Source organism: Peromyscus californicus, unplaced genomic scaffold (genome assembly GCF_007827085.1).
Source record: "Peromyscus californicus insignis strain IS unplaced genomic scaffold, ASM782708v3 Scaffold_4__1_contigs__length_199733344, whole genome shotgun sequence".
Classification (NCBI taxonomy): domain Eukaryota; kingdom Metazoa; phylum Chordata; class Mammalia; order Rodentia; family Cricetidae; genus Peromyscus; species Peromyscus californicus.
The window spans coordinates 197428676-197546463 of record NW_026294562.1 but is presented as its reverse complement, the minus strand read 5'-3'; the positions used below and the strand labels follow the sequence as shown (position 1 = coordinate 197546463).

Below are 117788 nucleotides of genomic sequence, written 5' to 3'. Positions count from 1 at the left end.
TTTCGAGTTTTTCTCACAATGTGAAATGCAGCAATGGACATGGAGCTTTAAGATAATGGGTGGAACCAGACACAAAATCTGTGACCTAGTAGAATCTGTCCTGCTTCCAAGATATGCTAGGGCAATGGTGGAACAGAAATTGTGGGAGCAGCCAACAAATGTCTGATTTTACTTAAGGCTCAATCCACAAGATGGAACCCATAGCCCACACTGCTTGGGTAACCAAGGACCAGTGACTAGACAGCCCAGAGACCTAGGATAAATCAACAACTACTAGAGTAAAGAGGAAAAAAAGGGAGGAAAGTATCAATAAAATGACTCCTAATGATATTCTGCCATATTCATAGATCAGTGTCTTATTCAGTCCCCATCAGAGAAGATTCCCCCGGCAGAAGATAAAGCAGATACAGAGACCCACAGCCAGACAGTATGTGGAGAGAGTCTACATGTGATGTCTCCATCAAATCCATCCCCTCAGAGCTCAGGGCACAATGCAGAAGAGGAGACAAAAAGAGTGTAAGATCCTGAGGAGATAGAGGACAACAGAAGAACAAGGCCCCCTGAACCAACTAGCCAAGTGTAAGAGAATTTACAGAGACTGAAGCAGCAGGCACAGGGCCTACATGGGTCTCCACCAGGTCCTCTGCATATGTATTATAGCTTTAAGCTTAGTATTATCATGAGACTCCTGAGTGTGAAAACAAATGGGTCTCTGATGCTTGTATCTGTCTTAGGACTCTTGTTGGGTTACCTTATCCAATTTCAATATGATGTTTATTGCTTTATTTTATTTTATTTTATTTTGTCATGCTTGGTTGTTTTGTTATCTCTTAGACGCCTGCTTCTTTCTTTCTTCCTTTCTTTCTTTCTTCCTTTCTTCCTTTCTTCCTTTCTTCCTTTCTTTCTTTCTTTCTTTCTTTCTTTCTTTCTTTCTTTCTTTCTTTCTTTCTTTCTTTCTTTCTTCTCTCTCTCTCTCTCTCTCTCTCTCTCTCTCTCTCTCTCTCTCTTTCTTTCTTTCTTTCTTTCTTGCTTTTTTTTGAGACAGGGTTTCTCTGAGTCACAGTCCTGTATCTCCTAGAACTGGATTTGAGGACCAGGCCAGCCTTGAACTCAGAGATCTGTCTATTTCTGCCACCTGGGTGCTGAGACTAAAGCTGTGTGTCACCACACCCCACTCCAAGTCTGCTCTTTTCTAATGAAAGAAAGAAAGAGAGTGGATATGGAGGGGAGAATAAATGTGGAGGAATTGGAAGGAGTACTGGGAGGGGAAAGTATAATCAGGATATATTGTATGAGAAAAAATCTATTTCAATGAAAGGAAAAAAATGAAAAACAAGATATGAGTGGAAATGTTATATGCTACAGAATTTCTGAATGCATCTTGGAACCAAAGTGAAGGGTACATGACACCTCTAAAATGGAAAGTGGAAAGAAAACAACAAATATCAAGAAAAAGTTTTTTTCTACTACCAAACGTTCCCTACTCTCCTGTTGTCCCCAAGACAGCTTAACAGAGAGTTTACAACCTATAAAGTAGGTACATACAAGGGATGAGTTACACACTTTAGAAGCAAAATGTTCTCACCCACAAAGACCAGGTTGTTGTAATTCTCCAACATCACATCAATGTACAAAGACCTCTGAGCAGAGTCCAGGCATTCCCACTCCTCCTGGGAGAAGTCCACAGTCACATCCCTGAATGTTAACATATCCTGAAATGAAAATTTACAGTTTGACCATGTGGTACCAGACAGAGTGCTTTCCTGGATATAAGGAGGATTAAAGGAAATCAGAGATTTAGATGAGCAAAGACAATCACTCAAAAAGACGATTTCTAATATAGTCACATTCTACAGTGCGTTTTCTAACTCTGTGAAAACAATACTACAATATTCTTACAAGCAATATACATGAAACAACACACATTTAAGGTCTGGACAAGGTCATCCATCTGTTATGGAAGCTGTGTTTATATCACACAGGATCACAGCATACATGTATCAGAAGGAAAATTCATGATGAGGAAATGTGACTTTAAATGCTGTACCTGTAGATCATGCTAAATATGGACACTAAATTAATCCTGTCTGTACTTGGGCCTTACATGACTGTATTCTAACAGGCTTAACTGGGATGTTTAAACTCTAGGTCCAATGTCACACCATTACAGAGAGAAGGGGTAGATATGGAAGGCAGAATTCATGACTGACCTTATAGGCCAAGAGTTGTTTTTTTTTTTTTGGTTTTTCGAGACAGGGTTTCTCTGTGTAGCTTTGCGCCTTTTCCTGGAACTCACTTGGTAGCCCAGGCTGGCCTTGAACTCACAGAGATCTGCCTGGCTCTGCCTCCCGAGTGCTGGGAAAGAGTTGTTTTTTGTTTTTGTTTTCTCCACAGTAAGAAAAAGTGTAGCAACACTTCAAACTGGCTATTATAACATTAATATATAAAATCATGTAGTTTATGAATTAATTTTATAAGAATATTTGAACTACTACCAAGCAGATGTAAAATCTGCATCAGTCATGTTTGATATAATCTAAAATTGTCCTACAATGTACATAAGGCAACTTAGACAATAACAATTTCAGAAGTTTAGAAGAAAATTTCACCACCGAAAAGCTATAAAAATTGAGGGAAGTCCAAAAACACATTAAATAATATTTAAGCTACAACTAAGTATATACACATAAGTGAAGTAACTGTGGTGTATTCGGGAATGACACAGATTTCCTGTGAGCAAATGACTATATTAAATTGTGTGAAGATTATACTCACTTTCAGTGCTTTGCAAATATAATATAGTACAGAAGAATAGTTTAGGATAAAATCTGAGCTATTGTGTCTGAATTTGTAGTCCTCAATGTGTTCCTTTTTAGTACTTATGCTGTATTGTCTAATAGATTTTAGGTTAGTAGTATTTATGATAATTCCTTTATCTCTGGTGCAAGTGGTAACATATTTTGTCTGACCCATGAGTCAGGGACAGAAATGTAAACCTGCGGGTCAGAGCCTATTCCCCAAATTTCTACTTTAAAACACTGCAGCTTCAGGGTAGGGGAATAGAGCCATAACTCTCTCAGGAACTGACTAGAGGAAGGCAATCATGAGGAATGTTCTTTCTGTATTAAATGTGATGACTTATGCACATCAATCAATCAATACCCCAAGACACTTTTACTGATGCATTCCACATAATGCTACATAATGAGTCACAGAGATAAAGGGCTGCACAATGGGATCCTGTTTGGAGCAAAAAGAAAAAGAGAAATAAAAAATTCTGATCTCTCTACTTCGGGAAGTTACCACTGAGCTTCCTAACCAAGTGAGGATATGAGCAGCTGTTCTTCTGAGAAAAACAGATATCACGTGTCAACAAACACACGGACACATCATCACTACTGTGATGTTAAACAGCAAAGAGAAATACAAGTAGACTACTATAATCTGAATCTACATTCAAGGGCATCAGTTTCATGGTAGGATCAATCCACATGTCCTGCCGTGTTCTGCCCTCCCCAGGGTGCTTAAATCATTAGTATTAGGCACAAAATATTATTTAGTACTAAGAACCAAGATATACATCTCTTTAGTTTTATACATTTCTAAGATGTTATGGAAACTAGCCCATGTGTTCAATGTGCATTTTTATTACCATTATTCAAAGAAATGGGACAGATCCCAGAAGCAGGGCCTATATGGCAGATGAGCCATCACAGAATCATATATATTGATACAGTACATTCACTGTAGCAATGGGGCACCAACACATGTTTGTAGTTCATGTGTCACAATGGAAATATTTTCAAAGTTATAGATCGTAAGTCCATGTGGAGTATTTGCCCTCAAAAATAGAAAAAAAACAGTGGTACGGTAGAATTATGAAAGTAGTAGAAGATAAATGGAATTATGGATTGTATTGTATAGCTGCAATCATAAAGACAGCCTAATATGGTCATAAAATAGACAGAAGAATAACAGAATAGGATAGAAGTCCCAGAGAAAAAACCAGAAAGCTATGCCTACTTAACATTTAATAAAGGCAGCAAAAAGAGATTATAAAAATATGGCCTTTTAAACAAATGGTGTTGGCAAAACTGGGTCCAGTAAGAGAATGAAATTAGATTCTTACCTTTCATCTTGTATAAAAGTCCACTAAAAAAATGGATCACAAACCTTAATTAAACTAGAAACACAGAAACCTAGAAAACATAGGCAATACTCATGAGGATCCTGGAATGGACAAGGACCTCTGGACAAGGACAAAGAACACCAATAGCACAGGAAATAAGCCCAAGTATTAACAGATGGTGCTACATGAAAGTAATGTTTCTGTTTATCAAAGGAAACAGTCAGCAGAGCACACAGACACCCCACAGAATGGGAGAGTCTGTATCAGCGGCACTTTGGATAGGGGCTCATACCTAGAATTTACCAAGAATTATAGAAATTAAATACCAAAGAAATAGAAATACCAATCAACAAATGGGAAAATGAACTGAATAGGAACTTTTCAAAGACAGAAACACAAATGGCTGATATATACTGCAAAAAGTGTACAAAAATCACTAAGATGACATCATGAAAATGCAAACTAAAACGACTTTGAAATACTGCCTTAAGTGAGGCAGGATAGCTGTCATCAACCAAACTGACAACAAATGTTCGTTAGGACGTCACGACAAAGAATCCCTCCCTAACTCTTGGTGTGTGGGTGTGTGTGAGGTTGTGATACAAAATAATGCAGCCATTGTAGAAATCAGCTTGGAGATTATTCAAAAAATTAAAGATGGAATTAATGTATAACAGCAATTTCAGTTCTGGGCATATACCCAGAACTCCACACTTCACTATAAATCTATTTACTGTTGCTTTATTCACCTTAGGAAAGTACAAGAATCACTCTAATTGTCTATCAACAGATGAATGAATAATGAAAATGGTATACATATAAAATGGAATATTATTCAGCTGAAGGGAAAAATGTAATGAAAACTGCAGGAAAATGGTTGGACTTAGATTGTGTCCAATCTAAGTGTCACAAAGGAAAGAAATTATGTTTTCCCTCATATGCAGAATCTAGCCAATACCTAGTAGATATTTATGGAAATAACATACACATGGGCAAAGTAGAACATGGAGAAAAGATAATAAGAAAGGTTACATAACAGGGGTTGAGGTAGGACTGAATGCAGGTAATGAACATCGGTTATGAAAAAGGATATAAAGTTAATTGCTTTTAGTTCTGTCACTGGTTTTTATCTTTTTTTTTGTGGTGGATAAGTTCACAAAAATATATTTGAGAGTGAAAATATAAATTCCCATGTGTGGCTGCAGAGCTTTTGTTCCCAATGACTATTCTAACTGTAAAACAGTATATTGAGTTGTATAGTCTTTGGGTCCAGTTAATTTTAGTGTGTGATTTTTGTTGTTGTTTGTTTGTTTGCAACACTTCTGATAACATTTTTAAAAAAGGATCACAAGCAGAAAATTAGGGCATGCAATATATCAAACTATAACAATTCTAGCAAAAAGAGTGGACATGACCACTGACCTGGGACAGATTAACTGGAGAATCAGCCATTTCTTAATGATTTTCTTCTTTGCGTTTCTCTTTCACAAACAATGAATAAATGGCTTGCCAGCCTTTCATATTAAGGGGTCAAAAAGAAAAAGCAAAAATTAATACTGAAATTAGTTAAAGAACAATGTCAAACTACATGAAAAGACCCAAGTGAAAGAATATGACCAGGAGTCCAGACAATGATTCCAAATCCAAGAGAGCATGGAAAGACATTTAAAGCTTAAAGAAAATCACTGTCAACCATACTGTTACAACCAGAAAAATACTTTATTAAAATTGGTGGAGACACAGTGCATTCAAGATAGTCCGGAATTAACACAATTGATTTCACTAAAGCAGCACTGCAGATAATAAATCAGAGGCAAAACATACACAGCCGAGTCAGAGAATCATCCATGAGAACATGGGAAATAATAAATATCATGTGAAGAAGAGAGAAATACAGGAGAACTGGGAAGCAATCACTGATGGGAAAGAAGCAAATCACTATCTCTCACAGAGAAGGAAGACTACTACCAATAATCCAACCAGCAGCAACATAAAAAACAAAAGCATAGGGAATAAACACCCTATGAACAAAGTATCTGGCCACTCTAGAAATCAAAATGGAGAATCCTCAATTAAATAAACAAATTCTGAAGTTAAATAAATCTAGCACACGATCCAGCTGCTCCATTCTTTGGTATAGTCTCAAAGGACTCGACATCCTACTCCACAGATACTTGCTCATCCAAGTTCATTGCTGCTCTACTCATAATAGCTACAAAAGGGAAACCACCTTAATGTTCTTCAACTGACAAATGGATAGTAAAAATGAGGTACAAATGCTACGGAATACTATTCACCTATAAAAAAATTGAAATCTTGAGCTTTGCAGTATAATGGATAGATCATATTTAGAGAGTTACCTCAAGCCCAGAATGAATGCATGTTCTCTCTCATAGGAAGTTCCTAGCTCCAAATCTTCAGATGTGAGTCCACAACCTGAAGTAATTGCAGTAACAAGAAAAGTAAAAGGAGACCACAGTGGGGTGTAAGGGAGTAACAGAGATGGAATAACAGGGAACCAGTGATTTGAAGGGGGAAAAAGAAAAACAGGAAGGGATTTCATTATAAAGAAGGGACAGACATAAACACAGAAGGAGGGTAAAAATAACAGTAAGGATGTCTGAAACAGTCAAAGAATTATACTATTATCATCTTCCTAAAAATGCCTATAATACATATTAGTCTGTATAAGTATATATGTTTAGTGTGTAAATGAAAAGTTCTCATCTGGGTGATAATCCTCCTCACAAGAGCATAGATATTCTAACAAAACCACTAACACCAGATGTAAGAAGCCTGCTGTGGGATAATGCTCTTGTACACTGTAAAGATTTGTTACTCCTATTGGTTGAATAAAACGCTGATTGGCCAGCAGCCAGACAGGAAGTGTAGGCAGGGTGACTAGACTAGGAGAGGCTGGGGAGAGGAAAGGCAGAGATGGAGTCGCCAATCAGATGCAGAGGAAGTGATATGAGAATGCTGGATTAAGAAAAAGTACCAGGCAACGTGGCTAAACACAGACAAGAATTATGGGTTAATTTAAGCATAAGAGCTAATTAGTTATAAGTCTGAGCAATAGGCCAAACAGTTTATAATTAATATAAGCCTCTGTGTGTTTGGGACTGAATGGCTGCAGGACTGGGTGGGACAGAAACTTCTGCCTACAGAAGCCTGCTTTGAAATTGTTGGTAATAGCCATTCAAGACATTCCCAAAACATTATATAGGCTATTGCTGTTGCCCATGTTTGCTTCCCAGGGATAGAAGGTGAGTCCCTCTTATTGAAGAAGCCACACACTTCAGACACAAATCCTACAGGACTAGAGTTGGATATGACCTTAAAGCCTTCTCCCTGGAAACTAGCTTTCACAGTACTAAAAGGCAACATGCAAGCTTCCAAAGGAGCCAACAAACAGACCTACCTAGCTCTGACACCTGTCCATAACCACAATTCTAGCATGCCGCTCATACGTGCAAGCAAAGCACTCATATACATAAAACATAAATACCTAAATGTAAAATGTTATGAAATTCAAGCTATCCCAGTGTGATCCCAGATGACACTGCAGATCCACACAACCAACAGCATCATGGGAGTGGAGGAAGACAGACAAACAGCCCCAAGCAATAGAACAGCAGATCCAGAACCTGCCCAATAGCAATGTGAATGTTATCAAAACACCATGAACTTGTGTTGCAGACTAGACAGCCCTTCAAACAGTTGTATGAGGAAAAGTATCTAGACCACATATAAGAACATGAACCTAGGTTTAATTATCTTTTATCATACAATGAATCACAGACCTTCATGCATGATCTGAAACAGTGAATCCTGCAGAGAAACACTTGATACAAGAGCAGGAACTGACAAATAGTACTGTGTAAAATAAAAAACATCCAGGGAAAGGGTAATAATTAAAAGTATGAAGAGACACCCTACACAGCAGATACATTTATTAGCTAGCTATTTATACTACAATAGATAAAAACCCACAATCTATCAAAAGTTACAAAGGAAGTAAATGATAATCAATAAATAAGCAAATGAATTAATAGGCCATGGTCAACAGCAATCGAAATGGCCAGTATGTACATATTAAAAAGCTCTACAGTGTAGGTCATAAGATAATGTAAATTTAATATACACAGATTCCAATTCTTTCTAGTCAGTGTCTACACTCAAGTTCCTAAACAATAACAAATGCATTTCTTTCAGTAATTTCTTGAAATGTAAAAGGATAATATTCCCTAAGCAAATGATACAAACAGACTACAGTATTCAAAAAAGGACAGGTGAGAAAACAAACATATTTTCAAGCAAAAAATTTCATTTCATATCTAAAGATACAAAATACTGAGAAAGAAGGAAAGTTTTTTTTAAAAATGCCACAACTATGGACAGCTGTTAAAGATAACTGATTATAGTCTTTATAATAGTGACCAGAAAAATCAAGACAAAAGTATCAAAATACAAAATAAGCAGTATTAGCAAATAACAAAATGGTTCATTAGACAGAAAGTCCTTGATCAACATTAGTGCATGTAGCTAGAGTTTTCCTGCCTGGCCCACAGTCAGGACAAATCTCTCTCACCTGCCAGTCCCACAGCCTCTCAGACCTGACCAAGTAAACACAGAAACTTATATTGGTTACAAACTGTATGGCCGTGGCAGGCTTCTTGCTAACTGTTCTTAAAGCTTAAATTAATCCATTTCTATAAATCTATACCTTGCCACGTGGTTCGTGGCTTACCGGCATCTTCACATGCTGTTTGTCATCGTGGCGGCTGGCAGTGTCTCTCTGACTCAGCCTTCCACTTCCCAGCTTTATTCTCCTCCTTGTCCCGCCTATACTTCCTGCCTAGCCAATGGCCAATCAATGTTTTATTTATTGGCCAATCAGTGTTTTATTTATTGACCAATCAGCAACACATTTGCCATACAGAACATCCCACAGCAAGTGCATGTCAAATAAACCAGAATGCAGACATCCACAGCAGACAGAAAACAGGAAAATACATAAAACATGTGGAAACTGTCACATTGCCTCATGTTCTTTTCAAACACAAGACAACCTAGAAGGTGGTCTGTCTTCTCTAAGACTCCAAGCAACTCCCACTACAATCCTGTTGCATGTTTTACAGAAAGTAATCCTGAAAGTACCAAAAAACAGCAAAGAGCCAGAAAATACTAAGAGGATCAAACCTAGAGGTGCCCTCACAGTGTGTTACAATTACAGCAATGGAAACCACTTGGAATTGTCATGACCACAGACAACAGGAGATATCCATGGGAAGACAGTGTAGACAGAGTTTAGCAGGCTGTAAATATACTTCCTTATTCTTATCAAAACTCTGTTGGCATTACTTTCAGGAACAGAGACACTAATAGGGACAGAATGTGCTAGAATACCAAAGCTCCAAAATTCTGAAAACAATAAATAAACTTAATTTTCATCATTTTATAAAATCACTCAATAATGGTATGAAGACATGATTAGTGATGTAAATGAATAAGGACAGCAACACTCACATGCTTAGTTAAATAAAATTTTATTTGCCTTCATTATCAATTCTTCTATGGAAAGTCTTCTCACACCTACAATAGGATAACCATGAGACCTTTCTCAGTGGAAGTCTCCAGAATTATTTCCAGTGAAACAGAATGTGGCAAAACTGAATTCATGTCCCACTTCCACATTCACTTGAACCCCTTGCCATCCCTTCACCAATCCCTCCACCATACCTGGATCCTTAGCCACTGTCTCCTCCCTCTCCACCTTCCAGGGCTCTTTGCTCTGCTCCACAGGTGAGCAAGTCTGGGTGATCAGTGAGCCCTGAAAGTGAGAATGAGATTCTTTAGAAACACCTGGATTTCTAACACAGTGCTGTGCTCAGTAGATGAAGAGAGGAATCTACAAATGATTCCCCAATTGTCATGCAGGGTCAGAATACTGAAAATATTTAGAAAGCATTTTCAGTTAGCGTAACTTGAATGCTACTTCTAATCATAGCTCAGTCAAAACTCAGGGGCTGAAACGGAACTGAATAATTGGAATGACAATTTTATACACAAATGAGCTAATGAATTTATCATGGATCAAATATGATAGAAATCTTACATTTCCCAAAAGGACATACACTTGCAGAGTAATCTGCCAAGAAACCCAGAGGAGGAGCAAGGGAAACTGCAGGCAAACTATTCTCACCCACAGACACCAGACTGCTCTAATTCTATAACATCCACTCTCTGTACAAAGCCCACTGAGCAGGGCCCAGGCGTTGCCCCTCCTCCTGGGAGAAGTCCATAGTCACACCACTGGCTGTCAACAGACCACGAAGTGAAACACAGCAGTGAGAAAGATTGAGTTGGTGCCCGTCTTTAATCTTAGCAGTGGGGAGACAGATGTGGGGTGGAACTCTGTGAGTTCGGGTCCACCCTGGTCTATATCATGAGTTCTGGGCCAGACAGAGCAACACAGTGAGTTCAGGCCTCAAACAAAGCAAATGTAAGACTAAAAAAGTAACAGTTTGGTCATGCATCCATGAACAGAGTCCTTTTCTTGAACCAAGGAGAAAAAAGACTATTGCAGACATTTTTCTGATGTAGATGAGTGATCATATTTATTCAAAAGACGCTTTCTTTATTATCTATCCTATATTAAAATACCTTTTCATTTCTTCCTTCCTTCCCTCTCTTACCTTCTTTCTTTTTCTCCCCCTGAGATAGGGTTCCTCTGTGTAGCCCTTACTGTCCTTAAACTCACTCTGTAGACCAGGCTGGCAAGGAACTCCAAGATCTACCTGTCTTTGCCTCCAGAGTGCTAGGAGTAAGGTGTGTGCCACCACCCCCAACAGGTTTATAATACCCCTTCTAACTTTGGAAATACTGTGACCTGATACCTTCAAACAGCACAGTGTGCTTTCCCAGGCTCTAAGCTGCAACATTAAGAACTCAGCACAAGAAGCCACATTTCTTTTTTCTTTTCTTGTCTTTCTTATTTATTTATTTACTTTTGTTGCTGTTGTTTTGAGACAGGGTCTCACCATGTAGCTATGGGTGTCCTGGAACTCATAATGTACACCAGGCTGGCCCAGAAATCACTGAGATCCACCTTCCTCTGCCTCCTGAGTGCAAGGATTCAAGATGTGCGCCATCGGGTCTGATAAAGAGTTTTCAGAATGCTGTATTAACATCACAGAGTGCTTATGTCTCATTTGGAAAATTAATTGTGGATAAAAAGTTTACTTTTAGCCGGGCGGTGGTGATGCACGCCTTTAATCCCAGCACTCGGGAGGCAGAGCCAGGCGGATCTCTGTGAGTTCGAGGCCAGCCTGGTCTCCAAAGCGAGTTCCAGGAAAGGTGCAAAGCTACACAGAGAAACCCTGTCTCGAAAAACAAAAAACAAAAAACAAAAAAAAAACAAAAAAAAAGTTTACTTTTAAATGTTAAATATTTACAACCGTATCTGTGGGACTCTCAAAATTATATCTTCAAATTCAATACAATCTGCAGGCATTCCTGTAAGTTAACAGGCCAGGAGAAAATCACTCTGCAACAAGTGTCTGGGAAGTGGAAGGCGGAGACAGAGGGAGCTGCTGTCAGTCACCACCATGAAAAACATGATGTAAGATACCGATAAGTCACGACCCACGTGGCAAGGTATAGATTTATAGAAATGGGTTAATTTAAGACATAAAAAATAAATAACAAAAGCCTGCCACGGCCATACAATTTATAAGTAATATAAGTCTCAGTATGTTTGATTGGGTCCGAGGGGCTACGGGACTGGCGGGTGAGAGAAATTTGTCCTGACCATGGGCCAGGCAGGACCAGGATAACTTCAGCTCCACAAGTGTTACAGTAGAGATGGGAAAGGGGTTACCTGTTGGAAGATGGAAGCCTTACAGCTCTGAAGGGAAAGGTATCCTGGCAGTCGGGAGCCAAGGAATACCACAAAGTCAAACTGAAAAACAAAACTCACAGAAGAGATTTATTGGGAGGGAAAAACACAGCCTCTGCGCTGAGGAGAATCACCAAAGAACTGAGCAGGAGGTTGACTTGATATACTTCTTGGGGGGAGGGGGGGCGAGGAAGGGGCAGGGACGAAGAGCTTTCCAGGGTGGCCGGCTTTTGTGGCTAGATATTAGGACCCCCCCCCTTAAGGCGGGGCCTGGCCACTCTCCAATCTCAAGGGCTAGAAATGTCAGTCAATACCCTTAAAGAATTCTAGGGGATGGGAGGTGGAGCAGGGCCTAGCCACACCTTTGTCTCAAGGGACTTGCAGTCTGGAAATCAAGCCCTATGATTAAGTGTTAATAGACACAACATTTCAGCATAAAGCAATACTTTAGGCCCCACTGTACTTTTCCACTATCTCACTGCACATGATCCAAAGACAGTATAAAAGCCCGACCCTCCACCAAGCTCTTCCCTTTCAGAGTAGCCACCATTCTGTGCTTTTCCCCACTAAATCTCATGCATGAGGTTTGTTGCACGGTGTGTCTTTGTTGTATTCCTTCACATCTGACTGCAAAGATGCCCTTGCTCTCAAAAAAAAAACCAAAACAAAACAAAAAAAAACACAACTCTTAAACTTCCTCTCATGACTTATATTTAAAAGCTCTCGCGGGATGCTACGTCGCCAGGTATAACACAGAAGTTAGCAGGGATGATGTAAATTTCAAGAGTTTTGTCCTTATCATCATAACAAAGAAAAATCTCTTGCAAATATCAACAAATAGATTCAAATGTTCTACTAGAGCATTCTTGTAAGACTATTTTGGCAACTGGAAAAATCGATGAAAAAGAATTTGGATTAGCCCAGTTCATATGATCTAAAATTTACCGACAAGGAAAAGACATCAGGATGAACAGCAGAGAAACTGCTCGCACCCCGGTCCCTCCCCTCCCGTGTCCCAGCCCCGCAGCTCCTCTGACCTGGGAGGTTCCAGGGCCGCCGGGCTGCGGTTCCCGCCACTGCGCTGCTGACCGGTGACTTTCCCAGGCCGCCCCGCGCGGCGACTGGGGCTCCGGGGAGGTTTCGTGTCCCCGCGACACCCCGCCGTGTCCTCCACACCCGGGTCTGCACCACCAGATTCCCCACCGTGCAGGACCCAGACCAACGACAGGGAACAGAAACTTGGCCCAACTAACCGGGCCTCAGTAACAAGACTTCCCAGCTTCCGTCACGTCACTCTGTTAACCCCTCCCACTCACGTACTTCCTCTAAATCTTACCAATGACCAACAATCTCCTCCACTCGCAGTTTCCCGGTGAGTGTGCCCACACCCATCCCCCAACCCCCGCCAGCTCCCTGGGGAACCCGTCCCTCCTATTGCGTCTCAGGCTGCCTTCCACACAGCTCCAGCTGTCAGGCTGCCCTGGACCCGCTCTGCACAGCCTCCCCACATGCTCGCTGCCAGCCTAGACCAGAACTGGATCTAGGAGGACGCTGCACCCTGGTATCTGTGCCCCACAGTGAGTTCTGAAACCTTCAGATTAAAAACAGGCAGCCAAACCTCGGCTTGACTACCAGCCTCCCTGGCTACATATTTACACAAACGATTAACACGCTAAATTCAGATGCTACCGTCCCAGCGCTAACACAGACATGACAAGGCAAGGCCAAACACTTCCATTTCGACTTGGGGAGAGACATTTCAGGAACTTGGATGTTTAAAACAAATAGATGTCTCCAAAATCTCAGTGGTCAGGCTAACAGCCCAGGGCTGAATTCATCCTGCGAGGTACTGCTTTCATCACCGATGGTGGTTTTGTCATTTTTCTAACTCAGAAACAACTTTGTCTCTGTGACTCATGCTAAAGGTGTTTTGAGATAAAACGTAGAAAAAATTCTTTGAAAAAAAATGCACTGGTGGATACAGAGACTCTTGTCCCAGATGCAGAAAATAAGTAAGGTATAAATATGTCCCAACCCTAAAAACGTTAGTTATACCATCCCATCTATGGTTCTGGTAACACTGAGGAAGTGGAAGAGGAAAGGAAATAAGAAGGGTAAGAGGAGGAAGGGCTAAGACATGCTGTTCTCCAGACTCCATACAGATACTATAATCAGTAACCAACAGCAACTATACTAACCTGAGGTGGCCAAACACAAGGCAACAATCGATGTAGGAAAGGGACAGGCTCCGCTCATGAGCTCTTAAATGTTTGCTATAGGTAGACTTCTTTGTTGTTTTGTTTTGAGACAGGGTTTCTCTGTGTAGTCCTGGCTGTCCTGGAACAGGCTCTGTAGACCAGACTGGCCTTGAACTCAGAGGTCTGCCTGCCTCTGCCTCATGAGTTCTGGGATTAAAGGCATGAATCCCCACTGCCCAGCTATGGATACATTTAAAGAGAAGAATCACTGCCTTTAGCTGTAGTCCTCTGCTGAGCCCACCAGGCTCCAACACATAGCTCCAAACCCACAGTCTCACATGTGGCCCTGGTTAATCTCAGTGGCTCCCAAAGGAAAATGAATGGACACAAACACAACAGAGATTTGTTGGAACTGTGGACTAGGATAATAGATAGGTAGAAAGTAAGAAATGACAGTATTTGAAGCACACATGTGTGAATATACTCGTGTGTGTGTGTGTGTGTGTGTGTGTGTGTGTGTAGAGACAGAGAGAGAGAGAGAGAGAGAGAGAGAGAGAGAGAGAGAGAGAGCTAATAACATCACACTTTTTTGTTGTTGTTGTTGTTGTTTGTTTTTTGAGACAGGGTTTCTCTGTGTAGCTTTGGAGCCTGTCCTGGATCTCACTTTGTAGACCAGGCTAGACTTGAACTCACAAAGATTCGCCTGGCTCTGCCTCCCGAGTGCTGGGATTAAAGGTGTACTCCACCACCGCCCGGCCACAACACACTTCTTAAATGGCCATATCAATATGTAATTTCTTTTTGGTTGTATCATTATCTGTTTTAGTATCAGGTAATACTGAGTCAGAAAATCATCGTTTTTGTTCTCTCTCTCTCTTTTTTTTTTGTCAAGAAGTATTTTAAGTGACTTTGCTGTTAGTTCTTTGAAGTTATGATAGGATACTGTCAGTCTGGTCATGGGGTTGTTTGGGGGGGCATTTTATTACTGCTTCAGTCTCATTGCTAATTGTAGTTCTGTTTACATTATTTCTTGTTTTAGATTGGTATGTTACATGCAGTTGGAAACTTGTTTATTCCTATAGAGTTTATAATTTAGTGGAATGGAAATCTTTAATGTTAATAGACAAAAGATCCACTAGTTAACTTGAATATCAAATATTTTGTCAAGTTACCTTGGGAAATTGTCAAGACATGTGATGTAGCCGGGCCATGGTGGCACCCGCCTTTAATCCCAGCACTCAGGAGGCAGAGCCAGGCAGATCTCTGTGAGTTCAAGGCCAGCCTGGTCTACAGAGCGAGATCCAGGACAGGCACCAAAACTACATGGAGAAACCTTGTCTTGAAAAAGAAAAAAGAAATGATGTATAGTTGGGCAAGGGCATGCAAGCCTATAAATTCAGCAGTCAGGAGGCAGGGGCAAGGAGAAGTCTGAGTTCACTGAAAGCTCAGTTGACCTGTGAGTTTTAGTGGGGTGACTTACAAGAGTGGTGGTGAGGGGTTACTTATAGAATCACCAAGGACTCAATGACAGCTGCAGGACCCTGTGAGGGTGATGGCTAATGAAGCTGGAAACCACGGGATCACTGCACAGCTTGCAGGCAGCTCAACGGAGGTTGGAAGTGTATCTTTCAAGCTACTCACCACCTCCTCCAGGCAGCTTGTCTTGTCTTGTCTGGACCGGGCAGCTTGCCTGGTGTTTGCTTCATGGCTGAAAGGACAACTCAAATAAGATGTCCATGAAAAAGCTACATGGGAACCTATCAATTTGCAACACAAAAAGTGTAAGAGAGTATAGGAGGACACAGGTGCTATAAAAGAATGGAGCACTGGATAATATGTGCTAAATGCTTAACTGGGGAGGTGGTAGGAAGAAAGGTGAAAGAATAGGTGGGTCAACCAAAAGTAAGGATGTATGAAGCAGCTTTATGAAATCCTACTGTCCTACAAGTTAATAGTAAATATGATTTTAAAACTTTGAACAGAGGTTTCCCACATGGGCAAATAATGCTGCTCCCAGTTACAGGGGTATTAAATGGAACTCTCTGTACCAAGTACTGGTTATCTGCCTAGGTAAGGGAGGCTCCAGGGTAATCCCAAATAAAACATGTCACTGCCAGTGCTCTTACTTGGCCACCATAAGTACATGGTGTTGTTGAAGGCACCATATACTTTGGTTACAAGATGGAGACCAATCTTGAACTTACCAGGGAACTCTCCCTGCTGGCTGGGTTTCATAGCACTGCAAGGTCCTGTGCAGGCTCCTGGCAGAGAAAAGATGTCAGTGATCTAACCCATCCCCAGACCCTGCATCTGACAATACCAACATATTAGGAAAAATGTGTGCACTGGTGCAACACTGGCACTGCTGCTTATGGGCATAACCAACCAATCCCTTGATTGAATTTGAGGCTTGCTCCGTAGAGGGGTCATGCCTTGAACTATAAAAACATGGCAAAAAAGTATAGCTTGAGGAGTATAGGCCAAGGGCAGAACGACTGATGTTTTGTTAATGATCATGGTTGTCAATCTGCCATCTAAATATTCATGTTTATACTGACTAATTTATACTACTCTCAACCTTGGTGAAAGAAGCCTCCTTTGCATTTGGTAAAAAGACTCATAACAGTTCAGAAAGTAGTAAGAACAGGCAACTGTTCTAACTGTTCCTGGCCAAGGGTGGGGGGTATCCCATGAGTCTCCTTTCAGTCCACGAGCATCTACTAGCTGTTAAAGGCAGCTATATTGTTTGATCAGAGTGAATACTTAGCCATTTTTCTTTAGTACTTCAAAATGAATTTCTGTATGCCCTTGGGGGTGGGTGTCTGTAGTTTTATTTATTGAGACAGGGTTTCTCTTTGTAGACCAGGCTGGCCTCAACGTCACAGAGATCAGTCTGCCTTTGCTTCCAGAGTCCTGGGATTAAAGACATGCACCACAACCTTAGCCTTTGGGGTTTTGTAAGCTATATATAAGCATGCCCATGTTATCACATTCACAGCCTGTTTCTTTACAGTTTCTCACTTTCTTGCTATTAGTAAGTATATCAGGGTCCCAACCTTAGTAGGCCCCTAGACCTTAACACAACTGACTCCATGTTGGAAGAGCCATTCAGGATGTAAAACTCAGCACATAGACACCATCACCTGCCAAAAACTAAAACAAAGACCTAATCCATCAAAGTCCTTATAGTTCTGCAAAAGTCGCAAAATTATACTAATCTTGCCTTTTAGCATCTATAGCTCTGCTTCTGGCTAACTGTTATTGTTAAATCAAGTGTGTCAAACCAGAACATGGTTTTTGTGCTTAAAAGGCTAGGTGCTACACTGGGATCTCCAACACCCAGTATAGTGACTGGTAGACTTTCTATTGGCTTAAACCCATCTCTGAGCAGTCTCCTCTCAAAAACACCTACAACAGTAAGGTTTGACTCCAGTAGGAAGATTTTGAAAGTCAACAACAGTTGAGATTTTATGAGAGCATTTTCTTGTGTTTTCTTTCATGGTGAATTTGCTTTTATGTGGGCAATCTCAGCGCTAGAGAAAGGATTTATCAAATTGAATTTCACACATAGGGATTGCACATGGTATAACTTTATATGGTTTCTCAGAGCTATGAATTTTTCAATGTACAACAAATTTAAAGGGCTTCATCACATTTTTTATGTTACTACATTTTGTCCTCACTACGTTTTTTGTTGTTGTTTAGACAGTATTTATGTAGTCCTGGCTGTTTGGAAACTCACCAGGATGGCCTGACTCACAGAGATCTTCCTGAGTTTGCCTACTGAGTGCTGGGATTAAAGGTTCTCACTACCACACCCACCATTATTATGAGTTTTTAGATGTTGAACAAGATAAATGTTTTTATTACAGCTTTTCTGAGGGCTGGAGATATGGCTTAGTTAGGTGCATTGGCTACTCTTCTAGAAGACTGGATTCAATTCCAAACACACATACCAGCTCATAATTTTTTGTTAATCCAGCTTTAGGGGATTTGATGACCTCTTCTGGCCTCTCCAGGTACCAGAAATACATGTAGTGCACAGAAATACTTATATATAATGTAACCATACACAAAAACAAAACAAAACAAACAAAAAACTTTTTCCTGCAGAATTTTATTTTCTTATAAACCCTGTGAAATCTTTTAAGATTTATACCTTCATTAAAGACATTCACAAGTTTTGCATCTTTGTGTTTCTATTATTGTGATTTCTGAGTAGACAATTCCAGATAAAGCTATGTCACATTATTTGCAATGGTATTTTTTTTCTCCAGTTTTAATTTTCTGATGTTTTCTAAGTTTCAAAATCTGAATAAAGGACAGGTCACATTATTTGCACTTGTAAGTTCTCTATCCAGTATGAATTTTCTGATGTATTCTAAGATGTGAGTTACGGGGAAAGGATTTGTCACATTCTATACATCTGTAAGGTCTCTCTCCAGTATGAATTTTCTGATGTTGTCTAAGAGTAGAGCACTCAGTAAAAGATTTGTCACATTCTCTACATGTGTAAGGTCTCTCTCCGGTATGAATTCTCTGATGTGTTCTAAGATGCGAGTCCTGGGTAAAGGATTTGTCACATTGCATACATTTGTAAGGTTTCTCTCCAGTATGCATTTTCTGATGGCGTTTAAGTGCTGACAACTGAAGAAATGACTTTTCACATTCTCTGCATCTGTAAGGTCTCTCTCCAGTATGAATTCTCTGATGTATTCTAAGATATGAGTCCTGGGTAAAGGACTTGTCACACTCCATACATTTGTAAAGTTTCTCTCCAGTATGAATTTTCTGATGTGTTCTAAGATTTGAGGTTACAGAAAAGGATTTGTCACATATCTCACATTTGTAAGGTTTCTCCCCAGTATGGATTTTATGATGCCTTCGAAGAGTTGAGTTCAATGTAAAGGATTTATCACATATCTCACATTTGTAAGGCTTCTCACCAGTATGGATTCTGTAATGCCTTTTAAGATGTGATAAGTCAAGAAAGGATTTACCACATTCTTTGCATTCATACAATTCCTCTAGAGAATGAGTTTTCTGATGTCTTCTAAATGATGAATAGTGAATAAAAGAACTGTCACAATCATTGCATTTGTAAGGCTTCTCTCCAGTATGGAGTCTGTAATGTCTTCTTAAGTGTGAAAGCCAATGAAAGACTTTGCCACATTCTTGACACCTATAATGTTTCTCAGCAGTATGGATTTTCTGATGTCTCCTGAAGTTAGAATAGTGAGAAAAGGATTTGTCACATTCCTTACATTTGTAAGGCTTCTCTCCTGTATGCATGTTCTGATGGCTTTTAAGTGCTGAGGACTGATGAAAGGACTTTCCACATTCTCTGCATTTGTAAGGTTTCTCCCCAGTATGAAGTCTTTGATGTGTTTTCAGACTTGAGGACTGTGTAAAGGATTTGTCACAAACGGTGCACTTGTAGGGTTTCTTTCCAGTATGAATTCTCTGGTGCTTTGTAAGAGTTGACTTCACAGTAAAGCATTTGTCACATTCTTTACACTTGTAAGGCTTCTCTCCAGTATGAATTCTTTGATGTACAGTGAGGCTTAAGGCAGTACTGAAGTATTTCCCACATTTCCCACATTGGTGTGGTTTCTCTCCAATGTAGAATTTTTGTTGCAAACAACTGTATGTAGAGTCAAAATAGTCATTATATTCTCCTTGCCTGTGCTCTTTCTTTGCAGTGTAGAGTCTCTGATCTTGAGTAAGGTTAGAACACAAATTTAAAGATTTCTCATGGTCTTTAGATTTGTAAGACTCTTCTCCATTGTGCATGCTTTCATGTCTATCTGGGTTTGTTAAGTCAATGGAGGCATCCCTGTGATCATTGCATCTGTAGTTATTAGAATTTTCTGTAGTTTCACTTGTTTTATAAAGTGCACATGTGGAGCAATCATGAAGCACTTTGCCAAGCTCATGACACTGACAAGACTCCTTTTCAGTCTTCACATGTTGATGGACAGTATCACATATGCAGTAGTTCTCTGAAAATGAGTACAGTTCAGGTTAATAGGGCTTGTTCCAAGATTAAACATTTACTAAATGACTGTCTCCCTAAATTCTCTCTTAAGGTAAGTCAACCAGCAACTATTTAGAATAGAAGTCCCAGGAGTTCACTTTTTTTTTTTTTTTTTCACTGTAATTTACGGACTCTCCGAAAAAACAAAAACACCACCACCAACAACAACAACAAAAAACCAGTGATAGCCTTCAAGGAAGTTGAAGCCTATAATAGAGGAATCAGTAATTAGCTTGGGGATAGAGGTTACTGACTGTTTAAATGTAGAGTATATGTCTCTGCTTTCAAATATTTTTTTCTCAAATATTGAGAAGAGTTTAATCCAATCCCAGGTTCACAGTGTTTACTTACTAATGTACAGCAATGAAGATTATAGTTCAGAATACTCAATTCCTTTTAAGATTAAAGGCTTATTAAAAGGCATCAAAGGGTTTATATTTTTTTTTCCTAAATAACACATTAGATTTTTCAAAAGTAAAAGATACAAAGCAAGTATTTTGCCAGATATCAGAGGCTCAAAATCAAAAGTTCTCAACCTGTGGGTCATGACTATCTGAAAATACATTATTTCCAATATTCTTAGGAACTGAGGCATTGCTTAGTAACAAAGTTACAGTCACGAATTAGCAACAAAAATAATATTATGGTTGGGAGTCACCAAAACATGAGGAACTCTATTAAAGGGTTGTAACATCACCAAGGTAGAGAACCGCTGCTCTAGACCATTTGAAGCAGGGCTATCATGGGAAGCTAATGCTTATTTCTATCTACCATCATCATACATGCAAGGAGGCAATTACAGAATAATACTACTTCATTTACTCCTGTTAGACTTAGAGTTTTGTAAAATAATTCCAATCTGATATCAGCATAGTCAAATACAATTGCATTTTGTACTAGTATTAAGTCACCATAATCCAGGTGCAATAAGACACAAGTTCCAACAATTACAACAGGAAGGAGGCATCCCTGAGCCAGGATACTATACTAAGTTATCAATTATCAGAAATCCTTTCAAGTGGAATTGAATATAGCAAAAGTGTAGATGTAACCAACCATCTTATTAAATAAGAAACACAGAGCCGATTCAGAGAAGAAAGCCAAGAGGTCAGAACTAAGAGCCTTACCCTTCCTGCTTCAGCCAAGAGAGCTCTCTGAAAGGGACCTACTTCCTGTGTGTTTGTCTTATATAGTCTTTCTGTTTTGCCTTCTTACTGGTTTTAAACACAAATACATGACTGCCTCCTCATTGCCTTCTGTAGAGACTTCCAGGTCTTCTATGGTTGGGATTGAGATTAAAGGCGCGTGTTTCCAATGCTGGCTGTATCCTTGAACACACAGAGATCTACCTAGCTCTGTCTATCAAGTGCTGGGATTAAAGGTGTGCGCCACCACTGCCACGCTCTTGCTATGGCTCTAATAGCTCTGACCCCTGGGCAACTTTATTTATTAACATACAATTAAAATCACATTTCAGTACAAATAAAATACCACCATACAAAAGCATTCTCAGCTTTTTCTTACTGTTTCACTTGAAGATATCACTGTTGTTCCATGGGTACTCTCTCCTCTCCATGTTCTAGAACAATCTCATTTGCCCCAAATAGCTGACCAGGTCTACTTTGCATACAATTATCCATGTATTCTATAAAGCTGCCCATGATGCATGCTAGAATTTTTAGAAATAATACAAACATCTAACACAGTACTGTGCTCAGTACATGAAGAGATCACAAAGTAGAGGAATCTAGGAATAATTTCCTATTGCTATTTCCTGTCAGAATCTTCAACATATTTAGGGAGAATTTTCAGTTTGCATATCTTGAATTTTTCTTACTACTAAAACAACGTCAAGTACAATGACAGACATGGAGCTTTAAGATATGAGTGGAAATATTATATGCTACTGAGTTTCTGAATACATCATGGACCCTAAATGAAGGGTACATGACACCTGAATAGATAGAAAAAAAACAAATACCAAGAAAAAGTTCTTTGGTACTACCAAGCATTCCCTAGTCTGCTGTTTCCAAGACAGCCTAATACAGAGTTCATAACCTATAAAACCAGTACATGGAAAGTCTGAGTTAGGAATTCTACAAGCAAAGTGTACTCACCCACATAGACCAGGTTGCTGTAATTTTCCAACATCACATCAATGTACAAAGTCCTCTGAGCAGAATCCAGGCATTCCCACTCCTCCTGGGAGAAGTCCACGGCTACATCCCAGAAGGTCAACAGACCCTGAAACACAAAGTACAATTTGTGTTTTTACCAGACAGAGTGCTTTCCTGGATATAAGGAGACTTAAGGAAACCAGGGAGTTAGATGAGCAAAGACAATTACTCAAAAAGATGATTTCTAATATAGTCACATTCTATAATGGGTTTTCTAACTGTGAAAACAAGATGACACACTAGTCTCACAAGCAATATACACAAAACAACACATTTAAGATCTGGACATGGATGTCTTTCTCTCTCTCTCTCTTTTTTTTTTTTTTTTTGAGACAGGGTTTTCCTGTGTAGCTTTGCGCCTTTCTTGGATATCTTTCTTGTACAGATGCTGTGTTATGTTGTACAAGATCAAAGTGGACATACCTCATAAGGAAAATTTTTGTGAGGAGGTCTAAATGCTGTGCCTGAAGTTCATGCTAAAATATTGACAGTGAATCATCCTGTCTGTTCTTGGGCCTTACATGATTATATTTTAATATGCTCAATTCATATGTTTAGACTCTACGTCCAGTACCACACCATCAAAGGGCAAAAGGGTAGATGGGGAAGACAGAATTTATGATTAACTAGATAGTCAAAGAGTTTGGGGTTTTTTTTCCCCCCACAGTAAAAAGGAACAAAGCAACACTGCATACTGTGAATTTTAATCTTAACATAAGGTCAAGTAGTATATGCAATTAATTTTATTGGAATATTGGGTCACTACTAATCAGACAGAAAAAAATCAGCATTAGCCATATTTGATATAATCCAAAATATTTTAAAAATATTCAGAAGCTGACTTAGAGAAATAACAATTTCAGAAGTTTTGAAGATTTCACTTGCAAAGAGTTATAAAAAATTGATGGAAGCCGGGCGGTGGTGGCGCACGCCTTTAATCCCAGCACTCGGGAGGCAGAGCCAGGTGGATCTCTGTGAGTTCGAGGCCAGCCTGGGCTACCAAGTGAGTCCCAGGAAAGGCGCAAAGCTACACAGAGAAACCCTGTCTCGAAAAACCAAAAAAAAAAAAAAAAAAAAAAAAAAAAAAAAAAAAAAAATGATGGAAGTCCAAAAACACATCAAATAATGTTTAAGTTACAGGTCAGCATGTATATATTACTAACTATGGATGTATTCAGAAGTGACATGTATTTCCTGTCAGTAAATGAATATATTAAATTCTCTGAGAATTATAGTCACTTAGCAGTGCTTTGCAAATACAATATAGTTGAAAGAATGGCTTAATTGAAAATTTGCACTACCGTGTCTGAATTTTGTAGTTTTCAATGTGTTCTTTTTCATACCTATAGTGTATTGTCTAACAGTATTTTAGGTTAATAGTGTTTATGACTCTTTTATTTCTCTGAAAAAACAAATATGAGGTGACATACTCTGTCTGAACCATGAGTGAGGGATCGAAATACAAACCTGTGGGTCAGAGCCCATCTCCCAAATCTCCACTTTAAAACACAGCAGCTTCAGGGTAGGAGAGTAGAGCCACAGCTCTCAAAGGAACTGACTAGAGGAAGGCAATCATAAGAAATGTTCTTTCTGCATCAAATGTGATGGTTTATGCATATCAGTCAATGTCCTCAAGACATTACTTCTCATGTATTCCACATAATGCTACATAACAGGTCCCAGCCAGAAAGAAAGGGCTGCAAAGTTGGATCCTCTTTGGGGCAATAAACAAGCAAACAATAAAAGGAAAAAAAAAAAAAGGAAATTAAAAAAAAAAACACCGATTTGTCTACTTTGGGAAGTTACCAGGGAGCATCCTAACCAAGTGAGTGATGTGAACAGCAATTCTCCTGAGAGAAACAGATATCAGGTGTCAACAAACACATGGACACATCATCACTGTTGTGTTACTAAATACCAAAGAGAAATAAAGTAGACTACGATATAAATCTACATACAAGAACATCAATTTCATAGCAAGATCAAGCCACATACACCTGTCATGTTGTGTACTCTACAATGTGCTTAAATCTATAGTATTAGAAACCAAGTATTATTTAGTATTAAGACCTAAGATATGTCTCTTTTAATTCCACACATTTCTAAATGGTTGTTCCAACTCGTTTCAATATGCATTTTTGTATCCATGATTCAAGGAAATGGTACAGATCCCACAAATAGAGTCAACATGGCACATAAGCCCTGACTCAACAATATATAAGTCCATATCAATTGGGCATCAACGTTTTTTTGGTCATGTATCACAGTGGAAATATTTTTAAAATTACAGGTCATTAGTGTATGTGGGATAGTTGTTTATGTATGTGCTCCAACCCCCAAAATCTGTGGAGAGCAAAATAGAGATAAGTGCTACAAGAGATGTGGAATTATGGAATTCCATTGTATAGCTGTAATCTATTATATAGCTATAGTCATAATGACACTCTAGTATGGTAATAAACACAGACAGGAGCATAACAGAATATGATAGAGAACCCAGAAAGAAAACCATTAATCTATCCAACTTAATATTTGACAAAGGAAGAAAAGATACATTAGAATAATATGGCCTTTTCAACAAATGGTGCTGGCAAAACTAGATCCAGCAAGAAAATGAATTAGATTCTTAATCTTTCACATTGTATAAAAAATCCATTCAAAAGGGATCAAAAACCTAATTTAAAACGAGATGCAGGGGCTGGAGAGATGGCTCAGAGGTTAAGAGCCCTGGCTGCTCTTCCAGGGGTTCTGACTTCAATTGCCAGCAACCACATGGTGGCTCACAACCATCTGGTGCCCTCTTCTGGCCTGCAGGGACACATGCAGGTAGAATACTATATATATATAACAAACAAATAAATCTTTAAAAAAACAAAAAACAAAACCAGACACACAGAAATCTAGAACACAGTGAATACAAATCAGTATACTGGGAGGGACAAGACTTTTTCTGAATAGGAAGAACACCCAACAGTGCAGGAATTAATCCAAGTATCAACAGATGGAACTACATGAAAATAAAGAGTTTCTGTTTAGCAAAAGAAAACAATCAGCAGAGCACACAGACATCTCTCAGAATGGGAGAGACTCTCTACCAGCAACACTTTGGATAGGGGCTCATATATAAAATTTACCAAGAATTAGAGAAATTAAATAACATGGAAATGAAACTGTCAATCAACAAATGAGGAAATGAACTGAATAGACACTTTTCAAAGACAGAAACACAAATGACCCCAGGAACCCTAAACTGCCAGAGAAATGAGAACAAAAAACTACTTGAAATACTGCTTCACCCCAAGCAGAATGGCTGTCATCAACTAATCTAACAACAAATGTTAGAGAGGATGAGGAAAGTGTCAATGAACTGAATACCAAGCCCAAACCCAATGAGAGAATGAACACCAGATGGTAAAGCCTCAGGAAAGTGACACTTCTACTCCGGAGAGAAATGCACTTCATCTGCAGAGAACATCCGTCTTTTATATAAATTTTGTTGCTGGGCAAGCAAGAGCAAGGAGGCAGATAACAAGGGCCAAAGAAAAGCAGTTAGTTTGAGCCATACCACAAAACTATTTAAAAAATTTGAAATAACAGACATGGTTCCAGCTGTGACCCAGTTTTGAGCAACTTCGTATGTGTGAGCCAGTCTGAAGGACTTTAGATACTATATCTTTCCTATGAGAGCACCGTCTTTAAATACATTGAACCTAGGTAAAAGAACAATTTAACCCTTGGTTGATTTCCTTACTTTTAGAGAAGACATTTTTCTCCTACGTCACATCAATCTCCACTCTCCTCGAAGTATTCAAACCCTTGAATCTTCACTTAAAGTTTCATATTGAGCTTTAAGAACAGTTAATTTTTAACAGTATTTATTTTTCTGTTTCTTGAGGCTGGCAAGATGTTTGAGAATACATGGGCCAAAGTTTAGAGCAAGTAGTAACAGTAAAAGGGGGCCTGCAACCGCTGTAACCAGTTTTTGTTAGCCATGGGGACCAGGAGAAATGGGATTCAAACCAGCTATAGGAAGCCTGTCTTGCTTCTTCTGTCTTTTTTCTTTGTTTGAACAGAGAGGCTATCTCTGATTTTACACCCGAATGATTAGCATATAAACAACATTGTTTCCCTGAAGCCAATACATAAGCCCCGCTGCTGGAGGCATAATAAAATCCAGGCCTGTCCTGTTTTGGAGAAGCACCTGTGCTAAGGGAATCAAGGTAGTCAGTCAGATGAGAGACAGACTTTTCCAGTCTGGACATGTCTTGGTCTATCAGTCTCCCTAGCTCCTTATAATTTTGGTTTTCCTTTCTAAGAGCCGCAGTTCCCAGGACTGTCAATTTAGCTATCCCAACCCCACTAAGGCTGAGATAAGAATAGCTGGTAGGGCTCTTGGGTATTTTCCCTCTGGAGAAGATATGTTCTAGACCTCTCTCTCCTGAGAAGTAGTAGACCTGGGGCAGAAGTCCACAAGGATGTACAGGTCTAGGGGAGAAACCAGTATGACTAGGCTGATACATAGTTTCAACCCTGTTGTACATGCAAACCAGAACCCATGGGAAGGGGACCATGAAGTTTAAACATATGTCCTGTATCTGAACTAGAAAATGGGATGCTCGAATTATAAAATCTCCCATATGCTGAACTGTTGGGGCTATAATATTCTGAGTGAAAACAGGTACTTTTTCCTTTGAGTTTCTCCTTGCATTAAAGAGGGAGACCCTTTGGCCCATGGGTACTGTTGGGGTTTCAGCTCATCAACAGTGATTTTTTCTGATATCAGAAGGCTGGTTTCCCTGAGAAGAAAGTGTGGCTATGAGTATGGAGGCCAAGGCTTAATGCAAAGCTAGCAGTCAGCAGTAGCATTAGGGTTAGTTCCACTTAGGAACTTGAAGGTTCTGTCAAGAATCTCAAGATGTAGCTTTCTTTAGGTGACATCTTAACAGGTAGGTTGGCATAGTGGGAGGTGGCCAGTCCTCTGCTGGGTGAGGGTACCCAAGATGGATTATTGGGCTGATAACCTTACTGGTGACCATTGGCAATTTTGGTTGTTTTGGGCTGAGAGCACTGAAGAGTAAACTCAGTGTCAGGGTCCGGTCCTAAAACATATAGCCAGAGGCCCCATGTTTACTCTGACTCCTATTTTTTGGTCAACAATACCAGTCAAGACATTTTTTTCCTGAAGATGATGGTATGCCTAATTATAAGTAATAGTCATCTTTGGGTTTAGCCCAGGAAGCCAGTGTCTCATATCACCATCCTCACACAATCTCATATCCCTCCACCTCATAAGGGGGTGTTCTATCTGAGGAGCAAGGGTAAACTAGTTATACCTCTTTAATTTTTCATAATTAGCCAAATGTTGCAACCCTCTGGTGTGTGCATAATCTTCTACTAGGTCACAGAGATTTATAGTCAGAGACAGAGTCAGGTAAGGGGAAGTGGCACTGGCTAAAATCTTGCCATCAGATATTTGGGTGAGTCTCCAGTCATAATACATTGGCATATGAGCACCTAAGTGGGGGAAAAAACATCAGCAGGAGAAAGACAAGAACTATGGGTCTTTTCCCTGCCTAGTTAATTATACCTTGGTAGGTCCCAGGGGCCTTACCACCCATTCCTTGGGTACATGTTCAGGTTTTGTCAGCTGTAGATGGTTCGGCTGAATCCAGTAAGGCCTGTCAGCTACTTTAACAGCAGTCGGTGTGGCCAAGATCACCTGGAACAGTCCAGTACACTTTCCTCCTAGCTGCTGGGCCATATATTTCTTGACCCAAACCCAGTCAATAGGTTGTATCTCTGGCTCATCTGGTGGGTGTCTCTCCTGGCAGGGTAGGTGGTCCTCTTTGACAGTCTCACCGATGTTGGGCAAGACTGCCTGGAGTGCCTGCAAGGATTTAAGAAGTTCTTGGTTAGTGATTCTCTTTCCAGGTGTTCTGATTCTAGTTTTGGAAAAATGTGGGGAAGCCTTCCAAACAAAATCTCAAAGGGAGTACATAAGGGGTGGAGTGAGCACTTAAGAGGGAAAATGGGAGAAGACTTACCCAGGTATCACCTGTCTCCACAATCAATTTGGTAAGAATGTCTTTTAAGGTTTCATTCACCCTCTCTATCTATCCTGAACTTTGAGGGTGATATATACAATGAAGTTTCCAATAGACTTAAGTTAGACCTCAGTAATATTGGCATCAGGCAATCCATCCTGTCCCAGAAACATATTTGTGAGCCTCAGTCTGGATCCAACCTGCCTCCTCTGAAATAAAAAGACCTGTAAGAGCTGTTGGCAATCTTCTCAGGTGGGTTTGTGGGTAGTAAAGATTGTACTTATAAAGAGAGGGTCCTCAGAGAAAGAAGGGTTCTGTTGTTTTCAATTATAAAGGTAGGTGGTAGAAAAAGGGAACATAAACCTTTGAGGTTTATGGGGTGCTTCCTCTTTAGTAGCCCAGGGCTATGTAGCTGGCACTGTCTTTTCCAAGGGAAGGAGTAAGGAAACCCTGAGGGCAGTAAGAGCAAACCAGACTGGGAGGAAAGTTGAGATGGAGGAGCCCTAGGCAATGAAAGTGCAAGGTCCTCTTGAGGTTTGAGAAGAATAAAGGGGAGAAATAAAAACATTTTCATCTTCCTCAATCCTCTTGAGGATGGGTGGTCAGGGCCCTGATTTATGGTGAGAATAGAATATGAGGTTTGGCACTTTTTCAGCCATGAAAGGAGAGTTTCTAAGAGATCAACCCAGTTACAAAATAAGGTATCTGATCAGGAGGACTCTTTAAGTAATAGGCACTGAGTTTATAACCCAGAGTCAAATCAATGGATCCTTGTGGAGGCCAATTTATACCAAAACTAGGCCATTCCACTTCAGAGTGTTCACAAGTGTGGCCCTTTTGGATGAAAAACCAAAATTCTTGGTTCTGGCCCTAAAGGTAGAAAAGTATACTAACACATATTCTAATAGAGTCAGACAAGAGCTCTGCTTCTGTCCCATATTTGACATAGAGGAACATAACACCAAAACCAAAGTGATACTGCAAAGGACAGTTAAAAAGACAGATGAGCTCACAAAAGACAACAACAGACCAAACATTACTTGGACGTCTCTGAGGAAACCCTGACCAGGCCAGTGTATAGCCATGCCCAGCCTGCTGCTCAGTTCCTGATGATGTACCCCAAAATCTGAAACTAATGCCTTTTAGGGGTTTGGAGGACCAGGGCAGAGGAATCTCTCTACAGAGCTCTCCCTGACCAACTGGCCTCCAGAAAATCAAAAGGCCCTAGGGCATGTACATTTTTCTCAAGGTGTAGGGATCTCGGTGGGACCTCCAAAACTGATGGACTGAATCTCGAACCCAAACCCTATAAGAGAATGAACACCAGATGGTAAAGCCTCAAGAGTTTTATTATCTGATGATATGGTGGCACTTACTACTTGGGAAAAGAAATACATGCTATTTGCAGAAAACATTAGTCCTTTTATATAAATATTGTTGCTGGGCAAGAAAGAGCAGGCAAGCAAATTACAAGGGGCCAAAAGAAAAGCAGTTAGCTTGAGCTATACCACATTTTTTTTAATTTGAAATAACAGACATGGCTGAAGCTGTGACCCAGTCTAAGCAACTTCCTATTGTTATCCCCCTTCCTGTGTGAGCCAGTCTGAAGGACTTTAGATGCTATCTCTTTTCCTATTATAGTACTTTCTTTACAACACACTGAACCTAGGTAAAGAACAAGGTAACCTTTGGGTTGATTTCCTTTCTTTTAGAGAAGACAGTTTTCTCCTAAGTCACATCAAAAGGAAACCTTATTCATTGTTGGTTTGTGGGGGTGGTGGTGGTGCAAATTAACACACTCAAATGGGAATCAGTCTGATGATTATTAAAAAAATTAAAGATAGAACTAAAGTAAGACCAACCTCTTTGACTCCTGGGCATATACCCAGAAAACACCTCACACCACTATAGAGATATTTTACACCCCATGGTTAATGCTGCTGTATTCACATTAGCAAAGAATTAGAATCAACCTAATTGCCTATCCATAATGAACAGACAAATAAAATGGTATTTTTCAAACGGAATACTAGTCAGCTGAAGAGAAAAGTGTAATAAAAATTTGCAGGAAAATAGATGGACTTATAATATGTATAATTTTGAGTGAAGTCATACAGTATCAGAGAAAAGATACCACATTTTTCCTCATATGGAGAATATAGCATTAATATATGTTTATGGAAACAACGTACATGTAGGCACAGCAGAATATGGAGAAAAGAGAATAAGAAGGTTTAAATATCAGGGTCTGAGGTAGGGTGGAATGTAGGTAATGAACACCATTTATGCAAAAGGATATAAAGCTAACTGCTTTTTCTAGTTTTAATTATATCACATGTTTTTTTGGTTCTCAAGGGTAAATAAGTACATCAAAATATACCAGATATTGAAACTATAAAATCAAATGTGAGGCTCCAGAGCTTGTTCCCAATGACTACTCTAATTGCACAAAAGTACGTTGAGTTGTACAGTCTTTGGGTCTGGTTAATTTCAGAGTGTGATTTTTGCTTGTTTGTTAGCAACATTTTTCATAATAAAGTTAAAAAAATAATTAGAAGCAGAAATTTAAAGGCTTCCAATGTTTCAAACTGTAACATTTCTACAAAAAAGGGGGGACATGACCACTGACCTGGGACAGATTAACTGTAGAATCAGCCATTTCTTTCTGTTTCTGTTCTTTGAGTTTCTCTTTCAGGAACAAATGAATAGATGGCTTGCTGACCTTTCATATTAAGGGGTCAAAAAGAAAGTGCAAAAATTAATACTGAAAGTTGTTAGAGAACAATATTAAACCACATGAAAAGACCAAAGCAATAGAATATGACCAGGTATCCAGACAATGATCCCAAATCCAGGAGAGCAAGGAACATTTAAGCTTGAAGAGAAAAAATCACAGTAAAACAATATTGTTGCACAAAGAAAAAAATTCTACCTTAAAATTAATGGAGACAAGAGTGCACTTGAAGAAAGTCATGAAATTAACACAGTTCATTTCACCAAAGTAGCACTGCAGATAATAAATTAGAGGCAAAACATACACAGGAGAATCAGAGGAATTATCCATGAGAATATTGGAAATAATAAATATCATGTGAAGAGTAGATAAATACAGGAGAAGTCGGAAGTAATCATCCATGGGCAAGACAGCAAATCACTAATTCTTAAACAAAAGAAAGAAAATTACTACCAATATAATCCAATCGGTAACAACATAAAAAAACAAAACCATAGGTAATAAAAACCTTAAGAAGAAGAACAACAACAACAAAAAATCTAGCGACTCTGGAAACCAATATGGAGAATCCTGAAAAAGTTCAAGAAATCTAGCACATAGACCAGCTGATACCATTTCTTGGCATATGCTCAAAGGACTTGACATCTTACTCCACAGAAAATTGTTTACCCATTTTCATTGTGCTCTAGTCACGATATCTATAAAAGGGAGACAACCTAAATGTCCTTCAACTGACAAATGGATAACGGAGATGTGGTACATATGACCTATTTATTATTGTTCAGGGATAAAGAAAATTGAAATCATGAGCTTTACAGGTAAATGGATAGACCTAGAAGAGGTTATATTGAATGGAGTAACCCCAACTAAGACAGACAGACACAGCATGTTCTCTCTCATATGAAGTTCCTAGCTCCAAATTTTCAGATGTGAGTATACAACCTGGAATGACTGCAGTGATCAGAAAAGTAAAAACAGACCACTTTACAAGTGATCTAAAGGGGGAAATGGAAAACCAGGAAAAGAGATTTAATTATGGAGAAAAGACAGACAAAACACAGAAGGAGGATGTCTAAATAGTCATAAGAAATCATACTATTATCCATCCAACAAATATGCCTATAGTGTGTGTGTGACACACACACACACACACACACATATATATATATATATATATATATATATATATATATAAATATATATGCCCATACAAATACATTTAGAGTGTAATTAAAACATCCCCATTTGGGCTGATGATGATCCTCACAAGAGCAATAGATTTTCTAACAAAACCACCCACACAAGGCATGAGAAGCCTGTTTTTTTTTTAATTTATTATAATTTATTTTGCAATACAATTCAGTTCTACATATCAGCCACGGATTCCCTTGTTCTCCCCCCTCCCGTCCCCCTCACCTTCCCCCCAACACCCCCCCCCATTCCCATCTCCTCCAGGGCAAAGCCTTCCCCACAGACTGAGGTCAACCTGGTAGACTCAGTCCAGGTAGGTCTAGTTCCCGCCTCCCAGGCCTAGCCAAACAATCCTGCATAGGCCCCAGGTTTCAAACAGCCAACTCATGCAATGAGCACAAGATCTGGTCCCACTGCCTGGATGCCTCCCAAACAGATCAAGCCAATCAACTGTCTCACCCATTCAGAGGGCCTGATCCAGTGGGGACCCCTCAGCCATTGGTTCATAGTTCATGTATTTCCATGTCCCTGTGCTTTATCCAACCTTGGTCTCAACAATTCTCGCTCATATAAACCCTCCTCATTCTCGCTAATTGGACTCCCAGAGATCCACCCGGGGCCTAGTCATGGATCTCTGCATCCAGATCCCTCAGTAGTTGGATGAGGTGAGAAGCCTGTTTTGAAGTTGTTTGTCACAGCTGTCCAAGAGCCACGCAAAACACAGGCTACTGCTATTGTCCATGCTTGCTTCCCAGAGGTAGAAGGTGAATTCCTATTGTTGAAGAAGCCTACACTTTACTCGTAGAACCCAGAGGATGCAAGATGGATATGACCTTAAAGCCTCCTCCTTGGGGACCAGTTTTCATGGTACCAGAAGGCAACATTCAAGCTTCCAAGGAGGGAGCCAACCAACAGTCCTACCCAGCTATGACACCTTATGAACCACAACAATGATCTGCACAGCATGATAGCCCTAAGGGTGCAAGAGTGGCACACAGACCTTGGTGGTAACCACAGCTTCTAATTGGATTAAGACACTGTCAACAAGAGGGAAATTATGCCTGGTATTGGAAACTTAGCCTGTTTCCCAAGGGTTAATGAAGTCGAGGATCCTGGAGAGGAACCTACAATCATTACTTTACTAAATCAGCATAATCCCTAACTGCAATCTAAATATTTATCCTTATTCCCACAGAAAAATGTAGTTCTCACCCCTCATCAATAAAAATAATTTATGCAATACATGGACATTGTTACAGAAAACAACAATCAGTCAGAATGTAGAGTTGTAGCCGGGCGTGGTGGCGCACGCCTTTAATCCCAGCACTCGGGAGGCAGAGCCAGGCGGATCTCTGTGAGTTCGAGGCCAGCCTGGGCTACCAAGTGAGTCCCAGGAAAGGCGCAAAGCTGCACAGAGAAACCCTGTCTCGAAAAACCAAAAAAAAAAAAAAAAAAAGAATGTAGAGTTGTGATGCTCAGTCCCCACTGACACATAAGCAACACAACTCCTTTACCTCAGGCTCAGGGATTACTGGGAAAGGGGCAGAAATACTGCAAAAGCCAGAGGAACCAGACATTTACTGTGAGATTGCGTTCCCTAGAAATGTCAGAGAAGCTACATGCATGAAATCATACAAACATGCTGATTAAACATGAACGGAACAAGAACACCACCAAGACACTTGCTAATATGGAAGGAGGAAAGCTTACTAGGCCTCAACCCTAGTCAAACACTAAGGAATTCTGAGAGCTGGAAAAACTCCCCAGAGAAAAAGGCACCATATGGTTATCCAATACCAAATGTCCATCCCTGAAAACATAAAGACTGATTAGTTTGTATTTTTATGTTTAGCATACACACAAACATACAAAAACAATGGAATAGTTATTAATAAATAATAAATGTAGATGAAATTCTAAACGGTCTTATTAAATAAGAAACACAGAGCCAAATACAGAGTTAAAAGCCCAAGAGATCAGAGCACTAGCGAAGCCTTTAGCTTACCAGTCGCTGCCGTCCTTCCCTAGAGGGACCTTCTCCTGTGTGACCCGTCTTTTTATTGCCTTTCTGTTCTGCCTTCTCATTGGCTCTAAACCCAACCACATGATTTCCTCACCACTGCCTGTCTATACAGACCTCCAGGTCTCTATGATTCATACTAGGATTAAAGGTTAGGGTCACCGCTTGGCTGTGTACTTGACTATGCAGAGACTGTGCCTGCCATGTGATCAGATTAAGGGCGTGTGCCACCACTGCTGGACTTCTGCTAAATGGCTTGCTTTTAGCTCTGATCCCCAGACAACTTTATTTATTAACATACAAATAAAATCACATTTCAGCACAAATAAAATATCACCATATTTCCCCCTTCTAATAAAAAGAAAAAAGGAAAAAAGTTATAACTAATATAAGAAAAACTATATACAATAAGTACAATAGCTATATATAATATATATAAGCAATAAATACCTAAACAATGTCTAGTCCATTTGCATTTGACAAACTCAGAGAAAATATTCCATTATCTATCCTATTTTGGTAAGTCTAAAATGTACCTGATTCACTTTCTATCCTAACTTATATTACTAACAGAGAACTCTTATAATGTCTTTCAAATTTATATACTTACACCTCTTTAGTGAGTTTCTTTTCTGAAATTCTTAACAAGGAAAACTGTAACTATCTAATCTTTAACTATAACTATATCTAATCTTCAACTCCCTCAGAGACCCAAGAAGGAAATAATATTACTAAAAAAACAGGAAGTGCATGAAAGGGGCTTCCAAAAAATTTTGAGTTGACAGAAACAGACAGCTGCCTGGACAGTCACCCGAGATTTCTCCGCAACGTTGGGGCATCATCTTCAGGCTATAGGCTTAGCATATCTGACAGATTTATTTGTGAAGTAGGATGTACACAAGGCCTACAGTTCGACCTCACATTTGGTGAGAGTAGTCCATGTACCAGAAACACCTGAATTCCACTAGTGTCCTGTCATGATTCAGGGTTTTAAATTCTGGAAATTGTTGATGTTTTTTGAATTAAGCTGTCCATTCTTCTTGGCTTGTGGGTGGCTTCATCTCAGCATCCTGTTCTTGTCTGCATCCCATTCTTCTTGGCTTGTGGGTGGCTTCATCTCTTTTATTAAATGCTAGTCTACCATTGAGAGGTTAGACTCCGTGAGCTTAGTTAACTCTTTCAAGAATAACTGTTTCAGCTGCTGTTCCACTGTACATCAGAAGCCACTGGTCCACTGTCAGTTCAGCTGTCTTCGAAGAAAGGGGCACTGTACCTTTTCTGGATTGCAGAGGCCACTTCAGGGATGGTGCCATATAGTCCTGGCCTTAGAAGATACCTGTTGTTAAAGCCACAACCACACTTGTCTTGGCAAGAATCGATAGTCCTTTGTTTCGTGTCCTGTCCGTCCATTTTGTCCTGTTTGTCAGCAGTCGATTCGAGGATACTTTGTTGTCCAGTGGCTAACTTTTGCCACATTGAAAGTCAATTCATATGCAGTGACAGAAAATCAAGGCAAAAGCTTAAGACAAGGAATGGATACCTGTCACCAACCCTGACTGCCTGGTTAAGGACATGAAGATCAAGTCCCTGGAGGAGATCTACCTGTTCTCCCTGCCCATTAAAGAATCTGAGATTATTGACTTTTTCCGGGGGACATCCCTAAATGATAAGGTTCTAAAGGTCATGCCAGTGCAGAAGCACATTCAGGCTAGGTAGAGGACCAGGTTCAAGGCTTTTGTCATTATTGGGGACTACATTGGTCATGTGGATCCTGGTGTTAAATGCTCCATGGAGGTAGCCACTGCCATCTGAGGGGACATCATCTTGGCCAAGTTTTCCATTGTCCCTGTATGGCTAGGCTACTGGGGGAACAAGATTGGCAAGCTCCATACTGTTCCATAAAAAAGTGACAGGCAGCTGTGGCTCTGTGTTGGTGCTTCTCATCCCTGCCCCCAGAGGCACAAGAACTGTCTCTGCTCCTGGGCCCAAGAAGCTTCTGATGATGGCTAGTATTGATGAATGCTGCACATGAGCCAGGGTTTTCACTGCTACCCTGGGCAACGTTGCCGAGGTCACCTTTGACACCATCTCCAAGACCTATATATCTACCTGACCCTTACCATTAGAAAGAGACTGTTTCCATCAAATCTCCTTATCAAGAATTCACTGACCATCTTATGAAAACCCAGACCAGTCTCTGTTCAGAAGAACCAGGCTCCAGTTGTGACCACCATATAAGGATTTTAATATAAGAAAAATAAAGTGAATTAAGTCTGTTAATACACACACACACACACACACACACACACACACACACACACACACACACACACAAAGCACTAAGCACTATTAGCAAATGATAAATTAGTCCATTAGATAGAAAGTTGTGATCAACATGGGTGCATGTTACAAAACCCAGAATGCAGACATCTACAGCAGACAGAAAACAGAAATATACGTAAAACATGTGAAAACTGTCACATTGCTTCATTTTCTTTGCAAACATAAGAAGACAATCAAGAAGGAGTCTGTCTTCTTTAAGACTCCAAGCAATTCCTATCACTATTCTAATGCATGTTTTACAGAAAAGAATCCTAAAAATACCAAAGACCAGCAAAGAGCTGGAAAATACTAAGAGGATTAGCCTAGAGGTGATCTCACAGTATATTACAATTACAGCAATGGAAACCACTTGGAATTGTCATGACCACAGACAATGGCAGATATCCATGGGAAGACAGTATAGACGGAGTTTAAGAGGCTGTAATATATAGTTCCTGATTCTTATCAAAACTCTGTTGGCATTACTTTCAGGAATGGAGACATTAACACTAAAAGGTAGAAAATGTGCTAGTATACCAAAGCTCCATAATTCTGGTAACAATATATAAACGTAGAGGTATTAATTTTCATCATTTTATAATACATTAAAATCATAGACATGAAAACCAATTAATATGGAATAAAGACATGATCAGTGATGTGAATGAATAAGGACAGCATCACTCACATGCATAGTCGAATAAAATTTTATTTGACTCCATTATCAATTATTCTGTAGAAAATCTTCTCATGCCTACATGAGGATAATCTTGAGGAATTTTTTCTCAGTAGGAGTCTCCAGAATTATTTCTAGTGAAACAGACTGTGGCAAAACTGATTTCATGTCCCACTTGTATATTCACTTGATCCCTTGCCACCCTTCACTAATCTCTACACCATATCTGGATCCTTAGCCACTGTCTCCTCCTTCTCCATCTCCCAGGCCTCTTTGGTCTGCTCCACTGGTAACCAGGGCGGGCTGATCAGTGAGCCCTGCATATAAGAAAGAGATACTTCAGAAAACACCTAGATTTTTAAAACAGTACTGTGTACAGTAAAGAGAAAACAAAACACAGGATTATACAAGTGTTTCCCCAATTGTCATGCAGGGTCAGAATACTGAAAATATTTAAAAAGCATTTTCAATTAGTGTAACTTGAATCCCATTTCCAATCACAGATCAGTCAAATCTCAGGGGCAGAAATGGAACTGAATTATTGGAATGTATATATTATACACAAATGAGGTTCTGAATTTATCATGGACCCAATATGATGAAGCCCTACACCTCACAAATGGACACACAGAAAGAAGAGAGAACATTTCATGTAGATTTTCTGTTCCTCTGAGAATTTCACTTTACTCTGTGAGATATGAGAATCATTCACACAAAGCTCATACATTTGCACAATAATCTGCCAAGAAACTCTGAGGAGGAGCAAGGGAGACTGCAGGCAAACTGTTCTCACCCACAGACACCAGACTGCTCTAATTCTGTAACATCCAGTCTCTGTACAAAGCCCTCAGGGCAGGATTCAGGCATTGCCCCTCCTCCTGGGAGAAGTCCACAGTCACACCACTGGCTGTCAATAGACCACAATCGAAAAAGACAATGGTTTGAACAGTTGTGTTGATGCAAACCTCCAGAGACAGAGGTGGGTGGAGCTCTGTTAGTTTCAGTCCAACTGGTCTACATTGTGAGTTCTCGACCAGACAGAGGCACACTGTGAGATCACATCTCAGATGAAGGAAGCACAAGAACCAGAAAATAACAATTGGGTCATATGTTCATGCACAGAGTACTTTTCTTGAACCAAGAAGACAAAAGACTATTGCAAACATTTTTCTGATATAGATGAGTGGTTGTAATTATTCAAAAGATACATTCTAACAATATCCTATACTAAAACGCCTTTTTTTTTTTTCTTTTTTGGTTTTTTCAAGACAGCGGTTCTTTGTGTGGCCCTTGCTGTCCTGAAACTTGCTCAGTAGGCCAGGCTGGCATTGAACTCAGTGATCCACCTGGCTGTGCCTCCCTAGTGCTGGGATGAAGGGCATGTGACACCACCACCTGGCTTATAATGTCTTTTCTAACTGTGAAAATAGTGTGACCTGATACCCTTAAACAGCATAACGTAATTTCCAAACTCCAGGTGCAACATTCAGAACTTGGGCACAAGAAGATACATTTTGGTTTCTGTTTGTTTGTTTATGAGACAGGGTCTCATAATATAGCTATGGATGTCCTGGAACTAACTATGTAAACCAGGCTGGTCTCAAAGTTACATCTGCCTGCCTCTGCCTGAGTTCTGGTATTCAAAGCCTGTGCCACCAAGCCTGAAAAGGACACTTTTCAGAATGCTGTATCTACATTAGAGAGTGCATATGTCTAAGATGAAAAATTAGTGATGGATAAAATGTTTACTTTTAAATGTTAATGTTTACAACCATACCTGCGGAGCTCGCAAAATAATATTTTTCTCAGAATCAATCAAATCTGCACGCATTCCTTTCATGATTAATATCTAAAAGCTCTCCAGGGATGCCAATTCCCCAGGTCCAGATGCCATTCTTTTGAATGGGTGAGTGGTTTAACACGGAAGTTAGAGTGTTGAATGTGAATTTCAAGAGCTCTTTTCTATCCATCATAGCAAAGAGAAACACGTTTGCAAATAACAAATAAATTCAAATATTCTACTAGAGAATTCTTATAAGAATATTTTGCTCCAAAAATAGAGAGGGGAAAAAAAGACTATTTTGGCAACCAGAAAAATCAATGAAAAAGAATTTGGATTAGTCCAGTTCATATGATCTAAAATTTACCGACAAGGGAAAGACATTTACAGCAGAATTTCGAAGCCGGCTTCCTTATGAACAGCAGAGAAACTGCTCGCACCCCCGGTCCCTTCCCTCCCGTGTCCCAGACCCGCAGCTCCTCTGACCTGGGAGGTTCCAGGGCCGCCGGGCTGCGGTTCCCGCCACTGCGCTGCTGACTGGTGACTTTCCCAGGCCGCCCCGCGCGGCGACTGCGGATCCGGGGAGGTTTTGTGTCCCCGCGACACCCCGCCGTGTCCTCCGCTCCCAGGTCTGCACCACCAGATTCCTCACCGTGCAGGACCTGGTGCAATGACAGAGAACAGGAACTTGTTTTGGTTCCTCAGCCCAACTAACCCGGCCTTAGTAACGCGACCTACGGGTTTCCGTTACGTCACTCTGTTAACCCCTCCCACTCACGTACTTCCTCTACACCTTTCCAATGGCCAACAATCTCCTCCAAATGATGTTTCCGGTTGTGTGTCCCCGCCTCTGTGAGCCCGGTCTCTCCCACTCTGTCTCAGGCTGCCTTCCACACAGCTCCAGCTGTCAGGCTGCCCTGGACCCGCTCTGCACAGCCTCCCCACATGCTCGCTGCCAGCCTAGACCAGAACTGGATCTAGTTGGATGATGCACCCGTGTATCTGACCATCTTATCCTGAGTTTTGACCACTTCGGTTTGAAATTGTTCAGTCTAACGCCTCATTTTGGGATTCCAGTGTCCTGTCCTATAAACTCAGAAAGAGACAACAATCCCCTTAAATCCTGATGCTAGCTCACATACCCCAAACACTAACATGAAATATTGCTGCCCCAAATCACCATTTCCCTGCCTGTGTCCCCTAGGGAGAACAAAATAGATTAAATATAAGAAACAGAACACACACACACACACACACACACACACACACACACACACACCTAGGTTTTTTTTTTTTTTTTTTTTTTTTTGGTTTTTCGAAACAGGGTTTCTCTGTGTAGCTTTGCGCCTTTCCTGGAACTCACTTGGTAGCCCAGGCTGGCCTCGAACTCACAGAGATCCGCCTGGCTCTGCCTCCCGAGTGCTGGGATTAAAGGCGTGCGCCACCACCGCCTGGCCACACCTAGGTTTTATATCCTGTTAGGCACACCCTCCTCTACAGACAAATCCCTCACACATAACTAGGTGTCAAGACCAGCCGGGCATTCCCTACCTGCATTACATAAAGAGTGTCGTACACACTTTAGTTCTCTGATTCTGCTAGGTATGCTTTTCCTATAGTGAAAGCCCAGCATATACATACAAGTCTACATATCGGGTCCTGGGACATAACCCTTCCCCTACAACCAAAGCCCACATATAATACCCAATTATGTGATACATCCTGCTACATATACCCTCCCCTACAACCATATCCCCATATTCACACAAGGCAAGTGTCTGGTTCTTCTATTTATCTCTTCTCTTCAAACCAAATCTCCAAATGCACATATACGGTTAGTTGTCAGGTCCTGCATGGTATCCCCTTCCCTACAGCCAAAGACCTACTATCACATGATAGGCTAGGTGTTGAGTCCTACTGTGCATCCCCTTGCCTACAAATACAGCCTATCACACAGCTATGTTTCAGGTCTTACTTGGTACAAACTTCCCTACAACACAATCTACACATACATGCTCTCACACACATACATACACACAAGCATGCATGCATGGAAAGTGTCAGAACCTGCAAGATACCTCTCCCCATGCCAGTACAGTTACACACACACACACACACATACACACACACACGCACACACACACACACACACACACACACAGGGACAGGTGTCCAGTTATATTACATATCCCCTCCCTTATAGCTGAAGCCCCACACTCAGGTCTATGTTTCAGATCCTGCTAGGCATCCTCTTCCTTAAACAGACCATACACACAGGACTAGGTATCAGGTCCTGATAGGTACCTCCTCCAATTCAAAGGCTCAATACACAAACATAGATCAGTACTGCTAGGTACCCCCACCCCAGTGACAAAATACTCAGTACACACACACACACACACACACACACACACACACACACACACACGTGTGGGTGCACAAGTCTAAGCCCTACAACTAAACCATCACGAATACATGCATGGCTATGTGTCTGGCTCTTCATGTTAATTCCTCCCTGCAGGCAAAACTCCCTGAAATGGGGTTATTTGTGTGGTCTGCTAGTTGCAAACTCACCCCAACTCCTAATCCCCCAACACACAGCTAGATGTCAATTCCTACATGGTATCCTCCTCTATAACCAAAGTCCCACACAGGAATCTAGATGCAGTTCCTTCTAGATGTCCTCTCCTGTCACCAAAGCCTCTCATACTCATACACAGCTGTGTCTGGATCTACCATGTATTTCCTCCCACTCATCCAAATCCCCACAAACACATAAAGAGTTAGGTTTCAGCTCTTGCTAAATACTCTCTCACCTACTACGAGAGTCCCACTTACACATACAGATCAAGATATCCAGTCATGCTAGGTACCTCCTCCTTGCTTATCTGTTCCTCCATGTTTTATACTCACATTCAAAGAACGTGAGTTAAAAACAGAAGATGTGAAGAACTTGCAGCATTTGCATTTTTGGATCTGGGCTCATTCATTCAATATAATCTTTTCCTAATCCATCCATTTACCTTTGGATGGATCACTAACAAAGAGGGTTAATATACTGAGCATCTGAAACTAGGTTTGTGATTTTGCAGTTGGTGACCAGTTACAGGGCCCGTTTTATTGATTAATGATGTGGAGATCGCAGCCCATTGTGTTTGACTCCACCCCCTCAAGTTGTTCCTGAGTCCTGTAAGTAAACTGAGCAAGCCGAAAATAGCAAGCTAGTAGCCAGATTTGCTCCATGTTTTCTGCCTCAGTTCCTGCCCCAACTTACCTAAATGACAGACTTTGATTGGGACATGTAAGCCAAATAATCTTTCTTCCCATATTGATTTTTGACATGATGTCTATCAGCAATAGAATATATACTAGGGCAATATCCCAAAACTGGCCTCAATCTTACAATCTTACTGCGTCCACCTCCTGAGTGTGGGGATAGAGGTATGTACTACAACACTAAATAGATAAATAGAAGTTTAAAGATGAGATAGATGTCATGGAGAAAAATTAGTCAATGTCTAGGCAAATAGAATTCCAGGTTCAGGATATTATTAATGAAGTTGTTCAGAGAAAGTATCTTAAAGAAAATGGGCTTGAGACATTTTAGAGAATCAGAGTAGAAAACAAGAAATATGGCACTTGAAGAATACAGACCCAGGAGAGGAATTTGACTTTATTTTTACTGTATTGAGAAGCCAAGTTTTCTATTTGCCAACAAGACAAAGATCCACACTACATGTAGCTAGATGTCAGGTACTGTTACATAACCCCTCGTCCACAAGTATACACACACACACACACACACACACACACACACACACACACACACACTAGTGCAGCTAGGTGGCAGGTCCTGTTAGATTTCCAATTTCCTTAGAGTCAAAGCCTTCCAAACACCAAACAGTGTCAGCTTCTGTTAGGTCCTCCCTTCCCTACAGCCAATATTTCTCTTACACAGATAGGTATCATGTCCTCCTAGAGATCCACTGACATACAGTAAAGTCCCACACCCAGGGCTGAGTGTCATTTCCTGCTAGGAACTCCCTCACCTGTAGGCAAACACCCCCAACACAGCTTCTTTATTCATACAAGTGTCAGGTTCTGGTATTTATCTCTACCATTTCAACTAAAGTTCCATATACACAAACATGGTTAGGTTTTAGGAACTGCTTTGCACCACATCCCATACAGCAAAACACCAGATCCACACATATAAACATACAAACACACAAATGCATGCACACACATGCACATATGCAACGATTATGCAAGTAGGCCCCTAAGAACCCTCACCAGGCTGTGAGGTCCCACTAGTTTTCCCCTAGCTTTTGGATAGATAGAGCTTTGGATTTAGGGGAAGGGTACCTCGTAGGACCTGGTACCTACCTCTGGGTGTGTGGCATTGCTTTAGAAGAGAGGATTCCGATATTACCCACAATTCCCTTTTCTTTCTCTCTCCTCCAGCCGAGCAAGATGCCCAAGGGAAAGAAGGCCAAGGGGAAGAAGGTGGCCCCGGCCCCCGCCGTCGTGAAGAAACAGGAGGCCAAAAAGGTGGTGAATCCTTTGTTTGAGAAAAGGCCTAAGAACTTCGGCATTGGGCAGGACATCCAGCCCAAAAGAGACCTCACACGCTTCGTCAAATGGCCCCGCTTCATTCGGCTGCAGCGGCAAAGAGCCATCCTCTACAAGCGGCTCAAAGTCCCTCCTGCCATTAACCAGTTCACACAGGCCCTGGACCGGCAAACAGCTACCCAGCTGCTCAAGCTTGCTCACAAGTACAGGCCAGAGACAAAGCAGGAGAAGAAGCAAAGGCTGCTGGCCTGTGCTGAGAAGAAAGCCGCTGGCAAAGGGGACGTCCCAACTAAGAGACCACCTGTCCTCCGAGCGGGGGTCAATACAGTCACCACCTTGGTGGAGAACAAGAAGGCTCAGCTGGTGGTGATTGCCCACGATGTAGACCCCATTGAGCTGGTGGTCTTCCTGCCTGCCCTGTGTCGAAAGATGGGGGTCCCCTACTGCATCATCAAGGGAAAGGCCAGGCTGGGGCGGCTGGTCCACAGGAAGACATGCACCACTGTTGCCTTCACACAGGTTAACTCGGAAGACAAGGGTGCTCTGGCTAAGCTGGTGGAAGCTATTAGGACCAATTACAACGACAAATATGATGAGATCCACCGCCACTGGGGAGGCAACGTCCTGGGTCCTAAATCTGTGGCTCGGATTGCCAAGCTGGAAAAGGCAAAGGCCAAAGAACTCGTCACTAAATTGGGTTAAATGTACACTGCTAAGTTTTCTGTACATAAATATAATTACAAACTTAAAAAAAAAAAAGAAGAGAGGATTCCTAGCAGGACCTGACAAGTAGTCATGTTTGTGTATATGGCCTTGGCTGTAAGGGTGGGACTACATTGCTACCCCTGACACCTAGCCCTGTGTGGAGAGCTAAGGGTGTAAAAGAGTAAGAAGTCCATCAGGACCTGACACCTAATTTTGTGTGTATGAAGGGCAGTGCTTTAGATATGTTGATGTGATACCTAGCAGATCTTGAAACCTATCCTACAGCCAAAGCCCCTCGATATCAGGTCCTGCTGGACAGACCCTCCCTTATAGGAAAAGCCAAACCTACACAAATTTCAGAACTTGCTAGATATACCTCCCTATAGTCAAATGACCCAGGACATGACTAGAGTATCATGTCTTCCTCAGCATCACCTCCCCTAGAGCAAAGCTTCAAATACACATTCATGGCTAGTTATCACTTCATGTTAGGTACCTCATTCCCTACAGCCAATGCTGCACATATACACAAGGATGGTGTTAGGTCATGCTGACTATTTCCTGCCTTACATTCAAAGCTCTCTCTCTCTCTCTCTCTCTCTCTCTCTCTCTCTCTCTCTCTCTCTCTCTCACACACACACACACACACACACACACACACACACACACACACTCTATTTTCAGGTCCTGTTAGGTAACACCTCCCCTCAAGCCAATCCTTTATACACATATACAACTATGTGTCTATTACTTCTAGACATTTCCTGCCCCACAGCAAAATACCCACATACACACACAGGGCTAGGTACAAGCTCCCTAGGAGGGTCTCAGGAACTAGGAGAACCTGATATCTAGCTGTGTAAGAGGGATATACATAGGGCCAAAGAACATAAAAAAACATGTGTCAAGTACTGTTGGTATCCCCTCCCCTCTCTGTTCCTCCATATTTTATACTCACTTCAGAAGTTTGGGAGACAGAAACGGCTGATGGAGAGTACTCCTGGCATTTGGCTTTCTGGATTTGGGTTCTCTCACTCAATATAATATTTTCCACATCCATCCATTTACACAGAGAGATGCCTCAAAAATAAAGAGGGTTATTGTGCTGAGTGTCTGAAACTAGGACGGTGATTTTGCAGTTGAATGCAGGTTACAGCACCCATTTCTTTATTCATGCCTAATGTGGGAGATGCAGGCCCACTGTGGGGGGTTCCACCCCTGGAAGTTGTTCCTGAACTGTGTAAGAAAGCACATTGAGGCTGTCATGAAGAGCAAGCCAGTAAACAGCTGTCCTGTGCATCTGCTAGAGTTCCTATAATACCATCCCTAATGATGAAGTTTGAACAGGACATAGGAACCAAATAAACTCTTTCTACCACATTGGGTTTTATCAGGATATGTCTATCATCAATATAAAGTATACTAGAACAGTATCCTAGGACTGGCCTCAATTTGGAATCCTCCAACCTCCACCTACTGAGTACTGGCTCTAAGTATGTAATATATACCTATATAAACAAATACAAGTTTTAAGGTTTGATTGATGTCATGGGGAAGACAAATCAAGGCCCAGGAAAATGCAAGGTTAATTATAATGAAGTTAATCAAAGAAAATACCTTAAGCAGATAGATTTGAGGAATCTTGCTGAATGAGGGTAGACACACAAAAAAAGTGCCCAATGATGTATACAGAGCTAGGGGAGGAATCTGAGGTTTTTTTTTAATATGTTGAGCACCCATAAGAGGATAAAAACAGAAGAATGAAATCTTCTGACTTGAGATAGTTAATCATGGTACATATAAGATGCAATAGTGATTGTAGAAACCTCAGTTTAAGAGGCTGTAAGAACTCGGGTAACATCATGGATGATTTATCACCTAGTCCTATTTGAAAACCTTGATGAATATATATATATATATCCACTATGTTGTGTGCAACATGGTTCACAATGTCAGAATATATGTTAACACATAGTAACTAGCACCACAACCATTGTAATACATATAACCTGGCTCATGAGATCAGAGGATGTGGGACATTCTGAACCCTGCCCCAGCACACATTCCATCACAATTCCTGAAGCCTAGTTTGTGAGGTCAGAAGGGATACTACTCTAGCTCATCCAGCATCATTCAGCTATCCCACCTACAAACCAGCACCATGTGTTTCACACCTGAGCTCAAGGAGAATACAGACAAATTAAGCACAACCAAACTAGGAACACCAAGCACCAATTCAAACACTCCCTGAACACAAAGGTATCAGAACCACTTAACCAAAAAACTAAATCCAGATGAGCAAGCCCCATGACAAAAAAGGAAGTAACATGAAAAACCAAAGTCAACATAACAACACCCAAGATGACCAACCCCATAGTAGTGGTCAAATTTAAGGCTAGGTAACAAGGAAGGCCCAAGGGTGGACACATGGATCTCCCTGGGAAGGGGAAAAAAGAGAGATCTCCTGGATGGACTGGAGGCAGGTTGGGATGGGAACTTGAGGGATCTGGTTGGGAGGTGGATGGAGAAAGAGTGTACTGAAAGAGATGATTAGAAAGAGGGGGACCATTTGAGTATCAGGTAGAAACCTTATGCAAGGGAAACTCCCAAAAATCTACAAGAATGAACCCAGTGAAGTGTTCTAGCTATAGTGGATACAAAATCTGAATTGGTCATCTCCTGTTATCAGATTGGCGGCTATCCCAATTGTCATCAGAGAGCCTTCATCCAGTAACTGATGGAACCAGATGCAGAGACCCAAAGCCAAGCATTGTTCTGAGCTCAGGAAATCCTGCTGAAGAGAGGGAGGAAGGATCATAGGAGCCATAGGGGTCAAGGACATCACAAGAAAACCCACAGAAACAACTAACCTGGCTCATAGGAACTCACAGAGAGCCTGCATGGGAGTGACCCTGACCCTTTACATATGTGACAGTTGTGTAGCTTGGTCTACTTGTGGGACTCCTAACAATGGGAACAGGGGCTGTCCTTAACGCTTTGGCTGGCTCTAGGGAACCTATTCCTCACACTGGATTGACTTGCCCAGCCTTAATACAAGGGGAACTGTTTAAGCTTACCTCATTTTGATAAACCATGCTTTGTTGATAACCATGGGAGGCCTACCTGTTTCTGAACAGACCCAGAGGAGGAGGGACTGATGAGGTGGTCAGAGGGGAGAAGAGAGGAAATGGGAGGAGGGGAGGGAGGGAAATGGAGATATGAATGTAAAACAAATAAATTAATTAAAATAAAAAAGAATGATTGTCAATATGTTCAGATAAATGCATCAATGAATTTATTGTGGTACAAATCATTCTGAGGTACAAACAATTTTCTGAATCAATTCAGAAAACAAATGCAAAGTGAAATGAAAGCAGGAAGAAATTTAAGATATGAAAATAGAGCTTAATAGAAAGACATAAGTACTAGAGAATAAAGCTATCATAGAAATGAAAAATAAATAAGTCTAACTAAAAGCAAAGTGGAAAGTCTTGAAAGATAGAATGGTATGCATGGAAAACACAGCTAGAAGACAAGAAGCTTTCCTGACACAATTTGGAAAATGTGTTCAGTAAAAAGCATAGAAGAAAATTTTCACACCCAGGGGGTGTCCAGCATTTCCTGATATATAGCTATATATGTGGAACAGAGGTAATGATGATCATGTTAAAAAGAAAACTGTGTGTGTGCGTGTGTGTGTGTGTGTGTGTGTGTGTGTGTGTGTGTGTGTGTGTGTGTCTGTATCTGTGTCTGTGAGTGGTTGTAGTGATGGATTAGAGAGTGTGCAGCAGTACATTCATCTGCTGTGAATGTGAAGTGAAGACCTGCTGTATTTTTGAAGTTTATCTTAGATGACAGAAGTGAATGTGGGGTGATTGATTGGGTGTTCAGTGGGGCCTGATTCAAGCAGTACATCTTGGGCTTGAGAAGCAAGGAAATGGACTGTAGCAAAGCCAGATATAGAAATTTCTGTAGGGGATATGGGCCAGCAAGGCCTGAGACTTAAAAGTTCATGTGTCCCTCCCCATCCCTTGAAAATACCCACATACAATGCTAGGTTTGTTACAGCCATATGTAAACCTGTACCTACAATATCACATACACTAAGTCATAAGTCTCTGCTGCATACCACTCTGCTTCCCAACACACAGTGCTCAGTATAATGCCAATTGAACAATTCCTAACTCATGAAGGTAGGTAACACTGAGATAAGATGAGGTCTGTAGGTGAACAAGAAAACATGGCTACTACTCTGGGAATATATTGGTACCATTGATACTTTTTGTGGGACATGGGATTCACTGTGGAAGCTGAGTATGAGCACTTTTGAAAATCTGGTAGGATATCCTAGGTGTCAGGGACTATGTCAAGGAATGACTGATGTGCCTTTGGTAGAAAAAGACTGCCCAAGAGTAAAGCCCCAATGAGAAAGGCATGCTATTCTGTACTCCTTTCCTGTTCTCACTTAGCAGCTTACTCCCCCGCTTGCCCATTCCTGGGGCCCCAGGGAAGGTAAACCACTTCTGACAGCAGCGGGCTATGGAAACCACCCAGTGAGACTTAAGGAGGACAGCTCCACAGAGATGCAAACCCCAGTAAAGCAATGTGGAATGCCACTGCCATTGACCAATGTGTCTTGGCCACAGCATACCTACCTTCCCACCTTGGTTTTCCTGCATACTGTGTAGACAATGTAATATGTTAGTGATCAGGATCTCATATGGAAAATAACCCCCAAATGATGTTGATCCTCTATGGATTGTAAAAATGGAGGAAAAGGTAAGACCAAGGCCAAAGGACAAGTGGCATGGCACAAATGACTATGGAATTTCCTGATCGCTGGTTCTTTACCCACCAAAAAGAACCAGATGGAATCCATACTATGAGAGATCTACTGGAGTGAAAGCTCAGCAGAGTGAGGAGATTGGATGAAGGTAAATGGTTTCTAACAGCAGCCCATGCTAAGGGCAGCTAAGTGGGTAAGAGGCCTTGTGATTTCATTTTCTGCACTAACACGCCTCTGTACTTAGTTCGAAGAGGAAAAACCTAGAAGTCTCACAGGATGCCTATGCAAGTTGTTCAAGGTCCTGAATCTAAGGGGCTTTGCCCTTTTCGTCTTGCTACAATGTTCCTCAGTGAATTTTCCTGGTAACAATATAAGACATTGTTGACATGTTGGTTCTTTCAGATTGTTGCCTAGTTTTATTATTTGGACTTTTAAGTTTTCCACTGATTCTTGTATCTCTCCTTGTTGTATGAGTTTGTTTCTGTAGTGGGGAGGAAGGTAAAGATGGGAGGTTATTAGAGGGACTGTGATGCTAGGAGAGATTTCCCTTTCAGGCAAAAAGAACTCTAGTAATAATGGCCACTCAGTGGGAGTCTGAAGCAGTTTGATTCCCATCAGATAAATTATGTCTCCATGGACTTCAAGGTTTCTTTCTTTCTTTCTTTCTTTCTTTCTTTCTTTTTTTTTTTTTTTTTTTGTTTTTTGAGACAGGGTTTCTGTTTGGTGCCTGTCCTGCATCTCACTTTGCTGACCAGGCTGGCCTCGAACTCACAGAGATCTGTCTGGCTCTGCCTCCTGAGTGCTGGGATTAAAGGCATGCAACACCACTCCCTAGCAACTTCAAGGTTTCTGAGGAAGAGGAGGTCCTGCATCACCAGGAAACAGGCTTTATTCATATGAGACTTGTGTTACATGACAGAGGAAGGGATCTGGAATTGAGGCTACTTGCAGGGGTCATTGTTTCTCTGGTGGGGGTGTGTGGGAGAGATGCAATCAATGTGTGGCTGTAAGAGCAAAGAATCTGCCTTGACTTTTGGACTACATAGGTGGGGTGGGGCTGGGTAGGAACCCTATTTGCTAAGCTCATTTGTATTGGTTACTATTCTGTTGTGATAAAAGTTCACAAACATGGAATTTTAAGAAAGAGCATATCTGGCTAATTTTTGGAGGGATAAGAGCCCATGGTGGTGGGACAGAGGAATGGCAGCAAGTTGGAATCTTGAAGGCAAAAGCAGAAGTTTCAGAGTGTCACATCCTCAAATTCAAACAGGAAGCAGAGGGAGCAGATGAAGACTAGGCTTGTTCATCTCAAGGACAGTCCCAGTGATGGACTTCTGTCACTAAGGCGCCACCATATAAAGTTCCCCAAAATATACCATCAACTCTCCTTGAATGTCCATGTGTACAAATGCCCAATTTTGTATGAGACGTTTCTAATTCAAATACCACGGTGGTTTTGTTAAATATATGTATGTTAGATGTGTTGAGAACTTGGATTCTAGTTTGGAAATTTGTGGAACACATGGACATGGAACTAGCTAGAGGAACTGTGTTACTGGAGGATAGAGAACTTCTAATGCAGGGTCACCAGATACCTAACAACTCTGTAGGGAACAAGTTGCTCCCAACATAATGGCTTCTGTGTCTCTTGAAAGCCTGTGCACAAACCCCTTCCTCCCTAAAGTTGATTCTGGTCTGAGATTTGGTTACAGACATGAGAATACTCTGGGAACTTGTGGTACAGAACCTGATAAAAATCACTGTCAGTTCTGACAAGCCATGATTGGTTGGTTGCTTGTGGTGACATCACATGGAGGCATTATGAAGAATGTTAGTAACTAGTCCATGTTAGGCACTGCCTGCACTGGGTCCTGTCCTTGTATCTTGGAGCAGCTATTGGTTACCTTCAGAGCAGTTGGACTTAAAATTGGCTCTAACAAACTAGGAATCCCCAATCTTCTGGACCTCACTAGAGTGGGTTTGTTTCTGGTTTGTTGGTTTAGCTTCCAGGGGTTAAGGTTTGCTGTTTCATGTTTACATTTATATTATTGATTTACATCCTTTCCTAGGTTTGATTTGTGAATGTCTTATCTATTTCTTCATTATTACCAATTTCCTATTTGAAAACTCATGTAATCTTTTTTTAAAAGTTGGTTTCAATTATCTTCTGTTAGAACATGTGTTTCTGTATACAATTTCATTATATCATTCCAATACATGTCTATACAGCAAATAGTCATACTCTTCTGCTCTATTTCACTTCCTCCACTCCAGCTCTGTGACTAATACTCTTTCTTTTATAAATGTTCAGCCCTCTTCTTGCTCATATCCACAGGGGGAAAATGTCATATTTCTGTTTGTGGAATTGGTTTGGTTTATATGATACTAACTCTAGTTGTAGCTACTTTGCATATAGCAGAACAGTTCAGTGGTCACTGTGTTTGAGTATGGACTCTTTCCCAAGTCTGAACATATGGTATACTATTGTTCAGTTTATGTAAATTATCCTCAATTTTTCTTGTATTTCTATGGCCTCAAAGGCATCATTAGATTGCTTGGGATATCTTAGATTTCAAGACAGAGAATTCATAGCTATAAACTTCCATCCTAAAACTACATTAAAATTTTTCTAGCCTTGTGTGTCCCTGAAATTTCTCACAAAATACAGTGGTTGAAATTGAGCTGAACATCATGGCCAGCTCCTGGGAAGAGGACATTCTTGAAAAGGATTTCAGGATCTTATCATCTCTAAGTTGTGGTGCATTCGGGGAAGTGATGCTTACCTGCCACATGTACAGGTGGCAATCAAGGTCCTTGAGAAAAATCACAATGCTCTGGCTCACATCAGCTCTGAAGTAAACATCCTTCAATATATGGAACATGTAACATAGTGCATTTTTTTTACATTGTTGACACACTAACAACAACTTATGTGGTCGTGGAATGTGTTGCTAGAAAAGATCTGGAGATGTCCCTCAGGGAGACAGGCTATCTAATGGAGGAGGCTAGATCAATATTCCAACAGGTCATGTCAGCAGTGTACTCTTTCTACCAAAGACATGTTGCACATCATGATATTAAATTAGAGAATATCATTTTTGATGGAGCTGGCAAGGTCAAGCTTTGTGATTTTGGTATGGCAACTCAGCTTGCAAAGGGAAAGATGTTGGAGGATATCTGTAGCTCTTGGCTTTATTAGGCCCCAAAAATCTTGGCAAGGAAACCCTATGATGAACTGGCAGGTGATATATGGAGCTTGGGCATTGTCCTATATGTCCTGGTTACTGGGCACTTTCCATATGTAGAAATCTCCCTTAATAGTATGCACAGAATCATCACCACCACAATGTGCCCAACTCCCTACCATTTGTCAAAACCCTGTCACAATATCATTGCATGATTACTCACGGTCCCCATCTGGTACAGGTTAATAATGTCAGCTTGTGGAACCACCTTGGCTAGGCCACATTCAAGAACATGTACTGCCTGCCACTAAGGAAACTCTTCCCAAGGTCGTAGAGACTATGTGTACCACCGGTTATACCTGTGAATAGATTGTGTCATCCCTAACACACAGGCAACCAAATAATGTAACAGTAACAATCAATATTCTAAAGTACCAATTGAGCTGTGGAGACAGCCATCAGCAAGATGAGAAGCCCTGGTTAAATACAATCCCTGCAGGCATTTTTAGACTCCTTCTCCCCTTGAGTAGGACCCTTAAAGAGTGGCCCTACATTGCAGAAAATGAACATATAATAATCACATCCCAGAATTCCTCATGAAAGATAGAACATACCATACCACCAGTGGACAGTCCATGTGTGACAATGGATGTCTGACCACTCTTGTGACCAGTTAACCTTCCCAAGTTACAGTCCCTTGGCCACTCACTCAATTAGATGAGACATACAGTGTTCATGACTATCAGGCCCTCACTCTCCAAGATTCAGTATATCAAGATGTACCTTAGTAACACATTAGTGTAGAGGACCATGATGGTTAGGGTGTGTTCTCTCTCTGAATTCTTTAGGAAAGATTTTAAGGCAATAAATGATTTAAGAAATATTTCAAGACAATAAATGAAAGCTTCTCACCTGGTTCTTGAATCTGTGGGATAGTAAGTTGAAATGAACCAGCCCAAGTAGCATAGAAACAGAGCAATTAAGTCATATAATAGCCCATCCCTTCTCAAGACTAAAACTTCATAACTATAGGCAATAAGACAGAATTCAGTCTCTGGACAAATATCCATTGGAGCCCCTAAAAACATGATAGGTATGCCTTCCAAATATGACACACCACTTAGCTTAATAACTCTAAGACAATGAGTCCCATTAACTATGGGTCAATTGTTCAGGGCAGGACATGGTCACTTCCCTGGTGACTGTAAATGGTCACTTCCCTTCAATCTGTAAATCCTTTATTTTTCTTAGTCAAATCAAAACAAAAATTTTTCTGCCAAGTTTTCTCATCCCCCAGATTACTAGTCATAACTGGATAGAAATCCACATAGTCTGTATAACAGGAAAGGAATTTATTAGAAGATAAAACTCACTACAACACAGGAGATTTATCTTAGGATCCTGAAAAAAAACTGAGCTATGGTCCATTCTGATCTTCTGCCTGGTCCAAGATCTCCCTGGTCCATCAGCATCTAACCCATGAGGGAGCAAAGAGAGTACCATGTATATGCATCCCAGATCTTAAGGGTCCCAAGAGGCCACACCCCAGGGGCATGTACTCCAAGGTCATGGGCAGGTATAGCAGTTACTTGCTGCCTCTCTAGGGTCAGTGCTTCAAGTTCATAATCAGAATGATTGTACAGAGCTGCAACAGGGGATTGATCACTTAGGATAAATGAGCCATCGGCTCTGTGGAGGAATAGGCCCATGGAAAATGTGATGAGGTGAGAATATAACCAAAAAAATCTGCTCCCACCCCCAACTCCTGTCTTATGGCAAAGGAGGGACTCCTGAGCAAAAATACTTGTCAAACAAGCATGAGGACCTGAGTACAGATCCCCAGAAACCACATTTTTAAATCCTGGCATGGCAGTTTGGTGTGTCTATAATCCCAACTCCATGGAGATGGACACAGATCCATCATACTCCCTGTGCAGATAGTCTAACCTAATGGACAAGCTCCAGGTCCCAGGAGAGAATGTGTCAAAATATAGTGACAGAGGAAGAGATGTGACACTGACTTCTGTCTATTCACATGTAGGAATTAATTGCAAGTAATTTTGAATATAAATGAAGTCATATACCAGGCAAGAAATAGACACAGACACCACCCCCACATACAACATTTCCCCATACACACACACACACACACACACACACACACACACACACACACACGGCCACACATATGCATATGTCTAATACTATCAATAAGCAAAACAAGAAAACTTTCTGGGACATTTTACACAAATGAGCTGATAACAAAGAGCTAACAGGAGATCAGGAATAAGGCCATGATGGGGACAGTTGCACTACCAGTGGTATAAATGGTACCCATATGGAAATGTACATCAAACTACAAAACCAAAGCACATTCACAAAAAAAAATAGCCAAAATGTGAAAACATGTTATTGAGAACTGCCAAGGAGATTCACACTTCCCATTCAGTGCATCAGGACAAATAACTCCATTAACAATGACAAATGCACACAGGTACGTATACACACACACACACACACACACACACACACACACACACACACACACACACACACACCACACCACACACACATCCAATCAAGAAATCTCATAAAAACCATGAAGAAATAGAGATGAAAACTTTCAGGGACATATCACAGGAGACAGCAAATGTAATAGCAAGAAGTTAGCATCAAGAGGAATTCTAGATTAACACTGGTTATGGTGGTGTTCATGTAGAAATACTTATCAAAGTATACCCATCCACAACCCAATGTGAACTCACAAAAATATACAAAAGGATAATAAATGTGTTAAGCCAAATTCAGGTGAAGATCACACCTCTCATCCAGTATGTGAGGGTTGCTAATTCTACTATCAAAGCCAAAGACACACACAGGCACCACACATACAATGGCACACCCACAATAATACATGCACTGAATGTCTCTTGAGAATTGTACCCATGAGCTTCTATGAAGTAGAACATGAAAAACAAAGTATTCATTGCTGCCTCAGAGACAAATCAAATTCTCTGCTAAGCAGTGATTCTCATAACACCCCAACTAGGAAACCACTCAAAGGCCCACCAGGTGAGCCACTGATGGTCTAGTTTCTATCAATCAACATGGTGCTTTAAGCCAATGCACACCGCAAAGTGGAGGAATCTACACAATGACACAATCTATAGAGATAGGCCAGGGTGTACAATTGTGACTCCCTGAGTTCAGATCATCGGTACCCACTTAGAAAGCTAGACATGGTGGCAGGTATCTGTTGCCCTAGGACTGAAGGATACAGAGACATGAGGGTGACAGTGACCCTCAGTCAGCCAGCATATCCAGGTTCAGTGAAAAACTCTTTCTCAAAAGTTAGGTGAAAAGTGATAGAGGAGGACACTGGACTTTATCAACCTCTGTCTTCCTGATACACTCAAGGATGAGCACACCTGCAGAGAAAGGCCCACTCAAAACACATATGCCAAGTGAGAGTAAATGATAATAAAATATATTATATGAAAAAACTCTATTTTCAAGAAAAGAATCTGTATCAATTCTCATAAAGATAGATCAAAGTTTATACATAATCGTAATGTCTTACATTATACCATACTAGTGTACTTGAGACATATATTTGTCTCTGTTTAGTTTCAAAGGAATATAGTTTTGTTAAAACATTTATTAAATGAATACTTTGTTTACTAAAGGGCTAATCAAATGGATCACAAAAAAATGCCAAAACAATCTGCTTCAGTTCTCATAAACCCTAATGAGAGATGCTTTTAATAACTGAATAATTTCAAAGTGTCTGTTAAGTTTTATGTTTATAATAAACAAAGTTTTAAATATCATTATTTAGTTTTTGAGATTATGAAAATAATTATGTCATTTCCCCTTCTGACCATTTGTTCCTTCCAAATCTTCCCAGAAACTCATTCCTCTTCCCTTTTAAACTCACAGCCATTTTTTTATTCATGGCTGTTATATAAATATACATGTATGTATTATATATGTGTGTATTTTTATATTTATATATGTATATATTCCTAAATAAAAAAATAATTCCTGAAGAAAAATATAATATGTTCAACAACAATGGAAACAGGCGTAAAGAGTAGATCCATCTGCCAAAAATTCAAACTTGTGCTCAGTGCATGAGCTGGCTGTTTGAAACCTGGGGCTTATGCAGGGACGCTTGGCTCGGCCTGGGAGGAGGGGACTGGACCTGCCTGGACTGAGTCTACCAGGTTGATCTCAATCCTCGGGGGAGTCTTTGCCCTGGAGGAGATGGGAATGGGGGGTGGGCTGGGGGGAAGGGAAGGAGGGCTGGAGCGGGAAGAAGAAGGGAATCCATGGCTGATATGTAGAATTAAATTATATTGTAAAATAAAATAAAATAAAATAAAAAAAACTAAAACATGATGTGGCTTTAACCTTTGGGGGTTAGTAACAAAAAACAGACACAGAATTTGGAGCTCTAAGTATGTTACCAACATTTATGCACACGTCACACATCAATAAAAGGCTGACTGTCTATGACAAAAGTGGTTAGGCCTTACCTGGGATGACCTTCTCATAAGATTGGCTGAAGTGCCAGCTATTCTGGGGGAGGCTGCTCCACAAAAACAGTAAAGAGAAACCTAGAATTTACAGTGACACAAATTCCCTGGGTACAGTCCATTCCCAAGTAAAATATTGGAATGTTTGAGATATCCAGTGTGATTCCAGACCAGCCCAATGCAACAGAGCAGCAGATCCAGAACCTATCAAATAGCAATGACCATGTGAATGTCACCAGAATACCACAAACATGTTTCAGACTAGACAGCCTCTTCAAACAGTGTCATTGGGAAAAGTATCTATCTGCATATAAAACCATGATCCTGCATCCAAGTCTCTAGTACCATATAATGAATCACAGACCTTATGAAAAACAGGTGGGTGAAACTGTGATTTCCAGTCTTGCTTGGTCTACATGGTGAGTTCTGGGCCAGATAGAAGCAACACAGTGAGTTCAGGTGTCAAACAAAGGAAACACAAGCACCAAAGAAGTAATAGTTTGGTCATGTGTCCAGTGCTTTTTTTGAACCAAGAAGACAAAAGATTATTGCAGATACTTTTCTGATGTAGATAAGTGACCATAATCACTCAAAAAATGCTTTCTAATATCATCCTATACTATAATGCCTTTTCTTCTTTTCATGACAGGGTTTCTCTGTGTAGTCTAATCCCACTAAATGAAAGTAAAGACCATTACCTATAGTAGGACAAGCCCATAGGGTTGGGGAAATTGGCTCAAACCAGTTGCCAAGGTGTGTGCATATCGTACTTCCTTATGAGCCAACCTGGAGTCTACCTGAGGGCCTAGCAAACAGGCACTGTCAGAGGTCCTGATCATGCAGAGTCTGCCTGAGGGCCTAGCAATAGGTGCTGACAGAAGTCCTGATTGTACCTAGTTAATGAGGGGTGACCACGCAATGAGGAATGACCACTCGATGTCACCAGATTGGGACACAGCCTGGGTGTTGGGAGGAGGGTATATAAAGCTTTCCTTATTACTGAATAAATGAGTCTGCTATTTGCCTTCACCTGACTCCTGGTGTCTGTGTTGTTGACGCTGGGTCTTCTCACCCCCTCCTCTGAGATACCTCTTAGGATTCAGCCATAATTACCCAAATCCTTTGATTAAACTAAGCAAGATTTATTTTCTATCAGACAGGACTATCACCCTAAAGTGGGGATTGAAAGTATAGCACCGAATACAGGAGAAAATTGGGCTTATATATCCCTCAAAACTGCAGGACGGGTTTTTTTTTCAAGGGTTGGTGGGTCTCCAGAGAAACTTTTGTGGAGGAACTTGGCTGAACATTTTATACTTATTTGGCAGAACATCTTATCAGGGTATGTTCAAGCTGTGAGTCAAACTCCATAGAGTGGGGCACATGTCAAATTCTAGAAACAGGTTAAAGCACGGTCAGCTTGAATTTGGCTGCAAACAGAAACGAACTTGTTCTGACCTTGTAACAAAATGGCTTCCATCCTTAAGATGGAGTCAGGCTGGTCCATCATTAGCTCTGGCTGTCCTGAAATTCACTCTGTAGACCAGGCTGGCATCAAAGTCAGAGGTCCACCTGCCTCTGCCTCTGGAGTGGTGGGATTAAAGTAGTGTGCCACCAACACCTGGCTTATAATACCTTTTCTAACTATGAAAATACTGTGACCTGACACCCTCAAACAGCATACTATGCTTTCCAGACTCCAAGGTGCAAAACTAAGAACTCAGCATGCCCTACCATCATCTAATGTCCAACAGCTTCCCAACTTCTATTTCCAAGTCAGTGTCCCCAACCCACTGGGCCCAGTCCCATCTACCCTGTCTCAGGTTGTCTTCCAACTGTCAGGCTGTCTGGACCCATGCTTTCTGGCAAGCCTTGACCAGAACTGGATCTAGGAGGATGCTGTATCCCCATATCTGACCTCTACAGTGAGTTCTGAACCCTTTAGATGCAAGATAGGTTGGTGATTAATACCTCCACTGAACTACCAAACTCTTAGGATATATACTAACACCAAATGATTAAAGACTAAATTCAGAAGCCAGAGTCCCATCGACAACACAAACATGACAAGTCAAAACCAAATACTGCCATTGTGACTTGGGGTGAGACATTTCAGGAACTTGGATTTTGAAAATAGGTGTCTCAAGAAGTTCATTGCTAACAACCCAGAGCTGAGTTCATCCCACGCTGTACTGCTTTCACTACCAGATGGTGGTCTTGTCATTTTCCTAACTCAGAAACAAGTTAGTCTTCTGTGATTCAGGCTAAAGGTGCTTTGAGACAAAACATAAGCCCCCATCCCCTCACACACTACCCCCACCCACCCCCAGGTAGATGCAGAGACTCTTGCTGTCCCAGATGCAGAAAATAAGTGAGGTCTGTGGTCCCAGCACTGAAAATGTCAGTTACATCATTCTATCTATGGCTCTGGGAACATTGAGGAAGAAGAGGAAAGGAAATAAGGGGAAGAAGAGGAAGGGCTAAGACATGGCATTCTCTAGACTCCATATAGCTGTTGTAATCAGTAACCAACAGCAACTGTGCTTACCTGTATTGACCTCACACTAGACCACAATCCGTTACCATTTTTCACTAAGGAAACTTCTCTTTGTAAGAGACTACTACAAAAACCCCACAACTAATGAAAATGCAGAGTTGGGGAGGCCAGGCCCAGTGGATACATCTACAGAACATTCCTGCACCTAAGGCACAAGGAACATTTTGAAGACGAGGTGGAAAGATTCTAAGAACTATAGGTTCAGAAGTTTGCTGTGAGATTATGTCTCCTAATAATGCAAGAAGCTACATCCATAGAAATGTCACCTACAGGACTACCCAAATGGAAGCTGAGCAAGGACACAAACACTGGACATACCAAATTGCATGGGCAAAAGCCTACAAGGCCTCAACTCTGCATAGAGAACTACACGTAACTGAGGAATGCTGGGAGCAGGAGAAATCATTTCCTAAGTAGAGAGCATGCTAATTAGCTCTCCAATTGTCAGCCTTGAAAACATGCATCCAAGTAACCTTATATGACTTGGTAGAACACATGTGATATAAAAGAATGCACTTTGGATAATGTATACTAAATGTTTAACTGGGCATGGAACAGGAAGAAAGGAGGAAGAGTGTGTGGGTCAACCAAAAGGAAGGATGTATGAAGCCTTATGAAATCCCACTGTCTTACAAGTTAATAGGAAATTCAATTTTTAAAACTTTGAACAGAGGTACCCTACACAGGTAAATAATGCTGCTCCCAGAAACCAGGGCTATTAAATGGAACTTTCTGTATCAGTTACTGGCTATCTGCCCAGAGGCACCTCAAACAAAGCATGTCATTGCCAGTGCTCTTCCTTGACCATTTTGTTGCTGAAGACACCAAACAATTTGGTTGCATGATAGATTGCAATCTTGAATTTATTAGGGAACTCTCTCCGATGGCAAGCTTTTGTAACACTGCAAGGTCCCGGTGAGGGTTGCTGGCAGAGAAAAGATGTCAATGGTCTAACCTCTCTGGATCCTGCATCTGACAATACCAACCTTCAAGCAGGATGTGTGCACTGGTGCAACACTGGCACTACTGCTTATGGGCATAACCAACCAATCCCTTGATTGAATTTGAGGCTTGCTCTGTAGAGGGGAGCTCATCAAGACCATGATGGGGAAACTTACAGATATAACTGAACCAAGCTAGTGGGAATGCATGAACTTTAGACCAACAACTGTGGAGCCTCCATGGAACTGGATTAGATCCTCAGTAGAAGTGAGACAGTTATATAGCTTGGTCTATTTAAGGGGCCCCTGGAAGTGGGAATAGGATCTATCCCTGGTGAATGAACTGTCTTTTTGGAGCCCATTACCTGTGGTGGGGCACCTTGCACAGCCTTGATGCAGCGGGAGGGGCTTGGACCTGTCTCAACTGAATGTACCAGGCTTTGTTGACTCCTCATGGAAGGCCATGTTTTCAGAGAAGAGGATGGGGGGTGGGCTGGGGGGAGCGGGAGGAGTGATGAGAAGGGGATCTGTAGTTGGTATGTACAATGAATAAAAAAATTCTTAATGAGTAAATACAAAAAGAAAGAAAACATGGCTTGGAGAGTATATTGATGCTTTGTTAATGATCATATTGTTAATCTACCAATCAAATATTCGTCTATAATTATCAATTTGTACTACTCTTTACCTTAGCGAAAGAAGCCTCCTTTGCAGTAGGTAGTGGGTAATGCAGAGACTCAAAACTGTTCAAAAAGTACTAAGAGCAGGCAACTGTGTAAGACTGGGACAATTACTGTATCATCATGGCTGAGGTGGGGTCCCATGAGTCTCCTTTCACTCCAATAGCGTCCAATAGCTATAAAAGGCAGCTATTTTGTTTCAGAGTAGAGTGAATACTTCCCCATTTTTCTTTAGTTCTTCAATTTCTGTATGTCCTTGTGGATTTCTTTGTTGTTGTTTATTGAGACGGGGTTTCTCTACATAGACCAGGCTGGCCTCAAATTCAGAGTTCAGTCTACCTTTGCCTCCAGAGTTCTGGGATTAGTGACATGCACCACAACCTTAGCCTTTGGGACTTTGTGAGCTGTATATAAGCATGCCCATGTTATTACATTCACAGCCTATCTCTTTACAGTTTCTCACCTTCTTGCTATTAGTACCAGGGCCCTGTACTTAGTAGGCCCCCAGACCTTAACACAACTGACTCCATGGTGGAAGAGCCATTCAGGTTGTAAAACTCAGCACATAGACACCACCACCTGCTGGAAACTAAAACAAAGACCTAATCCATTAAAGTCCTTATAGTTCTTCAAAAGTCTCAAAATTATACCAACCTTCCCTTTTAGCTTCTATAGTTCTGCTTCTGGCTAACTGTTCTTGTTAAATGAAGTATGTCAATCAAGAACACAGTTTTTGTGCTTAAAAGTTCACCCTGAGAAAGGCTAGGTACTACACTAGGATGTCAAATGCCCAGTGTAGTCATTGGCCACTAATAAAGACTTCCTATTGGTTTAAACCAATGATCCAGCAGCCTTCTCTGGAAAATATCCCACAACAGTAAGGTTTGACTCTAGTAGGAAGATTCTGAAGGTCAACAAAAGATGAGATTTTATGAGAGCATTTTCTTTCATGGTAAATTTCTTTTTATGTGGGCAATTTCAGCACTGGGGAAAGGATTTATCAAATTGAATGCATTTCAGGGATGGAATTTCCAATGAACAGCCACATGGGGATTTTATATGGTATACCTTTATATGGTTCTCAGAACTATTAATTTTGTGATGTACAACAAAATTAAAGGGCTTCATCACATTTTTTGTTACTACATTTTGTCCTCATTATGATCTTTTTGTTGTTTAGACAGTGTTTATGTAGTGCTGTGGAATAATGCTTTTGTACACTATTTTAATAAAATGCTGATTGTCCAGTAGCCAGGCAGAAAGTATAGGCAGGGCGAGCAGACTAAAAGAATGCTGGGAAGAGGAAGGGCGGAGTCAGGAGTCGCCAGCCAGATGCAGAGGAAGCAAGATGACAAGGTAGAACTGAGAAAAGATACCAAGCCATGTGGCTAAACATAGATAAGAATTACGGGTTAATTTAAGTGTAAGAGCTAGTCAGTAATAAGCCGGAGCTAATGGCTGAGCAGTTATAATTAATATAAACTTCTGAGTGGTTATTTTATAAGTGGCTTCAGGACTGCAGGGTTGGGCAGGACTGGACAAAAGTTCTAACTACAATGTAATCCTGGCTGTCCGGGAGCTCACTATGTAGACCAGGATGGCCTCTGACTCACAGAGATCTTCCTGGCTTTGCCTTCTGAGTGCTGGGATTAAAGGTTTGAACCACTACACACACATTATTATAAATTATTAGATGTTGAACATGAGAATTTTTTTTTTTATTACAGCTTTTCCAAGGAGCTGGATATATGGCTTAGTGGCTAAGAGCATTGACTACTCTTCCAGAGGACCTGGGTTCAATTCCAAACACACATACATGCTGTGGGATTGTCTTTTATATGCTGTGAATATGTGTTACTACCACTGGTTAAGAAGCTGCTTTGGCCTATGGCAAGACAGGTTATAGCCAGGCTGGAAATCCAAGCAAGGATACAGGGAGAAGGAAGGCAGAGTCAGGAGGGATGCTGTGAGCCGCTGGGGGAGCAAGATGTAATAGAACACAGGTAAAGTCACAAGACATGTAGCGATACATAGATGAATAGAAATGGGTTAATTTAAGATGTAATAGCTAGCTAGCAATAATCCTGAGCCATAGACCAAACAGTTTGTAATTAATATTAAGCCTCTGAGTGATTATTTTATAAGCTGCTGTAGGGCAGGATGGGACACAGAAAAGCTTCCAGTTACACATACCAGCTCACAATTTTTTGTCAATCTACCTTTAGGGGAATCAGATGCCTATTTCTGGCTTCTCCAAGCACCAGGCATTAAGGTAGTACACAGAAATACTTACATAAAGTGCAAGCATACACACACACACACAAAAGCAAAACAACAAACTTCTCCCACTTCTGCAGAATTTTATTTTCATATAAACCCTGTGAAATTTTTTAAGATTTAAGGCATTCACAAGTTCCTTATATTTGTTTCTATTGTTGTGATTTCTAAGCAAGAATTCGAGATAAATCTACATCATATTATTTACAATGATATTTTTTTCACCAGCATGAATTTTTTGATGTCTTCTAAGATTCAAAATCTGGATAAAGGACATGTCACATTCTTTGTATTTGCAAGGTCTTTCTCCAGTATGAAGTTTCTGATGTGTTCTAAGATGTGAGTTACGGGTGAAGGACTTGTTACATTCCATACATTTGTAAGGTTTCTCTCCAGTATGAATTTTCTGATGTTGTTTAAGAGTTGAACACTCAGTAAAAGATTTGTCACATTCCATACATCTGTAAGGTCTCTCTCCAGTATGAATTCTCTGATGTATTCTAAGATATGAGTCCCGGGTAAAAGATTTGTCACATTGCCTACATTTGTAAAGTTTCTCTCTAGTATGAATTTTCTGATGATTTCTAAGATTTGAGGACATAGTAAAGGATTTATCACATACCTCACATTTGTAAGGCTTCTCATCAGTATGGATTTTGTAATGCCTTTTAAGATGTGATAATTCAAGAAAGGATTTACCACATTCTTTGCATTTGTACAATTCTTCTAGAGAATGAGTTTTCTGATGTCTTGTAAATGATGAATAGTGAGCAAAAGAACTGTCACAATCATTGCATTTGTAAGGCTTCTCTCCAGTATGGAGTCTTTGATGTATTTTAAGGCTTGAGTACTGAGTAAAGGATTTGTCACAAATGTTGCAAATGTACGGTTTCTCTCCAGTATGAACTCTCTGATGCTTTGTAAGAGTTGACTTCACAGTAAAGCATTTGTCACATTCCTTACATTTGTAAGGCTTCTCTCCTGTATGCATGTTCTGATGGCTTTTAAGTGCTGAGGACTGATGAAAGGACTTTCCACATTCTCTGCATTTGTAAGGTTTCTCCCCAGTATGAAGTCTTTGATGTGTTTTCAGACTTGAGGACTGTGTAAAGGATTTGTCACAAACGGTGCACTTGTAGGGTTTCTTTCCAGTATGAAGTCTCTGGTGCTTTGTAAGAGTTGACTTCACAGTAAAGCATTTGTCACATTCTTTACACTTGTAAGGCTTCTCTCCAGTATGAATTCTCTGATGTTCAGTGAGGCTTGAGGCAGTACTGAAGTATTTCCCACAGTTTCCACATTGGTGTGGTTTCTCTCCAATGTAGAATTTTTGTTGCAAATGACTGAATGTAGAGTCAAAATCGTCATCATATTCTCCCTGCCTGTGCTCTTTCTTTGCAGTGTAGAGTCTCTGATCTTGAGTAAGGTTGGAACACAAATTTAAAGGTTTCTCACAGTGTTTAGATTTGGAAAGTTCTTCTCCATTGTGCATGCTTTCATGTCTGTCTGGGTTTGATGAGTCAATAGAGGCATCTCGGTGATTATTGCATCTGTAGTTATTAGAGTTTCCTATAGTTTCACTTGTTCTATAAAGTGCATATCTGTAGTGGTCATGAAGCATTTTGCCAAGCTCATTACACTGACAAGACTTCTTTTCATTATTCACATGGTGATGCACAGTATCACATATGCAATAGTTCTCTGAAAATGAGTACAGTTCAGATTAATAGGGCTTGTTCCAAGATTAACATTTGACAAATGACTGTTCTCCCTAAGTTCTCTGTTAAGATAAGTCAATCAGCAACTATTTAGAATAGAGCTCCCAGTAGTCAATTTATTTTTTTCACTAAAATTTATGGATTCTTACAAAAACAGAGTGATAGCCTTCAAGGAAGTTGAAGCAGATAATTGAGGAATCAGTTATTAGCTTGGGGATAGAGGTTACTGACTGATTATATTTAGAATATATGTCTCTTATTTTTAAACATTTTTTTTTCAAATATTGATGAAGAAGAGTTCAATCCAATCCCAGGTTCACAGTGTTTACTTACTAATGTACAGCAATGAAGATTATAGTTCAGAATACTCAATTCCCTTACAGATTAAAGGCTTTTTGAAATGCATCAAAGGGTTTATTTTTTTTCCAAAAAGTACATTTGATTCTTCAAAAGTAAGGGATGCAAAGCAAGTATTCTGCCAGACACCAGAGGCTCTAAATAAGCAGTTTTCAACCTGTGGGTTATGACTATCTAAAAATACATTATTTCTGATGGCCTTAGGAACTGAGGCATTGCTTAGTAGCAAAGTTACAATCAAGAATTTGCAACAATAATTTTATGACTGGAGTCACCAAAACATGAGGGACTCTATTAAAGGGTTGTAATTATTACCAAGGTTGGGAACCACTGCTGCTCTAGACCATTTGGGGCAGGGCTATCATGGGAAACTAGTGTTTATTTCTACCCACCATTGACATACATGCAAGGAAGGCAATTACAGAATAATCCTACTTCATGGACTCACATTAGTCTTGAGTTTTGTAAAATTATTCCAATCTGTTATCAGCATAGTCAAATACAACTGCATTTTATACTAGTTTAAGTCACCATAATCCAGGTGCAATAAGTCACATCTTCAAACAATGATAGCAGGAAGGGGGCATCCCTGGACCAGGACACTACACTAAGTTCAATTATCAGGAATCCATTCAAGTGGAACTGAATATCGCAAAAGCATTCTCATCTCTTTCTTTCTCTTTCACTTGAAGCCATCACTGTTGTTCTGCTCATTCACTAACTCACCCTGGTTGTGGTTACTCTCTCTTCGCCACATTCCAGGGCAATCTCATTTGTTCCAGATAGCTGACTTTGAATACAATAATCCATGTGTTCTGTGAGCGAGCCTATGATACATGCTAGAATTTTTAGAAAGAATACAGATGTCTAATAGCACAATACTGAACTGAGCTCAGTACATGAAGAGAACACAAAGTAGAGGAATATAGGAATGACTTCCCAATTGCTACTTCCTGTCAGAATCTTCAGCATAATTAGGGAGAATTTTCAGTTTGCACATCTTGAGTTTTTCTCACAACTGAAACAATGTCAAGAGCAATGACAGACATGGAGCTTTAAGATATGAGTTTCTGAATGTATCATAGACCCTAAATGAAGGGTACAGGACACCTATAAATTGGAGAATAGATAGAAAAAACATACCAAGCTACTACTGAGCATTCCCTAGTCTGCTATTGTTTACAAGACAGCCTAACGGAGAGTTCATAACCTATAAAATCAGTACATAGATAGCCTGAGTTAGGAATTCTAAAAGCAAAATGTTCTCACCCAGATAGACCAGGTTGTTGTAATTCTCCAACATCACATCAATGTACAAAGCCTTCTGAGCAGAGTCCAGGCATTCCCACTCCTCCTGGGAGAAGTCCACAGCTACATCCCAGAATGTCAACAGACCCTGAAACAAAAAGTATGGTTTGTTTTTCTACTGGACAGAGTGCTTTCCTAGATATAAGGAGACTTAAGGAAATTAGGGATGTAGATGAGTGAAGAAAATTACTCAAAAACAATTTCTAATATAGTCACATTCCATAATGGGTTTTCAAACTGTGAAAAGAGGATGACATAACTTTCTGACAAGCAATATACACAAAACAACACACACTTGAGGTCTAGACACAGTTATCTTTCTTGTATAGATGCTGTGTTATGTTGCACAGGATCAAAGCAGACATGTCTCATAAGGAAAATTTTTGTGAGGTCTAAATACTGTGCCTGAAGTTCATGCTAAAATACTGACAGTGAATCATCCTGTCTGTTCTTGGGCCTTACATGATTATATTTTAACATGCTCAATTCATATATTTAGACTCTAGGTCCAAAGCCACACCATTAAAGAGCAAAGGGGTAGATGGGGAAGGCAGAATTTATGATTAATTAGAGAGTCAAAGAGTTTGGGGTTTTTTTTCCGCAGTAAAAAGGACCATAACAATATTTTATACTGTGAATTTTAATCTTAACATATAAAATCAAGTAGTGTAGGGAAATAATTTTATGAGAATATAGGGCCACTACCAAGCAGACAGAAAAATCAGCATCAGGCACATTTGATATAAACCAAAATTTTCTAAAAATATGAAGACCTGACTTAGATAAATAACAATTTCAGAAGTTTTGAAGATTTCACTTGCAAAGAGTTATAAAAAACTGGTAGAAGTACAAAAACACATCAAATAATGTTTAAGTTACAGCTCAGCAAGTACACATAAGTGTAGTACACTGGATGCATTCAGATGTGATATAATTTCCTGTCAGTAAATGAATATATTAAATTCTGTGAGAACTACAGTCATTTTTCAGTGCTTTGCAAATACAATATAACTCAGAGAATGGCTGAAGAGAAAATTTGCGCAACTCTGTCTGAATTTTGTAGTTTTCAATGTGTTCTTTTTAGTACCTATGCTGTATTGTCTAATAGCATTTTAGATTAGTAGTGTTTGATTGTCTTAGTTATAGTTCCTGTTGCTGCGATGAAACACCATGACCAAAAAGCAAGCTGGGGAGGAAATGGTTTATTTGGTTTACACTTCAGCATTGCTGTTCATCACTGAAGGAAGTCAGGACAGGAACTTAAACAGGGAAGGATCCTGGAGGCAGGAGCTGATGCAGAGGCTATTGAGGGGAACTGCTTACTGGCTTGCTTCCCCTGGCTTGCTCAGTCCACCTTCTTATAGAACTCAGGATCAACAGCCAAGGGATGGCATCACCCACCATGGGCTGCCCCGCCCCCCCCAATTGATCACTAAATGAGAAAATGCCTTGCAACTGTATCTCAAAGATGCATTTCCTCAGCTAAGGCTCCTTCGTGATGACTCTAGCTTGTGTCAAGTTGACACCCAAAACCAGCCAGTACAACTGACCCCTTATCAGCTAAACACACAAACACATCACTGGTAAGTCACAACCCTTCCTTTCTTATTTATCCCCATGGTCTTGAATAACTTTAAATGTCCCAGTCTTTACAAATTCAAACACATTAAAATTTCAGTTCCTTTAAAAGAGTTAATCTCTTTAAAAACCCAAAGTCTTTAAAAATCCAAGTCTCTCAGCTGTGAGCTCCAGTACAATGCTTTATTTCAAGAGGGAAAAAGTAGGGCACAGTCACAAACAAAGCAGAACAAAATTCCAGCTGTCCACTATCTGGGATCCAGCCACAATCTTCGGGAGTCCTCCAAAGGACTTGTCACTTCTCTGGCACTGCCCTCTGAAGCACACACAGCTGATTTTCTAGGTACTGGCTCGCTCCACTCCATTGCTCTACTGTTCTGAGTGGTCTTCTAATGACACTGGCATCTCCAAAATGCTGTAGTCCCTTGCTGAAACTGTACTGCACTTTCACCAAAAGCCTCTCATAGGCTCTCTTCATGGTGACAAGTTTCAACTTCTTTGTATGACCCCCTTATTCCTGGGCCTTCAACTGCCACTGAGAGTGCACCTTCACCAGTGGCCTTTCCTGGCCTCTCATAGGGGCAAGCTTCAGCTGCTCTCCATGACCCCTTCATGCCTTCAAAACCAGTACCACCTGGGTGATGCTTACACATTACCAAGTCTGGCTGCAAGCACAAGGTACAACCTTGGCTGCCTCTGAAACATAGTTTCTCTATGCGCTCAGGAAACACTTCCCAGCAGATATCACCTCAGTGATACTGGGTTCTTAATCACCACTAATTTCTTAGCTCCAGCCAACCAGCACCAAGTATCCCAGCAAAGCAAATTTTGCTTTTGTAGTTATGGTATCTTGTTAATCACAAATCACCACTAATTGCTTAGCTCCAGCCAACCAGCACCAAGTATCCTAGCAAAGCAAAATTTTGCTTTAGTAGTTATGGTATCTTGTTAATCACAGCTGATTCTTCAGCCCCAGTTAACCAGAACCACAAGATTTTAATGCAAAATAACAAAAGACCCTGATAGAGTCTTTAAACTTCTCTCTGAAACTTCACAAGCCAGGCAGGCCTCCATCTTCTGCATTGCTCTTAACATTCTCATCTTCCAAGCTCCTAAAGAACATCCCACAGAGCTCTTAACACTCAATGTTTCTTCTGGACAAAAGTTCCAAAGTTGTTCTACAATTCTTCCCAAAACATGGTCAGGTCTGTCACAGCAATACTCCACTATGCTGGTATCAATTTCTCTTAGTTAGGGTTCCTGTTCCTGCGACGAAATACCATGACCAAAAAGCAAGCTGGTGAAAAAAGGGTTTATTTGGCTTACACTTCAGCATTGCTGTTCATCACTGAAGGAAGTCAGGACAGGAACTCAAATAGGTCAGGATCCTGGAGGCAGGAGCTGATGCAGAGGCCAGGGAGGGGAGCTGCTTATTGGTTTACTTTCCCTGGCATGCTCAGCCCACCTTCTTATAGAACTCAGGATCAACAGCCAAGGGATGGCACTACCCACTATGGGCTGGGCCCTCCCCCACTGATCACTAAATGAGAAAATGCCTTACAGCGGGATCTCAAGGAAGCACTTCCTCAGTTGAGGCTCCTTCCTCTCTGATGACTCTAGCTTGTGTCAAGTTGATACACAAAACCAGTCAGTACAATGATTCTTCTTTTATTTTTCTGAAAATACAAAGATGTGGTGACATATTCTGTCTGAGCCATGAGGCAGGGATAAAAATGCAAACCTGCAGGTCAGAGCCTATTCCCCAAATCTCCACTTTAAAACACTGCAGCTTCAGGGTATAGGAGTCGAGCCATGACTCTCACAGGAACTGACTAGAGCAAGGCAATCATGAGGAATGTTCTTTCTGCATCAAATATGATGGCTTATGCACATCAATCTGTCAATGCCCCCAAGACACTCATGATGCATTCAACATAATGCTACATAACGAATCCCATCCAGAAAAGATTGCGCAATGGGACCCTGTTGGGGCTAGGGGGAGACAAAAAAAAATACTGATCTCTCCTGTTCAGCCAGTTACCACTGAGTATCCTAACCCTGTGAGTGATGTGAACAGCAATTCTCCTCAGACAAACAGATACAAGGTTACAAACAGATATCAACAGACACATGGACACATCATTAGTGTCATGATATTAAACACCAAAGCGAAATACAAGTAGACTAGAATGTGAATATACACACAAGAACAATTTCATGGCAAGATCAAGCCACATGCAACTGTCATGTTTAGCACTTTATAGTGTGTTTAAATCTTTAGTATTAAGACACTAGATATGTCTCTTTTAATTCCACATATTTCTAAGATGTTGTTCCAACTCGTTCATGTGTTTCCATATGCATTTTTGTACCCATGATTCACGGAAATGGAACAGATCCCACAAATTGATGCTACACGGCACACGATACCTGGCTCAACAATATGTAAGTCCATCCTCCATATCAATTGGCCAGCAACATAATTTTTTTGGTCATGTGTCACAGTGGAAATACTTTCAAAATTATAGGACATTAGTGTATGTGGGATATTTGACCCCCCCCCCCCCAAAAAAAATCTGGGGAGAGCAGAATAAGTGCTACAGGAGATGTGGAATTATAGGATTATATTGTATAGCTGTAGTCATAAAGACAGTCTAGTATGGGAATAAACACAGACAGGAGGATAACAGAATGGGATCGAGAACCCAGAAGAAAACCACTAATCCATCCAACTTAGTATTTGGTAAAGGAAGAAAAAGATACATTAGAAAAATATGGTCTTTTCAACAAATGGTACTGGCAAAACTGGATCCATCAGGATAATGAAATTAGATTCTTACTCTTTCACATTGTACAAAAATCCATTAAAAATAGATCAAAAGCCTTATTTAAAACCAGACACACAGAAACCTAGAAAACGGGGAATACAAATCAGAATATTGAGATGGGCAAAAACCCACAGATTAGAAAGAACACCAACAGCACAGGAACTAACACAAGTATCAACAGATGGGACTACATGAAAATAAAGTTTCTGTTTACCAACAGAAACAGTCAGCAGAGCACACAGACATCCCTCAGAATGGGAGAGAATCTGTACCAGCGACACTTTGGATAGGGGCTCATATACAGAATTTACCAAGAATTAGAGAAATGAAATAACATGAAAATGAAACTGCCAATCAACAAATGGGGAAACGAACTGAATAGACACTTTTCAAAGACAGAAACACAAATGACCCCAGGAACCCTAAACTGCCAACAGAGAAATGAGAACAAAAACTACTTTGAAGTACTGCTTCACTCCAGGCAGAACAACTGTCATCAACTAACCTAACTAACCTAACAAAAAGTGTTAGAGGGGATGAGGAGAGAAAGTGTCAATGAACTGAATACCAAGCCCAAACCCAATGAGAGAATGAACACCAGATGGTAAAGCCTCAGGAAAGTGACACTTCCACTCTGGAGAGAAATGCACTCCATCTGCAGAGAACATCCGTCTTTTATATAAATTTTGTTGCTGGGCAAGCAAGAGCAAGGAGGCAGATAACAAGGGCCAAAGAAAAGCAGTTAGTTTGAGCTATACCACAAAACTGTTTAAAAATTTGAAATAACAGACATGGTTCCAGCTGTGACTCAGTTTGAGCAACTTCATATGTTATCCCCTTCCTGAGTGAGTCTGAAGGACTTTAGATACTATATCTTTCCTGTGAGAGCACCCTTTTTAAATACATTGAACCTAGGTAAAGAACAATGTAACCCTTGGGTTGATTTCCTTTCTTTTGGGGAAGACAGTTTCTCCTAGGTCACATCAAAAGGAAGCCTTATTCATTGTTGGTGTGGATGGGAGGGTGGTGCAAATTAACACAATTTCAAATGAAATCAGTTTGAAGATCATTAACAAATTAAAGACAGAACTAACATAAGTCCCAGCTCTCTCACTCCTGGGCATATACTCAGAGAACTCCACACCTCACTATAGAGATAGTTATATCCCACAGTTAATGCTGCTGTATTCACAATAACAAAGAATTGCAATCAACCTAATTGTTTATCCACAGATGAATGGATAATGAAAATGGTATACATATAAAATGGAATACTATTCAGTGGAAGAGAAAAGTGTAATAAAAATTTGCAGGAAAATGGATGGATTCATAATGTGTAATATTAAGTGAAGTTGTACAATATCAGAAAGAAAAATCATGTTTTTCTTCATATGCAGAGTCTAGCTATTATTATGTGTACATGGGACACAACATACATGTGGGCACAGTAGAACATGGAGAAAAGAGAACAAGAAAAGTTAAATATCAGTGTTGATATAGGACTGAATGCTTGTAATCAAAACCAGCTATGAAAAAGGATATAAAGCTAAGTGCTTCTCTAGCTCTAATTATGTCACAGGTTTTGGTTTTTGATGGTAGATAAATAAATAAAAATATATTAGATACTGAAACTATAAAATCAAATGTGAGGCTCCAGAGCTTCTGTTCCCAATGACTACTCTAACTTTGTAAGTATATTGAGTTGTACAGTCTGGGTCTGATTAATTTCAGCATGTGATCTTGTTTGTTTGCAATATTTTTCATAATAAAATAAAAAAAAATCAGAAGCAGAAATTCAAAGGCTTCCAATGTTTCAAACTATAACATTTCTACCAAAAAAGGGGATGGGGTGGGGTGGGGACATGACCACTGACCTGGGACAGATTAACTGCAGAATCAGCCATTTCTTTCTGTTTCTGTTCTTTGAGTTTCTCTTTCAGGAACAATGAATAGATGGCTTGCTGACCTTTCATATTAAGGGGTCAAAAGCAAAAGCAAAAATTAGCAATGAAAGCTGTAAGAGAACAATGTCAAACCACATGAAAAGACACAAGCAAGAGAACATGACCAGGTATCCAGAAAATGATCCCCAATCCAGGAAAGCATGGAAAGACATTTAAGGCCTGAAGAGAAAGCTATCGTCAACAGTACTGTTGCATAAAGAAAAATTCTATCGTAAAACTGATGGAGACATAAGTGCATTTTAAGTCAGTCAGGAATTAAAACAGTTCATTTCACTAAAGCAGCACTGCAGATAATAAATTAGAGGCAAAACATACACAGGAGAGTCAGAGGAACTATCCATGAGAATACTGGAAATATAAATATCATGTGAATAAAGAAATACAGGAGAAATGGGAAGTAATTATCCATGGGCGAGACAGCAAATCACTAATTCTCAGACAAAAGAAAGAAAATTACTCCCAATATAATCCAACCGGCAACAACATAAAAAACAAAACCATATGGAATAAAAACTCTACAAACAAACAAAAAATTTAGCCACTCTGGAAACCAATATGGAGAATCCTGAAAAAGTTCAAGAAATCTAGCACATGGGTCAGCTGTACCACTCCTTGGCATAAACTCAAAGGACTTGACATCCTTCTCCGTAGATACTTGCTCACCCATTTTCATTCTGCTCTATTCACAATAGCTATAAGAGAGAGACAACCTAAATGTCCTTCAACTGACAAATGGGTAATGGAAATGTGGTACATATGACCTATAGAATACTGTTCAGGGATAAAGAAAATTTGAAATCACGAGCTTTGCAGATAAGTGGATGGACCTAGTAAAGATCATATTGAATGGAGCAATCCAGACTAATATAGACATTGCATGATCTCTCTCATAGGAAGTTTCTAGATCCAAATCTTCAGATGTGAGCATACAACCTGGAGAAACTGCAGTAACAAGAAAAGAAAAAACAGACCACTGTAGGTTGTGGGGGAGTAGCAGAGACAGAAATAACAGAAAACAAATGATCTGAAGGGGGAAATGGAAAACCAGGGGGAGGGATTTAATTATTGAGATGGGACAGGTATAAACACAGAAGAAGGTAAAATAACAGTAAGATTTTGAAAATGTCAAAAGGCATAATAGTATTGTCCATCTACCAAAAAATGCGTATAATACATATAAGTCTGTGCATGCATATTCATTCATAGTGTAAATAAGAATTTCCCTTCTGGGCTGATGGGAATGTGATGCTCCCACAAGACATTTTCTAACAAACCCACTCATACAAGGCATGAGAAGCCTGTTTTGAAGTTGTTTGTCACAGCTGTCCAAGAGACTCCCCAAACATAATAGGCTATTGCTGTTGTCTATGGTGGCTTCCCAGAGGTAGAAGGTGAGTCTCTATCGTTGAAGAAGCCTTGCACTTCAGACACAGAACCCAGAGGATTCAAGATGGATATGACCTTAAAGCCTCCTCCCTGGGGACTAACTTTCATTGTACCAAAAGTCAACATGCAACCTTCCAAAGGAGGGAGCCAACCCAACAGTCTTACTCAGCTATGACACCCATGAACCACAATGATCTGCACTGCATGATAACTCTAAGGAAGCAAGAGTGGCTCATATCCCTTGGTAGTAACCAACAGCTTCTAATTGGACTTAAAATCTTCTCAACAAGAGGGAAATCATGCCTGGTACCTAGCAGGTTTCTCCACAGCTAGTGAAGTCAAGGGTCTTGGAGGAGAACTTACAACTACTACTTTACTACATCAGCACAATCTCTAATGTCTTTCTAAATATTTTCCTATATATAAATGTATTCCTCACTGCTGTGGGATGTTCTGTTGCTCTGATTGGTCAATAAATAAAACACTGATTGGCCAGTGGCTAGGCAGGAAGTATAGGCGGGACTAACAAGGAAGAGAATAAAGCTGGGAAGTGGAAGGCTGAGTCAGAGACACTGCCAGCCGCGGCCAAGACAAACAGCATGTGCAGATGCCGGTAAGCCACGAGCCACGTGACAAGGTATAGATTTATAGAAATGGATTAATTTTTTTTTTTTTTTTTTTTTTTTTTGGTTTTTCGAGACAGGGTTTCTCTGTGTAGCTTTGCGCCTTTCCTGGGACTCACTTGGTAGCCCAGGCTGGCCTCGAACTCACAGAGATCCGCCTGCCTCTGCCTCCCGAGTGCTGGGATTAATTTAAGCTGTAAGAACAGTTAGCAAGAAGCCTGCCACGGCCATACAGTTTGTAAGCAATATAAGTCTCTGTGTTTACTCGGTCGGGTCTGAGCAGCTGTGGGACTGGCGGGTGAGAGAGATTTGTCCTGATTGTGGGCCAGGCAGGAAAACTCTAGCTACACCTCACCCCTCATCAAAGAAAGTTCCTTATGCAACACATCAAAAAGCATAATCAGTCAAAATGCAGAGTTGTGAGGCTCAGTCTCCACTGACACATGACCAATACAACTCCTTCACCTAAGGCTCAGGGTACAGTGAGAAAGAGGGGGCGGGGAACATTTTAAGAGCCAGAAGAACAGGATGTTTGCTGTGACATTGTGTCTCCTAGAAATATCAGAGAAGCTACATGCATAAAATCACACAAACATGGCTGACTAAACATGAGGTGAACAAGGACAACATCAAGAGACATGCTAACATGGAAGGGAGAAAGCACATTAAGTCTCAAATCTAGTCAAACACTAAGGAATTCTGAGAGCTGGAGAAATAGTCTTTCCCAGAGAATTGCGCACCATATGGCTATCCAATAATCAAATGTTCAACCCTGAAAACATAAAGACTGAGTAGGTTGTATTTTTATGTTTAGCATACACAGAAACATACAACAACAATGGAAGAAAAAAGTTATTAAGAAATAATAAATACATATGGAAAGTCAAGATTTTGGATCATTTAGATTAAAAACATTATAATATTTTCTATTACTGCTACTCACATAATTAAACTTAACAGGGGGCTAGAGAGATGGCTCAATGGTTATGAGAGCCTGTTATTCTTACAGAGACCCAGGTTCCATTCCCAGACTCTGCACAGTGGCTCCTATCTGTCCATAACTACAATTCCAGGATGCATATGATATACAGTCATACGTGCAAGCAAAACACCTGTATACATAAAATATATTAATCTAAATAAAAATGAATAGTAAAAAATAATTAGTAAAGAGGGAGACAAAAAACAAACAAATAAAAAAGAAAACAAAATAAAATTCCTTGAATAAATTTACTAAACAGAAGAAAGGTCCCTATTTGAAAATCTTGATTTGCTGAAGAACTGAAGAAGATGCTAACATGGGAAGATGATTTACACAGATGGAAATAATATTGAAATTTTCAGTATTTCTGAAAGTGATTTCTATGATCAGTTCAAACTTCATGACATTTAAACTTCTCACAACATACTTCAGAGAAATAGTAAAGAGAAACCTAGAATTTGTACTGATGGACAAATTCCCTGGGTACAGAGCAGCCCCAGGATAGTGTTACAATGCTGGAGCTTTCCCAGTGTGATTCCAGATGACACTGCAGAGCCACACAACCAGCAGCATCGTGGGAGCAGAGAAGCCAAACGGTCCAATGAAACAGAGCAGCAGATCCAGAACTTGCCCAATAGCAATGACCCTGCCACTAAAATAACACAAACATGTGCTTCAAATTAGACAGCCTCTTCAAACAGTGACATTGGGAAAAGTATTTATCCACATATAAAAACATGAACCTGGGTTCAAGTCTCTCCTACCATATAATGAATCATAGACCTCCGTGTATGATATGAAACAGTGAATCCTACAGAGCAACACAAAGGGGCAACACTTGATACAACAGCAGGAACCCACAAATAGTACTGTGTAAAATTAAAAACATCCAGGCAAAGGGTAATATTTAAAAGTATGAAGAGACAGCTTACACAGCAGATACATTTGTTAGCTAGCTATTTATAGAACAATGGATGAAAACCCACAACCTGTCCAAAATTACAAAGGAAGCAAATGATAATATCATTGGTAAAAAAACAAATGGATCAAACACACCATGCTCAACAGCAGTTGAAATACCCAATTTATTGGACATATTAAAAAGTTCTATATTGTAGGTCATAAGATAATGTAAATTTAATATACAGAGATTCCAAATCTCTAGTCAATGTCCACACTCTGAAGTAACTAAATAACAAATGCATTTCTTTCAGTAATTTCTTGAAATGTAAATGTATAAAAATATTTAAGCAAATGATATAAAAAGACTACACCATTCAAAAGGGAAAAGATCAGCTGAAATTTAAAACATATATTTTCTACCAAAGATTTATTTCATATACAAGCAACTGAGGTACAAGGAAATTTTTTTAATGTGATAAATATGGACAGTAGTAAAGAAGACTGATGATCATAAGTAAAACAGTGACAGAAAATCAAGGCAAAAGCTGAAGACAAGGAGTGGATACCTGTCACCAACCCTGGCTGCCTGGTTAAGGACATGAAGATCAAGTCCCTGGAGGAGATCTACCTGTTCTCCCTGCCCATTAAAGAATCTGAGATTATTGACTTTTTCCTGGGGACATCCCTAAATGATGAGGTTCTAAAGGTCATGCCAGTGCAGAAGCACATTCAGGCTAGGTAGAGGACCAGGTTCAAGGCTTTTGTCGTTATTGGGGACTACATTGGTCATGTGGATCCTGGTGTTAAATGCTCCATGGAGGTAGCCACTGCCATCTGAGGGGACATCATCTTGGCCAAGCTTTCCATTGTCCCTATATGGCAAGGCTACTGGGGGAACAAGATTGGCAAGCTCCATACTGTTCCATAAAAAAGTGACAGGCAGCTGTGGCTCTGTGTTGGTGCTTCTCATCCCTGCCCCCAGAGGCACAAGAACTGTCTCTGCTCCTGGGCCCAAGAAGCTACTGATGATGGCCAGTATTGATGAATGCTGCACATGAGCCAGGTGTTGCACTGCTACCCTGGGCAACTTTGCCAAGGTCACCTTTGACACCCTCTCTAAGACCTACATCTACCTGACCCCCAACCTCTGGAAAGAGACTATGTTCACCAAGTCTCCTTTTCTGGAATTCATTTCACCATCTTGTGAAAAGCCACACCAGAGTGTTAGAGATTCAGAGGAACCAGGTTCCAACTGTAACCACCACATAAGAGTTTTTATACAAGAGAAATAAAGTGAATTAAGTCTGTTTAAAAAATACAAAAATAATGAGTGTTGGCAAATGATAAAATGATCCATTAGATAGAAAGTTCTTTGATCAACATGGGTGCATGTCACAAAACCTGGAATGCAGACAGCCACCGCAGACAGAAAACAGAAGAATACATAAAACATGTGGAAACTGCCACATTGCCTCATGTTCCTTTCAAACATAAGAAGACAACCTAGAAGAAGGTTGGTCTTCTCTAAGACTCCAAGCAATTCCCATTACAATTCTATTTGCTTATTTTACAGAAAGTAATCCTGAAAGTACCAAGGAACAGCAAAGAGATGGAAAATACAAAGAGGATCAAACGTAGAGGTGATCTCACAGTGTGTTACAATTAGAGCAATGGAAGCCACTTGGAATTATTATGACAACAAACAATAAGAGATATTCATGGAAAGACAGTGTAGACAGAGTTTAACAGTCTGTAAATATACTTCCTGATTCTTATCAAAACTGTTAGCTTTATTTTCAGGAATAGAAAATTAACACTAAAAGGTGGAGAATGTGCTACAATATCAAAAGCTTCCAGATTCTGAAAAAAATAAACAAATGTAGATGTCATAATTTTGATCATTTTATATTAAAATCATAGAAATAAAATACCAATTAATATTGGTATGATGACATGATTAGTGATATGAATGAATAAGGACAGCATCACTCACATGCACAATCAAATAAAATTTTATTTGCTTCCTCATATCAATTCTTTCTTAGAAAGTCTTCTCATACCTACAATAGGATAATCCTAAGGAGACTTTTCTCAGTGGGAGTCTCCAGAATTATTTCTAGTGAAACAGAATGTGGCAAAACTGATTTCATGTCCCACTTCCACATTCACTTGATCCCCTTTCTACCCCTTCACCAATGTCTCCAGCATACCTGGATCCTTAGCTCCTGTCTCCTCTCTCTCCATCTTCTAGGGCACTTTTTTCTGCTCAACAGGTGAGTAGGTTTTGCTGATCAGTGAGATCTGCACATGAGGAAGAGATTCTTCAGAAAGCACGTGGATTTCTAACACAGTACTGTGCACAGTAAAGAGAAAACAAAATATAGGATTATACAAGTGATTCCCCAATTGTCATGCAGTGTCAGAGTACTGAAAATATTTAGATAGCATTTTAAGTTAGCATCATTTGAATCCAAATTCTGATCACACCTCAGTCAAATCTCAGGGGTAGAAATAGAACTAAATAATTGGAATGAGAATATTATACACTAGTGAGGTTCTGAATTAATCATGAACCAAAATTGATAGAAGCTTTACACCTCCCAAAGGGCCACATTTCATGTAGATTTTCTTTGTTCCTCTGAGGATTTCACTTTACTCTGTGAGATGTGAGAATCATTCACATAAAGTTCATACATTTGCAGAGTAATCTGACAAGAAACCCAGAGGAGGAGCAAGGGAGACTGCAGGCAAACTGTTCTCACCCACAGAAACCAGACTGCTCTAATTCTGTAACATCCAGTCTCTGTACAAAGCCCTCTGAGCAGGCTCCAGGGAGAAGTTCACAGTCACACCACTGGCTGTTAATACACCACAAATAAAATAAAACACAACAGTTTGAACCATCCTGTTGGTGCACACCTTTAATCCTAGAGCTTGGGAAACAGAGGTGGGTGGAATCCAATCCAGCCTGGTCTACAAGGTAAGTTTGTGGCCAGAGAGAGCAAAGCAAGAACCAAAGAACCACAGAACCAAAGAACTAAAGAATGATTGAGAGAGAGAAGAGAATAGAAGAGGAGAGGAGGGGAGGGGAGGGGAGGGGAGGGGAGGGGAGGAGAGGAGAGGAGAGGAGAGGAAAGAAGAGAGAGAGAGAGAGAGAGAGAGAGAGAGAGAGAGAGAGAGAGAGAGAGAGAGAGAGAGAGAGAGAGAGAGAGAGAGAGAGAGAAAAGAATAGTTTGGTAACCAGAAAATCAATGAAAAAGAATTAGGATTAGTCCAGTTCATATGATCTAAAATTTACCGACAAGGGAAAGACATTTACAGCAGAACTTCAGAGCCGGCTTCCTTATGAACAGCAGAGAAACTGCTCGCACCCCGGTCCCTCCCCTCCCGTGTCCCAGCCCCGCAGCTCCTCTGACCTGGGAGGTTCCAGGGCCGCCGGGCTGCGGTTCCCGCCACTGCGCTGCTGACTGGTGACTTTCCCAGGCCGCCCCGCGCGGCGACTGCGGCTCCGGGGAGGTTTCGGGTCCCCGCGACACCCCGCCGTGTCCTCCGCACCCGGATCTGCACCATGAGATTCCCCACCGTGCAGGACCCAGAGCAACGACAAGGAATGGGCACTTAACACTTCTGGCTTTTGCTCCTCCGCCCAACTCACCGGGCTTCAGAAAAGCTCCTTCCCGGCTTCCGTTACGTCAATCTTCTAACCCCTCCCACTCACGCACTTCACCAATGGCCATCAACCTCCTGTTTCCGGTGAGTGGCCTGGTCCCATAGGGTTCCACTGAATCTCAGGCTGCCTTCCCCACAGCTCCCGCTGTCAGGCTGTCCTGGACCCGCTCTGCACAGCCTCCCCACATGCTTGCTGCCAGCCTAGACCAGAACTGGATCTAGGAAGACGCTGCACCCGCGTATCCTGAGTTTTGACCACTTCGGGTTGAAATTATTCAGTCTAAGGCTTCATTTTGCGATTCCAGTGTCCTGGCCTATAAACTCAGATAGAAAAAGACAACAGTCACCCGAAATCCTGATGCTAGCTTCCACACCCCAAACACTAAGATGAAACATTGCTGCTCCAAATCACCATTTCCTTGCCTGTGTCCCCTTAAGGAGACCAAAGTAGATAAAATATGAGAAACAGAGTGCGCACACACACACACACACACACACACACACACACACACACACACACACTCACAAGTATTTTCAATGAGGTCAAAGTACATAAAGAAGCCCCTGACATCAAAGAGGACAGGAACAAAGTGATTGAACGACAAGAAAACACAAGCCAGTGGCTTGTCCTTGAAGAATGAGAACGTTTCAGACTATGAAAAGTGAATTCAATAAGGAGTTAGTAACACCAAAGAAAACTCAACAGAAGTGAAACAAGAAGTGAAAAACAATTAGCATAATAGTAAGTAAGTGAAAAACCTCACCACCAGAAGAGAGACACCAGTAGGAGACAGAAGATCAGAGTTTGTAGACAAGGCAAGAGGATCTGCATCACTCAGTTTGTAGCTGGAGTTTTCCTGCCTGGCCCACAGTCAGGACAAATCTCTATCACCCACCAGTCCCACACCACTCAGACCTGACCAAGTAAACACAGAGACTTATATTGGTTACAAACTGTATGGCCGTGGCAGGCTTCTTGCTAACTGTTCTTACAGCTTAAATTATTCCATTTCTATTAATCTATACCTTGCCACGTGGCTTGTGGCTTACCGGTACTTTACATCTTCCTTGTCCTGATCGTGGCTAGCAGTGTCCCCCTCACCCAGCTTCCTGTTCTCTCAATTCTCCTCTCTGTTAGAACTGCAGCCTTCTAAGCCTGAAACAGCGCTGGCGCTGCTGGCTCCACCCACTTCAGCTTCCCAACATGGCGGTAACACGTTTTCCAGCAGCTCTGGGAGCCATCAACTCTCAGAAATAGTGGGTCTATGCTTCTATCAAAGCAGCATGTAGCCCAGAAACCTCTTTTTTTTTGTTTTGTACTAGCAAAGGCTAAATCCACCACACAGCTTAATGTGCCACTTGCAGAGGCCTCATTCCCACCATACTGCAGGTCGAGCACGCACGCTAGGAACCCACCAGTAGCTCAAACCGGCAGGCTGCCGCTAACTTGAAAGAGACAACTAGGAACTGTTTTTAGCTCCGTTTTAGAATCTTTTTACTCAGTTTTTAGGTGGAAACTCTTGCCAACACGTTGGGCGCCATTTGTAGCTAGAGTTTTCCTGCCTGGCCCACAGTCAGGACAAATCTCTGACACCTGCCAGTCCCACAGCCATTCAGACCCAACCAAATAAACACAGAGACTTATATTGGTTACAAATTGTATGGCCGTGGCAGGCTTCTTGCTAACTGTTCTTACAGCTTAAATTAATCCATTTCCATTAATCTATACCTTGCCACATGTCTCGTGGCTTACCGGCATCTTCACATGCTGTTTGTCATCTTGGCGGCTGGCAGTGTCTCTCTGACTCAGCCTTCCACTTCCCAGCTTTATTCTCCTCCTTGTCCCTCCTACACTTCCTGCCTAGCCAATGGCCAATCAGTGTTTTATTTATTGACTAATCAGCAACACATTTGCCATACAGAACATCCCACAGCAGCGGATGCTACCATTGCCTGACCTCTATGTTTAATATAGTTGCTGGCTTTTTCCTCTGATCCTCAGATAATATTTATTAGGGTGCACATACAAAATATCACCATTTTCCCCCGTTTTGTCTAAAATAAAAAATAAAATGTTATAACTAATATAAGAAAAATCTATACAATAAGTACAATAACTATATATAATATATAAGCAATAAATACATCAATAATGTCTAGTCCACTTGCATTTGACAAATTCAGAGAAAATATTTCATCATCTGTCTGATTTTTGTGAATCTAAAGGATTGTATCTAATTTATCTTCTATGCTAATTTGCATTACCAGAACTATCTTTTGATGTCTTTCCAAGTTACACAATTTGCACCTCTTAGTGCTTTCTTTTCTGAATTTGTTAAGAAGGAAAACTATAATTATCTAATCTGCAACTCCCTCAGAGATCCCCAGAAGGAAATATTCCTAGTTAAACAGGAAGTGCAAACAAGCAACTTCCAAAAAATGTGAGGAATGACAGAAACAGCTGTCTGCCTGGATAGTCATCTGAAGTTTCTCTGCAATGTTGGGGCATCCATCTTTGGCCTACAGGCTTAGTATATCTGACAGAATCATCTGTGAAGCAGAATTTTCTAAAGAGCTTTCCTACCTTGTCTTAGCAAGGATCAGCAGTCTTTTCTTTTGTGTTCTGCTTGTCCATTTTGGACAGCATATGGCCAGCAGACAAGGCAAGGGTATTTTCTTTCCCTGTGGCTAACTTTTGCCACAAAGAAAGCAAACTCCATGTGGAGTTTCTTCAATGCCAATCATCTTCTCTGAAGTAGATTGATGCTGCCAGGAGCAGACATGTCTCATAATCACAAAAAAAAAAGAAAAAAAATTTATGTTATTAAAACATCTTAAATGCCACATTCTTCAGATCTCTGAAGGGTTTGAAGATGACCTGTCTCTCTAAAATATATTTCTGCTTGACCTTGAAAACATGCCTAATATGACTACAAGTTCAATTGTAATGACTACTTTCATTTCTTTATATCCTAATTAGTTGGTAATAATAACTTTCAAGGACTAGCAAATTGCATTACATTGTTAAATGAACTGTATAGGCACAATACATTGAACAATATTAGAAATATATGTACAGTATTTTTTAACAAATCAATCTCAAATTTGTATCAATATACATAGTTTGTATACAATATACAAATATCCAGTCCAATGTAAAATATTTAAAACTGGTAGTTGTCTTTTAAAAGTAGATTCAATAATCTACCTTTTTATCCATATCATATCTATATCCTCTCTGTTTTCTTTTCAGAGTAGATTCAATAATTTACCCTTTATTCTATCATTTCTATATTTTTTTCAGAGTAGATTCAATAGTCTACCTCTTATCTATATATAGCTAGAGTTTTTCTGGTCCTGCCTGGCCCACGGTCAGGACAAATCTCTCTCACCCGCCAGTCCTGCAGCCGCTCTGACCCACCCAAGTAAACACACAGAGACTTGTATTATTTACAAACTGTATGGCTGTGGCAGGCTTCTTGTTATCTAGTTCTTCTATCTTAAATTAACCCATTTCTATAAATCTATACCTTGCCATGTGGCTTGTGGCTTACCTTACATCTCGCTTGTCATGGCTGCAGCTGGCAGCGTCTCTCTCTGCCTCAACCTTCCTGTTCCCAGAATTCTCTGCTTGTCTCACCTGTACATCCTGCCTGGCTACTGGCTAATTAGCATTTTATTTATGCAGAGCGATATCCACAGCATTTATATCCTCTTTTTTCTTTTTCTAACAAGAACCTTAAATCTAATCTCCTTTGTTTAGCCTCTTTCCTGGCCATTAACAATAACAACTTGTAACCAACCATCCTAAACAATGACAATTATCTCAAACCCCAAAACCATTGAAAGACCAAAAACTAACTGCCCCACCTCTTGGTAATATGGGTGTTGTGTTCTTAAAATTGCTTCCTGCTGTGTGTGAGTGAAGGCATCTTTAGGGGATCCTCAAAAGAATTTTTTTTTGGGTTAATAATCAAGTCCTGGGAGAGGTAGCTATATCATTTGTCATTCAGTCTCGGCACAATGTGAAAGTGCAGGGCTTTTCTCAAGTCCTTGCTCTAACAGTCTATTGTAAGGCCCTGGCCTTCCCATTTTGAGCAAACTGCTGCCTGCTTGCCGACCTTGACCAGATGTTCTCCCTATGCTAATTCCCTGCCAGTTTCCACCCTCCTGAATGCTTAAGGGAAGTTCCTTGTTTGTGTATCCTGCATATTGGGTGTTAACAGCTTAGATGCAAGATTGTAAACATCAGTAGCGAAATTCAGTCCTCTGGGGTTCTCCCATTGTGCTGTAAGCCTGTATTTAAGGTTTCCTCCCTCTTTCAATAAATGGCATTCAGCATTTGGCATTCTGCTGAGGCGAATGACCTGCTGTCTTTTGTCTCTGTTTTTCGATCCACAGCCCCTCGCTCAGACATGGTGAACGGGTGGTGGTAGCGCAGGCATTATCGTTACAGACTATGAAGCTAGATCATCTCAGCTAGCCATCTCAAAATTGTCCTGATCACTTTGGGTGATGTTTGTCAACTTAGTGGTATTATTATTGTCCATGTGGAATTGTCATTGTGGGGCTCCATCATTTTTCTGGAGACTTCAAACTTGCTGTTAGGCCTGGTCATGATTCTCTGCAGAAAACTGATAGACTCCAACACAAAAACAAGTATATGCAGCTAAATGAAGCCTTTTTTTAGAATTAGTACTCTATATGACCATTAACATCATAACAAAAGTTTAAAAAAATATATATCTTATAAACTTTGATATAAAATTCATACCTTAAGAAAGGTTTAAAGAATCAAAATAGAACCAAAGAATTGATATTATTGGTAATAGAATAGTCCCTTAATTTTGATTTTCTAACCATGCACGTGCATTTGGAGATTGGGTTTGAAGAGAAGAGATAAATAGAAGAACCAGACACTTGCCTTGTGTGAATATGGAGCTATGGTTGTAGGGGAGGGTATATGTAGCAGGATGTATCACATAATTGGGTATTATATGTGGGCTTTGGTTGTAGGGGAAGGGTTATGTCCCAGGACCTGATATGTAGACTTGTATGTATATGCTGGGCTTTCACTATAGGAAAAGCGTACCTAGCAGAATCAGAGAACTAAAGTGTGAACGACACTCTTTATGTAATGCAGGTAGGGAATGCCTAGCTGGTCTTGACACCTAGTTATGTGGAGCAGCAATATTTCATGTTAGTGTTTGGGGTATGTGAGCTGGCATCAGGATTTAAGGGGATTGTTGTCTCTTTCTGAGTTTATAGGACAGGACACTGAAATCCCAAAATGAGGCGTTAGACTGAACAATTCCAAACCGAAGTGGTCAAAACTCAGGATAAGATAGGGTCAGATACGCAGCTGCATCATCCAACTAGATCCAGTTCTGGTCTAGGCTGGCAGCGAGCATGTGGGGAGGCTGTGCAGAGCGGGTCCAGGGCAGCCTGACAGCTGGAGCTGTGTGGAAGGCGGCCTGAGACCGAGTGGGAGGGACCAGGCTCACAGAGGCGGGGACACACAACTGGAAACAGCAGTTGGAAGAGGTTGTTGGCCATTGGAAAAGTGTAGAGGAAGTGCGCGGGTGGGAGGGGTCAAGGGAGTGCCTTAACGGAAGCTGCGAGGTCCTTTCACTGAGGACTGGTTAGTTGGGCTGAGGAACCAAAATAAGTTCCCGTTGTCTGTCATTGCACCAGATCCTGCACGGTGGGGAACCGCGTGGTGCAGACCTGGGTGCGGAGGACACGGCGGGGTGTCGCGGGGACACGAAACCTCCCCGGAGCCGCAGTCGCCGCGCGGGGCGGCCTGGGAAAGTCACCAGTCAGCAGCGCAGTGGCGGGAACCGCAGCCCGGCGGCCCTGGAACCTCTCAGGTCAGAGGAGCTGAGGGGCTGGGACACCGGAGGGGAGGGACCAGGGGTGCGAGCAGTTTCTCTGCTGTTCATAAGGAAGCCGGCTCTGAAGTTCTGCTGTGGACATGTTTCCCTTGTCGGTAAGTTTTATATCATATGAACTGGACTAATTCTGATTCTTTTTCATTGATTTTCTGGTTACCAAACTATTCGTATAAGAAAAATCTAGTAGAATATTTGAATTTATTTGTTGATATTTGCAAACTCGTTTCTTTTTACTCTGATGGATAGAAAAGAGCTCTTGAAATTCACATTCATCACCCTAACTTCCGTGTTAAATCACTTACCTGTTCAAAAGAATGGCTTCAAGACCTGGGGAATTGGCATCCCTGGAGAGCTTGCGTGCAGATTTGATTGATCCTCAAAAAAAAAAAATTTTTTTTTGAGCTCCGCACCGCAGGTATGGTTGTAAACATTAACATTTAAAATTAAACATTTTATCCATCACTAATTTTTCATCTTAGACATATGCACTCTCTAATGTAGATACAGCATTCTGAAAAGTGTCCTTTTCAGGCTTGGTGGCACAGGCTTTGAATACCAGAACTCAGGCAGAGGCAGGCAGATGTAACTTTGAGGCCAGCCAGGTTTACATAGTTAGTTCCAGGACATCCATAGCTATATTATGAGACCCTGTCTCATAAACAAACAAACAGAAACCAAAATGTGTCTTCTTGTGCCCGAGTTCTGAATGTTGCACCTGGAGTCTGGAAATCACATTATGCTATTTAAGGGTATTAGGTCATACTATTTTCACAGTTAGAAAAGACATTATAAGCCAGGTGGTGGTGTCACATGCCCTTCATCCCAGCACTAGGGAGGCACAGGCAGGTGGATCACTGAGTTCAATGCCAGCCTGGTCTACTGAGCAAGTTTCAGGACAGTAAGGGCCACACAAAGAAACCCTGTCTTGAAAAAACCAAAAAGGAAAAGGAAAAGAGCATTTTAATATAGGATGTTGTTAGAATGCATCTTTTGAATAATTACAATCACTCATCTATATCAGAAAAATGTTTGCAATAGTCTTTTGTCTTCTTGGTTCAAGAAAAGTACTCTGTGCATGAACATATGACCCAATTGTTATTTTCTGGTTCTTGTGCTTCCTTCATCTGAGATGTGATCTCACAGTGTGCCTCTGTCTGGTCGAGAACTCACATTGTAGACCAGTTGGACTGAAACTAACAGAGCTCCACCCACCTCTGTCTCTGGAGGTTTGCATCAACACAACTGTTCAAACCATTGTCTTTTTCGATTGTGGTCTGTTGACAGCCAGTGGTGTGACTGTGGACTTCTCCCAGGAGGAGGGGCAATGCCTGGATCCTGCCCTGAGGGCTTTGTACAGAGACTGGATGTTACAGAATTAGAGCAGTCTGGTGTCTGTGGGTGAGAACAGTTTGCCTGCAGTCTCCCTTGCTCCTCCTCAGAGTTTCTTGGCAGATTATTGTGCAAATGTATGAGCTTTGTGTGAATGATTCTCACATCTCACAGAGTAAAGTGAAATCCTCAGAAGAACAGAAAATCTACATGAAATGTTCTCTCTTCTTTCTGTGTGTCCATTTGGGAGGTGTAAGGCTTCCATCATATTGGGTCCATGATAAATTCAGAACCTCACTAGTGTATAATATACACATTCCAATAATTCAGTTCCATTTCTTTTTTTTTTTTTTCATTTACATTATTTTATTTGGAAATGTTTACAACAGTACAGTGAAACTAAACCCGAGACAATTGGCTGTCATTAGTTTGGGCATCATCAGTTTATTATAAAAGGGAGGCACGGAAATTATTTACATGATGAATAGTTCAGACCGTCAGCGGAATGGGCAGCTTCATGTGACACCATTTCAACAGTGATTTCATTCCACATACTTTCCAAGAATGTCACCATCTCTAAATAAGAAGTAATCCTTGTCGTCTAGAACTACTTTGGTGCCTCCGTATTCTGGGAGAAGAACTTTGTCTCCGACTTTCACACTGACTGGCTGAATCTCTCCACCCTTGCCTTTGGCGCCTGATCCCACAGCCACTACTGTGGCTTGCAATACTTTTCCTTGAGACTTTTCCGGAAGCATGATGCCGCCCTTGGTCACGGTTTCGGCGGCACTCCTTTCAACCAAGACTCTGTCAAAGAGCGGGAGAAACTTTCTGAAAGCCTGTCCAGCCATGACTCGTGCCGCCGCCGCTCGGACTCTGCACCCGCCGCCGCCGCCGCTGCAAGGCCAGTTCCATTTCTACAACTGAGATTTACTGAGCTGTGATTAGAGATGGGATTCCATTTACACTAACTGAAAATGCTTTCTATCTGCATGACAATTGGGGAAACACTTGTATAATTCTGTGTTTCGTTTTCTCTTTACTGTAGAAATTTAGGTGTTGTCAGAAGAATCTGTTTATATGCAGGGCTCACTTATCAGCCAGTCCTGCTCACCTGGAGAGCAGAACAAAGATCCCTGGAAGGTGGAGAGGGAGGAGACAGTGGCTAAGGGTCTAGGTATGGTGGAGGCATTGGTAAAGGGATGGCTAGGGTTCAAGTGAATGTGGAAGTGGGACATGAAATCTGTTTGCCACATTCTGTTTCACTAGAAATAATTCTGGAGATTTCCACTGAGAAAGATCTCCTCACGATTTTCCTATTATAGCTATGAAAAGAAATTCTAAGAAAGAATTGAGAGTACGAGTAAAATAAAATTGTATTTGTTGATGCATGTGAATGATGCTGTCCTTATTCATTCACATCATATGTCATATATTAATTAGTTTTCACATCTATGATTTTAATGTATTATAAAATGGTAAAATTTAATCCTCTAGGTTTATATATTGTTTTCAGAATTTTGGAGCTTTGGTATTCTAGCAAATACCAAATACATAATTGTAATAGACTGTGAAATCGCCTCAAAATTTGATCCTGTAAGTATTTTCCGGCTCTTTGCTGTTCCTTGGTGCTTTTAGGATTACTTTGTGTATATATAATATGTAAATAGCATTGTGATAGGAATTGATTGGTGTCTTGGTGTTTTAAAAGAACATATGACAACACACCAATTTTCACATATTTTATGTTTCTGTCCTCTGTGCATGTCTGCATTCCAGGTTTTGTAATAGGCACCCATGTTGATGCAGGACTTTTTAACTAAAGGACCATTTTATCATTTGCTAATACTCTTCTCTTTTGTACTTTAATGATTTTTGTCTTGATTTTTCTGTCACTATTTTAATTGTGATCATCAGTCATCATTTCAGTTGTCTATACTGATGACATTAAAAAATTACTTCTTTCTAAGTATGTTGTATCTTTAGATATGAAATAAAATTTTGGTAGAAAATGTTTTAAATTCAGTTGTCATTTTTCTTTTTTGTTCTTTTTTTTTCTTTCTTTTTCTTTTTCTTTTTTTTTCTGAGACAGGGTTTATCTATGGTGATATTTTATTTGTATTAAAATGTTATTTGTATGTTAATAAATAAAGTTGCCCAGGGGTCAGAGCTATTAGCAAGCCATAGGAAAGCAGGGCAGTGGTAGCATACGCTTGTAATCCCAGCACTTGGTAGGCAGAGCTAGGTAAGTCTCTGTGTGTTCAGGGATACAGCCAGTATTGGATACACATGCCTTTAATTTCAATACTAATCATAGAAAACCTGGAGGTTTATACAGACAGGCCGTGATGAGGCGGTCATGTGGTTGGGTTTACAACCAATGAGAAGGCAGAACAGGAACTCTATATAAAGACTTTAACACAGGGGTAGCTCTGGTTCGGAGAGGTAGGACTACCGCAGGAGGAAGGGTAAGGTTTTAGCTCTTAGCTCTGACCTTGAAAGCTTTTGGCTTTCTTCTTTGCATTGGTTCTGTGTTTCTTATTTAAAAAGATGGTTGGTTACATCTACATTTCTCTGTTGCTTTGGAATCTGTCCTGGAACTCAATTTGTAGACCAGTTTGGCCTCGATCTCAAAGAGATCCATTTGCATATGCCTCCCGAGTACTGGGATTAAAGGCATTGGCACCACCCTCCAACTGGTATTTATTATTTTTAATAACATTTTCTTTCATTGTTGTTGTATGTTTGGTTTATTCCTAAACGTAAAAATACAATCTACTTAGTCTGTATGTTTTCAGGGAAGAATATTTGATATTAGATAACCACGTGGTGCACTCTTCTCTGGGAAAGACTCTCAGCACTCAGAATTTCTTAGTGTTTGATTAGCATTGATGCCTAGTGAGCTTTCTCTCTTCCATGTTAGCATGTCTTTTGGTGTTGTCCTTTTTCTGCTCATGTTTAGGGTGCCATGTTTGTAAGATTTCATGAGTGTAGCTTTTTGGGTGTTTCTTGGGGACACATCCTGTTCCTCTGGCTCTTACAATGTTCCCGCCTCCTCTTTCTCAATGATCCTTGAGTGTGAGGTGCAGCATTTGTGTTGTTCATGTCAGTTGGGACAGAGCATCACAACTCCGCATTTTAGCTGATTTTGGTTTTTTTATATTATCTCCCTGTGTTGCTAAAAATAACTTTACTTGATGAAGGGTAAAGACTACATTTGTCTGTGGGAATAGGGAAACTATTTAGAAAGAAGTTAGGGATTAGGCTGATGTAGTAAATTAGTTGTTGTAGACTCTCCTCCAAAATCATTGACTTCACTATTCCTGGGGACACTGTCTTCGTTTCCAGTAGTAGGCATGATTTCCCCCTTGTTGAGAGGGTTATAAGTCCAATTATAAGCCATTGGTTAAAACCAAGGTATGTGTGCATTTCTTGCAAACTTAGGTTATCATGCAGTGCAGATTGTTGTTGTGGTTCCTAGATGTCATGTGTAGGACTGTTGACTGGCTCCCTCCTTTGGAAGCTTGAATGTTACCTTGTAGTGTCATTAAGACTAATTTCCAGGGAGGAGGCATTAAAGGTCAGTTCTGTGGTGATGTATATCCTAATGAAATTTGCCTGAAGATCAGAGAACAGATAAGCCACCAGATTAAACATAGAGGCCAGACAGTGGTGTCACACACTTTTAATCCCAGTACCCGGGAGGCAGAGATCCAAATGGATCACTGTAAGTTCAAAGCCACCCTGCACTACATGAGATTGACTCAGTCTCGGAAAGCAAACAGAGCCAGGCAATGGTGGCACACAACTTTATTCCCAGTACTGGGAAGCACACACATCTATAGTCCCAGGAAGTGATGGATGGGCAGAGAAAGGTACATAAGGCATGAGGAGACAGGAAGTAAAGGCTTTTGGCAGAAGTGTCCATTTCATCTAGAGGCTTTTTCTGCTGTAACTTTTTCGGCTGAGGAAGCTCTAGAAGCCTATCAAGTGAGCTCTTTTAGGCTGAGGAGTTGTTGAGGTAAGAGGTGGTGGCTGTGGCTTCCTCTACTTCTCTGATCTTTCAGCTTTCTCCTCAGCATCTGGCTCAGGGTTTTTTATATAAGACCATTTAAGATTCCAGCAACAAGTTCCATCTGGAGTTCTCTGGGTTCTGTGTGTGGTGATATTTTGTTGTACTCTAATAAAATTTGCCTGAAGATCAGAGGAAAGAACAAGCCTCTAGCTTAAACATGCTAGTGCTATGCCTCTTCTAGGCAGTATTGGCACACATCTTTAATCCTAACATTCAGGAGGCAGAAGCAGAGATTTGTCTGGATTTCTGTGAGATCAAGGCCACACTGTGCTACTTGAAATTAATCCAGTCTAACAGAGAAACAGAGCCATGCAGTGGTGGCACAAACCTTTAACCCAGTACTTGGGAGTAATATGCCTTTAATCCCAGCACTGGAAACTTTGAGACAGGAAATGGCTGGGTCGAGAAAGGCATATAAGGTGTGAGGAGACAGAAAATCGAGGCCCCTTTGGCTGAGGACTCAGAGGCATTTAGTCTGAGGATTCGTGGAAACAGGATTGGCAGATTAGTTGGTGAGGTGAGAAGTGGCTGTAGCTTGTTCCCTTGTTTCCCTGATCTTTCAGCATTTACCCCAATATCTGGCTCCAGGTTTTTTTTTTTTGTTTGTTTGTTTTTTTTTTTTTTTTGGTTTTTCGAGACAGGGTTTCTCTGTGTAGCTTTGCGCCTTTCCTGGGACTCACTTGGTAGCCCAGGCTGGCCTCGAACTCACAGAGATCCGCCTGGCTCTGCCTCCCGAGTGCTGGGATTAAAGGCGTGCGCCACCACCGCCCGGCCCAGGTTTTTTATTATAAGACCATTTAGGATTCTTGCCACATGTGTGTGCTAACTGCTTGGCTTCTTCAACAGTAGGGACTCACCTTCTACCTCTGGGAGGCAAGCATGGACAATAGCAGTAGCTTGTAATGAATAGTTACATCATCTTAAGGATAGTTGTGACCAACAACTCCAAAGCAGGCTTCTTACACCTGGTGTTAGTGGATTTGTTAGAAAATCTGTGTCTCTTGTGACAAGCATTATCAGTCCAGATGGCAAATTTTCATTTAAACTTTAACTGTAATTGGATACACAGATGTGTATGTTATAGGTATTAATGGTAGATGATAAGAGTATGATTGCTTCTGACTTTTTAGACATCCTTAGTGTTACTTTACCTTCCTTCTGTGTTTGTATCTGCCCCTTCTCCATAATTAAATCCCTCCCTGTTTTTCTATTTCCCCCTTTATATCCCTTGTTCACTGTTATTCCTCTCTCTATTACTCCCCCATATCCCACTGTGATCTCTTTACTTTTCTGGTTACTGTACTTTGTGTACTCAAATCTGAAGATCAGTTTTCTTCATAGCTGATTAATATAGTATATATGCACTATATTTTCACTATCCATTTGTCAGTTGAAGGACATTTAGATTGTTTACCTTTTGTAGCTATTGTGAATAGAGCAGTGGGGACCATGAGTGAGCAAGTAACTTTGAGTAGGATGTGAAGCCCTTTGAACATATGAACAAGTGGTACAGCTTGCCCATGTGCTGGATTTGTTTAACCTGAGGATTTGTATATTTGGTTTAAAATTCTCTGTATTGATTTCCAGAGTTGCTAGAATTTTTGTTCATAGGTTTTCCCCGCTACGGTTTTTATTTTAATGTTGCCTGTAAGCAAAAGTTTCCCTGTCCCTTAGCCACTCTAAAATAATCACTCAGAGGCTTATTAATTATAAATGCTCAGCCAATAGCTCAGGCTTATTACTAACTAGCTCTTACAAGTTAACCCATTTCTATTAATTCATGTACTACCCCAAGGCTCATGGCCTTTACCTCTATCACAGTGTGTGTGTCTGACTCATCCTTCCTCTGGCTGGCAACTCTACTAACTCTGCACTTTTTCTCAGCATCCTCAATTTGATGTTTTGAGCTAGACTTATCCTGTCCAGTTGTCGGCCAGTCAGCATCTTTATTAAACTAATCACAGTGACAAATCTTCACAGTGTACAAAAGGATTTTCTACAGCAGTTGCTGGTTGGATTATTGAGCGTACTGTTTATTTACTATAAGAGTTAATGGTTTGCTATCTTGCCCATGAATGATTACTTCCCATTTCTCCTCTGCTTATCAATTCTTCACATGAAATTTATTACTTCCCATGTTCTCATGATAGTTTCTCTGATTCACCTTTGTATATTTTTCCTCTAATTTATTATCTGCTGTCTTGCTTTATTGATGTGAATTTTGTTAATTCATACCTGTCTTGAAAAGCACTTATGTCTCCATCAATTTAGAGAATTTTTTCTGTTTGCAACAATATAGTTGATGATGATTTTCCCTCCAGGCTTTAAATGTATTTCCATGTTCTCCTGTCTTTGGAATCATTTACCAGACACCTGATTGTATTCTGTTTATTAAGTCTTTTTATGTGTTTTGACATTTTTCTTTAACAGCTTTCAGTATTAATCTTTGCATTTTCTTTTTGTCCCCTTATATGAAAGGAAAGAGAAACTCAAAGAAGAAAACAGAAAGAAGTGGCTGATTATGCAGTAAACATGTCCCAGGTCAGTGATCATGTCCACTATTTTTTCTATAAGCATTATATTTTGGGACATTGGAAGCTTTATTTTTCTGCTTCTGATATTTTTAAACTTTGTTATAAAAAACATTCCAAACAAACACACAATAGAAAATTCAGATAGTGAAATTAACCAGATCCAAGGCTTTACAACTTAATGTAATTTTATACAGTTAGAGTTGTCATTGGGAACAGAAGCTCTGGAGCCTCACCTATGATTTTATATTTTTACTATCACATATATTTTGTTGTAATTATCTACCACCCAAAACCTAATGACATGTGACAGAATTAGAACTAGAAAAGCAGTTAGCTTTATATAATTTTTCATAACTTGGGTTCATTTCCTGCATTCAGTCATACCTCAACTCCTGATATGTCACATTTCTTGTTCTTTTTTCTCCATGTTCTACTATGCCCACATGCATGTTGTGTTCCATATACACATATTTTTGGGTAGATTCTACCTATGAAGGAGAATATGGTTTTTTTCTCCTGACTTGTATACCATCATTTACTGTTACATATTCTAAGTCCAACCATTATCCTGAAAAATTTTATTACATTTTTTCTTCAGCTATATAGGAATCCATTTTATACGTATACCATTTTCATTATCCATTCATCTGTTGATAGACAATTAGCTTGATTCCAATTCTTTGCTTTGTTGAATAAGCAGCAATAAATATGGGGTGTAAATATCTCAGTAATGGGCTGTGTGATTCCCTGGATATATTCCCAGTAGTGAACGAGCTGTTCATATATTAGTTCTATCCTTAATTTTTTAAATTACCTCTAACTGATTTCTACAAAGATTGTGTTAATTTATACTGTGCATACGCGCGCGCTCACACACACACACACCAGTGACTAAGGGTATCTATCTCTTCTCATCTTCTCTAACATTTCTTGTCAGATTGGTTGATGACAGCCATTCTGCCTGGGGGGAGGAAGTATTTCAATGTTAGTTTGCATTTCCATGGTGGCCGTTTAGGAATCCTGAACACGTTTTGCAACATTTATTGGCCATTTGTGTTTCTCTGTTTCTCTGTTTGCAAAGTGTCTATTCAGATTATTTTTCCATATATTGATTTGCAGTTTTATTTCCATGGTACTTAATTTCTGTAATTGTTTGTAAATTCTTGATATAAGGCACTAACCAAAGTGTCACTGATACAGATTCTCTCCCATTCTGAGTGATGTCTATGTGGTCTGCTGATTGTTTTCTTTGATAAACAGAAGCTTTTTATTTTCATGTTCCCATCTGTTGATACTTAGGTTAGTTGCAGTTCTGTTTGTGTTTTTTCTTTTTAAAAAATCCTTACCCATCCCATATCCTGAAGGTATTTCCTCTATTCTTTAGGTTTCTATGTTTATAATTTTAAATACAAGTTTTGATCCACAATATCATGATCTACAGGTACAGCATTTAAAATCACATTTTCTCATCACAGATTTTCCTTTTGAGACATATAGGCTGTGATCCTGTGGGACATAAACATAGCATCCATAACAGGTAATCATCTCTACACTTTGAATGTGTGCCTTGTTTTGAGTATATTGCCTGTGAGACTACTGTGTCATCCTGTTTTCACAGAGTTAGAATATCCATTATTGAATGTGACTGTATTAGAAACATTTTTTTTTTTGAGTAATTGTTATCGCTCATCTACATCCCTAATTTCTTCAAGTCTCCTTTTATCGAAGAAAGCACTCTGTCTGGTATCACATGATCGAACTATACTTTTTTGTTTCAGGATCTGTTGACATTCCAAGATGTAGCTGTGGAATTCTCCCAGGAGGAGTGGGAATACCTGGACTCTGCTCAGAGGACTTTGTACATTGATGTGATGTTGGAGAATTACAGCAACGTGCTCTTTGTGGGTGAGAACATTTTGCTTGTAGTACTCGTAACTCATCTTATGTATGTACCAAGTTTATAGGTTGTAAACTCTTGGTTAAGCTGTCTTGGAAACAACAGGGGACTACAGAAACTTTGATAGTAGAAATGAACTTTTTCATGATATTTAATTTTTTTCCCTTCATTTTCCATTTTTTCACAATGCATTCAAAAACTTAGTTACATATAATATTTGCGCCCAAATCTTCTTTTTCATTGTTTTTGTTTTATTGCAATATATTCTTTTCTCATACAGTAAATTGTGATTAAACTTCCTTCTCCCAGTTCCTCCTTATATCTCTTTCCCTCAATATTCACTCCCTTTCTTTCTCTCATTTGAAAAGAACAGCCTTCTAAGAGATAACCATGTATGAAAAAATAAAATAATAATACGAAGTGAAAACCATCAATCATATTGAAGTTAGATAAGATAATCCAACAGAAGGAAAAGTCTCCTCGGAATAGGCATGAACATCAGAGACCCATTTGTTCTCACACTCAGGAGTCCCATGATAATATTAAGCTTAAAGCTATAATATTTATGCAGAGGACCTGGTAGAGACCCGTGTAGGTCCTGTGCCTGCTCCTTCAGTCTCTGTGGGTTTACATGCAGTTGGTTAGTTTTTTCAGAGGGCCTTGTTCTTCTGTTGTCCCCTATCCCCTCAAGATCTTACACTCCTTTTACCTCCTCTTCTACACGGTTCCCTGAGCTTTGGGGAGAGGGGTTTGATGGCAGTATCATATGTAGATTCTCTCCACATACTGTCTGACTGTGGGTCTCTGCATCTTTTCCCATATACCCCAGGAGGAATCTTCTCAGATGGTGACTGGATAAAGGCACTGATCTTTGAGTACAGTAGAATTTCATTAGGAAGCATTTTATTGGTACTTTTTTTTTCTTTTTACGCCAGTAGTTTTTGGGTTTACCATTGTTTTTTGGTCTATCTAGTCTTTGGTCTTTGGTTACCCAAGCAATGCTGCCTATTGGTTCCTGCTTATAGATTGGACCATAATTAAAATCAGACATTTGTTGACTACTCCCACCATTTCTGTTCCACCATTGCCCTAGCATATTTTACAGGTAGGACAGATTGTAGATCAAAGGATTTGGGGCTATTTCCACCCTCATCTCAAACTCCATGTCCATAATTACATTTGATATCATTTTAATTCTGAGAAAAACTAAAGGTATACAAACTGAAAATTCTTCCTAAATATGTTTAGAGTATTTACAGAAAATAGCAATTGGGAAACATTCCTATATTCCCTTACTTTGTGTTCTCTTCATGTACTAAACATAGTACTGTGTTAGATGTCTATTTTTTTTAAAAACTCTGCCATGGGTAATGAGCTACCTCACAGAACACATGGACTCTATGCAAAGTAGGCCTGGTCACCAGTCTGGAGCAAATGAGATTGTCCTGAAATGTGGAGAGGAAAGAATAGCCACAACCAGGGTGAGTTGGTGAATGAGCGGAACAAGAGTGATGGCTTCCAGTGAAAGGGAAATCGAGAGTTGAAAATGGTATTACTATATTTAATTCCACTTGAAAGGATTCCTGATCATTTAACTTACTGTAGTGTCTTGGTTCCAGCATGCATGCTGTCGTAACTATTAAAAAACATTGTGCTTTATTGCATCTGAACTATGGTGACTTAATATTAGCAAAAATGCAAATTTATTTGATTATGCTGACATCAAATTTGAGTAATTTTGCAAACTTTCATTTAAAATTAATCCATGGAGTAGACATATTATGTAGTCGCCTTCTTGCATGTTTGTCTTCATATTACATCCGTAATTTTCTTCCCAGTAGAGAATACACTGTTGTTTGAATCTTAGATGGTCCTATTAATAAAAATCTCGAAGCCAGATATTGTGATAAAAGCTGAAAGATCAGAGAAGCAAAGCACGTTACAGCCAACCTCACCTTGCTAACTTCATAAATCTTCTGACTGAAAGCCTCGGAGTCTTCACCCAAAAGGCTCTCAGCTGAACTGATTTAGTTTCTCTTTCCTCACACCTTATACACCTTTCTCCCCTTGCTGTCACTTACAGGGATTAAAGGCATGTATTCTCAGTACTGGGATTAAAGGTGTGTGCCCCCACTGCCTGGCTCTGTTTCCTATGTGGCCTTGAACTCACAGAGGTCCAGTCGGATCTCTGCCTCCCGAGTGATAGGATTAAGGGTGTGTACCACCACTCTCTGGCCTCTATGTCTAATCTAGTGACTGGCTCTCTCCTCTGATCCTCAAGCAAGCTTTATTAGGATATACAGTTATTACCACATACACAGACATTATTCTGAGAAATAATCTCAGGAGTTGGTGTACAGAGTAGACTTGAGTCTACCATATGAGGAAAGTTAAGAAACAATAGTGTGTGGAACTCGCACAATGGAGGATAGGAAACAGCAATAGTGGACCATGTCAGGTCAAATGATTTTAGCCTCTAATGTTTGGCTGAATACTGTCTCTGGATCCATTACTTTTGGAGAATATACTCTGTTTTCTAGAGAAAGGAATATCCTCTGTGATGCTTTTGAGTAAACCTTTCATCTTGAAAGGAATTCTAAACAGTACTCTTTGTTTTTCCTTAAGAAGTACAAATACTTTCTATCTGTGAGTAGATTAACCTTTTTCATCAATATCTGGAAAAATAAATACTTAAAAATAGAGAAATTTATTCTAAATATAATCAGTCAGTGAGCTCCATCCCCAGGCTGATTTCTGATTCCACTAATATCATCTTCCCTGAAGGGTATCACTTTGTTTTTGTGAGAATCCATATAATCATAGTGAAAAAAATGAGTTGACTACTGAGAACTCTATTCTAAATAGTTGCTGATTAACTTTTCTTAAGATAGAGAGTCTATCACTTATGAAATGTTTAATCTGAGAACAAGCCCAATTAATCTGAATTGTACTCATTTTCAGAGAACTATTGGATATGTGATACTATCCAGGAAAATGTGAAGACTGAAAAGAGTTCTTGTCAGTGTAATGATCTCGGCAAAGGGCTTCATGACCCCTTCACACGTGCACTTTATAAAACAAGTGAAACTACAGAAAACTCTACCATCTGCAGATGCAGTAATTGTAGGGATGCCTCTATTGAGTCATCAAGCACAGATAGACATGAAAGCATGCAAACTGGAGAGGAACCTTGCAAATCTAAAGACTGTGAAAAGTCTTTAAATTTGTTTTCCAAAATTATTCAAGATCAGAGACTCTACACTGCAAAGAAAGAGCACAGGCAGGGAGACTATGATGACCATTTCAGCTCTACATACAGTTTTATAAAACAGTATACTTTGGAGAGAATCTACATGCATGACGGAAATATAGAAAATGCTTTAGTACCTGTTCAAGTCTCACCATACATCACAGAATTTATACTGGAGAGATACCCTACAAGTGCAACATTTGTGACAAATCCTATAACAAGAGTGCAAATCTCAAAGCACATCGAAGAGTTCATAGTCTGGGGAAACCTTACAAATGCAAAGATTGTGGAAAGTCATTTTACCAGTTGGTAGTACTTAAAAACCATCAGAAAATACATACTGAAGAGAAGCCGTACAAATGTAAGGAATGTGACAAGTCCTTTGCTCTAAAGCCAACTCTTACAAGGCATCAGAGAATTCATACTGGAGAGAAACCCTACAAGTGCAACGTTTGTGACAAATCCTTTAATAGATGTTCAACTCTTAAAATACATCAAAGAGTTCATACTGGGGAGAAACCATACAAATGCAAAGATCGTGGAAAGTCATTTTCTTATTTTTCAGGTCTTCATGTGCATCAGAAAATCCATACTGGTGAGAAGCCTTACAAATGTGAGGAATGTGACAAATCCTTTACTCAAAAGTCACTTCTTACAAGGCATCAGAGAATTCATACTGGAGAGAAACCCTACAAGTGCAACATTTGTGACAAATCCTATAACAAGAGTGATAGTCTTAAAACACATCAAAGACTTCATACTGGGGAGAAACCCTGCAAATGTGAACAATGTGGAAAGTTATTTCCTCAGTTTTCACTTCATAGCCATCAGAAAATGCATACTGGAGAGAAGCCTTACAAATGTAAGGAATGTGACAAATCTTTTACTGGAAAGTCAAGTCTTACAAAACATGAGAGAATTCATACTGGAGAGAAACCCTACAAGTGCAACGTTTGTGACAAATCCTTTAATAGGTGTTCAGATCTTAAAATACATCAAAGAGTTCATACTGGGGAGAAACCTTACAAATGCAAAGATTGTGGAAAGTCATTTTCTTATTTTTCAGGTCTTCATAGGCATCAGAAAATACATACTGGAGAGAAGCCTTACAAATGTAAGGAATGTGACAAATCCTTTACTCAAAAGTCAACTCTTACAAGGCATCAGAGAATTCATACTGGAGAGAAACCCTACAAGTGCAGCTTTTGTGACAGATCTTTTAATCAGTGTTCAAATCTTAAAACACATCAAAGACTTCATACTGGGGAGAAACCTTACAAATGTGAAGAATGTGGAAAGTCATTTTGCCTGTTGGTAGTACTTAAAAACCACCAGAAAATGCATACTGGAGAGAAGCCTTACAAATGTAAGGAATGTGACAAATCCTTTGCTCTAAAGTCAACTCTTACAAGTCATCAGAGAATTCATACTGGAGAGAAGCTCTACAAATGTAATGTTTGTGACAGATCCTTTGGCCAATGTTCAAATCTTAAAACGCATCAAAGACTACATTCTGGGGAAAAGCCTTACAAATACAAAGAATGTGGAAAGTCATTTCCTCAGTTATCCCTTCATAGCCGTCAGAAAATTCGTGCTGGAGCAATGTATTGCAAATGTAAGGCATGTTACAAATCCTTTGTTCTAAAGTCAACTCTTACAAGGCATCAAAGAATTCTTACTGGAGAGAAACCGTACAAGTACAATGTTTTCACCAAATTCCTTAATAGGTGCTCAAATCTTAAAACACATCAAAGACTTCATAATATGGAGAAACCTTACAAATGAAAAGATTGTGGAAAATCATTTCCTCAATTATCATCACTTCATCAGAAAATGCATACCAGAGTGAATCCTTACAACTGTAAGGATTGTGAGAAATCCTTTACTCAAAAATCCAGTCTTATAAACCATGAGAGAATTCATACTGGAGAGAAACCCTACAAGTGTGATGTTTGTGACAAATCCTTTAATTGGTGCTCAAATCTTAAAAGACATCAAAGACTCCATACTGTGGAAAAACCTTACAAATGTGAAGAATGTGGAAAGTCATTTCCTCAATTATCATCACTTCATAGCCACCAGAAAATGCATACTGTCGAGAAGCCATACAAATATAAGGAATGTGACAAATCCTTTGCTCAAAAGTCAACTCTTGTAAGGCATCAGAGAATTCATACTGGAGAGAAACCCTACAAATGCAACGTTTTCAACAGATTCTTTAATAGATGGTCATATTAAAACATATCAAAGACTTCATAATATGGAGAAACTTTACAGATGCAAAGATTGTGGAAAGTCATTTCCTCAATTTTTATCACTTCACAACCATCAGAAAATGCATACCAGAGTGAATCCTTACAACTGTAAGGATTGTGATCCTTTACTCAAAAATCCAGTCTTACAAGGCATCAGAGAATTCATAGTGGAGAGAAACCCTACAAGTGCAACATTTGTGACAGATCCTTTAATCGGTGCTCAAATCTTAAAAAATATCAAAGACTTCATACTGGGGAGAAACCTTACAAATGTGAACAATGTGAAAAGTCATTTCCTCAGTTATCATCACTTCATAGTCATCAGAAAATCCATGCTGGAGTGAAGCCTTACAAATGTAAGGAATGTGACAAATCTTTTACTGGAAATTCATACTGGAGAGAAACCCTACAAGTGCAACATTTGTTACAGATGCTTTACTCTAAAATCAACTCTTACAACTCATGAGAGAATTCATAATGGAGAGAAACCAGCAATTCATAGCCATGAGAATATGCACACACACAAAATGCATGCTGGATAGTAGCTTTACAAGTGCAATGAGTATGGCAGATCCTGTAGCCACATTTGGAAAGCATCAGAAAATTCATTCTCAGCAGCTATTGGTGAAACATACTTTTAATCCCACCACTGTAGAGACTGAATTTGGTGGATCGCTGAGAGTTCCAGGATAACCAGGACTGTTTCACAGAGAAACCCGGTTTCAAGAAACAAACAAACAAACAAAAAACAAAAATAAAAACAAAAAACCAAAAATTCATTCTTGAGAGAAATTGTACAAAAGCAAAGAATGTGGTATTTCCTGTCTTGAATTATCAATCTTAAAACACATTACAGAACCCGTGCTGTTGAAAAGCCTTACAAATGTGAGGTATCTTAAAATCCTTTACTGTGACCTCAACTCTTAGAACATACCTGAAAATTCATACTGGAGAGAAACCTTACAGAGAAAAAGAATGTGAAAAATCTTTTATTAAGTGCTGAAGTCTTAGAGATCATCAGAAAATTCATACTGGAGAGAAAACTTACAAATGAAAAGCTTATGACATGTTCTTTACCCAGTATTCAAATCTGAGAAAACATTAAGAAGTTTACTCTAAAGAGACACCTTACTTCTGTAAGGAATGTGTCAAATATTTTACTAGAAGCTCATATCTTAGAGTACATCATAAAATTCATTCTGAAGAGAAACCTTACAAATGGAAATACTGTGACAAACCCTTTATTTAGTGTTCAAATTTTAGATCACATTTTAGAGTTCATACTGGAGAGAGACTTTGCATGTATAAGGAATGTGGTGAATCTTTTACTAAGTCCTCAACTATTCAAGGACATTAGAACATTCATACTGGAGAGAAAAATGCTGTTGTAAATAATGTGACTTTGCATTTATCTGGAATTCTCTGTTTACAAATCACAACAGTATACATAATAGAAACAAAAGGATAAGAAACTTGTGAAAGCCTTTAATGGGGTTAAATATTAGAAAAATATCACAGAGTTTATATTAAAATAAAATTCTGCAAATCTGTGTCATGTAACTGGGTGAGTTGCTACACGGGTGTGTGGGTTCACGTGGGTCCGTGCAATGAAGACATAGAGGCATGTTAAAAATGAATCTAGTCTTTCATGGCTGGGGGAGGGTCCAGCCTCGAAGGACTGATGCACAAAACTATTTGCCTAGGGCAGTTTTATTTCTCTCTGATACAGTTTAGCCAGTTAATTTCCATATGCTCAAAACAACTTGAGAGGGGCTCCCAACAATACAATGCCAAATGTTAATTCTTTGATTTGTCAGGTACCACGGTTTTCTGGGTTTCTTGAATCAAGTTTTGCATAGGCCTTTGTATCCTTGGGAAACTCAGACAGGATTCACATAGAGGGCAACAAGGGAAACAAAAGGTGTCTGCTAAACATAAGATGTATTAGGGCTAGGTGCTACTCTGGAGCCAGGCCAGGTGCAGCTCAGCAGGAATGCCCCTACAGTGTGAAAAGCTCTTTAAAAAAAGTGTGTAGAAATTTTGACTGCATGTATGTCTGTACACTCCATGTAGGCAGCCTGCCTTTGGAAGCTAAAAAGAGGGTATCATCCCTAAAGCTGGAGTTAGAGGCAGGTGTGAGTTGCTGTTTGTATACTGCAAGTGGAACCATGATTCTCTGGGAGAGCAGCCAGTGTTCCAAACCCTGAGAATAGCTGTAATAGAAATATTTATCTTGGGCTGGAGGGATAGCTCAGCAGTTAAGAGCACTGACTGCTTTTCCAGAGGTCCTGAGTTCAATTACCAGCAACCACATAGTGGCTCACAATCACCTATAATGAGATCTGGTGCCCTCTTCCAGCCTGAAAGGACACATGCAGGCAGAATACTATATTCATAATAAATAAACCCTTTAAAGATTATCTTGCTCAATATCCAAAAATAAGTTCTAATTCTAGTCATGATGGTGCTCACCTTTAATCTCATTCCAGACAGAGAGGCAGGGAGGGGGCTTTGTGTGAGTTCAAGGCCAACTTGATCTTCATAGTACATCAGGACAGGCAGGACTATATAAACCCTCTCCCAAAACAAATAATAATGATAGTAATAATAATGACAAAATATCAAAAGTTGTGACAAAATCTTCAGTAGATTTGTACTTCTGACAAACTTTATAAAGGTATACCATATATAGTTCCCATGTCTTGCTGTTCATTGGAAGTTCCACCCCCAAAAACATTCAAATTGACAAATCTGTTGCCTAGTGCTGAAATAGTAAACATGAAAAAAAATTCATAATGAACACACCAGAAAATGATCCAATAATTTCTATCTTTTACCTACCCTCAAAAATCTTCATACTAGATTCAAACCATAATGGAAAGTTGAGAAAATGTAAAGAGACTGTAATGACAACATGTACACACCTACGGTTTAGAAATTTTCTAATTCATGAGTGAGATATTGAGACCATGATTGGAAAAAGCACAGGGACACATAGCCAAACTAGCGGAAACTCATAAACTGTGAACCAATGTCTGAGGAGCCCCCATGGAACTAGACTAGGCCCTCTGGATAAGTGAGACAGTTGATCAGCTTGAATTGTTTGGGAGGCCCTCAGGCAGTAGAGCTGGGACCTGTCCTTGGTGCATGGGCTGGCTTTTTGGAGTCTGGGGCCTATGCTGGGACACTTTGCTCAGCCTTGGTGTAGGGAGGAGTGGACTGGACTTACCTTGGCTGAGTCTATCAGGCTGGACTGACTCCCCATGGGAGACCTTGCCTTGGAGGAGGTGGGATTGGGGGAAAGGGCTGGGGGGTGGGAGGAGGGAGGACAGGGGAATCCATGGCTGATAATGTGATATTAAGTTAATTCTAAAATAAAATATTTAAAAAAAATTTCTAATTCAGGGTTGGAGAAATTGCTCAGTGGATAAGACTACTTGCTGCTCTTCCATAGGAACTGGTTTGATTGACAACATCTAACTGGCAGCTTGCAACTGTGTGTAACTATAATACTCAGGGATCTGATGACTTCTGGATTCTGTAGGCACTGCATGTACATACTGCATAGACATGTATGCAGGCAATATATATATCTATATCTATCTATCTATCTATATCTATATATCTATATCTATATATATCTATATATATATCTATCTATATCTATATCTATATCTATATCTATCTATCTATATATATATATATATATATATATATATATATACTGACTAAGATCTCAGGGCATAGTAGAACATGCCTTTAATCCCTGGATGCTGGAAGTAGAGGCAGAATGATTACAGAGATATCAAGGCCAGCTTGGTTTACAGAACAAATACTAAGACAACCAGGGTTACAAAAAGACACCCTGTCTCCACAAAAGGAAGAACTGCCTGAAGGCATGAAGAATGTATTTTTGAAGTATTGAAGGAAAATAGGAAAGTATTTACTCTGTCTTAGGGTTTCTATTGCTGTGAAGAGACACCATGACCACTGCAAATCTTACAGAGGAAAAATTTAATTGGGGCTGACTTACAGTTTCAGAGATTTAGTTCATCATTATCATGGTGGGATATGGAAGCATGTAGGCAGACATGGTGCTAGAAAATGAGCTTAGAATGGAGAAGGAATTAGATCTTGACTTGTAGGCAACAGGCCCATCCCCCACAGTGACACACTCCTTACAAAAAGGCCACACCTACTTCAATTAAGACCACATCTAATATGGCCTCTCCCTTTGGGGATTTTCTTTCAAATCATCACATACTCTAAACTCTAAATATACCTGTCCTTAACCGCCAGTAGACCTTAAATAATGGAAAAAAGACTCCAGAGGCCCTCCTTCAAACATGATGAAATGGAAATTGCCTGATTTTATATAAGTTGCTTGTTCTCAGTACTTTTTGACCAGCTATTTCAACTCTGAATTACCCACTACCAACTGTAAGAGGGGATTTTGATCACCAAGGTTGACCGTAGTACAAATAGATAATTATAACCATGAATATTTAGATGGCAGATCTAAATATTAACAAAAAAATCAGTATGTTCTGCACTTAGACCTGTAATTCCCAAGCGATGATTTTTTTTTAACCATGTTTACAATAACAGGCATGAATTCCCTTCGATGCAGCTGGTGTCAATCCTATCAAAAATCAGGTTGGTTATACCCATAAGCTGTCATACTATTGCACCAGTGCACATGCCTTGCCTAGTAGTTTTGTATTATTGATGCAAGATACAGGGAAAGTAAGACCATTGGCATCTTTTCCCTGCAAAGTAACTGCACAGAACCTTGAAGTCCTATGAAAGCTATCCAGCAGGGAGTGTTCCCTGGTAAGTTCAAGATTACTCTTTCTCTCTACCTTGTAACCAAAGTGTTTTGTTTCTTCAGTAATGTCATACACCTATGGTGGCCAAGGAAGAACACTGGCAATGAAGACCTGTTTTGACTGGTGTGCCTCTGCTATGTCCATGACCAGTAATTCTTAGGCAGATAATCAATATTTGGTAAGTAGCATTTCATTTAATAGCAATTTAATAGCCCTGGTATCTGAGAGCTGCATTATTTACCTATGTGGGATACTGATGCTCAAAGCTTTAAAAATTATATTTCCTATTAACTTGTAAGACAGTGAGTTTCATAAGGCTTTTTCATACACCCTTCATTTTGGTTAACCAACCTACTACCACTCCTTTATTTTTGCCCCATCTCCACTTAAACATCTAGTACACATTATCCAATTTCCCATTCTTTTATATCACAAGTGTTTTTATCTTTCCATTATGTTTTTCTTTGTGTTGCAAAATGATAGACTCCCATCTACTGTTTCATGAACATCTCATTTTAGTTGACTTCCAGCAGACCTCATTCATACCCCAAACTACTGTGGTAGTTTAAATGTAATTCACCCCCATAACCTCTTTGGGAATGACACTATTAGGAGGCGTGCCTGTGTTGGATTAGGTGGGTTCTTGAGAAAAGTGTGTCACTGTGAAGGCACAGTTGAGGTCTCATATATGCTCAAGATACCACCCAGTGTCAGAGTCAACTTTCTGTTTCCTTGTGATGAATAATACCAGCACATTATCTGCCTGCACACTACCAGACTGCCCACCATGATAACGGACTAAACCTCTGAACTGTAAGTGAATCGAACAAATTAATGTTTTCTTTTTAAGAGCTGATGTGGTCATGGTGTCTCTTCACAGTAATAGGATCTCTAAGACAAACTTCAGTAAATATTTAAACCATTATACTCCACGATTCCCACTGTCTAATTTTATATAACCCATATTCTATCTAATCTCTCTTCTTGCATCTACAGTAGTGGTCAATTCTAGTTTTGTGGATTCTACATTTAGTCTTATTTAGTTGTTTAGTCTAAAACATAGGATATTAAAAAAGAGGGATATGAACAGGATGCTCTAAGGCAGTGGACCTCAAGCTTCCTAATATAAACCATTAATACAGTTCCTCATAATGTGGTTATCTCCCTACCTAAATTATATTGTTCTTCCTTCATAGCTATAATTTTGCTACTATTATGAATTGTAATAAAAAAATCTGATATGCAGGATGTGGGAGCCCTTCTCGGGTTCCTCGTGGCTTTACCCAGCAGGTCCGCAGAGAGGATGATTAGGACCACGGGCCTGAGTGCAGGTGTCTGAGATGGTCTGTACTTGGCTGTGCTGGGGGAGGAGGTCTTTTGCTCCACCCCTTGGCGTCTCTATAAAAACCCCAGGGCAGAGACAGTCAGGGCCCGTTTGAATAGGTTCCAGGCCCTCTCGAGGCTATCCTTTATTTTCTATCTGTTTATCTCCGTGATATTCTCCACAATAAATCCTTCTATCTAATATTTCCTGCTGCTCGCACTCAAGAAAACTCTGGGGAACTGTGGGGGTGGTGGGTAAACACCCCACAGCCAGATATCTGATATGGACCCTAAAAGTATCATGACAGAAAAGTTGCATGCCACTGTGATAAGGGAAAGCAAAATATTTCATCCTGAAGAAAACCTCCTGAAACTCAGAAATACACAACTTAATATCTTCAGAAGCTATCACAGAAACTGTCAAGACTTCAATAGTATCCTCCCGCCTCAAGCATATATAACCAGTAAGGACTGCTGAAGGTGTCAGACAGCTGACCTGCAAAGAAGATGCTCAGACCAGCAATAAAAGAGACACCAGTCAAGCTGCCTGGACCAGACAAAAAAGCTGTCTGGAGGAGGTAGTGAGGGGTGAAAGACACTTCCAACCTCCCTTGAGCTGCCTGCAAGCTGTGCAGTGACCCTCAGGTTTCCAGTTTCATTAGCCATCACCCTTACAAGGTGATGCAGCTGTCATTGAGTACTTTTTGTTTTTATAAATAAGCCATCACCCACATTCTTGTAAGATAACCCAATAAAATTCATTGTTCCCCTTGACTTTAGAGATGACTCTGTAGTTAAGAGCACAGTCTGCTTTTTCAAAAAATTCACTTTGAATTCCTAGCACCCTCACACTGGCACTCAATCTGTAACCTCAACACCAGGGCATCCAGTGCCCTCTTCTGGTCACAGTGACCACAAAGAACACACATGGTACACAGACATACAAACAGACAAAATACCCCTAAAAGAAACATTATTGATTTTCCAAATTAGACTTTGTTGGTTCCCTAACTTTGGTTTCCATGGATACCTTATCTGCTTCAGTAGATATTTATCATTATTTCCACAGGAAAAGAGTCACCCCTTAGTAGCAAAGGACTTATATATGTTGCAGGGATTGAACAGGGGTGTGGGGCACTTTACATGACAGTGTAAATAGGAAATGACATCAATTTTGTCACATTCTGTTTTGTGAGAAATATTTCTGGAGAATTGCCCCAGGGGAAAAAAATCTCCTGAGGATTATTCTATTGTAGGTGTTAGAAAACTTTCTACATAAAAATTAAAACTGGGGGAGCAAATATAATTTTATTTTACTATGCATGTGTGTCATGCTGTTCCTATAACATTCACATTGTTGATCATATTTTCATACCAATGTTAAATGGTTCTCATTCCTCTGATTTTAGTGCAGTGTAAAATTGTGATAATTGATGTCTCCAGGTTTTTTCATGATGTCAGAACTTTTAGAATATTTTGTAGTTCCTTCAGATTCTATCTCTTTTAGAGTTACTCTATTTTCTAAAGTAAGTCCAGAAGAACTTTGATAAGAATTGCTCAGCATTTCAGTAGTATATTAAATGCCACTTACATTTTCTGCCCATTGATATCTCCTATTGTCTGTCTTCATTTTAGTACTCAATTGTTTTCATTGCTGTAATTTTTATATATTTTGAAATCACCTTTGTGTTTGATCCTTGTCTCAAAATATTTGAAGTCTGATGTTTCTCACAAATTTCTATCATTTTAAGAATATTCTGTCTTTCTACAGAAATGCTAGGAAGATAGGAATTGCTTAAAATCTTTAGAAAGCACAAATCTCCCTTTCCATTGTCTTTCCATGTTTGAATGAGAACATACTACCTGTGTGTCAGTGCTCACATGGTTGTTATTAATGTTCTGTTTTCTCTGTGGTTGACATCTACATTCTAGTTTTGGCAGCAAACACACTTTCTAACTGCTTATCTTTACTAATTTTAAGGCCTGCTCTACCTCTGAGACAGGACCACGCTGGCGACTGTTCTTGAAGTTTGAGAACACTGTGGATCTTCTGCTGTCAAGTGAGTTTTCTATGCAGTTGATGCTCCTCTTTCTGACTTATTACTGTCTGCTGTCTTTATCTGACAGTGAATGATGGATAGATGCTGAAGATTCCCAGCATCCTTGTCTGTTTTCTTCCTGCCATTCTGCTGGTGGTTGCTTCTTCATGTGTTTGGAAACTGTTCCATGAATTGTGTTCCTCTTGATCACATATCTTCCTAGTAAATAAAACATTTTATCATTTCTTAATTTTTTTTTATTTTTAAGAGACTTTATATTTTTAATAGGCTTTTTCTGTCTCCTACCATACTTATAGTCAACTTTCATCTTTATTGCAAGGCGCATCCATGGCCTAACTTGTGATTGTGTTGATTTGGTTTTTATTCTCTTTAATGGTGCAGCCTATTTGGAGTTGTGGCTGTGATGTTCTTACTGGAGATGATTTTTGTGTTTATCCTGAGAACACACAGCATGCCTCTGCCCTCTGTCCTTATGGAAGCAGTCCTTTTCCTGAGTTTTGAGTTTGTGTATAAGTGAGAGGTTAAGACTACAGTGCTGTGTTGCTCATTAGTGATGCTTTCCTGCCTGAAGACTGCATTGTGGTTTCTAGGCCCTTCCTCATAATAAACATTATTTTGCCTTTATTTCTAGCTCCATCAAGAGCTCTTGTTCCCCTCTAAATTTCCTCTGTCTGAGCAGTGGTCCACAGCCTCTCCACGCCCTGTTTTTACTTTCTTTTTTTCTGATTTATTTATGTTTTCCCCAAAATAATACTTCTATGAATATTTAGGAATCCCATGAATGTACCCTGATCTCATTCCTTCCAGGTCTGCCTTCCACATACAAAGAATAACACACTAAGTTCAATTTGTGTTGCCCATATACTTATTGGAACATGGTCAAAATCCCAGGGGACTGTCCTTAATGTTGTGACCCATTAATACAGTTCCTCATGTTATGGTGACTGCCCCCAACTGTAAATTAATTTTGTTGTTATTTCATAACTGTAATTTGGGACTGTTATGAATTGTAATGTAAATATCTGATATACAGAATGTCTAATATTTGAACCCTATGAAAGGTTAATTCCACCCCCAGGTTGAGAACCACTGGTCTAGAGTCATGCCCAAGACCCACACCCACACTGAGATATATGAAAATAAAATATAGAATCAGTACATGGGAGAAAACATGCCAGAAATTTCTTTCCTATTAGGAACTACTTCAATTAATACTATTTTCATTTATGTTTATTTTAGTACAAATATCATGCTCACAGTTTTCTTGGCTGCAAAGTGAAATTCCATCATGTAAATTCACTCCATTTTCTTGACCTATTAATCTGCTGCTGATTATCTATGCTGGTTCCATTTCTTATCTCTTGTGAACTGTGTAGCAATAAGCCTGTATGTGCAAGTGCTCTTCTCTGTTGGGCTTTTGAGAGCTGGATATATTTCTCAGTGTTTGGTATGGTGAGTAATATGATGGTTCAAATTTTAGGCTTTAGGCCTCAAAAATGATTTGTAAGGTTTTCACTGGCTCACATTCCCATAAGGAGAAAATAAGGATTCCACTCTTATATTTCCTCAGGTGCATTTCTTGCCATTTGTTTTCTTTTTCTTTTTCTTTTTTCTTTTTTTTTTTGAGACAGGGTCTCACTGCATATTTCTAACTGTCCTGCAACTTGCTATTTAGACAAGGCTAGCATGAATTAAAGGATATTCGCCTGCATCTGTCTCCGGAGTGGTGTGATTAAAGGCATGCACACTACACACCAGGCTCCTTCATTGATTTTCTTAATGTTAGCCATTGTCACTAGGTGAGGAGTATTTGTTGGCTTTGAAATTGTGATTCTCTTATGGCTAAGGATGATGAATCCTTTTAAAGATATTTTTTGCTGTCTTCAGAGCAACCTCAGTGGTGAAGAGCTCTTGTTGCCCTAGCCAAGGACCTTTGTTGCTTCCCAGCACCCAAATGGTACCCCACAACTGTCTACAATTCCACTTTCATGGATGAAATGCCCTCTTCTGGCCTCTGTGGGCAACAGATACTCATGTGGTGTGCATCTATACCTGCTGACAAAAAAGTCATATTCAAAAATATATAAATATGTGTATTTTTAAAATTAAAAATATAAACATATATGTATTGGTTTGTTATTATTTTTTTTTGAGAACTACATCTTTTCTTGGGTTTTTTGATTACATGTTTTCTTTTTTTTTGGATTTTCTAGAGAGGGTCTCACTATGTAATTCTGGCTGTCCTGGAACTCACTAGACTGTGGTGATAGTTTAATTGTGCTGAAATGTGGTGATATTTTATTTGTGTGTTAATAAATAAAGCTTGCCTGGAAATCATGGGGAAAAGGCCAGCCATATTAAGTAAACAAAAAAGTCAGGCAACACACGCCCTTAATCCCTTAGCAGGCAGGATCTCTGTGTGTTCAAGGCCATACTAGGGAACAGAGCCAAGTGTGGTGACACACGCCTTTAGTCCCAGTACCAACAGTGACAGAGCTGTGTAGGAAGAGGAAGTGAGGTAGCTTGGCTAAGAGCCAATGAGAGGGCTGAAAAGCAAGGCATATAAAACCTAGGTAGACAGGAAGTCACTCTCTTTGGAAGCTGCAGAGTTGGTGAGGTGAGGTTAGCTGGTGGCTTTCCGCATTTCCCTAATCTCTCTAAGGCTTTAACCCAAATTTCTGGCTTTGTTTTTTATTTTTATTTTTTATTTTTTATTTTATTTTTTTTTTTTTGGTTTTTTCGAGACAGGGTTTCTCTGTGTAGCTTTGCGCCTTTCCTGGAACTCACTTGGTAGCCCAGGCTGGCCTCGAACTCACAAAGATCCACCTGGCTCTGCCTCCCGAGTGCTGGGATTAAAGGCGTGCGCCACCACCGCCCGGCTTTGTTTTTTATTTAATAAGACCTTTAAAGAATTGTGTTACAGTAGACCAGGCCGGCCTTGAACTCACAGAGATTCCCCTGCCTTTGCCTCTCAAATGCTAGGATCAAAGCCATATGCTACAACACCTGGCTTTGATTATGCATTTATGTTTTAGATGCGTTGGGCTTCAGATATTTGTATTTAGCAGTTTTTTACATGTTCATCTCCTCTTTAAAGTCCTCTATCATCTTCATAAAGTCACTTTTAAGGTTGTTTTCATATGCTTCTATGTTGGTATATCTAGGTCTTGCTGTAGTAGAACCACTAGTTTCTAGTATTGCCATATTGCACTTTATGTTGTTAAATGTATTCTTGCACTGATGGCCACCTATATCTCCCTCCAAATGTTGCAAAATGGTGTCTATGTCTCAGGGAGCCACTCTTGGTGCAATTGGCACTGGTGGTATTTTTGCCTCAGGAAGCTGCTGAGGTCTCAGGTGGATGGGTTGGTTTGGGGGGACAAATTGGGGCTTATAAATTGTAGGGTCCCACAGAGATTGGTAGTGGGATGGCCTGAGCTCAGGACTCTTGCTTGCTGGCCTGCAACTAGTACTATGATGGGAGGGGTATGGGTGATGGGTGATGGGTGATTGATTAGGAGAATGATGACTCATCTCTTGGTCCAAACAGAGCTGGTGGATTCTGGGTCTTGGGTTGGAGCTGCAGTTTCAGTGATAAGTAGGTTTGTGGGGTGGAGTGGGACTTGTAGGTTATAGGGTCCAATAGGGGTTGTATTCTGGCCTGCCTGCAGGAGTCCTGCCTGCTGGCCTGCAACTAAGGCTACAATGGGTAGGAGTATGGGGGCATGGGTTGTGCCCCTGAGCCTAAAGCCTAGAGGATAGGTTGTTTGGCTAGGAGAACAGAAACTCACCTTTTGGTCCAAATGGAGCTGGCAGAATCTGGGTCTCAGGGAACATCTGTGGTTTCAGAGGATTTTCCATCAGTTTTTATAACTCTTTGAGAGAGAAATCTTCAAAATTTCTCAAATCGCTGTTTGTCTAAGTCACCTTCTGAATACTTTTAGAAAACATTAGATTATATTAAATGTGGCTGGTGCTGATTTTTCTATTTACTTGGAAGTGGCCTAATATTCTTATGAAATTAATTCTATAGACCACTTGATTTTATATATAAATATTATTTGCAGTTCGCAGTGTCACATTCCTTGTTACTGTGGGGAAAACCCCAAACTCTTTGACTATTGTGTCAGTCATAAATTTGGCCCTTTGCTATTTAATGATGTGACTTTAGACCTAGAGTCTAAAGATCCCAAGTGAACTTGATAGAATAGAGTCATGTAAGGACCAAGTACAGACAACATTGATTCGGTGTCAATGCTGTAGCACGATCTTCATGTACAGCATTTAAAAGCACATCCTCAAGGATTTCTCTTCTGAGGCATGTACAATGATATCCTGTGAAACATAACACATACAAGTTAGATAACCCTGTCCAGATCTTAAATGTGTGTCTTGTTACATGGACATGCTTGTGAGACTATTATGTTATCCTGTTTTCAGAGTTAGAACATTCATTATACAGCTTCACTATGTTAGAAATCATCTTTTGAGTAATTTTTTTCACTCATCTACATTCCTAATTTCTTTAAGTCTTCTTATATCCAGGAAAGCACTCTGCCTAGTATCATGCAATCAAAGTATGCCTTTTGTTTCAGGGTCTATTGACATTCAGGGATATGACTGTGGACATCTCTCAGAGGAGAAGGAAGGCCTGGACTCTGCTTAGAGGACTTGGTACATTAATGTGATGTTGGAGAATTATAGCAACCTGGTTTCTGTGGGTGAGAACATTTTGCTTGTACAATTCCTAACTCAGGCTTTGTATGTACCTAATCTGTAAGCTGTGAACTCTCTTTTAGTCTCTCTTGGAAAGAACAAGAGACTAGGGAATGCTTGGTAGTAGAAAAGACCTTTTGTGTTGGTATCTGGTATTTGTTTTTTTGTTTTTGCTTTTTTTCACATTTTTCATTTTAGAGGTGTTATGCACTCTTCATTTTAGTTCCACAATGCACTCAGAAATAGAATAGTGTACAATATTTACACCCAAATATTAAAGTGCATTATCCATCATTGTACTTGACATTGTTTTAATTGTGACAAAAAACTAAAGATGTAGAAACTTAAAATTCTCCCTACATTTGTGGAAGATTCTGATAGGAAATAGCAATTGGGAAATCATTCCAGTATTCTTCTAAATGGTGTTCTCTTCATGTAGTGAGTTGAGTACTATGTTAGATGTCTATATTCTTTCTAAAATTTCTAGCATGGGTCAAGGGCAACCTAACAGAACAAGTGGATCATTGTATGCAAGGTAGGCTTGGATAACTATCTGGAGCAAATGATATTGCCCTGTAATATGGAGAAGAGAAAATAGCCAAAACCAGGTTGAGTTTGGGAATGAGTAAGAAAACAGGGATAGCTTCAAATGAAAAGGAAAATAAGGACTGAGAATATTTTTTGCTTTATTCCACTCCACTTGAAAAGTTTCCTGGTCATTTAAATTAATGTAATGTCCTGGCCCCAGGATGCATGTGGCCTATTTTAAATGTTTTAAGAAGCTGTGTTTTATTGCACCTGAATTATAGTAACAATACTTGTATAAAATGCAATTTTATTTGAGTATGCTGACATTAGGTTGGAATAATTTTGCAAATTCTCAGCCTAATGTGAATCCATGGAGTAGTATTATTTCATAATTGCCTATCTTGGAAGTATGTCAATGCTAGATAGAAAAAGCAATGGCTGTCTGTGGTAGCCCTGCCTCAAATGATCTAGAGCAGTGGTTGTCAGTGTTGCTGATGTTATGACCCTTTAATGTATTTCTTTGCATTGTGGTAAGCCCCAACCATAAAATTATTTTAAGTCCTCCTTCTTGACTGTAGTTTTTGCTACTAAGTGATGTCTCAGTTCCTAAGATCATTGGAAATATGTGTTTTCAGATCATCATGACCTAGAGGTTGAGAACCACTGATTTGGAGCCTCCAGCATCTTGCAGAATCCTTTTTTTGCACCCATTACTTTTGAAGAATCTAATTTGTTTTTTGTTTTTGAAAAAACCCTTTGATACTTTTCAGTAAGCCTTTAATATTTAAAGGCATTGTGTCTTCTGAACTATAACATTCATTTTTGTACATTAGTAAGCATAAAGACTGTGAACCTGGGATTAGATTATGCCCTTCTTTAAATTTTCTAAGAAAAAATATTTAAAAATAGACACATGTGTTCTAAATATAATCAGTCAGGGAGCTTCATCCTAAGGCTAATTACTGATTTCTCAATTATTTGTTTTAACTTTCTTGAAGGCTATTATTCTATTTTTGTTAAAATACATATAAGTATAGTGAAAGAAAGAGGTTCACTTCTGCAAGCTCTATTATAAGTAGTTGCTGATTAAATTGTTTTTAGAACTTAGGCAGAAAGTCATCAAATGCTTACTCTTGGAACAAGCCCTATTAATCTGAATTGCACTCATTTTTCAGAGAACAATTGCATATGTAGTAGTGTTCATCAACATTTGAAGGATGAAATGGAGTATTGTCAATGTAATCAGTTTGGCAAGTTGCTTCAGGATCCTTACAAATATTCACTTTATAAAACAAGTGAAACTACATAAAACTCTAATGAATATACATGCAATAACCACAGTGATGTCCCTGTTGATTCATCAAACCCAGATAGGCATGAAAGCATGAACACTGAAGAAGAATCTTGCAAATCTAAAGACTGTGAGAAATGTTTATATTTGCATTACAACATTACTCAAAGTCAGACAGTGTACAGGGGAAAAAAAAGCTCAGACAGGGAGAATATGATGACTGTTTTGTTTCTGCATACAGTCTTTTGCAAAAACAAATCTACATTGGAGAGACTTCTGTGGGAAATGCAGAAGATGGTTCTGTATTGACTCAAACCTCACTGTATATCATAGAATACATACTGGAAAGCAACCCTGCAAGTATAACATTTGTGACAAATTCTTTACCCAGTGCTCAGGTCTTAAAACACATCAAAGAATTCATGCTGGGGAGAAACCTTACAAATGCAAAAAATGTAGAAACTCCTTTATTAAAAAATCAAGTTTTGACAGACACCTCTTTTTTTTCTCTGTATAATATCCATCTTTACGTGGCTGATTTTTTTAAATTTTATAATTAATTTAATTTTACATATCAGTCACAGATTCCTCCTGCTGCCATCCCTCCCATCCTTCCCCCAATCCATCCCCCAATTCCCACCTCCTCCAAGGCAAGGTCTCCCCTGGGGAGTCAGCCCAGCCTGGTAGATTCAGTTGAGGCAGGTCCAGTCCCCTCCTCCCTTCACCTAGGCTGAGCAGTGTCCCAGCATAGGCCCTAGGTTACAAAAAGCCAGCTCATGCCCTAAGGACAGGTCCCAGTCTTACTGCCTGGGGGCCTCCTAAATAGTTTGAGCTAATCAACTGTCTCACTTATCCAGAGGGCCTGATCCAGTTCCATGCGGGCTCCTTAGCTATTGGTTCATAGTTCATGTGTTTCCACTCATTTGGCTATTTTTCCCTGTGCTTTTTCCAATCATGGTCTCAATATCTCTTGCTCATATAATTCCTCCTCTCTCTTGCCAACTGGACTCCTGGAGCTCCCCAGGGAGGTTACCTAGTAAAG

The 117788-nt window shown here is 40.0% G+C and overlaps 3 protein-coding genes, 1 long non-coding RNA gene and 1 pseudogene across 6 annotated transcripts; 2 read left to right on the top strand and 3 right to left on the bottom strand.

Moving 5' to 3' along the window:
* Positions 1-18325: 18325 nt before the first annotated feature.
* On the bottom strand, positions 18326-80791 carry LOC128124621 (zinc finger protein 54-like). Of its 3 annotated transcripts, none has more exons than XM_052761118.1 (5): positions 80513-80781; positions 73113-73204; positions 28029-28328; positions 22382-22508; positions 18326-20229 (listed from the first exon to the last, which is right to left on the bottom strand). In XM_052761118.1, the coding sequence occupies exons 1-5, from the start codon at positions 80664-80666 to the stop codon at positions 18581-18583; spliced, it is 2322 nt and encodes a 773-aa protein (XP_052617078.1). In that variant the 5' UTR covers positions 80667-80781; the 3' UTR covers positions 18326-18580. The 3 variants fall into 3 exon arrangements, with proteins under 3 accessions (XP_052617078.1, XP_052617080.1, XP_052617079.1); XM_052761120.1 differs by lacking the exons at positions 18326-20229; positions 22382-22508; positions 28029-28328 and adding exons at positions 63513-65150; positions 66794-66920; positions 79307-79449 and having other exon boundaries at positions 80513-80627; XM_052761119.1 differs by lacking the exons at positions 18326-20229; positions 22382-22508; positions 28029-28328 and adding exons at positions 63513-65150; positions 66794-66920 and having other exon boundaries at positions 80513-80791.
* LOC128124626 (uncharacterized) lies at positions 37444-39688 on the bottom strand. Its single transcript, XR_008222907.1, has 2 exons — positions 38222-39688; positions 37444-37745 (listed from the first exon to the last, which is right to left on the bottom strand). It is a non-coding gene; the product is annotated as an uncharacterized LOC128124626 (long non-coding RNA).
* Positions 43646-44497, top strand: LOC128124624 (60S ribosomal protein L7a-like). Its single transcript, XM_052761123.1, has one exon. The coding sequence runs from the start codon at positions 43682-43684 to the stop codon at positions 44480-44482; it is 801 nt and encodes a 266-aa protein (XP_052617083.1). The 5' UTR covers positions 43646-43681; the 3' UTR covers positions 44483-44497.
* A 5530-nt stretch (positions 80792-86321) lies between the features above and the next one.
* On the top strand, positions 86322-103551 carry LOC128124622 (zinc finger protein 845-like; annotated as a pseudogene).
* Positions 88413-88907, bottom strand: LOC128124625 (10 kDa heat shock protein, mitochondrial). The gene has a single exon (XM_052761124.1). The coding sequence runs from the start codon at positions 88837-88839 to the stop codon at positions 88531-88533; it is 309 nt and encodes a 102-aa protein (XP_052617084.1). The 5' UTR covers positions 88840-88907; the 3' UTR covers positions 88413-88530.
* Positions 103552-117788: the final 14237 nt, after the last annotated feature.

What these genes read in the sequence shown, in the direction of transcription:
- LOC128124624 (XM_052761123.1), top strand. Translation starts at nt 43,682, where the DNA reads ATGCCCAAGGGAAAGAAGGCCAAGGGGAAGAAGGTGGCCCCGGCCCCC.
- LOC128124621 (XM_052761118.1), bottom strand. Translation starts at nt 80,666, where the DNA reads ATGGTGCAGATCCGGGTGCGGAGGACACGGCGGGGTGTCGCGGGGACC. An exon ending in GCGGCCCTGGAACCTCCCAG is followed by an intron (nt 73,205 to 80,512) that starts GTCAGAGGAGCT and finishes TTAATATGAAAG; the next exon opens with GTCAGCAAGCCATCTATTCA. An exon ending in GGCCCCTGGGACCTACCAAG is followed by an intron (nt 22,509 to 28,028) that starts GTATAATTAACT and finishes TTTGTGTTTCAG; the next exon opens with GGTCTGTTGACCTTCTGGGA.
- LOC128124625 (XM_052761124.1), bottom strand. Translation starts at nt 88,839, where the DNA reads ATGGCTGGACAGGCTTTCAGAAAGTTTCTCCCGCTCTTTGACAGAGTC.